The 127933-nt window shown below is 45.4% G+C and overlaps 2 protein-coding genes, 1 long non-coding RNA gene and 1 pseudogene across 9 annotated transcripts; 3 read left to right on the forward strand and 1 right to left on the reverse strand.

Annotated features, from left to right (window-relative positions):
* Positions 1-23773: 23773 nt before the first annotated feature.
* On the forward strand, positions 23774-24200 carry LOC118899795 (spindle and kinetochore-associated protein 2-like). Its single transcript, XM_036861751.1, has one exon. It carries the CDS (start codon positions 23774-23776, stop codon positions 24137-24139), a length of 366 nt encoding a protein of 121 aa, XP_036717646.1. The 3' UTR covers positions 24140-24200.
* A 186-nt stretch (positions 24201-24386) lies between these two features.
* Positions 24387-48976, forward strand: LOC118899797. Its single transcript, XR_005020992.1, has 4 exons — positions 24387-24500; positions 39604-39614; positions 40530-40532; positions 48965-48976. It is a non-coding gene; the product is annotated as an uncharacterized LOC118899797 (long non-coding RNA).
* A 7169-nt stretch (positions 48977-56145) lies between these two features.
* LOC118900018 (inner centromere protein) lies at positions 56146-85483 on the forward strand. Of its 7 annotated transcripts, none has more exons than XM_036862147.1 (20): positions 56183-56273; positions 57452-57655; positions 59388-59538; positions 59922-60035; positions 60866-61662; positions 65682-65733; positions 66575-66632; positions 66714-66831; positions 67922-67973; positions 68434-68551; positions 68621-68755; positions 69266-69277; positions 75162-75373; positions 75496-75616; positions 75998-76120; positions 77431-77561; positions 79203-79281; positions 79460-79567; positions 80834-80984; positions 82472-85483. In XM_036862147.1, exons 2-20 carry the CDS (start codon positions 57652-57654, stop codon positions 82684-82686), a joined length of 2751 nt encoding a protein of 916 aa, XP_036718042.1. In that variant the 5' UTR covers positions 56183-56273; positions 57452-57651; the 3' UTR covers positions 82687-85483. The 7 variants fall into 7 exon arrangements, with proteins under 7 accessions (XP_036718044.1, XP_036718042.1, XP_036718043.1 ...); XM_036862148.1 differs by having other exon boundaries at positions 60869-61662; XM_036862150.1 differs by having other exon boundaries at positions 75264-75373; positions 82472-85482.
* A 24435-nt stretch (positions 85484-109918) lies between these two features.
* Positions 109919-111228, reverse strand: LOC118899918 (annotated as a pseudogene).
* Between the last annotated feature and the right edge of the window lie 16705 nt (positions 111229-127933).

The following is a 127933-nucleotide window of genomic DNA, read 5'->3' on the forward strand; positions in this document are numbered from 1 at the left end:
GCACCCTGTCTTTTTTTTTTATATAATAATTGAAGAAATATCCTTGAATACGTGACAACAATTTCTACCGCCTTGCCATTTCCACTTTCTTTTTTAAAAATTATTTATTTATTTATGGCTGTGTTGGGTCTTTGTTTCTGTGCGAGGGCTTTCTCTAGTTGCGGCAAGTGGGGGCCACTCTTCATCGCGGTGCGCGGGCCTCTCACTATTGCGGCCTCTCTTGTTGCGGAGCACAGGCTCCAGACGCACAGGCTCAGTAATTGTGGCTCACGGGCCTAGTTGCTCTGCGGCATGTGGGATCTTCCCAGACCAGGGCTTGAACCTGTGTCCCCTGCATTGGCAGGCAGATTCTCAACCACTGCGCCACCAGGGAAGCCCTGCACCCTGTCTTAGCTGCAGCACACAGGATTCTTGCCGTGGCATGTGGGATCTTTCTTAGTTGCAGCATGTGGGCTTCTTAGTTGCAGCATGTGGACTCTTAGTTGCGGCATGCATGCACGATCTAGTTCCTCGACCAGGGATCGAACCCAGGCCCCCTGCACTGGGAGCGCGGAGTCTAACCCACTGGACCACCAGGGAAGTCCCCAATGTTAATGTTCTTAATGGCACTGAATTGTGCACACAAAAATGGTAAAATAATTAAAATGGTAAGTTTAAAAAAAACACTGTGCTGTACACTTTAAACTTATACAATGCCATATGTCAATTATGTCTCAATAAAACTGGAAAAAAAAAAAAAAGAATAGTCCAAAGACAGTAAATGCTATTTCCCAAGCACACATCTTGGTAAGCTTCATGAAAAGGCAGAGTCCAGATAAAATTGAAAACTTCTGCTCTGCAAAAGACAATATCAAAAGACAAACCACAGATGGGGAGAAAATATTTGCAAAAGATGCATCTGATAAAGGACTATTATCCAAAATATACAAAGAACACTTAAAACTCAACAATAAGAAAACAAAAAACCTGATTTAAAAAAATGAGCTAAAGACCTTAACAGATACCTCACCAAAGATATACAGATGACAAGGAAGCATACAAAAAGCTCCACATCATATGTCATCAGGGAAGTGCAAATTAAAACTACACTAAGATACTACTACATATCTATCAGAGTGGCCAAAATCCTGAACACTGACAACACCAAATGCTGGGGAGGATGTGGAGCAACAGGAACCCTCATTCATTGCTGATGGGAATGCAAAATGGTACAGCCATTTTGGAAGATGGTTTGGCAGTTCCTTACAAAATTAACGTACTTTTACCATATGATCCAGCAATGAGCTCCTTGGTATGTATCCAAGGGGTTGAAAACATGTTCACATAAAAACCTGCACATGATGTTTATAGCAGCTTTATTCATAATTGCCAGAACTAGGAAGCAACCAAGATATCCTTCAGTAGGTGAATGAATAAACTGTGGTCCATCCAGACAATGGAATATTATTCAGATTAAAAAAGAATGAGCTATCAAGCCATGATAAGACATGGAGGAATCTTAAATGCATACTACTAAGTGAAAGAAGCCAATTTGAAAAGGCTGCATACTGTATGATTCCAACTTTTTGATATTCTGGAAAAGGCAAAACTATGGAGATAATAAAAGACCAGAGGTTGGGAGGGTGAGGGAGGGAATGAACAGGCAGAGCACAGAGGAATTTTAGGGCAGTGAAAATACTCTGTATGATACTGTAGCGATGGGTACATGTCATTATATTTGTCCAAACCCATAGAATATACAACACCAATAGTGAACCCTAAGGTAAACTACAGACTTTGGGTGATTATGATGTGTCAGTGTAGGTTCATCCTTGGTAAAAAAAAAAAAAGTACTATTCTGGTGAGTAATGTTGACAATAGAGGAAGCTATGCATGTTGAAGGGAAGGGGATATATGGGAAATCTCTGTACCTTCCTCTCAATTTTGTTGTAAACCTTTATTTGTTCTAAACAAATAAAGTCTTCCAAAAAAAAAAAAAAAAGAGGCAGGGTCCATAATACCCGTCTTGCCTCTGCCTTTTTTTTAGGAGCCTAGAACAGTTTCTGGCAGTGCATATGTCTTGAATGATTGAACCAAAGCTAGTTGGTGTCAGGGTCGCCCAGCAGAACAATCAAGTCTCCTACAAACTGAGAGAAATCTACTGGTCCTCTCCTCAAAGGTCTGAATTAGGGTTAATCGCATTTTGTATTTACACATCTCCTTTTCTACAAACCCTCAAAGCCCAGAAATGTCACCTAGTTGTCCATACAACTCCCCCGCCAATAGTGGGAGAGTTGGAATTTGAACTCACGGCCTTGCAGAATGGTAGTTTTCACCCCTGCTATGAATTCTGGTGCCCGCAGGGTTTGTGATCCAGGAAGCAGTAGAACTCCACAGGCTAAGGGAAGTGAGTCAGAGTCTTGCCACTCATGGATTTCAAAACAGAAGAGACAGCAGACTTCACCCCTTGAAGAAATACATTGGACAGCTTTGTTATGACATCAAGAAAGCTGAAGTAAGCAGTCAGCAGACACCCACAGGATGTGACAGGGTGTATTTTGACCACAATTCTCAGCAGTTACAGTACAAGCCAAAGGGGAAAGCCCAGACACCATGACTGGCAGAAAAGTGACCATTTGGGGGACCTATTTTATATTTTACAAAGCTATGTTTGTTTGTTTGTTTTAATAAATTTATTTATTTATTTACTTATTTATTTTTGGCTGCGTTGGGTTTTCGTTGCTATGAGCGGGCTTTCTCTAGTTGTGGAGAGCGGGGACTACTCTCCGTTGCGGTGCGCAGGCTTCTCATTGCGGTGGCTTCTCTTGTTGCGGAGCACAGGCTCTAGGCGTGCAGGCTTCAGTAGTTGTGGCGCGTGGGCTTCAGTAGTTGTGGCTCGCGGGCTCTAGAGCACAGGCTCAGTAGTTGTGGTGCACAGGCTTAGTTGCTCCGCGGCACGTGGGATCTTCCCGGACCAGGGCTCGAACCTGTGTCCCCTGCATTGGCGGGCGGATTCTTAACTGCTGCACCACCAGGGAAGTCCAAAGCTGTGTTTTCAATGCAGAAGGCAGGGTCTTCACATCACTATGTGTGCACAGACCAAACCAGCTTCAGATTAATGGCTCCTGTTAATCAGAAATAGCGGATACTGCCCGTCCATGGTCCTCCCTCGTGAAACCATCACTCAGTGGTACCTGGGTTTCCCTGGATCTTTTTAATCTACATCTGCTGCAGCTCCTACCTCGCTCACTGAGGCCATAGTCTTCCTGTTTGAACTTTAGAGCAGCGGTTTTCAACCTTGGTTGCACCTCATAATCACCTGGAGAGCTTTTTAAAATCCCTACGCCTGGGTTGCACCTCTCCAATTAAACCAGAACTTCTGGAATCTGGGTGTGGGCATCAGTATTGGCTAAGCTCCCCAAAGTGGTCCCAACATGCAGCTGCTTTTTTTTTTTTTTAAGCATAATTGCTGTACAATATTATCTGAGTTACCGGTATACAATATAGTGATTCGCAATTCTTAAAGGTTATACTCTACTTATAGTTATTATAAAATATTGGCTATATTCCCTGTGTTGTAAAATATATCCTTGTAGCTTATTTTATACCTAATAGTTTGTACCTTTTACTCCCCTACCTCCCCTCCACTGGTAACCACTAGTTTGTTCTCTATATTTGTGACACTTCTTCTCTTGTGTTATATTCACTAGTTCGTTGGTTTTTGTTTTGTTTTGTTTTCTCACCGAGCCGTGAGGCACGTGGGATCTTATTTCCCCGACCAGGGATCAAACCCGTGCCCGCTGCACTGGGAGCATGGCATCTTAACCACTGGACCTCCAGGGAAGTCCCCAAAGTTTGTTGTATTTTTTAGAACGTGCAGCTGCTTTTAAGTCCTGCTTACGGGACATATTCAGAAAAGATTTATTAAATTAAGCATGAAAAAGGTTTCCTTTTGTGGAGACCAGTGACAGGGCCCTTGTCCTGGGCCATGTTATAAGTGAGAATCATCCGCCCAAGGCATAGGCCCGCTGGCCCTCACCTCCTGGGGTCCCAGGGGAAAACGGCTTTGCTGAGGGTACAAATGGGACCCAAGAGCCTCCAAACTTCACAGTCACCTGAGCCTTAGCCTCGCTTCTCCCAGATCCGCCATTCTTTTGGTGCTCATCGGAGGGGATGCCACCAGAAACCACTTCCGTAGCTCCCCAGCGGGCATCCGGCTTCTGGGGAGACTTTGTTCTCTGGCGCAGTAGCAAACAGGGTCAGGATAGTGTCTGCCAGGAGCTGCGGCCAGAGTTCCAGGAGAATCTGGGGGCCCCTCTGCTTACAGCTCTCACTCTTTTTCCTCCGGCTTTCCTGGATTCCACCACCTAGGCTGTTTGTTCCATAGTTCTCCTGGCCTACGACAAAGATAGGGTTGGATTTAAAGGGGAAAAGATAACTTACTGTAACTGAGAAGATCTGAGGGGAGCAAAATTTGAGCCCTGTCTGCCAGAGTTACAGGGCAGACAGGAATCGCCACATCCGTTTCTGAGACTAGAGATATCAATAGCTCTTACATATTTTTAAAAGTTGTGGTAAAATACACATAACATAAAATTTATATTTTTTACCATTTTTAAGTACACTGCTCTGTGACATTAAGTACCTTCACATTGTTGTGAAACCATCACCACCATACATCTCAGAGGGTTCTCCATCTTCCCAAACTGAAACTCTGTCCCCATTAAACAAGTCCCCATACCCCCTCCCCCGCAGTCCCTGACAACCACCATTCTACTTTCTGTCTCTATGAATCTGACTGTCCTATGTACCGTACGTAAGTGGAATCATACGGTATTTGTCCTTTTGCGACCAGCTCGTTTCAGTTACCATAATATCATTGAGGTTCATCCACACTGCTGCATGTGTCAGAATTTCCATCCTTTTTAAGGCTGAATAATATTCCACTGTATGTGTAGACCACATTTTGTTTATTTGCTCATCCATGGTAGACACACGGATTGCCTCCACCTTTGGGCTACGTAACAGCTAATACTTTTGAGCACGCTCTGTGTGCCACACACTCTTCTAAACACTTCACTTGGACTTCCCTGGTGGCGCAGTGGTTAAGAATCCACCTGCCAATGCAGGGGACACAGGTTTTAGCCCTGGTCCGGGAAGATCCCACATGCCGCGGAGCAACTAAGCCCATGCGCCGCAACTACTGAGCCTGCGCTCTAGAGCCTGCGAGCCACAACTACTGAGCCCGTGTACCACAACTACTGGAGCCCGTGTACCACAACTACTGGAGCCCGTGTGCCACAACTACTGGAGCCCGTGTGCCACAACTACTGAAGCCCGCATGCCTAGAGCCCGTGCTCCGCAACAAGAGAAACCACCGCGATGAGAAGCCCGTGCACCACAACGAAGAGTAGCCCCCGCTCACGCAACTAGAGAAAGCCTGCGCACAGCAACGAAGACCCAACACAGCCAAAAATAAATAGATACATTTATAAAAAACAAAAACGAAAACAAAACCACTTCACTTAACGTTAACTCTTTTAATCCTCCTAGCAACCTGTGAGTTAGGTTCTATTTTCACTGACACTTTTCAGATTTGGAAACTGAGGCACAGAGAGGGAAAGTCACTGGCTTGGGTACCCCAGCAAGTCAGGACTCCAACCTGCTAATGAGCGCCGCAGGCTTCACTGAAGCTAGTGCCTAGGACCAGAGCCCGGACTTATTATTAGAGCAAGAGGCTCTACTGCGGCTACCACGTGTCCACATTTTTTACAAGTAGGAATACCAATGACTTAAGGCACTAACTGACTTGTCCCATAACTGTGGTGACTGTGTTACCTGAACCCCCAAATCAAGGTGCATGGTTTGATATTTTTAATATTTCTCAGTAAAACAAAAACAAAAGCCAAGCTGGGAGGTGTCATTTGAATGGGCCCCCAAATATCAGTGATACTGGGTCATCTTGAGGGTTTATAACGGGGTCGCCTATACAGACATTCTAAACCAGCACTGTTTTGGAGAACAGGGGCCTATCCCTCTATCTGGTGAGTGTGCCAGCGCTCATTTAGAGATTTACCAAACTTTCTGACAGCCTTGAGGGTGACTTCTCTCGGCAAAAGTGAGTCATATCAGGAAGATGGCAGATTTCTGCTCCTTCAGAACATGGGCCACGGCTTCCATCCCACCTGGTCTCACTGGCTCTCGGCCCTGACCAGTCTTCTTATTGTCACAGGAGACATGGGAGGAGGGGGACTTCAAATTAGCACAACCCACTACCCTCCATGGGAGGGACAGCACAGCGTTGCCCCCGTGCCGAAGAGGACGGGAGACGCACATATGAAGGATTCCCGAGTCACACTTCCTGCCTACACATTTCACCCTGTTTCTGTCTCCATTTCAACAGCCCCCTGTAATCCCTCCTTTGCTTCCTGACAGCCGATTCATTCTTCACAGTGCTACCAGGTATCTCGTAAGATGTGAGTTTGACCACGCCACTCCCTGCCTCAAAATCCCACGGTGTGGGACTTCCCTGGTGGCGCAGTGGTTAAGAATCCGCCTACCAATGCGGGGGACACAGGTTTGAGCCCAGGTCCGGGAAGATCCCACATGCTGCGGAGCAACTAAGCCCGTGCACCACAACTACTGAGCCTGCGCGCCTAGAGCCCATGCTCTGCGACAAGAGAAGCCACTGCAATGAGGAGCCCGTACGCAACAACGAAGACCCAACGCAGCCAAAAATAAATATAAATAAATAAATAAATAAATAAATAAATAAATAAATAAATTTGTATTAAAAACAAAAAACAAAAAACACGGTGGCTCTCCATTGCCTGCAGAGTGTAAGCCCTAATACCCCTGGCATTTGATGTTCTCCGTGCAGAGCCCCAACCTTCGTTTCCAGCCCCATCTGCAGGCTTCTCCCTCCACACCTTGCCCTCCTAGACACTCCACATGCTGCCCTACCCCCACTCACCCTTCCCAATCCCCTACTCACCCTTCCCCCACTCACCCTTCCCTACCCTCTACTCACCCTTCCCCATCCGTTTTCCAGCTCAGCCCACTCCCTAAATGCTTCCTCCTTTGTAAACCTGCCCCCTCCTTGCTCCTTCCTCAATGCCAGCACTGCAAATAGCAGGTGAATGTAGTCATCCCTCCTGTTGCCCTGCCTTGAATTCCTGTAAGGTGTTCGCAGGTCACTTCCCCTAGAGGCAATAAGTTCCGCAAGGAGGCTGACCTTGGATTCACCTTTGGGCAGGGCAGAAACCCAAGCTCTTCTGTTTATCGGTAATATGATATCTTCTCTGGGTGCAGCATCCTTTCCTAGTCACCATTGTTTTTATAACAATGTTTCTTAAAACGGGGTTGGAGGAAGGTGAGGACCGTTGAAAGTCGCCCTGTGGTGAGCAGCTGCTACTGATGACAGTGGGAAGTACTAGTCTAGTGTAGGGTAGAGGGGGGAGAAGGTTGAAAACCTCTGCTTGGTAGCCACGCTGCTTGAAAGAACAGCCGTGTATCCTCTCCAATTGCCTCAACCCATTGCAGATGGGATTTGGTCCCTACAGAGCTGCCAAGTTCCTTTCTCTAATGCGATCTCCCAAGAGCAAAAGCCCAGCACATTGTTCCACACTCGACACCATCAGTGCCATTTGCCTTGTTCAGTTTCCTAGCCCCCTCTTCCTGCCGCTCTGCTGGTGCCTGTGTAAACCCACTTTACTGGATTATCTTGAGCCCAACTCACATTAGTGATGCTCTTGCTTCAACCCAGTACAATGTCCCGAGACAGCTCAGTCACTTGTGGGGCATTGGTTGCTACCTAAATGCAGACGAGCCAAGTCTTGGTCTGCATTCGAGAGATTTCTGAGCTCCTGATCAGCATCTGTGACTCCTAACTTGCTGTCCCAAAGTAGCTTCGATTTCTCTCCTAACTAATGCTTCTATTGGGAGAGATATACTTGCGTTATTGGCTCCAGTTCTTCACCCCTCTGCTTCACTGTGGGCTTCACCCCTGCCCCTTGATTTTGGGCTTGGTCATTTGACTTCCTTCGGCCAGTAGGGTAGAAGTGACACTATGCCTTATTTGAGTCTCAGGCATTGCGGTGAATGGAGCTTCCCCTGCCTCCTGAGTCTGGGCCTGCAACGAACACACATGGAGCAAAGCTGCCCCAGCCAAAGTGCTGACCTAAAGCCAGAAGCAGAGCACCCCCATGACTGCAGAATCATCACAGCCACTGGCCCCGCTGACCCCCAGAGCTGTGAGATTAAAGGGTCGTGGTCTTCAGCCACTGAATATTGGGGTGGTTTGTTACACACCATTATTGTAGCAACAGTTAACCAATACAATCTTACATAGAGATGGAGGTATAAATCATAGACACACAAATTAAGATTAGTTATGCAAGGAAAACCCACAAAACCACCACCAAGGGAAGGAAATAAAATATCACTCAACACCCCAGAAACCTGCATGTGCCCTTCCTGAGCACCACTCCCTCCCTCAGCCCTAGAGGTAACCACAGTTTCGACTTTAAAAGAAAATTCTTACTTTTCTTCATCGTTTACCATCCATATGTACATTCCTAAATTAGTTTGCTTTTGATTGTTTTTGATCTTGATGTGAATGGAATCTGTTTGTATTTTTTGTGTGTCCTATTTTATTTGCTCAGTATGGTTTGTGACAATCATCCAGATTGTTACATATAGCTATAGTTTGTTCATTTCCATCACTGAGTAATATTCATTATGTGAACAAACTATAATTTATTGATCTATTCTACTGCTGACAGATATTTTAGATGTTTCTTGTTTTCTGTTATTACAAACAATCCTGTGTGAGCAGTCCTATAATCAGGGATTGGCGAATTTTTTCTGTAAAGGAATAGTTTAGGTTTTGTGGCCACATATGGTCTCTGTTGCATAGTCTTCTTTATTTTGAAATAAATTTTAAAATATGGAAAAAAGAGGAAAATTCATCCTAAAAATGTAAAATAGTTCTTAGCTCACGAGCTGTACAAAACCAGACTTGGGGCAGGATCAGGCCGTGGGCTGTAGCTTTGACCTCTGCCCTCTGAGCTCCCCGTACACATGCATAAACGTTTCTGCAGGAGCGAAACGGCCGGTCATAGGGTTCGCACATCTTTAGCCTCTCTAGATAATGCCCAGCTTTAATGCTTAAATGTAATGCTTAAATTCAGCATGTGGAAAATGGAAATCCCATCTCCTCAAGCAAATGAGCCCATGGGCACCTGCTGCACAAAGAAATTGACATTCCTGTGGTCCCCTGGGGCCGGAAGGCTCTGCCACTCCAACCTCTTCCGCTCTGGTCCAGGTGGTGCCGAGCTGCACCACTGTCAAGCTGGTGCCCGTCACAGTGTGCCAGGGAGGGTGGTGCCAGACAGGCCAGAACAGGGAGTCACACCAGGCATTGAGGATAGGTGGGGAGTTTGGATTTTATTCGACCAATAATAGAAAACCAGTGGATGGGGTGAAGCAAGGCTGTGACAAGTCTGAGCTACTTTTAAAAGAATCGCTTTGGCTGCTGAGCGTGGATTTTTAGGGGACAAGAGAGGAAGGGAGGGCAGAAGGTAGGGACGTGACTGCAGGAGTCTCGTGAGAGTGTAGTGGGTGGTGGAGCCTAGCTGCCTGAGGCAGGTCCTTCTCCGGCAACACTGTCTGCTCCTGCTTCACACCCACAGCTCCAGCCACCCCACTCTCATCCTCTTGCACATCCCATACCCCATTTCTGCAATCCTCTCTCCTCTAACCCAGGGAACACAGTTCACATACCCTGCCCGCTGTGAATCTTCCCCGGCACCCCCTGCCCCCCCGCCCCCCCGCCAGACATCTGCGACATCTGAGTTAATGATAGATGTGATATAGGCCCTAAATCTGTTTCCTCACTGAACTTTAGAGGACTCTTGTCTTCGAGCCTTATTTTTTTTTAATTTATTTATTTTAATTTATTTAGTTTTGGCTGTGTTGGGTCTTTGTCGCTGTGCACGGGCTTTCTCTACTTGTGGTGAGTGGGGGCTACTCTTCGTTGCGGTGCGCGGGCTTCTCATTGCGGTGGCTTCTCTTGTTGTGGAGCAGGGGCTCTAGGCGCGCAGGCTTCAGCAGTTGTGGCGCGTGGTCTCAGTAGTTGTGGCTCGCGGGCTCTAGAGCGCAGGCTCACTAGTTGTGGCACAGGGGTTTAGTTGCTCCGTGGCATGTGGGATCTTCCCAGACCAGGGCTCGAACCCGTGTCCCCTGCATCAGCAGGCGGATTCTTAACCATTGTGCCATCAGGGAAGTCCTTCGAGCCTTATTTTTGTCGTTCTGTCTGCCACAGGCTGTCCAGTGGACATTGGAGCAAAGAGTGTGGAGCTGAATCCATTGTCCGGCAACCACCATCAGCAGGGCAGATGCAATCCTGACTGGGGTGGTTAGGAAACTGAGGGCCACACGGATGAGCCCGCAGCCTGCATCACAGGGAGAGAGACAGGTTGGTAAAGTGGCTGAGCCAGAACTGGAGCCCATGGGGTATGCGGACTCCTTGGAAGATTAAGGAAGGGGCTCTCTACGCTGAGCCATAGGGAGCAAAGGTGGAAGCGCCCAGGGCTGGAACCTCCCTCAAATGGAAGCTGGGAGCACACCAACTGGTTAGTTTCTCTCATCTCTCCTACAGCATTGGTGGTTGTTTCAGCCACCTCTGCCCCCAGACATGACCCAAGTCACTGCTTCTATTCAGTGTGAGTTCTTGGCTCCATTACTGCCTGTTCCCCCAGAGTAGTTGCCACACACAGAGATAAATTAACTCAGAAGAAAAGGTCAACCCACCCAACTGGTTGGCTATTGGGATTCCGGAGAAAGAAAAAGAAGAATAGAGGGAGGAGAAGAGGAAATAGGAAGCGGAGCTGGTCTGGGGGGGAGAGGGAGAGAAAACTGGGAAGAATAAATACTGTTTTTTAAATTATAAACTATTAGGATATTACTTACAACAGTGTAGTAAAGAATGCGTTTTATTAAAACACAGCAAATTCTTTCAAGATGGGTTAGACCAGGGCTACACACACTGTGTTCCAGGGACAGGAACTGATCCATGAAATGTGTGGCCAGTCCAAGAATAAATAAGTGCAGAAGTTAAGAGAAATTATTAAGACAGTTGCATAGCAATTTGGCAGAATAATTTTCTGACTGTTGAGTCTAATAATAAAAACAGGACTTGTATTTTGTGAGTTTATTTTCAAAATGTCATTTTCTTAGTGTAGCGAAGGCAATTTTTACCTCTTCCCCCTTAGGGTTTTTGGCTGGGCCTCAGAATTAAATTTACATAAGATAAACAGAAGAAAAGCATACACATTTATTTAATACAAGTTTTTTTGTGACACAAGAGCCCTCAGAAGGAAATGCAGATCCAAAGAAAGTGACAAACCTTAAATGTTTTTATACTAAGTTGAACAAAGAGAGGCGATTGTAGAAAAGTAACAAAAATATAAGGGAGGCTAAAGGAAGATGAGAATTATTTCAACAAGGTCTGTTTGCACAGAATTCTCTTGGGTTCAACTCCCTGGTCTTGATGATAAGAATGTTACCTTCCTCCACATGTAGGGAAGTCATCTTCCATCTGGGGTTTTATCTCCTGCTTTTAGGGAGAAAAAGGGGAGAGTCAGAGCACCCTTCTTGCACCTGCTGTTTTAAAAATGCATTTAGGGACCTTCCTGGTGGTGCAGTGGTTAAGAATCCGCCTGCCAATGCAGGGGACACAGGTTCGAGCCCTGGTCCAGGAAGATCCCACATGCCGTGGAGCAACAAAGCCCATGTGCCACAACTACTGAGCCTGCATTCTAGAGCCCACGAGCCACGACTGCTGAAGCCTGCATGCTTAGAGCCCGTGCTCCACAACAAGAGAAGACACTGGAATGAGAAGCCTGTGCACCCCAACAAAGAGTAGCCCCTGCTCGCCGCAACTAGAGAAGGCCCGTGGGCAGCAATGAAGACCCAACGCAGCCAAAAATAAATAAATAAATTCATTAAAAAAAATGCATTTAGCTCAAACTAATCCTTATGCCAAAGTGGCATACTTTCGGGTGGCATATTCTGCCACCCTTCCCTAGTCATTTTTTTTCTAATTTTTATTTTATATTGGAGTATAGTTGATTTACAATGTTGTATTAGTTTCAGGTGTACAGCAAAGTGATTCAGTTATACATATATATATATATATTCTTTTCAGATTCTTTTCCCATTTAGGTTATTACAGAATATTGAGTAGAATTTTCTGTGATATACGGTAGATCCTTGTTGATTATCTATTTTATATATAGAAGTGTGTATATTTTAATCCCAACCTCCTAATTTCTCCCTCCCCCCAACTTTTCCCCTTTGGTAACCATAAATTTGTTTTCTAAGTCTGTGAGTCTGTTTCTCTTTTGTAGATAAGTTCATTTGTATCATTTTTAAGATTCCACATAGAAGTAATATTATATAATATTTGTCTTTCTCTGTCTGACTTAACTTCACTTAGTATGATAATCTCTAAGTCCATCCATGTTGTTGCAAATGGCGTTATTTCAGTCTTTTTTATGGTTGAGTAATATTCCATTTTATATATGTACCACATTTTCTTTATCCATTCATCTATCAGTGGACTCTTAGGTTGCTTTCATATCTTGGCTATTGTAAATAGTGTTTTCCCTAGTAATTTTTATTTTTATTTTATTTCATTTTATTTTTTTAATAAATTTATTTACTTGTTTATTTTTGGCTGTGTTGGGTCTTCGTTGCTGAGCGTGGGCTTTCTCTAGTTGCGGCGAGCGGGGGCTACTCTTTGTTGTGGTGTGCAGGCTTCTCATTCCAGTGACTTCTCTTGTTGTGGAGCATGGGCTCTAGGCACGCAGGCTTCAGTAGTTGTGGCACATGGGCTCGTGGGCTCTAGAGCACAGGCTCAGTAGTTGTGGCACACGGGCTTAGTTGCTCCACGGCATTTGGGATCTTCCCGGACCAGGGCTCAAACCCGTGTCCCCTGCATTGGCAGGTGGATTCTTAACCACTGCACCACCAGGGAAGTCCCCCTAGTAATTTTTAATGTATTTTATGGAAGTACTGATCTGTGACACATTGGCAGAAAAGGAAAACAAACCCTATCCTTCAGCCCAGAGGCTTTGAGAAGCGCTGAGCCCAGCTAGGGGAGGCCTGGGGGGAAGAGGCTGGGCCTCAGCTGGTCCCATGGGGGCTGTGCAGGGAGGCCCCTTAGGGGCCTTTGAAGAACAGAGAATCGAGTCCCCCTGGAGAGGCAGCACCGGGCTGTTGACACTCAAAAAAAAGGAATGGCCAGTGCTGGACAGAAAAGCAGCCACAACAATAGATGGGGTCTGTTACAACAAAACAGAGAGAGGATGGCTTGCCAAGGGTAGTCAGAGAAACATTTGAATTTCCTCTCCCTGGTTCCATTCTCAACAGAATGGACAAGAAACAAGAACCTACTGTAGAGCACAGGGAACTGTATTCTATATCTTGTAATAACCTATAATGGAAAAGAATCTGAAAAAGAATAGATATATGTACAGATGTATAATTGAATCACTTTGCCGTAAACCTGAAACTAACACAACATTGTAAATCAACTAAACTCCAATTAAAAAAAGAAGAAGAAGGGCTTCCCTGGTGGCGCAGTGGTTGGGAGTCCACCTGCCAGTGCGGGGGACACGGGTTCGGGCCCTGGTCCCGGAGGATCCCGCGTGCCGCGGAGCGGCTGGGCCCGTGGGCCATGATTGCTGGGCCTGCGCATCTGGAGCCTGTGCTCCGCAGCGGGAGGGGCCGCGGTGGTGAGGGGCCCGCACGCTGCGGTGGGGAGTGGACCCCGCTTGCCGCAGCTGGAGGGGGCCCTCGCGCAGAGGCGAGGACCCAGCACAGCCATAAATAAATAAATAAATAAAATTTAAAAAAAAAGAAGAAGAAGAAGCACAAGAGCAGAAGGACGTGAGGAAGAAGATGACCCTCCTCGCTCACCTCCACCCGCTCCCTCCAGACCCAAGCCACTGCTTTTTGGATGGTGTTAAGAGGAGATTTGAGTCCAATGAGACTGAAGTGCTTAAATATAGAAAGTCTTAGTAACCAAAATGTGACTCTCAGAGCAGGTTGACCTGGGGCCACATCTACCCAAAGCAGCACATGCCCCCTGGGCTGCCCTCAAGATCCCCACGGGTGTCACAGCTGTGGAAGTCAATTCAAAAGTCCTAGATTGTGCTGGGGACCTTCGCTACCTTAGGCTTCTATCTCAACATTCAGGGCAGAATAATTTTCACCAAAACTAGATGAACCACCTCTGAATGAATCGAACTTGGGGAACACTACATGGCTGCCACTGGAGGGAAGGGAAGAAGCAAGTCCTCCAGGAGCTCTGAATCCAGCTGGGGAGATGACACAGCACCGAACCTGCCAGATGGCAACTTGATGACAGCTCCAGGTAGAGTGCCATGGGCTCTCGGACCAGCACATCCGGGAAGTTCAAATTAATGGGAGAAATTTCTGTGCAAAGAGACGCCTCTTTGAAGACTGCGCTGGGTCTAGAAGGCTGGTAGAAGTTTAATAGAGAGGGAGCGATTTGTTTGTTTGGCTTTTGCTTTTTGGCTGGAAGACAAAGGAAAAACCGCAACAGCCTCGGACTGGCCAGAATGCCAAAGGGCTTCCTGGGTAATGAGCGCACAGGAGGTGACTCAGGCCTGTGTCTCAGATTCATGGACACTTCAGGGGAGATAAAACCAGACCCGCAGGGCACCCTTGGTGTGGCCCATAATTGCTGGAACGGCGATAAGGAATTTTGAACAACAGCCAACCAGGGTGGTAACATCCCTGGTTGTAAACAGTGGAGGACAAGTTGGAACCTCTGCAAATCAGGACCAGGCAGTGTCATCCTGACCTAAAATGAGACAGGCTCGGTCTGGAACATGAGAAGGGGACGGCTCCCCATCCCAGACCCTCTGTAGATCAGGGTGACCCACCATGGGACACCTCTTGTCCCCTCCGCCGTGCACTCTACATCTATTCCAAGACACACACAGTGGAGGGTGAATGTGGGCACCTTTGAGGTAGAGCTGAATTCTCATGCCCGGAAAAGAGTCCCCTGGGGCAGAGCCTGGGCAGCTCCCTGAAGGGTGGAACCGTCAGCCTTGTTACATCACTGGTCTCTTTCCAGAACACCCTCTTGCATCCTTCTGTTCATCTGCAAAGTTTCTCTTTTTCTGGGAAAAAGGCTAGGTGGTTATTTTTCATTTTCAGAAATTCTCTGGGATGGGGGGGATGGCGGGAGGGAGGGAGGAGAGGGAGGGGATATAGGTATACATATAGCTGATTCACTTCATTGTAAAGCAGAAACTACCACAACATTGTAAAGCAATTATACTCCAAAAAAAGAAAGAAAGAAAGAAAAAGAAAAAAAAGAAATTCTCAAGGGGTAAAACCAAGGTTTAAGGATTAGAGAGGAAAGAAAGCAAGCGCTCCGCCAGCTCCCCCTGGCTCAGCCCTCAGGAGAGCCCCTGGTTGACCCTGCCGCCCGGTGTCCTTTGCTCATTCCTTTAGTAGGTAGCCGTGTAAGGAACTGGGGGGTGCAAACAGCACAGTCCCCACGCTGCAGAGAGCCTCTCTTCACCCAGCTCATCGTCTCCCTCCAGACTGGCTCGGCTTCTTCCCTTGTCTACCCGACCAAGCCAGAGGCCCAGGATCATTCTGGATTCTTCCTTCTCTTTTGCTCTCCATCACCATCCTCTCTCCCCCACCACCTAATCAATCCCCAAGTCCTCTCCGCCTCACCTTCTACAACTTCTCAAATGCACAATGTTGATAACCGGTGAATAGGGGGGTGCTGGCTATATGGAGGTTCATTATACTAGTCTCTCTATTTGTGTGTCAGTCTGTTTCCAAAACAGAAAGTTAAGTAACACAAGATAAATAACATTTCTCAAATTGGTCCCCTCTGCTCTGTTCCTTCTGGAATCCAGCCTCTCACCATCTCTTGCCAGGATGACTTCTTTGCAGTCTCTCTGTCTCCTGCCCTTGCCCACCTCAGCCCCAGCCTCCACCTACTCCCACCAGCCACCCTTAGATGGACAGACGTCCTTCCCTCAAGGCTGACTGTAGACGGTGGCAGGCTCTCCTCCTTCTAGGCAACAGTTAAACTGCTTTTTTTTTGTTTTTTTTAATTTTTTGGTGGAGCTGCACGGCATGCTGGATCCTAGTTCCCCAACCAGGGATCAAACCCGTGCCCCCTGCAGTGGAAGAGCAGAGTCTTAACCACTGGACCACCAGGGAGGTCCCAGTTAAACTGCTTTTAATTGAAGGAGTTGCAAGACATGAGACCCAACTAAGCACTTGGCCGGGCAGCCTTTACCCCAGGCTGGGGGTCAGAACCTGGATTCTGGTCCCAGTACAGCCACCAGCCAGGCCTGAGGACAAGCCGTTTCCTGTGCTCCTGGTCTGTAAGAAAGAAATACACAAAAACTCCACTAGCCCCTGGCCAGTGCTTTCACTTTCAAAGGGATTTGAAGCACCTTATCATCTTGCATGAACCTCAGAAGAGACCCTCGGGTCTGTTTTTGTGCCAGTAAACAACAAGGTCCTACTGTATAGCACAGAGAACTATATTCAGTATCCTATGATAAACCATAATGGAAAAGAATATATATATATATATATATATATATATATATAATATATGTATAAGTGAATCACTTTGCTGTACCGCAGAAATTGATACAATGTTGGAAATCAACTATACTTCAAAAAAAAATTTTTTTAAATAAAACAAAACAGACCCTTGGGGAAGGCAGGGCATGTTTTGAGGTTATTTCAGCCAGGGTGTCCTAGGCGAGGTATGAAATTAGCACCTTCCTGCTCCTTCCCCAGGGTAGGGCTGACACATGTCTGGCTCGAGCAAATTGAAGACCTCATCTCAACTGACTCATCTGTCTGTAACACATTCGAATGCCAAAGCAAATGGAGAAGAGGAGAAGCCTTGTAGGAAGAAGGAGAGCAGACACATATTTCAACTTATTAAGATGTATTTTTAAAGGCATATATTTTTAACTGTGCAACCAAAAGGGACTGATTCTTTGGATAGCCAACCTGAAGTTCGCAGAGGTGAACTGATCTTCCTAAAGTAATTCTTAGTGTAATAGGGAAGAACCTTTGTATTCTATTACAAGTTAATCTCTAAAGGGATGTTGCCCATAAGCTTAAATTACACATCATGGCCCATCTCTGGGAACCCTGCCTCCCATGCAGTGAGCATTAAGCTAAATTACCTTTGTTTAGATCACAGGAAACATCCTGACCAGGCCCACCTGTGAACAGCTGCAGGAAGGAAGAATTAACACATTTCCTCTGGAGTTTGACTGGAACCAGCACTTTACCCCTTCCCTTTTATTTATTTACTTATTTATTTATTTTTAAGATTTTTTTTTTTTGAATGTGGACCAATTTTTTAAAGTATTTATTGCATTTGTTGCTATATTGCTTTTATCTTGTATTTTGGTTTTTTGGCTGTGGGGCATGTGGGATCTTAGCTCCCCGACCAGGGATTGAACCTGCACCCCCTGAATTGGAAGGCAAAGTCTTAACCACTGGATCGCCAGGGAAGTCCCTCCCTCCCCTTTTAGTATAAAAGAAGCCTGTATTCTAACTTGGGAAAATGTTTCTTTGGGACACAAGTCCACCATCTTCTCGGTCTGCTGGCTTTCTGAATAAAGTCGCTATTCCTTCCCCCAACAAATTGTCTCTTGATTTATCGGCCTGCTGTGTGGCAAGCAGTGCAAGCTTGGACTCAGTCACATTAGTAATAATAGTAAGAGTAAAAATAATAAGAGCAGCATAACATATTCATTATCTATCAGGAGCAGCAAAAAGAGCTTTCCCATTGACTCCCTACAATGACCCTGTGGTATGAAGAATGCCCTCAAACAGATGAGGAAACAAACCAAGACAGTCCTAAGTCCTGGAACCAGGAACGGATCGCTGCTCCGCTGGATTCCGTGGCCCATGTCCCTGTAACTGCTCCACCATATGTCTCCTGGCTGCACCAGATTGTTTCCCAGTTAGTGTCAGAGCTGGGGTGACACTCAGGTCCCCGCCCAGGGCCTCTTTCCATTATACCCACCATCCTCTCAAATAGTAGTCAAGGGCTTCACCAGCACTGCAAGGGTGCGACCGGCAAAATCCAGACTGCGGGACGCTCTTCAGGTCTGCCACAGAGAAACTGTAGGGAAGGGGAGGATCCAGGGGGATATCCAGAATTTAAAGAGAGTGAAAAGACACATCCAATTAAAACATGAGCAAGACTAAATAAAACATGTGATTTATTTTTGTGATGCACACCCGGGTGATAAAACTATAAAGAGCTCAAGTTTGCGATTCCTATAAACGTCAGGAGAGAGGCTACTATTGGGGGAAGGAGGGGTGTGGGTTGGGAGGGGACACAGAAGGGTCGTCCGGGGGTCACTGGAAAAGTCTACCTTTAGACCTGGGTAGTGGTTACAAAGGTGTTCACCTTAGAATCATTCGTTAAAGTCATACCTTTGTTTTGTGTGGTTTTCTGTACCTGTACTTTATTTTATTTTAAAATTTATTTTATTATTGTGCATATACTTATGTTTTACTTAACAACAAGATAACTTTTAAAATTGTACCCCAGGGCTAGTCCTGGTACCACCACACAAAGGCCACCCTTCCAGTGTCTGATGTCCCATACTGCCTTTGCCACGATCATGGTCCCTGAGAACCTTTCTAAGACAAGTCAAGGCCCAGACAGACTCATTCTAAGCCAAAGTGTGTGTGTGTGTGTGTGTGTGTGTGTGTGTCCATGTAAAAGCACGTGTGTCCATGTGACCCAATCATACGCATCCCCTCCTCACTTCTCAGATTGTACCTGCTGGGGCAGGTGGAAGCCTCTTACCTTTCAAGTCCATTTTCTTCAGTGGCCTCAGTGGCCATTTTCAATCTTCAGAGCCCAAGGTTAAGAAAATCTACTCCTGAAGGCATCCAACCTGAGTCTTAACTCTCTAGAAGGTACTTAGCACCCCTGATCTGCTTACTGAACAGCTGTTCCTTACGTAAGTTGCTTGTACCGACTTTGCGCATCAGGTAAGCCTCACCTTGTTCCCGCGGGGGCACCACCTTTCCCCCTCCCTCTGCTCTTTACCCCTCTTTACCTTCACTTCTTTTTTAATTAATTAATTAATTAATTAATTATGGCTGTGTTGGGTCTTCGTTTCTGTGCGAGGGCTTTCTCTAGTTGTGGCAAGCGGGGGCCCCTCTTCATCGCGGTGCGCGGGCCTCTCACTGTTGCAGCCTCTCTTGTTGCGGAGCACAGGCTCCAGACGCGCAGGCTTAGCAATTGTGGCTCACGGGCCTAGTCGCTCCGTGGCATGTGGGATCTTTCCAGACCAGGGCTCGAACCTGTGTCCCCTGCATTGGCAGGCAGATTCTCAACCACTGCGCCACCAGGGAAGCCCCTTTACCTTCACTTCTTGCTTCACACTAAATTTTGCTCCTTTCTGAGTTTGGAAAGAAAATGGGGGGAAGGGTGAATCCATAAGAGGAAGTCCAGAGAAAGGGAAAATAGAGACACTTCCCATCATCTCTGTCCGGGATGCTGTCCACGTGGCCACACCTGCCCTCCGATGCCCCAGGGCAGGAAGATGAACTGTCCCTGCCCTCATGCTTCAGATAGGCACAGGAGGAGTGGGGGCACGGGGCGGGGGTGTTCCTGCTGCCTTCTGCGGGGAGGGGGTCCTGGGCACCCCCTGGAGCATTCATGGAAGTCGTTCTTGGCAGCAAAGTCACAAGAACCTTGTTGCGAAGGAGCACGAGGCTCCCCAGAGACACCGGGCAGAAATGACGAAGTGGAAAAACCCACAGTCAAAAAAGGAAAGAAAAACACGAGGTGCCCTCTTAGGAAAAGACCAGCATCCACTGCCCCCTAACGTGGCTGCCAGTGCCTTCGGTGCCCGCAGGTCAGCGCTGAGTCTCTTTTTGTCCAGAACCAGTTTTCAGTGACTAACCAACTCTGAAGTCCTTGCTTTTCCCTTGGGCCTGCTATTTCTCCCGCTTTCTTGTGGGCTATTTTTTCCCCTTTGATTCTCTCTCCCACTGTCCCTTCCTCCTTCACCTGGGAAGGCCCCCAGCGAAGACCACCAGACTTGGGTGTGTGCCCAGAGATGGAGCAAAAGAGGACTAAGAACAAAGCCATTAACTCCCGCACCATCTGGGTGGTCCCCTTCCCAGAACTCAGTCGTTTTGACAAGCTTACAAGTTCCAGCCAGAGAACAAGTTTTCCACAGTAGTCAAGCTCAGGGGGGACTGAGGTAACAGGAGCTAAATGCTGTTGTTGTTTTTTTAATTGAAGTATAGTTGATGTACGATATTATATAAGTTACAGGTGTACAATATAGGGATTGACAATTCTTAAAAGTTATACTCCATTTATAGTTATTATAAAATATCAGCTATCTTCCCCATGTTGTAAAGGCTGGGTTTGAAGGATGGCAGATTAGCGTAGACAAAGCCAAAATTATACCCAAACCTGTATCAAGTCAGGACTTCAACAGGCAGCAAAGTTCCCTGGATCCCTGATGATGCCAGAGTCTTTGCTTTGTAACCCCGAGCTGAGCAGTGGGTGTATCAATACTCCCCACCGTTCAATCAATACCGACTCGCTGAGTCTCTGCTCTTACCCTAGCGCTCTGCAAACTGCTGTGGACAATGCCAAGAAGCAGAACAATAACATCCTTCCCTTAGTTATCAGGCGGTGGAAATAGGACAAGCACGTGGGAGAGAATCACGTACTGGTTTTTTTTGTTTTTTTTTTTTAAAGGGAACGCTATTTATTTATTTTATTTTATTTTTGGCTGCGTTGGGTCTTTGCTTCTGTGCGAGGGCTTTCTCTAGTTGCGGCGAGCAGGGGCCACTCTTCATCGCGGTGCGCGGGCCTCTCATTATCGCGGCCTCTCTTGTTGCGGAGCACAGGCTCCAGACGCGCAGGCTCAGTAGTTGTGGCTCACGGGCCTAGTTGCTCCGTGGCATGTGGGATCTTCCCTAGACCAGGGCTCGAACCCGTGTCCCCTGCATTGGCAGGCAGATTCTCAACCACTGCGCCACCAGGGAAGCCCTCACATACTGTTTTATGTGGTTAATTTAACATCAAAGGGAACACACAGTTAATTTGTGCCAGAAGAGTTCAGAAGAAGGTAAATTTGGGGAGTGTACTAGCATCCTAGGGTGTGCTGTAACAAATCACCACAAATTGGGTGGCTTAAAGCAACAGAAATGTATTCTCTCACCATTCTGGAGGCCAGAAGACTGAAGTCAAGGTGTTGGCGGGGCCATGCTCCCTACGAAGGTTCTAAGTGTGAGGATCCTTCCTTGCTTCTTCCAGATTCTGGTGGCTTCAGGCAATCTTTGGGTTGTGTCAGCATCACTCCAATCACTGCCTCTGCCTGCACATGGCCGTCTCCGCTGTGTCTTCTAAGGACACTTGTCCTTGGATTTAGGGCCCAGTCGGGGAATCCAGGACGCTCTCATCACAAGATCCTCAACTTAATTACATCTGCAAAGACCGTTTTTCTGTTAATATTTATTGCAATAGAGTTGATTTACAATGTTGTGTTAGTTTCAGGTGTACAGCAAAGTAATTCAATTTTGCATACAATTACACATACATATAATTGAATTATACATTCAATTATATAAATATATGTACTCTTTTTTTAAAAAAATTCTCTTCCCTTAAAGGTTATTACAAGTATTGAATATAGCTCCCTGTCCTATACAGTAGGTCCTTGTTGGTTATCTATTTTATATTTAGTAGCGTGTATATTTTAATCCCAGACTCCTAATTTATCCCTCCCTCTCTCCCCCCTGCCCTGTTTTTCCAAATAAGGTCACATTCACGGGTTCTGGGGCATGGACATATCTTTTTGGGTGCCACCATTCAGCCCGCTACGAGTGATATTCCCGATGTCTGGGAAATACACTTTAATTCTTCACTCATTCACTCAGTCATACGTGTTGTGCACCTGCTACGTGCCAGGCGCCATTCTAGATGCTGGGGACCCAGCCATTCAGGGTCCTACTCTTCGTGGAGTTTCCATTCTAGGGGGAGGGCATGGACAGTGCATGATTACAAATAAACAAGAAAATATTAGGGAATAATACAGGCTGTAAGGAAAATGCACCAGGGACATGTGATGGAGAGATTTGGTGGCTACTTTAGACTTAGAAGGGAAAGGCCTTTCTGCCGAGGTGACATGAAGCTGAGGTCTGCCAGGAAAGAGCCAGCGTGTGGAGACTGGGCAGAGGAAACAGCAAGAGCAAAGCCCTGATATGGGAGCAAGCTTAGCATCCTCAAGGAGCAGAAAGAAAGGGGCTGGGACGTGGTGAACCAGAAAGGAAGTGGCAGGAGGTGGGGCTGGAGAGGCAGATTGTGACAGATGGTGTGAACCCTGGAGGCTGGATAGGGAGCTTGGCTTTTATGCCAAGAGCCAGGGGAATCCATTCAGTTTCAGCGAGGAGAGCACTGTCAGTTAAGTTATGATCTGGGTGCTGAGAGGAAAACGGGCTGCAGAAGGGCAAGAGTCGATTAGGGAGGTGAGTTACAGGTTAGGAGGTTACTGCTGCTGTAATCAAAGGTATGAATGGTAGCTTGAACCAGGATGTGGTACGGAGATGGAGAGGACAGATTCTGGAAATCTCCTGGAGGTAGAGGTGACAAGATTTCCTGATAGATTGGTCATGTGGGGTAAGTAAAGGAGAGAATCAAGAATGGATCTTAGGACTTCCCTGGTGGCACAGTGGTTAAGAATCCACCTGCCAACGCAAGGGACACGGGTTCAAGCCCTGGTCCGGGAAGATCCCACATGCCACGGAGCAACTAAGCCCGTGAACCACAACTACTGAGCCTGAGCTCTAGAGCCTGCAAGCCACAACTACTGAAGCCTGCACGCCTAGAGCCCGTGCTCTGCAACAAGAGAAGCCAGCGCAATAAGAAGCATGCGCACCGCAACGAAGACCCAGCGCAGCCAAAAATAAAATAAAATAAATTAATTAATTAAAAAAAAAAGAAATAATGGATCTTAGGGGACTTTCCTGGTGGTCCAGTGGTTAAGACGCCATGCTTCCACTGCTGGAGGCACTAAGATCCCACAAGCTGCATGGCCCACCCCACCCCCCAAAAAAAGGATCTTAGTAGCCAAGACATGGAAGCAACCTAAATGTCCATCGACAGATAAATGGATAAAGAAGATGTGGTACATATATACAATGGAATACTACTCAGCCATAAAGAAGAATGCAATAATGCCATTTGCGGCAACATGGATGGACCTAGAGATTATCATACAAAGTAAGCCAGACAGCAAAAGACAAATATCATATGTAATTGCTTATATGTGGTATCTTAAAAAAAAAAGATACAAATGAACTTATTTACAGAACAGAAATAGACCTACAGACATAGAAAACAAACTTATGGTTACCAACGGGAAAAGAGGGGAAGGGATTAATTAGGAGTTTGGGATTAACATACACATACTACTATATATAAAATAGATAACCAACAAGGACCTACTGTATAGCACAGGGAACTATGTTCAATATTTTGTAATAACCTATAAGGGAAAAGAATCTGAAAAAGAATAGATACATATATATGTATAATTGAATCACTGTACTGTACATCTAAAACTAATGCAACATTGTAAATCAGCTATACTTCATTAAAAAAAATTAAAATTAAAAAAAAAGAATGGAGGAGGAATGTCAACTATTCAACATGGAGGCGGAGGTCGATAAGCTGCAACTGATGTTCCAGAAAGCTGACTCTGATCTGGATTACATTCAGCACAGGTTGGAATATGAAATCAAGACTAATTATCCCGATTCAGCAGGCAAGAAAAGTCCAGTTACACTCTTAAAGGAATTGTCAGCAGTAAAGTCTCGATATCAAACTTTGCATGCACGCTTTAAACCAATTGCTGTCGAGCATAAAGAGACTAAGAGCCGCATTTGTGCTACTTTCAATAAGACTATGACCTTGATACAAGAACTACAAAAGCAAACAGACCTGAAGCTCTTACCACTGACTGAAGAAGAGAAAACTGTGGCAGAGCAATTAAGAGCTCACATGTCAGACTTATGATGAAGAAATGGACTTGCAAAAGGGAACTCTAATGGGGAAGAGATCAATTCCAGAGAGATTTAGGAAGATGTCTTGTTCGCATTTGATGACGGTTGGTGGGGGGGATGACAAAGGAGATTTGGCTTGGGTTACTGGACAGTGATGCCTGCCACAAGAGAGAGGAATACGGGAAGAAGGGCAGATATTGTGCTCATAATGTTCAGCCAAAGGGATGGAATGGAAATAGAGAGATTTTAAAAAAATATATGCATATACACTTAGTCTTGTAATTTCAGGCAAGTAAGTCTCAACACCATTTTGTATCTGTTTTTGTATAATCAGGATAACACAGATGTCCTGGCCTATTGTAAAAGAAAATTATGTACTATCAGTCAGTCAAATGTGAATGAACATGCTTACATGCTTTGGAAATTAAAGGATAGAAAAAAAAAAAAGAAAGGAAGAATGGATGTGGCGATCATTTTGCAATGTACACCTGAAACTAATGTTATATGTCAAATATAGTTCAAGATAAAAGAAAGTCGGGCTTCCCTGGTGGCGCAGTGGTTGAGAATCCGCCTGCCAATGCAGGGGACACGGGTTCGAGCCCTGGTCCGGGAAGATCCCACATGCCATGGAGCAACTAAGCCCATGTGCCACAACTACTGAGCCTGCGCTCTAGAGCCCGCGAGCCACAACTACTGAGCCCACGTGCCACAACTACTGAAGCCCGTGCGCCTGGAGCCCGTGCTCCACAACAAGAGAAGCCACCACAATGAGAAGCCCGCGCACCAAAACCAAGAGTAGCCCCCACTCGCCACAAATAGAGAAAGCCCGTGCACAGCAACGAAGACCCAATGCAGCCAAAAATAAATAAATAAATGAATGAATAAATAAATAAAGATTTAAAAGAGTCAACATTCTAAATGAAAAATAAAATGAATGGCTCAGGTTTTAGAAGCAAGCAACGGAACTTGTGGGTTTTGTTTTTAATTGTGATTAAACACACACAGTGTCAAATTTACCATTTGAACCACTTCATGCACAATTCAGTGGCGTTAAGTATATCCACAGTACTGTGCAACCATCACCGCTCTCCAATTCCAGAACTTGGGTTGTGTATGTTTTGCGCACTGAACAAACTGAGTATTCATCAGAGTCTGCGGAAAGCAGAGAGCGTGGAGTTTCTTGGCAGTCAGCGTCACTGCATCTAAAGGCCCGTGTCTGATGGGGGCTCCCGTTTCCTCCTTTCCAGTGGGCTCCCGCGCACGGGGCGTGTGACGGCATGCTTTATTTTCCTCTCGATTTTGCTTCGGCTGAGCCTAGGAACAGTCCTGGGCACGGTGCTGATTAGTAACTTCCGCTTGACCCTAATTAGGATCTAGGCTCTTATAGTCCATCAACCTGACGCAGGCGGCTTCTGGGTGGAGCAAGGGTTAAAATCCTTTTGACATGAACCTGAAGCTTCGCTCCCTCTCGTCCACAGGGGACATCAGTTACAGAAGGGTTGGCTGACGGACAAGAGGGCTGTTGCCTCCAACTGAAACCCTGGAGGAGGCGGACGCGCTGCAGAGGCCTGCGGAGAGGGAGGGGGAGGGCGGGGGGAGGGCGGAGGGAGGGCGGAGCTGAGTGGCCTGGTTTGCAAAGAGACCTTGGTCTTTAACAGCTGACTTAAGAGAACTCTCTACGATTAGAACAAACAAACAAAGGCCACCTATGGTGAACTCGACGTTTTCCCATCCTCAAGATCGGGCTCCCCTGAGTTAACCTGTGTGAATCAGTAACAGCTTCTTCTATAGTTTAAGGATTTATAGAGGATTAGGACAGTGCATCTCTATTTTCTAAATGGTTGCGTTTTTATAACCCTCTGGGGAGAAGCTTAAGGGAGTCCTCTAGATACTCCTGTAGAGGAGAAATCCTATAGGTAAATTAGCAAACTAGCTAAGAGACTGGCCCAGCAGGAAGTTAACTAATTACCATCTTACTAGTGTAAGGAGCTGAAATGGGTTTTTTTTTTAAACTGAACTATAGTTGATTTACAATGTTATGTTAATTTCTGCTGTACAGCAAAGTGATTCAGATATATATATATATACACACATATTCTTTTTTTATATTCTTTTCTATTATGGTTTATCAGAGGATATTGAATATAGTTCTCTGTGCTATACAGTAGGACCTTGTTGTTTATCCATCCTATACATAATAGCTTACATCTTAAATGGTTTTAATTTAAGATGTAAACTTAAGTTTTTTAAACAAGTTTTTAAATTTAAGATGTAAACTCCATTTGAATTCCTGTTTTAGTTTGCTATTGCTGCTATAACAATTTATCACACACTTGGTGCCCTGAACAATACAATTTGTTATCTTACAGTTCTGTAGGTCAGACATGTCATTGGGCTAAATCTGGGCATCACCAGGGTTGTGTTCCTTTCTGGAGGCTCTAGGGGAGAATCTATTTCCTTGCCTTTTCCAGCTTCTAGAGGTGCCCTCGCTCCTTGGCTCCTGGCCCCTCCCTCCATCTCCAATGCCAGCAATGGCTACGCATCTTATCACTCTAATCTCTTCTGCCTTCCACTTCCAAATTTAATTATCCCTGTGATTATATTGGCCCCACTGGATAAAACAAAACAATCTTCCTATTTTAACTTCAGCTAATTATCAACCTCAATTCCATCTGCTACCTTAATTCTCCTTTGCCACCTGAGGTAATGAAACCCAGCAGGACCCTTTAGGGCTCCCACGTGCAAAACGTTTCCATGTCCCCTGTTTCTTGTTTGTAGGCAATAGGCTTCATTCAGCCTCCATGACCTTCTCTGAGTTCCAAAGGGCAGATTCAAACAGTTGCTAATCAGGAAAGTCAGGGAATACAGAAACAAGGTAGGAGCAGTCCAGACATACTTGGGGCAAGGTCCTGGTTCCTCCTCAAGGAATAGACATAACAATATCTTTGAGTTCTTCTGCAGAACTAAGGCCCCCACTAAGGTGGAGGATGGTATTGATAACTTCAGGCTGAGCCCAAGATTCCTGGAGCACCGCCCTGTTACCTCATCACCAACCAATCAGAAGAAAGTCACACACCCTGCAGCCCTCACCCCAAATTTTGCCTATAAGAAAATTTCCCCCCAAACCATTGGGGAGCTCGGGGTTTTTGAGCGTGAGCCACCTGTTCTCCTTGCTTGGCCCTGCAGTAAACCTTTCTCTGCTCCAAACGCCATCATTTCAGTTTTATTTGGCCTAACTGTGTGTTGGGCACACGAACTTTGTTCAGTAACACCCGTAAAATAGATCATCAGAACAGCTGGCTCCCTCAAGTGAAGCCCATGCATCAGTGGCCAACAGTCCTTGCCCATGGACAGAAGTCATAATCTCTTTAGGAACCACTGAAAAAAAACATCACCTTTACTGAAGTATAATTTACATACAATAAAATGCACCCATTTTTAAAATGGACACTTTAATGAGTTCTGACAAACATTTATACTCATGAATCCATCAACATAATCAAGATATAGAACATTTCCACCGTCCCAGAAAGTTTCCTCATGCACCTTTGCAAGCCATCCCACCCCATTCCCACCACTGGGCCAGGAAATCACCGATCAGCTTTTTGTCACTATAAAATAGTTTCTTTTCTAGAATTTCATTTAATTGGAATCATAGGTATTTTTTGTGTCTGGCTTCTTTCACTCAGTTTAATATTTTGAGACTCATCCATGTTGTTACATGTATCAATACTTTGTTCATTTTTCCTGATGAATAGTGTTTCATTCTATGGCTATACCACATTTTTAAAAATCCATTCCTTTGTTGATGGGCATTTGGGTTCTTTCTAGTTTGGGGCCATTATGAATAAAGCTGCTAAGAACATCTGTGAACAAGTCTTTGTGTGGACACATATTTTTATCTCTTTGGGGTAAACACACCTAGGCATGAATTGCTGAGTCATGTAGTAAGTATATGTTGAAATTTATAAGAAACTGCCGAACAGTTTTCTAAAGTGTTTACATCATTTTGCATTCCCACCAGTTCTGTATGAATGTTCCAGTTGTTCTACATCCTTGTCAACACTTGGCGTTATCCGTTCTTTTACTTGCAGCCATCTTAGTGGGTGTAAAGTGGTATCTCATTGTGGTTTTAATATTGTATTTCTTTAAATATAAATTGAACCTCTCCCCCCCCCCCGCAAAAGTATCCCTTAGAAAAGAGAATTGCCTTATATTTGTGTCCTTATAAAGTGTCCCATGTTATGCAAGGGCTATCTCAATTATTTTATATAACAAATCTTTGGGGAAGACACATTGGTTAGCAATGGAAAACAGGAGTGGCTACAAGTCTATTTAAGATGAAACTAGATCCCCAGATCCCCTCCTCTATTCTGAGCAGATGGGCAACTGCACCTTTCTTCACCCCAGCTGAAGCCTGGAAATTTATTCTCTGCAGACAGTAAAAGCAGAGTCTTGAACTGGGCCACACCAGAAGTGGTTAAGGGTCAGGATCCTGTACTCTAAAACCAGTGGACTAAGTAAAGGATTTAGTCCTGACCACTGGGGCCTCCAGATTGCTGGAGCTGGGCATATGCCCTCTAGAAGGAGAGCAGAGGAGGCGCATATCACCCTACACCCTGCCCAGGCTGGACCAGCCCTATCTGTGAGCCCTGAGCATCCAATCAGCTCTTTGATGTTTTACTATTACATAGGAACTGAGAGGCAGAGATTGTCAGACATTTGAGGAGGATGATCTCTTAGATGAAAGACAGAAGCAAGACGAACAAGAATCAGAAAAAAATCAACTTGAAGGAAACAATAAGACAGGAAGTACAGAAGGGAGAGGTGTGAGAAGATACTGCATCTATGGAATAAAGGGATGCTATGAAAAAGGGACAGAGAGCAAAACAAAGCTCCCCAAAATATATTATACTAAATATATTACATTATGTAATGTTAACATGTTATAATAATATATAATGGTAGAATTAGAAACTCAAAGGAGGTGTTGGAAGATGAAATTGAGGGAATCTCCCAGAAAGTAGAGAAAAAGACAAAGAGCTAGAACATTTTTCAGAAATGACATGAAAACTAAGGCACAAGCCAGCAAGCCCAGAATCTGAGAACCAAGAGAATGGAGAGTAGAAATCACTGGAAAATAACTCAAGAAAAAATTTCCAAAACTGATGATGTGAGTTGGTGGAATAAAAGGGCCTTTTTGTCAATGGATAAAAGCAGACCCAGACCACAGACATCACCATGATACCTCAGAGCAATAGGGACAAAGAGAAGCTCCCTTCTAAAAGCTTCCAGGGAAAGGATAACAAATCAAACTGGCAGCAGACCTCTCAGCAGGACACTGGAGGCTAGAAAACAATGGAACAACACCTTAAAAAGATCTGTAGGAGAATGACTTGTGACCAAGAGTTCAATTCCTACACAGATCATCAATCAAGGATGGGGCTGAATGAGAGCCATTAACAGACATGCAAGGGTTTCAAACATTTTAGCTACCATGCACCCATTTCCAGAAAGCTTTTAGAGGATGTGTTCCACCAAAATGAAGGGGTAAACCAAGAAAGAAAAAAAGCCATTTGATCTGGGAATCTAGGTCTCAGCACAAGAGCGAGGAGAAGGGAATCCTCAGGGTGATGATGGTGCAGGGAGATCCCAGGATGACAGCTGGGCTGCAGTGCAGAGAGCACCCTGTCCCCTTAGGGGCCAGTCACCAGGCCCTCAGGAAAACACCCCAAAGAGGATGATGTTGGTAAAATGCATATTGTGTTTAAATCTATAATAAGGAGTTTTACATTTCCAAGGGAGATTTGGGGGAAAATGACACTAAAGTATGCAACTAGGTCGGGGCAACTAGGAAAAAGATTAGAAGGAAATATTTCTAAGTGGTAGGACTAGGTATAATTAAAGTTTTCTTCTTTATATTTGCCTAGATTTTCTCATTTTTATTTGACAGTTGGCATTTATTCATTTGTAATTAGAATTGAAAGCTTAAACAAAGATGCTGTGTCAGCAGCTGTCAAGCTTTGCGAGACCAATGTTCTTTCACATCATTCTGTTTCTCCACTTGGGATTTCTTCCAACTGAAAGCTTAACCATTGTATGAAGGCTCAGCTCCTGGGTCAAATGTCTCCCTCTTCATGGAATTTTCCCTGGAGATGACACCTCGCTGTCTCTGCTCTGTTGAACCTGGTGTTTTGCCTGTGTTATTGCACAAGCCGCCATGTGGGTTTGGAAGGATGTGCTCTCGAGTGCTTACACTGCTGTACCTCCTTGGGAGCAAGGATCACGCCTTATGTACCTCCATATCTCCTTAAGGAGCACCCAGATGCATCCCTCCCTGCAGGCACTCAACAAGTTTATGAACCATATTTTACAGGTGGGGAGCTTGGCTGTGAACACAGCAAGTTAACTCACTCACACCACTTTATTATCTGCTTTCAAGTGCTGTACTCTGCAGCAAGGCAGGTAACTCTTGGCTGGCGCGATCGGTTTTTGGGGTAGGAGGGTTTACATGCCCAGTAGGAAGACAAGCCCCCATGCAGCAGCGGCTCGACACCACCTAAAGGCATCCTTGTGTTGCACAGATAAAGGCTCACGTGCTCAGTAAACTCAGCTCTTTGTCCCCATTGGACAAGTAAAGCAACTTAAAGGCATCCCGTCAATTACTGAATGTAGCACAAAGGATGTGTTCAAGCCCTAAGACCAAAACTAAGGACAAAGCTGTTGGGGTGTCTTTTAGATGAATTGAATGCTTATTTTAAACTGAATTTATTTAGGTGGGGGAGATAAATTATGAGTTTAGGATTAACATATACACACTACTATATATAAACTAGGTAAACAACAAGGACCTACTGTATAGCACAGGGAACTCTACCCAATATCTTGTAATGAACTATAATGGAAAAGACTCTGAAAAAGAATATCTATATCTATATATATCTGAATCACTTTGCTGTACACTTGAAACTAACATAACATTGTAAATTAACTATACTTCAATTTTAAAAAACTTTATTTAAAGCAGAGAGATTCAACAGCAGGCTCTGAAGTCAGCCCACCTGGTTGGGAGCCTTGAAACCCTGACTCTCCCACTGCCTCTGCTTGAGTTTTGCAAAGTACACGTTAATCTTTATGTATTTCAGAGAATTCATCTGTAAAATGGAATGATATCTACCTCATGGGGTTGTGAGGATCACATGAGATAATGCGGGCAATGTGCTTAGAATAATAACTGTCCATTACTATCCATTCAACAGAGGATACTCCAAGTATTAAAAATGATATAAAGTTCTGGTATGGGGAGATGTTCCCTGTATATTACTTTTTTAAAACATTAAAAGCAATATGTTAAGTATGATCCCATTTTTGAAAAGAAAAACATGTGTATTTATAAGTACATTTGACATCAGTAGGGAAATATTTAGAAGTATCTACACCCAAATTTGAATTTAACATGCATCTCATTTTCTTTAGTGCATATGTTAGTGGTACAACACAAAAATAAATATTTAAAAATATCTAGACTTGCACTGTCCAATTCAGCAGCCACCAGCCACATGTGGTCACTTAAATTGAAAAGAACTAAAATTAAATAAAATGTAAAATTTTATTCTTCATCCTAGCCATAGTTCAGCATGCTGCAGCCACACATGGCTAGTGGCTACGTCATTGTACATCACAAATGTGAACATTTCCATCATCACGAACGTTCTAATGGACAGCACTGGTCTAGGGGACCCAATGAAGGGGACTTCTTGGTGATCTTTTCTCTTCCTTTGCTATAAAATGGGAAGAATTCCTCCAAACTTGGCTGGATGATTTTAACAGGACCTCTCAGAAGACCCTCCGATTAGGTAAGGAAAGCCGTTCACACTCCATTTTCACCAGGCATCAACCTATCTACATGTAATTTTCTTTGTAATATTGGGTAACAACCTTGATCATCCTTTTTTTCTTTTAAATTATTTTTAATATATGGCAATTCCTCAAGAGATGACAAAAGCACGTTTATCAAGCAGCCTCATTTCCTGCTCAAGAGGATCCTGGGGGGTGTCAGAAAGTACAGAGTTTCAGCCAAATTAATTTTTCATAACCCTATGCAATGGAAGAACCATTGCCACCTGACTCAGCTTGCAAAGTTCTAAGTACTCAGGTCAAAAGTAAGCTGCATTTCAGGGGCTCCGCAAACCCTTACTATATCAAGTCCAGGGCGTTAAAGACAGCACGTGCTACCGTCATCACAAGACACTTCAGGAGGTAAGAACCCACCAGATGTTTGATTACTAACCAGTGCGGAACAGGTGAAGCCGGCCGTTCTGTTCCCCTGGGAGAACCTGGGATCGGCTGGCTTGTGCTGTCCTCTGGCGCCCCCAAACGGCGCCTCATATAGGAAGCTAAAACCCCAATATTTACTCTATGAACTAAAGACTTTCTGCCTTCGTTTCTCTACAAGGTCACGAGCTTTCTCTTTAAAGTGACAGTTTACAAAACCAGGATAATCGGATCAAGATTTCACACCAAAAAGTCTGTTGTGGTTCTAGAGGATTAGCCCCCCAAAGACGCTATAACTAATTTTTAGATTTTTCAATAATTTTATAATATTGTAATTAATTAATTTATTTTTGGCTGCGTTGGGTCTTTGTTGCTGCACGTGGGCTTTCTCTAGTTGTGGCGAGTGGGGGGCTACTCTTTTTTGGGGCGCGTGGGCTTCTCATTGCGGTGGCTTCTCTTGTTGTGGAGCACGGGCTCTAGGCGCGTGGGCTTCAGTAGTTGCAGCACGCGGGCTCAGTAGTTGTGGCGCATGGGCTTAGTTGCTCCGCGGCATGTGGGATCTTCCTGGACCAGGGAACAAACCCGTGTCCCCTGCATTAGCAGGCGGATTCGTAACCACTGCGCCACCAGGGAAGTCCCTATAATATTTTTAAGCATACAAAAAAGTATAGATAATGATACAACAGACATTCATGTATTTATGATTCAGTTGAACACCTAAAATATTATAGATTTATTTGAAATCCCAATCCTATTTCCCTTTCTTCTTAGAGGTAAAAATAAAACTCAGGATAGTGTTTTTCAGACCCATGTGTGTATTTATACTTGTACAGTCTTTATTAATGAACACATACAGTGTTGACTTGTGTGTTTCAATTTTTTTCAGGAAATTGGCGTCATACGGTATCATTCTGAAGGTCTTGTTTTTATTGATCAACATTGTTGTAAGAGTTATTTATCTTAATACATATGTATGTATGAACATATGTAAATGTGTATATATGTTAATACATAGTTGATTCATTTTTTTTTACTGCTGAACAGTTCCCTATATAACTCTGCCCATTTTATTTATCTATTCTCCTTACAAAAAGTAATGGTAATTAAATAATTCATCTTTTTCTTTTTTTTTGAATTTTTGGATTTTATTTTATTTATTTTTTTATACAGCAGGTTCTTACTAGTTATCCATACACATCAGTGTATACATGTCAATCCCAATCTCCCAATTCATCACCCCACCACCACTTTCCCCCCTTGGTGTCCATACGTTTGTTCTCTACATCTGTGGCTCAATTTCTGCCCTGCAAACCGGTTCATCTGTACCATTTTTTTAGGTTCCACATATATGTGTTAATATATGATATTTGTTTTTCTCTTTCTGACTTACTTCACTCTGTATGACAGTCTCTAGATCCATCCACGTCTCTACAAATGACCCAATTTCGTTTCTTTTTATGGCTGACTAATATTCCATTGTATATATGTACCACATCTTCTTTATCCATTCATCTGTCGATAGGCATTTAGGTTGCTTCCATGACCTAGCTATTGTAAATAGTGCTGCAATGAACATTGGGGTGCATGTGTCTTTTTGAATTGTGGTTTTCTCAGGGTATATGCCCAGTAGTGGGATTGCTGGGTCATATGGTAATTCTATTTTTAGTTTTTTAAGGAACCTCCATACTGTTCTCCATAGTGGCTGTATCAATTTACATACCCACCAACAGTGCAAGAGGGTTCCCTTTTCTCCACACCCTCTCCAGCATTTGTTGTTTGTAGATTTTCTGATGATGCCCATTCTAACTGGTGTGAGGTGATACCTCATTGTAGTTTTGATTTGCATTTCTCTAATAATTAGTGATGTTGAGCAGCTTTTCATGTGCTTCTTGGCCATCTGTATGTCTTCTTTGGAGAAATGTCTATTTAGGTCTTCTGCCCATTTTTTGATTGGGTTGTTTGTTTTTTTAATATTGAGCTGCATGAGCTGTTTATATATTTTGGAGATTAATCCTTTGTCCGTTGATTCATTTGCAAGTATTTTCTCCCATTCTGAGGGTTGTCTTTTTGTCTTCTTTGTAGTGTCCTTTGCTGTGCAAAAGCTTTGAAGTTTCATTAGGTCACATTTGTTTATTTTTGTTTTTATTTCCATTACTCTAGGAGGTGGATCAAAAAAGATCTTGCTGTGATTTATGTCAAAGAGTGTTCTTCCTATGTTTTCCTCAAAGAGTTTTATAGTGTCCAGTCTTACATTTAGGTCTCTAATCCATTTTGAGTTTATTTTTGTGTATGGTGTTTGGGAGCATTCTGATTTCATTCTTTTACATGTAGCTGTCCAGTTTTCCCAGCACCACTTATTGAAGAGACTGTCTTTTCTCCATTGTATATCCTTGCCTCCTTTGTCATAGATTTGTTGACCATAGGTGCATGGGTTTATCTCTGGGCTTTCTATCCTGTTCCACTGATCTATATTTCTGTTTTTGTGCCAGTACCATATTGTCTTGATTACTGTAGCTTTGTAGTATAGTCTGAAGTCAGGGAGTCTGATTCCTCCAGCTCCATTTTTTTCCCTCAAGACTGCTCTGGCTATTCGGGGTCTTTTGTGCCTCCATACAAATTTTAAGATTTTTTTGTTCTAGTTCTGTAAAATATGCCATTGGTAATTTGATAGGGATTGCACTGAATCTGTAGATTGCTTTGGGTAGTATAGGCATTTTCACAATATTGATTCTTCCAATCCAAGAACATGGTATATCTCTCCATCTGTTTGTATCATCTTTAATTTCTTTCACAGTGTCTTATAGTTTTCTGCATACAGGTCTTTTGTCTCCCTAGGTAGGTTTATTCCTAGGTGTTTTATTCTTTTTGTTGCAATGGTAAATGGGAGTGTTTCCTTAATTTCTCTTTCAGATTTTTCATCATTAGTATAGGAATGCAAAAGGTTTCTGTGCATTAATTTTGTATCCTGAAACTTTACCAAATTCATTGATTAGCTCTAGTAGTTTTCTGGTGGCATCTTTAGGATTCTCTATGTGTAGTATCATGTCATCTGCAAACAGTGATAGTTTTACTTCTTATTTTCCAATTTGTATTCCTTTTATTTCTTTTTCTTCTCTGATTGCCATGGCTAGGACTTCCAAAACTATGTTGAATAATAGTGGTGAGAGTGGACATCCTTGTCTTGTTCCTGATCTTAGAGGAAATGCTTTCAGTTTTTCACCATTGAGAATGATGTTTGCTGTGGGTTTGTCATATATGGCCTTTATTATGTTGAGGCAGGTTCCCTCTATGCCCACTTTCTGGAGAGTTTTTTTCATAAATGGGTGTTGAATTTTGTCAAAAGCTTTTTCTGCATCTATTGAGATGATCATATGGTTTTTCTTCTTCAATTTGTTAATATGGTGTATCACATTGATTGATTTGCGTATACTGAAGAATCCTTGCATCCCTGGGATAAACCCCACTTGATCATGGTGTATGATCCTTTTAATGTGTTGTTGGATTCTGCTTGCTAGTATTTTGTTGAGGCTTTTTGCATCTATATTCATCAGTGATATTGGTCTGTAATTTTCTTTTCTTTTAGTATCTTTGTCTGGTTTTGGTATCAGGGTGATGGTGGCCTCATAGAATGAGTTTGGGAGTGTTCTTTCCTCTGCGATTTTTTGGAAGAGTTTGAGAAGGATGGGTGTTAGCTCTTCTCTAAATGTTTGATAGAATTCACCTGTGAAGCCATCTGGTCCTGGACTTTTGTTTGTTGGAAGATTTTTAATCACAGTTTCAATATCATTACTTGTGATTGGTCTGTTCATATTTTCTATTTCTTCCTGGTTCAGTCTTGGAAGGTTATACCTTTGTAAGAATTTGTCCATTTCTTCCAGGTTGTCCATTTTATTGGCATAGAGTTGCTTGTAGTAGTCTCTTAGGATGCTTTGTAATTCTGCAGTGTCTGTTGTAGCTTCTCCTTTTTCATTTCTAATTTTATTGATTTGAGTCCTCTCCCTCTTTTTCTTGATGAGTCTGGCTAATGGTTTATCAATTTTGTTCATCTTCTCAAAGAACCAGCTTTTAGTTTTATTGATCTTTGCTATTGTTTTCTTTGTTTCTATTTCATTTATTTCTGCTCTGATCTTTATGATTTCTTTCCTTCTATTAACTTTGGGTTTTGTTTGTTCTTCTTTCTCTAGTTCCTTTAGGTGTAAGGTTAGATTGTTTATTTGAGATTTTTCTTGTTTCTTGAGGTAGGATTGTATTGCTATAAACTTCCCTCTTAGAACCGCTTTTGCTGCATCCCTAGGTTTTGGATCATCGTGTTTTCATTGTCATTTGTCTCTAGGTATTTTTTGATTTCCTCTTTGATTTCTTCAGTGATCTCTTGGTTATTTAGTGGCGTATTGTGTAGCGTCCATGTGTTTGTGTTTTTTATGTTTTTTTCCCTGTAATCGATTTCTAATCTCATAGCGTTGTGGTCAGAAAAGATGCTTGATATGATTTTAATTTTCTTAAACTTACTGAGGCTTGATTTGCGACCCAAGATGTGATCTGTCCTGGAGAATGTTCTGTGTACGCTTGAGAAGAAAGTGTAATCTGCTGTTTTTGCATGGAATGTCCTATAAATATCACTTAAATCTATCTGGTCTCTTGTGTCATTTAAAGCTTGTGTTTCCTTATTAATTTTCTGTTTGGATGATCTGTCCATTGGTGTAAGTGAGGTGTTAAAGTCCCCCACTATTATTGTGTTACTGTCGATTTCCTCTTTTATAGCTGTTAGTAGTTGCCTTATGTATTGAGGTGCTCCTATGTTGGGTGCATATATATTTATAATTGTTATATCTTCTTCTTGGATTGATCCCTTGATCATTATGTAGTGTCCTTCCTTGTCTCTGGTAACATTCTTTATTTTAAAGTCTATTTTATCTGATATGAGTATTGCTACTCCAGCTTTCTTTTGATTTCCATTTGCATGGAATATCTTTTGCCATCCCCTCACTTTCAGTCTGAATGTGTCCCTAGGTCTGAAGTGGGTCTCTTGTAGACAGCACACATATGGGTCTTGTTTTTGTATCCATTCATTGAGCCTGTGTCTTTTGGTTGGAGCATTTATAGATAATTCACCTTTTTCTTACTAACACGTTTGAATTCTTTTATACTCTGAATACTAATCCTTTGTTTGGTTATCTGATTCTCAAATTACTTCTTTCAGAATGTGGCTTATCTGTTCTCTTTGTTTATGGCATCTTTTCAAACACAAGATTTTTACACATCAAAGGCAAATGTATCCATCTTATCTTTTATGGTGTATGCATTTCTAATCTCATGAGATCCTTCCATATCCCAAGGTCATGTGGTAGTTTTAACCTTTTTAAAAGAACTTTAAAGATTGACTTTTTACATTTAGATGCTTAATCTCCCTTGGTTTTAAGTGTATATTTGGTACCAATTGGATGTCTCTTTGTCTGTGTGAGTTTCTCTCTGGCAGAGTGCACTTTAGAATAGCCTTGGGAGCTTTGTAAAAAACCAGTTTCTGGGCCTCATCCCAGAATTGATGAAATCTTAATCCCTGAGGGTAGAGCTGAGACATTAGCGCTTAAAAAAAACCCCAACTCCCCCAGGTGGTTCTAACATGCAATCAGGGCTGAGAACTTCTGCTCCAAGGTCAGACCAAGAATAGAATTGCTGGGGTGTCTATCATGGGGTGGGTATTACATCGTTAGCTATACTGGATATTGCCAGTGCTCTGTAAAGTGATTATAACTATTTACGGTCCTTCCAGTAGGAGAGGTCCAGTTGCTTCACATCTCTGAAAACACGTGGGCATTATTATCCCAAGTAAATAATAAGGAAGCCACACCCAGAAAGTGTAGGTGATTTGGGGACTTGCCTAAAAATCACACAGCAGGTGCAGCTGTGTCTCCACCACCTTTGACATCCTGTCTCTCTGTTTACACATATTGCTTCTGTCCAATGTGCTTCATTCACTAGCATCCCTGGACAAGGACGCTGGCAATATTTTTGATTCTGTATATACCCCCATTTGGCTCCTATTTGGACTCCAAATTCAACCTCAGCGTGGAGAGGTTCACCCTACAACTGACTTCTCCTAAAATTCTGGAGTCAGCCACTCCCATAAGCCCAGGCTTTCAAAACACACAGAAACATCAAATTAAGAGGGCGGGGTTGGGGGGGAGAGGGGCTGGATATTAACCAATGTGTTACTCTTCAAATGCCAGTTAACAATTTGTCAAGTTTACAAAAATGTATGTATTCCTAACTCTGTGCCAAGGAGCAGGCGAGATGTCCTAAGAGTTTCAGAAGCACAAGGCAGGGTTTCTGCTCCTGGGAGATACGGAGGCTCTAATGCAAATGAGACAAGGCTTATGCAACTCAGTTTTAAATTATCAGTAGAGAGTTTTAGGTGATATGATTTTAAAGATGTGATTCCTGTGAGCTAGATGTTTGGACTAACCTTGGAATTTCCTTCCTACTCTGCATCTCTAGGGATTTATGAGATAAGGAAGGCTTTAAGGCTGAAGACTAAATAGAACCTTCTCCTTGGTCATGGTAGGCAGCCTCTAAGATAGACCCCAGAGATCCTTGCCCCCTGTTATTCATGCCCTTCTATAGTCCACTCCATGCTGAGCAGGGCTGACCTGTGTAGCCGGTTGGATGTGTGGACACGATACCATGTGACTTCTGAGCTAGGTCATAAAAGGCACTGTGGTTTCTGCCTTGCTCTCTCTTGAACTGCTTGCCCTGTGGGAAGCCAGCTGCCAGGAGGTAAACACACTCAGCAGCCCTATGGGGAGATCCTTGAGATGAGCCATGCCTTCCTGCCAATAGTTAGCACTAACTTGTCACCCATGTGAGCGAGTCACTTTGGGAGTAGATCCTCGGCCTTAATCAAACTTCAGATCAACTGCACCATGTCCGAAATCATGACCACAGCCTCATGAGAGACTTGGGGCCAGATCTACCCAGACAAGCTGCTCTTGAAATCCTGACCCACAGAAATGATGTGAGATAATAAACATTTGTTTTGTTTTAAGTCACTAAGCTTTGGGGTAGTTTGTTTTGCAGCGATAGACAACTTATACAATGGTTTTCTTATAGAAGCATCACCAATCTGATAACAAGAAAACAATTCTAATTGCTTAAAAGCCTTTAAATATTGTTATTACTCCCACAAACTCTGAAAGAGGCAGATAGTGAAAAGGGAAGTCTTAGAGAAGGTGAGTTATTTCTTTAATTCACAGGGACTAGATGGCAGAGATAAAAAGGTATCTCAGATTTCAATTATTTGTTGTCCAGTACTTGCACTATCAGGTTATAGCTATTTCAAAAACAGTCTGGCAATTCATTTATGGCCTTACAATGTTAGGTTTATAGGTGCATACATGGTATATGTGTGATTTAGAAAAAACTTTTTTTTAAAGTTTCAGTACTTTTAAAAAAATGCTGAAAGTACACTAGCTAGCATTCTACACACTCCTGTCACTACCAATCTGTTTTCTCACTTTAATAAATGGTCACCATTTATTTCTAGAGAAAGGGTCCACTTGTGGGCAAATTCATGGTTGAAAGTCTTTCTCAGTTCCACACACAGAAAAGGAGGGGGAGGTTTAAAATAATCAAAAAGAAAACAGAGCAGCAACATGAGAAAAACAAAGATAGTTTCCTATTACTGCTGTAACAAATTACTGAGAACTTTGTGACGTAAAACAACACAGATTTATCTTACAGTTCTGGAGGTCAGAAATGCAAATTAGGTCTCACTGAGCTCAAAATCAAGGTGTCGTCAGGCCTGCATTCATTCTGAAGACTCGAGGGGAAAATCTGTTTCCTTGCAGCTTCTAGAGGTTGCCTGCATCCCTTGGCTCATGGCCCCTTCCTTCATCTTCAAAGCCAGCAGTGTAGCATCTTCAAATCTCTTTCTCTGACCTCTGCTGTTTCCATCATCACATCTTCTCTGACTCTCCTGTCTCCCCCTTTTCGTTATAAGGAACCCCTGTGATCACATCAACCCACTGGCAGAATTCAAGACAATCTCCCCATGTCAAGATCCTGAACTCAATCCCATCTGCAAACCCCCCTTTGCCATGTAAGGTAACATACTCACAGGTTCCTGGAATTAGAATGTGGACACCTCTACAGGCCATTATTCTGCGTACAGGGGGCTCAGAACCATGGATGAGAAGCAGGATGAAAACGCACTGCGGTAAGTGGGCTGAAGAGCTCCAGGCCCTGACATTCAGTGGGAGCCCCAAGTTTCATTCCTGGGGGGGTCATGGGAACTAAAAGTCTCAAATTAGATGGGGGATGGAGCTGGATCCCTGCTTAAAGTTGTGGGCTGGGCCAGGCTAGGCTAGGGGCTGAACTAAATTGTTGCTGAAACCTGCCTGTGCTAAGATGTAGAACAAGCTGCAAGTCCAGAGACGTGGGTCGACCAGGATTCATCCTGCAGTCCAGGGAGTGAGCCAGGCTGCCTGCTGGCTCAGTGCCTGGATCTGTGTCATCCTTAATCGCTCAGTGGGGCAGCTCAACCGTCACAATAAGAGCCAGTTCTGGACTAGAGCCTTGAGGATGGGAGGGAGGCAAATGCAAAAGCATAAAACTGGGAGGGGTGAGCACAGAAGGAGAGAGACAAGGAGAAACATACAAACTCTGAGCATGGTCCATAAACCAATATTATAAAACACCGAAAAGATGTAATACTAAGACAGTCAACAAAATCAGTAATTAGAATATGAGTTTATTTCAGATGAAATTAGTCTAATAAAATAATCTGACAAAGACTTTAAACTGAGCATGTTTAGTTTAGTTTTGTTTTTGTTTTTCATTTTTTAAAATTTTGTTTATTATCATTGTTTACCAATGGGGAGATGCAGTTTATTTACACCAGCAGTCATAGGGGCAAGGGGAATACACAGTAGTTAGCAACCTGTATAGGATGGACTACTTATGCAAAAATAAGACTCTCCAAAACAAAGGACAGTGGTGAGCTTCACTGCATTTTAAACTGAGCATGTTTAGTTTGCCCAAAGAGATAAATGAAGTGGTTCTAGGGGATCCCAGGATGCTGAGGTCCTGTTTGAGTCTGGGAGGAAGTTACCAGCACTGCAATCTGGAGTTCGTTAGGGAAAAGGGGTACGTCCTTACCTTGGAGCCCATTTGTGAGGAAGATCTTACTGGGATTTTAAGGTCCAAGCTTGAAAAGGTGGTCCCTTTGCCAAGTGTATAAAGATGTCCTCAGAGGCCACATTACCCACAGACAGACCCAGATGTGTCAGGTCCAAACAGGGAAGCAATTCGGAGTCTGCAACATGAACATCATTTCACCTAGAAAACAGGACAAAATTTTGTCTTTGAACGTCGAGGGATGTTAAGTATCCTACCCTTTGCTATATTCCCACTACACAGTTTACCCACAACTTATTGGTTTTTCTGTAGTAAAGAGTTTCTCAGGTCAAAAATTCTGTTCTATTCTCATTCAGGTCATTCCAAAGACTCAGATGCTCTAGTCCACTGCAGCCCCAAGGAATGTTCCCATGAATTCTCAAGGATGAGTTTATAGTTTGTAGAGAGGCAGAGAAACTACCTCATTTGGAGACATAAAATCTTTTAAACAGGTAGATCCTCTTTTAACTCAGCAAGGATTTTTTTTTAATAAATTTATTTATTTATTCATTTATTTAATTTTTGGCTGTATTGGGTCTTCACTGCTGCACACGGGTTTTCTCTAGTTGCTGAGAGCGGGGACTACTCTTCGTTGCAGTGCGCGGGCTTCTCATTGTGGTGGCTTCTCTTGTTGCAGAGCACAAGCTCTAAGCACGTGGGCTTCGGTAGTTGTGGCTTGTGGGCTCTAGAGCGCAGGCTCAGTAGTTGTGGTGCACGGGCTTAGCTGCTCCACGGCATATGGGATCTTCCCGGACCAGGGCTCGAACCCGTGTCCCCTGCATTGGCAGGCGGATTCTTAACCACTGCACCACCAGGGAAGCCCCCATGGATTTTTTAAAATTTATTTTTACTTATTTATTTTTGGCTGTATTGGGTCTTTGTTGCTGCCCGTGGGCTTTCTCTAGTTGCGGTGAGCGGAGGCTACTCTGCGTTGCAGTGTGCCAGCTTCTCACTGCGGTGGCTTCTCTTGTTGCAGGGGCTCTAGGCACGTGGGCTTCAGTAGTTGTGGCATGCGGGCTCAGTAGTTGTGGCTCACGGGCTCTAGAGCGCAGGCTCAGTAGTTGTGGCTCACAGGCCTAGTTGCTCCGCGGCATGTGGGATCCTCCCAGACCAGGGCTCAAACCCATGTCCACTGCATTGGCAGGCAGATTCTTAACCACTGCGCCACCAGAGAAGCCCCTCAGCAAGGATTTTAATGAGCATCTACTATGTACAAGTGTTTGGCCATATGGCATGAGATTTCAGAGTACAGTACTTTTTCAGGACCTTTGGGGTTAAACTGCAGGTTTGAGGTGACATGTTTTAGTAACTCTAGAATCAGGACCTGAGTTCAAATTCCGGCCACTCCCCAGGCATCTCCTCTGGGTCCAGAGCAAGTTGGCTCATCTCTTTGAGACTCTGCCCACATTTGTAAACTGGGAATAATACTAGTAACTACCATATAGGGTGTTGTAAAGATTAAATGAGTAATGCCTGAACAGTACTCAGCCCATGCCTGACACAGGCAGTACCAGTAGATGTCAGTTAGTAATATAAAACAAATATCCATTATCTGAGAAAGAATTTATGGTGCTGATAAACTGAAAAGGTGCAAATAAAGGTGACAATGTGGCAGAAGAGTGATGTCAGAAATCTGAGGGTAAGGCCGGTCAGACAGCCTTCAAACCAGACGAAGGACATTCAACAGCAGCAGAAAAGGACCTAGGATTATACCTCTGGAATCTTTTTTTTTAATTAATTAATTTATTTATTTATTTATTTTTGGCTGTGTTGGGTCTTCGTTGCTGCACGCGGGCTTTCTCTAATTCCTGCGAGCGGGCGCTACTCTTCGTTGTGGCGCGCGGGCTTCTCACTGCAGTGGCTTCTCTAGTTGCGGAGCACGGGCTCTAGGTGCGCGGGCTCAGTAGTTGTGGTGCACATGTGGTGCATATGTGGGATCTTCCCGGACCAGGGATCGAACCCGTGTCCCCTGCATTGGCAGGTGGATTCTCAACCACTGTGCCACCAGCAAAGTTCCCTTTTGGAATCTTTGAATATGTGAATCTTTTATTCAGAGGGGCCCTCAGTTAATGGCATTGTATGTAACTGCTTTCTGGTCTTCACTGACCATGGGAGGAAGTAGACAAAAAACTAACTAGTTCAATTCACACGGAGATGCGTTGAATGTCAAGTATATGTGCTGAACCAAATTAAAACTACTCTGAGAAAAAAGGGGGAGGTGTTTCAGTCTTTCATTTTATTTTATTTTTTAATTTAATTTTTATTTTATTTTATTTATTTATTTTTAAAGTATTTATTTATTTATTTGGTTGCACTGGGTCTCAGTTGCGGCAGGTGGGCTCCTTTGTTGCGGCATGTAGGCTCCGTAGTTGTGGCATGCAAACTCTTAGTTGCGGCATGCATGTGGGATCTAGTTCCCTGACCAGGGGTCGAACCCAGGCCCTCTGCATTGGGAGCACGGAGTTTTAACCACTGCGCCACCAGGGAAGTCCCTAATTTTTATTTTATATTAGAGTATAGTTGATTTACAATGTTGTGTTAGTTTCAGGTGTACTGCAAAGTGATTCAGTTATACATATACATATATCCATTCTTTTTCAGATTCTTTTCCCATTTAGGTTATTATAGAATATAGAGTAGAGTTCCCTAGGCTATACAGTAGGCCCTTGCTGATTATCTATTTTATATATAGTAGTGTGTATATGTTAATACCAAACTCCTAATTTATCCCTACTCCCACCTTTCCCCTTTGGTAACCATAAGTTTGTTTTCTAAGTCTGTGAGTCTGTTTCTGTTCCGTAAGTTCATTTGTATCATTTTTTTATATTCCACATATAAGTGATATCCTATGATATTTGTCTTTCTCTGACTTACTAGTCTTTCATTTTAAAATAACATTTCATCTATTTATAATTGTATTTAAAGTAGAATATTTGATAATTACTATCATGTATTTTAGCCCTCTCACTCCCACTCTCTATGGAATGCTCCCCCTTTGAACGTTTACTGCTAATCTCTAAAAGATTATCAATGGGAAACATCCTTCTAATTGGTTCTGCCTGAAGGACTTCACCAGGATGTCACCAAAACACAAGGTGTGGGCTTCCCTGGTGGCGCAGTGGTTAAGAATCTGCCTGCCAATGCAGGGGACATGGGTTCGAGCCCTGGTCCGGGAAGATCCCACATGCCACGGAGCAACTAAGCCCATGAGCCACAACTACTGAGCCTGCGTGCCACAACTACTGAAGCCCACGTGCCTAGAGCCCGTGCTCCGCAACAAGAAAAGCCACCGCAATAAGAAGCCCGCACACCGCAACAAAGAGTAGCCCCCGCTCACCGCAACCAGAGAAAGCCTGCGCACAGCAATGAAGACCCAATGCAGCCAAAAATTAAAAAATAAATTAATTAAATTTTAAAAAAACACAAGGTGCAAACAAAAGAATATGGGAAAGTGTTCAACTTCACTGGTAATCAAAGAAATATGTATTAAACGTGAGCTGCTATTTTCATTCAATTAATAAAGATTTTGAACAAAACAATGGTTAACATAGGCAAGGGCCTGGCAGAATGAACACTTTCATAGATTTCTGGTGAGTAACAACAAAAACAAAAGCCATACTGCCCTCAAGCTCAACAAGGAGATATTTAACTAAAATGTGCCACCCACAAGAAGGAATTTCATAGCCAGTAAAAGTGAGACTCATGAAGTGGTGACATGGTAAAACACACACACACACACACACACACACACCAAGTAACAAAAGAATACGAGGTAGTTAGGATGCCATTACAGCTGTGCCTAAAAAATACCCAGAAGGAGTCATAGGAAGAAATACAGCCATGGTGTGATCAGACGGGGAGATTACAGTGATCACTTTCTATTTCTGTTTGCCTCAAAGTTCTTATGATGAGGATATATTATTTTTAAATATTTTCATTTACTTTATAGTTTATCTTAAAATTTATCTTAATTATTAAAAAATCTAGTGGTCAAACATAATCTAGTGGTGAAACCTCACAGCTCTCGGTCCCCAGTTCATATCCAGTTAAAAAAAAAACAAAAACAAGCAAACAAAGCATCACAGCTCTCAAGGTGACAAAAGACCAGGTTGCGGGGACAGTAGAACTATCCATACTATTCTCCTGAAGGATTCTAGAACATTCCTAAGAGCCTCAGCGCCTACCTGGTGAAAAAGTCTTTACTAGTAATCTGTCCTTATCTTTGGGGAAAAATGTACTGACCCATCAGAGCTTCACAGTGTAGCAGAGACTTTATAATCCTCAACAATCTGTCTTCTTATTTCACCTTCTCCCCCTTGCTCAGTTTTTCCGAGGAAATGAGATCTTCAGGTACAACTTCAAGTTCTGGAGAGATGTCATGGCAAGAACCCCTCTCCGTTCCAGTGGTTACGGTTTCCTATTTTCCTGTGGCGAGAAATCCCCTGGGCTCCTACTTTTTCCAGGAGCACACAGTGCCTAGGGAGCGTCCTGAATGCCCCTACTATCTGGGAAGAATCTTAGATTGATTTTTACCTAGCTCTTTGAAAAAGAGAGGCAGAGTGTATGAGAGAGAGCAAAATGGGGCATCATTGATAAAGCAGAACATAGGTACAGTCTTACGACCTAAAGGAATGTTGGGAATTATACCCTGACTTGTATATACCCAGGAAATCCCACAAAAAGATGAAGGTTGGTTTTGTTGTTGTTGTTTTGTTTTGTTTTTTGAAGTATATCTTTTCTCAGACAATATAATTTAAGAGACAGATAAAGTGAAGGGCACCAATTGCTGTGAAGAACATGGTTTGTTAACCATGGAACATTGTTCAAAAAGAAAGGCCAGGACTTTCCTGGTGGTCCAGTGGCTAAGACTCCACGCTCCCAATGCAGGGGGCCCGGGCTCGATCCCTGATCGGGGAACTAGATCCCGCATGCATGCCGCAACTAAAAGATCCCGTGTGCCGCAACTAAGACCCGGTGCAGACAAAATAAATAAATAGCTAAATATTAAAAAAAAAAAAAAAAAAGAAGAGTCAGCATTATCTGAGCGAATATTGCTAATAATTGTATGATGTCTTTTTTTTTTTGGCTGTGCTGTGCTGCAAGAGGGATCCCAGTTCCCTGATCAGGGATTGAACCCGCGCCCCCTGCAGTGGAAGTGCAGAGTCCCAACAACTGGACCACCAGGGAAGTCCCTGTCCTTTAAAACTGTGGACTGGGGTTAGACGTTTGCTAAAGAGCCACTGAGTAAACAAAAGCAGGAATTCTGGTTTCTCGATTTCTCTTCGGGATGATTACCTGTCCCTTAAGCACCTTCTCTGCATTTGCTGACTCTGAGTGTGAGGGGCCCACACAGCAGCTGCCTATACCATCGGAATAGGATTTAACCTACCTCTAACTGGTCCAGCAAGTTTACATTCACAGAAGGAAACATTTTCTCTTTTTCCCACCCCCCCACCCCCATTCAACTTCTAGTGCAGTTTAAGTCTCAAGAATGTTTTATCATATAGAAATCGAAGTTACAAATCTTCTCCCAAGAAGTTCCTTGCAAGTTCAGCTTTAGAAGACCTACTTTCCCACCCTCACTGTTTTCTCTTGCAGCTTGGAAATGTCTTCAGCCTCCAACATCTCTTGAAGGGAGCCATTCAGAGGCAGAAGAGCTCTTTTGTAGAGGAATTTGGGTCACATTGGCTAGTTCCTTAAAGCAGTGGTTTCCAAGGCTGATGTGTAGGCTGGGTTTGGTGGGTGACAAGGATTCTACTGATTTGTGCAAAATGAGAAAAGTAAGAACAATGCAAGAGTTTTTCAAAGAGGAACTTATTTATCTGGCTGTGATGTATTCTGAAATTGTGTACTCTTTTATTTTTTTTTATTTTTTAAAATTTTATTTATTTATTTATTTTTGGTTGTGTTGGGTCTTCGTTTCTGTGTGAGGGCTTTCTCTAGTTGCGGCGAGCGGGGGCCGCTCTTCCTCGCGGTGCGCGGGCCTCTCACTATCGCGGCCTCTCTTGTTGCGGAGCACAGGCTCCAGACGCACAGGCTCAGTAGTTGTGGCTCACGGGCCTAGTTGGTCCGTGGCATGTGGGATCTTCCCAGACCAGGGCTCGAACCCGTGTCCCCTGCATTGGCAGGCAGATTCTCAACCACTGCGCCACCAGGGAAGCCCTCTTTTATTTTTTGAGTTAAAATGTCTTTTATAGTAGTAGGATAATAATAAATTGTAGGTTTTAGATAAAAACATGCATATTTACTCAGTAAAATTAACAAAATGTAGATGCGCAAACATTTTTGTTAATTTTACACCTTTGTGAAATCCAAAAGTCCAGAGAACCATCACTTTAATAGATTTAATCAGAGATTTAATTTGAGATAATGGACTTAATGAGACTTAATTGAATTTCATTCTGATGAGGAAAGTTTTTAATAATCTATCTCTGGACACTCAAGAAGTCAACCAACTTGAAAGCAACCAAGGTGTCCTTCAGTAGGTGAATAGATAAATAAACTGTGGTCCATCAGACAATGGAATATTATTCAGCAGTAAAAAGAAATGAGCTATCAGGGCATGAAAAGACATGGGGGAAACTTAAATGCATATTACTAAGTGTAAGAAGCCAATCTGAAAAGGCTACGTATTCTGGGATTCCAACTATATGACATTCTGGTAAAGGCAAAACTTTGAAGATGGTAAAAAATACCAGTTGCGGGCAGGGAGGAATGAATAGGGAAAGACAGAGGATTCTTAGTACTCTGTTTGATTCTATAATGGCAGATACATATCATTATAATTTTATCTAAATCCATAGAATGTACAACAACAAGAATAAGCCCTAATGTAAGGTACAGACTTTGGGTGATAATGATGTGTCAATGTAGGTTCATCAGTTGTAACAAATGTGCCATCTGGCAGGGCATGTTGATAACTGGGAAGGCTATGCATGTGTGGGGCAGGAGGTATATGGGAAATCTCTGTATCTTCCACTCAATTCTGCTGTGAACCTAAAAATGCACTTAAAAATAAAGTCTTATTTTAAAAAAAAGTCAACCTACCAAGCAAAATTAATGATTAGTTAGAACCATCATGGGGGAGCAAAGATCACTGGCCAGATAATCAAGACCAAAACATCAGTCTCTTAAGCCTAAAGCTTTAGAACTTCAGAGATCACCTCTCATGTAGCTGAGAAAATTGATTTTGGTGGTTTCTAGTCCTGGCCCTACCACTAAATTGCGATATGACCTTTAGCCACTTATCACTCTGGTCAGTTTCCTCGACTGCAGAGAGCCCCTTCTGGGTCTGAAATTCTGTGACTTAACAAGTTTGTGATCTCCAAGTTCAACATGTTAAGAAAAACAGAGGGCTCCTCGTGGGTAAAGGGTCAAGTCTGGGGAAATTCAGACTGATTGCAGAAAGCAGCAAAACACTCAGTGAAACAAAAAACTGAGAAACACTCAGTTTTTCTTATTGCCTTAAATGGCCATGACTTATAAGTTGTTATTCTAGAGTGGTTTGATGTTGACGGGGAAACTAAGAAGAGATTCCTACCCCATCCCCTCTGTTTTTTTTTTTTTTCATTAACTGACTTCTAGTAAATGAGGCATCCTGCTCAAAGGGCAGTGGATCCAACGCAGACAGTCCCGGCCTCCTAGCGGACACACAGCATGGGGCTCGTCTCTAGATTCAGAGACTACCACTTGATTCCCCAGCAGCTGCAAGAATCATTAATACTGGAGGGACCTTAAAAAGCTGCCTGTTTCACTTCCTTTACTTTGCAGATGGGGATGTTGACACTTGCAGTCACACAGTGGGGCCCAGGGCTTTTTGTCCCAAGTCCAAGGCCCATCCCCCTACATCACACAGCAGCTTCATTAGGCCGCACGGACTTCACCTATTTCTGTCGACGTCCTCAGAGCAGGGGAACTACTATTCATTACCTGTGGCAGGAAAAGAAAGATACCAGCCCATGTCAGTCGGCCTCCCGCTGGGACATTGGCAGCAGGAGGATGCCTCAGACACAGCCACGTGACCTAATAAGGCTAGCACAGAGGGAGAAGGTCATGGAACGTGAAGGCAGAGATGGGGTGTGCCAGGATGCCCGGCAAACCACCTGGCACTAGGAGAGCAGCAGGGAACAGATTCTCCTTGAAAGCCCTCGGAAGGAACCAACCTTGTGGACACCATCTTGAACTTCTGGCCTCTAGAATGGTGAGACAATAAATTCCTGTCATTTAAGCCACTCAGTTTGTGGTACTTTGTTATGGCAGCACTAGCAAATTCATAACAGATTTTGCAAGCTTTCTCTGTCAAACACCTTCCAGTTGTCAAATAGACTTTGATTTTTGCAGAACCAAACAAAGTTGCCTTTTCTCCAAAGTAGCCAATGACCGTGAAATTTCAAAACGTGAAAAGGGTGCATGTATTTAGAATTTCAGAATCATTCATTGGAAGCAACACAGTTCAACCACTCATTCTGAATAGGAATTCCTTATACAGTATCTCCTTCAGCCAGGCGCAGAAAAGAGTGCTATACCCCTAGGGGAGAGGTCCGCAACCTTTTTGGCACCAGGGACCAGTTTCATGGAAGACAATTTTTCCACAGACAGGGGGCGGGGGGGGGGTAATTGTTTCAGGATAATTCAAGCACATTACATTTATTGTGTACTTTATTTCTATTATTATTACGTTGTAATATATAATGAAATAATTATACAACTCACCATCATGCTGACAGGAGGCGGCGCGCAGACGGTAATGCAAGCGATCGGGAGCGGCTGTAAATACAGATGAAGCTTTGCTCACTGGCCTGCTGCTCACCTCCTGCTGTTCAGCCTGGTTCCTAACAGGCCACGGACCAATACCAGTCCATGGCCCCGGGGGTTGGGGGCCCCTGCCCTAGGGCACAAACGAGGCCGGACAGCCCAGATCAGATATTCTGTAATAGAATAATCTGTAATAGAATAGAGGTGTCACTTTAGAACACAGCAAAGCATTAGTGTGCTCGACTACCTTCCATACTTGAAGCTACAGAGAGGAGGGCCTTACAAACCTTAAATGAGGAAAATGGGGCTGCCATCTGTGAGCTCAACTCTAAGACCACTTATAAGGGATCAGAGCGGAGACAAGCAAAGTCCCCCAAGCAAAGCAAAAGGAACATAAGTGGCAAATGCTTCCTATTCAAGGGCTGTATGCTTCCTCTCCAAGGAAGGATGAGTTTTAGTCACCAACTTTAAGCATTTCCTGTTCCAAAGGAAAGGTTCTCTCTGTTGACCTGAAACAAATAGACGGCCAGATATTTCTCCAGCTAGGATGGGTTTATTCGGGATAGCAGAGAACTGCAATTTAGGGTCGGCCACGATGGTGAGCTCTGTACAAGTCCCCACACAGCAAGGGAAAAGAGATCATTTTTATGGGGAAGAAAAGGAAGTTGGGAGGGCTGTGTAAACAAAGGGTCCGTGGCTTTTCATTGGCTGAGTCCTTGCCAGGAGAGAGGAGTCTTTCTTTCTGTTGGGCTCTGCTGTTGCTGCAGGGTGTGAGAGCTCCCCCTGCTGGTCTCCCAACTCTATTTAATTGAGGTATGTATTCAGGGAGTATGGCGGACCTTCTGGATTTCTGATCCCGCCAGCAAGGCTCTCTCTGTTATAAGCTGGATGCCTCAGGCTGCCATAGCTGGCTGCCATTAACCATTTGTCTAACTTCCCGTGCTGATTGTATTAGCAGGACAACCTTCAGGTTACAACGTGGCTTCTGCTGTACCTTAGAGAGAGAACGCACTCGATTACCTCCAGACTAAAACTGGCTACCCAAGACCGCGATTCCTCATACTAAATCCTCAATAAAAGAGCTTCTGATTGTGATTTCACTCAGTGCCCTGCTAGGAGGGAGACTGCACAGATAACACTTACACAAGGATTTTGTTTGGTGATATTTATTCTTCACTGCACGTTGACTGAGAGGCACTATTTCAATAAGCTTTGGTCTGCACATTTCTTATTCCATATAAATGAGTTTCTCAGCCATCAGGATCAGAGAGCAACAACAAAAAAGAGTGATTCTTTGAGACTTCAATATATAGCCCCCCCCCCCCGAAAAAACACAGCATGGAGGACTTCGGCGTCCAGCTATGACGGAGGAACTAGTACAGAATAAGCTCTCCTATGGTAAACAGCAGTAAAGCTGGAGTCAAAAATATGAGCAACTCTTTTTAGGTGTTAGACCACAGAAGAAGGCAGACTGTAGTCCTGGAGAGAAGGGGCACACCTGGGGTTGAGCCCCAGGACCACTCAGCCTCTGTCTCCTTGGGGTGCAGCCAGCTGGAGCCCCGCTGAGCTGAGGAGGCAGGTGTCAGACCTAGGGGCAGCTGGAGTGACTGGAATTTCAGAGCAGGGTCAGAAAACTGTGGGGTCTTCTACGAAGTAGGGAAGATGGGGAGCAAGTGGAACATGCATCAACTGCTTGTGGAAGTGTGAAATGGCGCAACAACTTTAGAAAACTGTATCTTATAAAGTTACACATACGCTAGCTATATGCCTCAGCAATTCGACTCCTACATATTTACACAAGAGAAACGTAAACATAAATCCACAAAGAGTTCTCTATGAGTGTTCATAGCAGCTTTCTTCATAATAGCCCCACACTGGAAACAACCAAAATGATGAATGAATAGACACGTTGTGGTATATTTACACAACTGAATACTATTCAGCAATAAAAAGGGAACCAAATACTGAGACCCACAATATGGGTGATTCCCAAAAATATAAAGCTGAATGGAAGGAGTGAGACACAAAGCACATTTTGCAGTACAAAGCGGCAGGGGGGACATTTCTGAGGGGCTGGAAGTGTGCTTATTTTGATCACAGGTGCATACATTTGCCCAAACTCACTGAACTGGACATTTAAAATATAGTCATATAAACAAGGTCCTACTGTATAGCACAGGGAACTATATTCAGTATCCTGTAATAAACAATAATGGAAAAGAGTACAAAAAAGAATGTATATGTATAACTGAATCACTTTGCTGTACACCAGAAACTAACACAACATTGTAAATCAACTATACCTCAATAAATAATAAAATTAAAAAATAAAATATAGTCATATATAATTATACCTCAATAAAGTTGGTTAAAACAAAAGAACAAGGAGGGCCAGCCCCTGGCATTGGTAGCTGATCAGAGGTCCTCCCTGAGAGGTGCTGCTAACTTCCACACTCCTCTAGTAACTTCTACACAGAAACATTCTGGAAACTTCTCAGGAGGCAGAGTCTGCAGTTAGAATCTGACTCCCCCACTCACTAGTGTCATAGTCTTGAGGAAATGACTTAACCTTCCTGAGATGGTTTTCCTCAACCCTAAAAAGGGATAATGCTATTTTTTTTTTCCAAGAGCTGTTCAGAGTGTTAAAAGATTTATAGCAGCACTATTCATAATAGCAGAAATTTGGGGGAAAAAAAAACCCGTATCCCAAATATCCATCATCAGTAGAATGAATTAAAATTGCAAAATACTCATAAATTGTACTTTTATACAGCAGCAATAAGAATTAAGGAACTAGAGCCACGAACAACAGCATGGATGAATCTCACATAATATTGAGCAAAAGATGCCAGACACAGAGCAAACTGTGTAACACTTTATTTTTTTTTTTAAACACAAACAAAACTATAATGTTGAGAGATGCATGTTTTGGGTGGTAAAACTATACGGTAGTCCCCCTTATCCATGGGGGATACCTTCCAAGATCCCCAGTGGATGCCTAAAACCTCAGATAGTACCAAACTCTATATATACCAAGTTTTTTCCTATACATACATACCAATGATAAAGTTTAATTTATAAATTAGGCACCGTAAGAGACTGACAATAATAAAATAGAACAATTATAACAATATACTGTAATAAAAGCTATGTGAATGTGGTCTCTCAAAATATCTTATTGTACAAATTTAATGCTTTTTCCAACCTAACTAAGCAGTTATTGGGCACTGTGGCTGTAACATTTGCACTTTGAGGTGTGACAGCAAAACTAGCACGAGTTTTTTTTTTCCTTCTTCACAACTTCACAGATAGAAGATTCATTCTTACCATAGATCTTAGTAATCTTAGTATACGATTTTTTTCTTTCCTTATTAAATTGAGAACTTTCACCTTTCATTTAAAGGAAACACTTTATGGCTTCTCTTTGTCATATCCGAATGGCTCGCATCACTACTCTGGTGCTTTGGGGCCATTATTAAGTAAAATAAGGGTCACTTGAACACAAGTACTGCGATACCTCAACAGTTGATCCGCTAACCAAGACAGTAAGTGACTAATGGGTGGGATACACTGGACAAGGGTTGATTCTTGTCACCAGCTGGATAGAGCAGGTGGCGTGAGATTTCAACACCCCACTCTGAACACAGCACAATTTAAAACTTATGAATTATTTACTTCTGGAATTTTCTATGTAATATTTTTAGACTGCATTTGACCCCAGTAATTGAAACACGGAAAGTGAAACCATGGATAAGGGGAGACTACTGTACAAGCAATACTATACAATGATTACCATACTTTTTTAAAGGTTTTACTTTGGGGGAGGGAGCAGGGGGGTTTCTGGGAAGCTGGCCAAGCTCTATTTCTTGACGTTGGAGGTGGTTTTTAAGGAATGATTTTGACAAACTAATAAGCTGTATATCTCTCTTTTGTGCCTTTTTCTAGATGTGTGCTATATTTCACAATTAAAATGTTGGAAAGAAGGAAGGGAGGGAGGGAGGGAGGTTGGGAGGGAGAGAAAAGAAAAAGAAACCCTCATTCAGAATAATCTGAGGTGTCTAAGAAGCCAGGACCTGCCCCCAGGTCCATCCACCACCCGCAGCATGAAGCCCCATCAAGGGTAGCCCGTCCTTCGCTGGTCGCCAGACCCTCCGGCACAAACAGCCTGGAAACTAACCTGCCTGGAAACTAAAGTGCCTGGAACGTGCTCTTGTCAGCTCAGCAGTCAGGCGCCAAATCAGTCGCTTCTCACCACCTGCGCCTGCGCTGACGTGCCTGCGGGAGACTCGGCTGCGCGTGCGCTGTCTGCCCCGCTGGGTTTTAACGCCAGTCCAGCAGCACCTGAAGCGAGGGAGTCTCTGGCAGCTGCCCGGTGGGCAAAGTATCATTACTGGGCTAGGAGCTGCGGTCGCGTGTACCCTGGACTGAGTTGCACGTTCCTAAGGGGGTACCCGTGTTTAGTTCCAGAAATGTTGTTCTTGCGTAGGGATAAGCAAACTTCTATAAAGTCTAGACCGTAAATACTTTCGGCTTTGTGGGCCAAGAGGCAAAATCTCGGATATTACGTAGGTACTTACCTAACAAGAGAGGAAACAAATATCTACAATTTAAAAAATTGATGTAATTCAAAATATAGTAATAATAATTGAATATAATTTTTAAAGGTATATGCCTACTAATAACAATAGAATTCTATTTTGGGGATAAGGGTGAGGCGTGGAGGATAATATTTTCTTAATTGTGGCTCAGTTAGTGTTCCCTGTCATTAAAACTCGATTGCGATGTTCATCTGTTAATGCAGATCTACAGTGAGATTTTTACCCACTTCCTTTTTGAAATGTCTTTTCACACAGATATGTACTGCCAGATGCTGATATCCGCCCCTGAGCAGATTATTTCAATCAATCATATTCATCACCAGGAAGGCATTTGTAGAATTCTGTTAGATTCTTCTCTTGATATTTGCCTTTTAGCAGGTCATCACATTGCAGATTAAGCACTCCCAACTGGAGATTAGGTGGAAACTCCTGGATCGCCCAGTTAAATGGATTTTGAAATAACAGAAATTTCCTTTGCATTTGCATCAAAGTCTGAAAAACTATGCTGGAACTGCAGTTTGAGCTTGGAAAATATACCTGCTGCAAATTTGTGTGGGAACAGAGATCTGGATTCTTGTTTTAACATTTGACAGCATGGGAAGCATATAAGCAACTTGGCTTTACTTGTGACTCAAACACTGTTAATTGTCATCGAAATGATTTCACTGTATCATAAATTTTGCATATAAGTGCTGTTTCAGTTTGTAATTTTAAGTTGAAATCATTAAGAAACATTATCAAGTCTATAGCAAGTATTATTTCTCAAAAGTGGCAGAGGTCAGAAGATTGTCATCTCGTATAGAGGACAAATTGGGTTAAGTAATGGCAATGGCAAAGCATAAGACTCCTAGAAAGAGCACGACCTCCAGGTCCACGGCTTAAGGCCCCACGCACTTCCCACGCCCCCTAGGGCACTCGCAGTGCACGCTGGGACTTGTAGTTCAGGCGTGCGAGGGCCTGCGCGCGCAACCCCCACCGCGGGCGACTTCCTCTCTAGGCCGCGCGCCGCCGTTCCCGGAAGCTGTGCGGGTTAAAGTTTCAAAGCTTCCTCTCCCCGCCTCTTAGTCCCGCAGACTGCCAATCCAGGTAGCCAATAGATGGCCGGACTGGTGCTTCCTTTTACTTGATTGGCTTAGGTTTTTGCAGCCGCACAGACAAACTTGCCGGGGATTGGTCGAGCCTTCAGTTTTGAAAATCGTAGGTTTGGCCCGCGCTGCACCGCCCCGTTGCTTCCTTGCAGCCGCGAGCTTTGGAGGCCGGGAGCGGTGGGACTTGGGCGGGCTGAGATTTGTGCTGGGAAGGTTGCCGGACCTGGATCGGAGCAGCACTTAGGAGACGCGGTGCAGTCGAGTGAGTGCGCGCGGGCGGCCGGCGGGGGTGGGGGGTAGTTAGCGATTTGTTACCCCTTCCTCCAGCCCCAGACCGGGGGCGTGACCCTCTACCCCCGTTGCGGCCTGGCAGTGGATGGGTCACCTCTTCCAAGTGACGAGGTGACCTGCCTTGGTCCTGGGGCCAGAGATGACCCCCACTCTCCATCCTAGAGAATAACCCCGTCTCTTCCCCCTCCCGCTGCCTAGCACCTTCTTTTGTGCCCAGGAGGCCCTTTGTTGATCTGGACGCGCAGGAAGCGCACACCGACGGGGTTGTGTGACAGAATTATGCCAGATGGCATTTCTGTACAGTTAACCCTCGCTCAACACCTCCCCCATCGGCTGAGCAACATTTTAAACTGACCATTTCTGGAGTCCACTGCTACCCCTGATCTTGTCATTCCCCAAGCACGTTCACTGACAGTGGCCTTCTCTGGCGCGCCCAAAGCCAGAACTTGGCGCCTGCCTTCCCGAGGTTGAAATGGAGTAGGCGGCCAAGCCTGTGGTTAAGAGCACAATTTACATCCAGGCCCTGCCCTTGACTTAACTTATCTTTGCCTTAATTTGCTCATCTGCACAAGGGTCTCCTTGAGGTTGTGGCGAGAATTAAATGAGATGATGCTGCATCCAAGCACGGAGTAGGACTCTTTAAAGAAAGCAACTGTTGTGACCCTCCTTCGCTGAGGCGAGGTCAGAGTTAGGTACCTGGCTTCCTGCACCCTCAAAAGAACAGGCATTGTGAAGGAGGGCCGTGGGGCTCTAGTCTGGTGTATGATGTGAGAGAAGTATTGGGAGAGGAAAATGAGCAAGCACTCTTCGCCCTTGGTGGGATGTAGGGTGCTCTGGGTTTGTGCCCAGGTTCTTGCAGGGGCTGAAGAGATTTTTGCTGCTTTTCCCAGGACCCTCATTCTTACACTGATCCCTCCTTTCTCAGGGTCACCTCTGATCTAACGACAGTGACCCTTTTTAAATACCCAGGCTGAGGCTGCTGAAAACAAACTTCCTCATGGAAGAAGCCCAAACACCTTTTTGCACTTTGTGAAAGAAGCTTTCGCCCATTTTGCCATTGTGAACAAATACTTTTAAAAAAAGAGCAAGTTGTTGCTTTCCATAACAGCAAAGTGTTTTGTCTTCCTTTAACATTTTTCTCTTTCCTAGCCTCAAACTGGGTTCTTGCCCTTAGCCAGGGCTGAGCTCTGGGACAGAAGGACTGGGGGGATCCAGAAGGATGGCAGCCAAGAGGCTGTGTCGGTGACTGGCTGGCTGCAGAGCTGTCTCTGCTCAAAGCCTCTGCGATCCTGCCCGATTGGCCCTGCCCCGATGAGTGCTGCCTTTGGCATCTAGGAGTAGGCCTTTGGATGAGTAAGGCATGCCCTAACCTGTGTAGAATGAACTCATTTGGAGTTCCTGTACATGTGTATGTGTTGGGGTGGGAGTACCTGTAGAATGTTTATTTCTAGGTATAGAGTTGATAGATGGATGAATTCATTTAACAAGTATCCCTTTCGTGCCAGGCACTGTGCCATACTCTGGGCTTTCAAAGCTGCGAGCAAGACAGACAAGGGCTTGTCCTCAGGGAGCAAATGCTTAGTGGTCAGAGACAGGCAGCAAGCAAACAGATACAGTCACCCAAGTGCCATGCGGAGAATTGAAATTGATGGATAGGATGGTAGCTGGTGGTCACGTCCTCCCTGAGTTGCTGAGAGCCAAGTGCTGAGGAATGAGCTGCACAAAATAGGAGACAGAAGGTTCCAGACAGAGGGCAGGGCTTGCTCAAGGAACAAAGGCTCGTGTGCCCTGAAAATCAGCCCCCAGGAAGTCCTATGAGGCTGCAACAGGACCTGGCATTAAGCTCTATAAGGGGTCAGTGACTTAGCCCCTCCTTCCAGGAGTTCCCGTCTTAGGTGGGAGGCTGAACTATGCGTGGTTCTTGGTTTTGAAGTTGTAGATCAGGGTGGTGGGTTACTGCCATGGCATGAGACATGCAGTCTGTTATTGTGGCTAACGACTGTCACCCATTCATTTGTTCTTTCATTCATTCCACCAGTCGGGATATTTATTGAGCCCCTGCTATGACCAGAATAGAACACTTCTTCCTTGCCTGGGGCTTTAGTGATGATTTTATAACTGAGTTTTGAGGAGAATATCTGAGTTGCCAGTTGTTTTTTTGTTTTTGTTTGTTTATTTGTTTGCTTTTCTGTGTTCCTAGTTTTTTAAGAAATTAAGTGAAGACATAGAACAAACATAGTTACCAATGGGGAAGAGGGGGAAGGGATAAATTAGGAGTTTGGGATTAAGATATACACACTACTAGATATAAAATAGATAACCTACTGTGTAGCACAGGGAATTGTACTCAATATCTTGTAATAACCTATAGTAAAAAAAGAATCTTAAAAACAATAAATATATATATATGTATAACTGAATCACTTGGCCATACCTGAAACTAACACAACATGGTAAATCAACTATACGTCAATAAAAAAGTTTTTAAAAGGAAATTAAGAGAAAACTAATTTTGTATTTTCCACTGCCTGATATTTCTAGACAAGTTTTCTTAAAAACAAGACATTGCTTATCCGCTCCCCTCATGCTCCCTCATGCGTTTCAAGGGCATTTCAGCTCAAGGGAGAGGGTTGTAGGGGCTCCTTAGAGAAGAGCCTGTCTGTAGACCCCCGCTTTCTTACCCACTACTTTGGGACGCAGAACCCCTTCCATCCACTGGCCTCCTGAAGAGGCAGTTGGATTTGATGTTCTTTGGCCTGATGCCTGGGGTCAGCTCGTGGGTAACTCACCCTCCGGCAGTAGGAGAGGAGCCCTTAGGAGGGTAAGAGCAGGACTTTGGGCAGGTCAAGGGGTCCTACCTAGTGGGACCCCAGTTTCTCCTGATCCAGGAAGGCAGTTGGCCGTGCCCTGTCACTTTAAGCCCCAGAGAAGGCCGTTGGTAAGGAGGTCCACTGACACCAGAATTGGCTGGTCATTGTGGGCTTCTGGGGTCAACGTGCTGTGTGGGGTGGGGAGGGAGAGGCATTTGAAGAGTGTGAAGATTCCAGCCCTGAGCCCCCATGCCTCTTGTCTCTGCTTTCTCCAGACAGAGCCATCATGGGGACAACAGCCCCAGGGCCCATTCACCTGCTGGAGCTCTGTGACCAGAAGCTCATAGAGTTTGTCTGCAACGTGGACAATAAGGACATGGTGTGGCTGGAGGAGATCGAGGAGGAGGCCGAGCGCATGTTCACCAGGTGCGGGCAGGGGCGTGCCGGAGGGACGCACCAGGGGCTGCCTAAGGCCCCAGCAGGGGCCTCTTCCCCACCTGACAGGCGGGACAGACAGGCTGCCGGCGGTCCCTCCTGAGTGCGCAGGATGCTCAGGGCTAGGGTGATGGGAAGCGGGGGAAGAGATGTTGGGCTGCCTGGCAACCTTGCTCCCCTGCCGTGTCTCAGGGGCGGGGGGGAGCCCTGCGTGCCTGCAGTGACTCACTTGCAGCCTTGGAGAGCTCACTTGGTGCCGGTCACCCCAGCTTGACCAGGCACTGCCGGGAAGGGGGCAGGGGTCGGGCTGGGTGGGGAAGGGGGACCCGTGGTTTCCAGGCAGCCTCGAACATCACCCTCTTTGTACCAAACAGAGAATTCAGCAAAGAGCCCGAGCTGATGCCCAAAACACCTTCTCAGAAGAACCGACGGAAAAAGAGACGGATTTCTTATGTTCAGGATGAAAACAGAGACCCCATCCGGAGAAGGTAGGAGGGGCCAGAGGCTTGGGGCCCACGTGGAGAGTTTGATTCGCAGGCGTTAACTGAGATCAGGAGCAGTGGGTACAACGCATGCCATGCTGAGGGGAAATGACGCATGACCCGAGGCCGTGGAGTCCAGAGCTTGTGTGCGTTGGAGGTGGGATGGTGTTTGATCTGGGCCTCTCCTTCCAGAGGTAGGAGAAGCAAGAGAATCTGACCTTCTGCTTGGGGGAGAGTGACCAGAGGTGTAGACCAGGGGCTGTTCCCTAACCCCCTGTTGCTGTGCTGGTTATAACTGCCCTGGTAATGACCATGGGCTGCAAAGTACCAGGGGAAAGAGGCTGGGTCTTGGGGGTCAGGTGGTCTTGGGTGCACACCCCAGCTCTGCCCCTTAGCAACTGTATGTCCTTGGGTTAATTTTCCACGTCTCTAAGCCTCAAGTTTCTGGAATCTAAAGTGAGGATAATGGTCCCTGTCTCTCAGGGCTGTCTGGTGGTTTAGGCGACAGCATGAGTAATGCCTCCAGCAAGGTGTTTGGCCCAGTGTGACCCCGGTCAGTGGGAGGTTTAGGGGAATTTAATCTTTCCAGTGGTTCTGAGAGGACGGGCGTTATCCCAGTTTACAGACAGGGAGACTGAGGCCCAGAGAGGGGCAGCGGGGTGTCACGGCTAGAGGCAGCAGAGCCTGGACCGGAAGCCCGGTCTTCTGCCTCCTAGCCCTCCGCTTCAGACTCCACTCGATCTGGTGGCTCCTGGGGGGCCGGTGCCTGCAGCTGGAATTTCAGGGAGCCTCCCCGCCCTGCCGGGTCCTCTCAGCTTCTGCTTCACCTCCTCCAGCAGGTTGTCCCGCAGAAAGACACGCAGCAGCCGTCAGAGCTCCCGACACCTCCGCAGCAAGGACAAGGTTGAGAGGCTGGCCACAGTGGTGGGCGAGAACGGCTCCGTCCTGCGGCGGGTGACCCGTGCTGCGGCCGCAGCTGCAGCGACCTCCGCGGCAGCCACGCCTTCGCCCACCCCTGAGCCTCCCACGGTGCTGACCAAGAAGCCCAAGGAGAGCCTGGCCCAGTGCCAGCTGGTACCCGTGGTGGAGATTGGCATCAGTGAGCGCCGGAGCGCTGAGCAGCACCTCAGCCAGCTCCAGTCTGCCCAGGCTCCACCCCCCAGCCCGGCTCCGGCCGCTGCTCTGGCCTCCCAGATCACCTTGACCTCGGAGGAGGACTCAACACCCCAGAAGCCAGAGACCGGGAGACTGGAGTCTGTCACCGTGAGCTCCCTGATAACTACACCCCAGGACCCCAAGGGTCGAGGGGTCGGAGCAGGACGGTCCGCCTCCAAGCTCAGAATTGCCGCGACCTCCCCAGGCCCGCAGGACTCGCCCAGCTCTCCGGCCTCCCCGTGGCGGGAGCGGGTGCTGGCTCCCATCCTGCCGGATAACTTCTCCACGCCCACGGGCTCCCGTGTGGACCGCAGATCGGTGCGGCGCAGCCTGATCGCCCCGTCCTCCCCGGGTCCCCAGGTCTCGCTGGCCCAGAATTACGCCCTGGTTTCCAAAGAGGAGAGCACCGTCCGAAGATCAAGCAGAAGGATTGCCAGGAAGGCCACCAAAGAGCCGGCCGCCTCCGCCCGCATCATCTGTGAGTCTGGGGCTCAGCACTGGGCAAGGCTGCGGAGGGTGGTCCTTCGTGCCTGGCTCAGCCAAAGGGGCTCTGGGGACCATTTAGCAAGGAGCTGTCCACAGAACTTTCTGCAATGGTGTAAATGTTCCAGATCTGTGACGCCCCATACTGTAGCCACTAGCTAGCCACGTATGGCTATTGAGCCCTCAAAATGTGGCTCATCTGATCGAGGAACTGAATTTTTAGTTTTATTAGATTTTACTTAGTTCAGGTTTAAGTTGCCACACGTACCTAGTGGCTACCACGTTGGACAGGGCAGATCTGGTCCAACGCTCTTGTTTTACAAATGAGGAAACTGAGGTCCGGGGCCGTTGGCCGCAGTGTCGCTGTGGTTAATGCCATGCTGAGCTTGAACCTGGGCCTTTTCCCCAGGGCCCGCCTGTTCCCCCTTCCTTCCTGCGGAGGCTCACTTAGATTCACCATGTTTGTGGGCCACCTCCTGTTAACGAAACTGTTTGGTCTGGGCCCAGGTGTACATTTAAACTGAGGCTTAAGGAGGCTACCAAGTCTGTAAATTGGGAAGAGCCCCACATGTTTCGTCCCTTCTGGGATGGTGGCCGCTTGTTGAGGAGGCCAGGTGGAAAGCCACAGGGCGGGCTTGTCAGGCAGGTCAGGGCACCTCCCTGGGCCCGGTTTCTACCCCGCCTGGGGAAGGGTTTGCTCCAGGGCCTGGGGCTCAGGGACACACAGTCGGGGGCCCGTGTAGACATGCGATCTGGCACACATTCCATTTTTGGATTCTCAGAAGGGCCCAAGTGATTCTAACCTGCCTTGGAGATTTCCTCAGGTGTGAATCTGATCCTGGGCAGGGGCCCAAGGGGGCGGGCAAGCCTGGAACTCTAGAGGGAGGTTGGGGGAGAGACCCTAGAGGCCCTCCCCATGCTTCTGGGTTAGATATCCGGAAGCTCTTAAGCCAGTCCGTTTGCTCGGCCCCCCGCCCTGCACACGGGTGGGCTTCTGATTTGATTTGCCCTTGACCCAGTCCTGTGGAAGGAAGACAGTCAAACACAGTGGTTAAGCCTTGGAGTCACACAGGGCCTGGCGGGCCTGGGGCACACCCTTCTCCGAACCTCAGTTTCCCCATGTGTTAAATGGTAAGAGCACCTGCCTTGAATGTGGGTAGAGGACCCATCTTAGTGCTTGGATATGGTACAGCTCAGTCCATCTAAATCAAAACAAAACTGGATGATAAAACTGCAGACGGCCTGGGTCCCCGAAGCTCAGTGGAGGTGTGGCCTGGGTGACCCTCCGGGGCGCTCAAGGGTGTGGAGCAGGGAGGGGAGAGGGGGCTTCCTGGAGGCCTTCCTGACGCCCAGGCCCTGGGGCTCGGCTGGGCGGGCAACTCAGAGGTTGGATTTTACTTCTGGGTTTACCCCAGAAGCAGCTCTTGATGTCAGGATTTGAGTGTAACTTGTTACTGTGGGAGGGGACGGAAGCACCTGCAGCAGGGGAGCGGGGAGGTGAGCCGGGGAGAGAGGACCGCCAGTAACGCCCAGGACAGGCCTGGGGCCTCGGGGGAGCCTCTGGAGCCAGTGGGGCGCCCCTCGACCCCCCTCCAGGCCTTCTCCCTGCCCCCAGACCTGTTCTGAAGCCTGAATGGCATGCAGGTGGCACTTAACATTCCAGAGCAGTCTTTGCGCTGGTGGAATAGTTGTGCGGTCACATGGGCGTCTTCTCACCCTTCTGCCCCCTCATCAGCGAGCCCTGAGCTGGGATGGGAGGCAGGGGATGTCAGCTGTCTCCTGGCTACGGACCCCTCAGGTGGGAGCTGGCCCTGTTCTGCTCCCTCCCACGCCTCCAGGCCTGCCTGCCTCACCCCAGGAAGGTCCCTGCTTCCGGCCTCGGCTCCCTCTCAGCCTTAACCTCTGGCCACGCACCTGTGGCCCAGATGCTCCAGCCGAGCCAGGCTTCTTCTGTGCCCAGCAAAGCCTGCTCTTTCCTGCCTCATGGCCTTTGCAGATGCTGTTCCTTCTGCCTAGACTGGCACCTCTCAACTTTTGGCCTCAGCCCGTGCTTCCAGACTTCAAAATTATTGAGGACCCCCAAAGAGCTTTTGATTATGAGGGCGCTATCTATTGACAGTTACTGTATTAGAAATTAACTTGGAGGATTCAAAAATTCTTAATATTCATTAATATTTTATTTTTTATATTAATATTACTTACTATTTTGATATTAAAAGTATTATTTAATACTTTAATATAAAAGTCACAAGCCAATTACCTGTTAAGGTTAGTTGGGTTTATTCTTGTTGGTTTTTTTTTTAAGAAAAAATAACAGTTTTCCAAACAAAAATGTGATGAGGAGACTGGCGTTATTCTGCATTTTGCAGATCCCATTCATGTGTGGCTTGAAAGAAGACAGCTGGGTTCTGCATTCAGTCTGTTGCATTGTGTTGTTTGGGTTCAAATATATGAAGAAAATCTGGCCTTACACAGATACGTAGTTGGAAAAGGGAAGAGTACTTTAAAAGCCTTTTCAGATAATGGTGCATATTCTTTTTTTTTTTTTTTCCAGATAATTTGTGCATACTCACAAATATGTGGAGTTATGCACATCTTCCAGATGTCGACACACTTCATTATGTATTTTTTTAAAGGAGCACATTTGCTTTCTGGTCTCATCAGAAACATCTTTAGGTATTGGGAAGCTATGAAGTTCATGGTGGTGGATACAAGTTCCAAAATTCTATTTTTGGCTTTTTTGGGGGCTCAGTTTTTTATTCTTGGCAACAAATACTGTTTGTTTTATTTGAAGGGACAGACTCCCTTTGTTCATTTTTAAGAAAATGTCTGCCAAATACCCAAGCTTGATTAGCCATAGTTTGTCAGTTGTTCTTTGACTTAAAAACAGCATTCCGTTAAAAAAGGGGCCAGTTCAGCTGAAACCTCAGACCCCCGTGCTTTTCAGAGACTTGGCTATGCAGCCCAAGAGCATTTTTGCGTACTTCCTACTTTATCACATAGTGTATTAGAAAGACATGTACTTAAGTTTAGATTTAATAAAATGAATAGTTTTCATTCCTTCACCAAGGACATTCTTAAGTGAAACCAGACCTTTCCATCCCGAGTGTGGGGTGCAGTTTGGTACCCAGGCTTCGCACTTTACCTCCATTGCTTTCACTCTGTCAGGGCAAATCTCAACACCGTGAAAAGGGAAGATAACATTTTGGTGTTACGGTGGAAATAGTTAGGACCTCGTGGGTCCCCCGAAAGGGTCCTCCTCTTGGGCACTCGACTTCCAGAACCCCGGAGTACACCTTGAGCACCGCTGGCCAGGACATCCTCCTTCCTCCCCCTCCTCCTTCGCGACCTTCTTACCTTCTTATCCTTTACGTCCCAGCCTCCAGACCAGCTCGGCTTCCCATCACAGGCTTTTCAAGTCCTCTGCTCGTTTCTGTCATGGCACATGTCACATGTCGGTTACAGGATTATCTGATGATTATCTAGACCAGGTCGTGGCCCAGTCTGGTTTGCTCTCTGTTGGGTCCCCAGGGCCTGTGCATGGTAGACCCTCGACATATGTTTGTTGAATGAATAAGCTGCTTTGTGTCGGCCTGTGCTGGGAGTTGGAGGCTCGGAGCTGGACATCGTCCCTCTTCCCAGGATACTCCCAACCCAGTGAAGGAGCCAAGACGTGCCCTCAGATGGGCATGTTACCCTCTAGCAGGTAGCAGGAGACATCAAGCCAGCAGCTCTGTTGAGGGTGTTAGGAGTCGAGGGAGTGCTGACGGCAGGGCTCTGCACCCAGGGAAGGGGGAGAGGTCTACGGGGTCGAGAGGGTCTGTGTCTAGTGAAGGGAGGGGTCTGCAGGTGGAGAGGGTCTCTGTCTAGTGAAAGGAGGGGTCTGCAGGTGGAGAGGGTCTGGCTGCAGAAGAGAAGTGGCGGAGCCCCCATCAGAGCCTGGTTCCCTGGTCCTCTTGGAGGGGCACCTGGCTGATTCTGAGGGCATCTTTTGTTCCTTTGTTTTCCCATCAGGCCACAGTTACCTGGAGAGGCTCCTGAATGTCGAGGTGCCCCAGAAAGTGAGGTGAGTTCAGTTCCAGGGCTTGGGGACTTTCCCAGGGCTGGGCAGGGCACACGGGGGGGCCTTTGTAGGTGAGCCCCACAGGTGGAGGCGTTTCCTGTGCTCGAGCCTTCCCTCATCACAGGGACTGCCCCTGGGCTGCCCACCGCTGCCCCCTGCCCCTGCCCCAGTCTTACCAGGCAGTGCCACCCGGGTGTCAGGTCTTCCCGAATTGCTCGTCAACATCGCTCGTCAGTCCTGGCCTGGCCTTGACCCCTCCAAGCCTTACCCTGGAGCCTGGGCTCCATTGATTTGTCAAATCCAAAGGCCTGTGGATGAGCCAGTGCAGCCATGAGGAGCCAATTCAGACTGGGGTGGGTGGCAGGGGGGGTTGGTGGGGTGCTTCCTGCTCCAGGCTTACACCCCAGCACTGCTTTGAGCCAGTGCTCCTTTTCCTGGAGGCCACGTGTGCCATCACTAAAACTATTCCACCACCACCACGACTCCCTGCTCTGGAGCAGAGGGGCAGTGCTTGGGACGGGGAGACCGGTGACTTTGCCAGCCCCACGGTGAATGGAGAACGGGCCTCAAAAGAGACGTGGCTCATTCAGGCCAAAAGGGTTGAGACGGAGCTGGGAAAGGGCCGACCTCCCGAATCAAGACCCTGATGGAATATAAGTGAAGCCAAATTCAGAAGCTGGCACCCCTCGTCTGCCCAGGCTGCAGACTTAAACCACGGAGCCACTGACTCTGGCTGCCCATCCTTCCGTCCCTCCTAGGTCGCTACCCCAGGGCGTAGGGGAGGGGCTCCTGTGGGGAGGCTTGGGCTGGGCGGGTCCCACAGTGCCCCCTGCTCTGCTTCCAGCCCCAAGGCGGAGGAGCCCAGCAAGGAAGCTGAGCCAGAGGAGGCGGCCGAGCCAGAGGTGAGGCGGGCGGGCAGGCCAGGGAGGGGCGGGCCTGCGAGTCCCATGTGCAGACCCCTAAAGCCATGGTTCTTCCCTTAGGTCCCCAAGAACAATGGCAGTGCCTTGCGGCTCCGCAGTGCTACCAAGATCGCCATTAGCACGCCCGGCTCGCAGCCTGCAGCCGGTGGCCAGGGGACGCCCTCTGAAGGGCGGCAGGGTGAGTCTCCTGACCTACAGACACTCAGGGCCATGCAGGCCGTGGTAGCCTCGGCCTGACTTTCTCTTGGAGGAGATGCAAGCCCGGTTTTCTGGGCTGAGAGGCCGAGGGAAAATGAGACCCAGGGTGCAGCGATCTCCTTCGAGTCTGCACGTTTCATCTCCCACCTTTTGGCTGGAGCCGCTGCCGAGTGCCACTGGGTGGCCATGGCTGGTTGGTGCAGGAAGCTGGGGGTGGGACCTGAATTGGGGCATTAACTGTGAACGTGCCAGGTCAAGGCCTTGAGCCTCACTCCAGGGGGGAGCAGGAGGAACTGTGTCCTGGGGTGTGAACAGCTGGCCTCGTGTTCTGTCTCTGCCGCTGGCTGGCTTCTCACCTCTGTGGCTCTCCTGGCTAAACGGCGTGAGAGCTGTGGGCTCTGGGGCCTGGCCTGCATCTCCCTGGTGGGAGGAACACTGTAGCCATGAGATCTGGAACACGGCTCCCCCCGCTGCTGGATGGGCTTAGGACAATGGCCATGCCAGCCCCATAGGCCCCAGGGGGCTGCCGGGACCCTTTGGAGTAAAGAGTGTCGGAGAGCCGGGGGAGAGATCGGCGCTTCCTCCTGGCGGCGAAATGAAACATACAGACCCGCACCCCACATGTTGACCCTGCTCGGGAGGCCCCCGCCCCCGTGCCAGCCCCAGCTGAAAGGGCCGGGAGGAGTGGGATTTCGAAGCCAGTCAAGGGGCCTGTTAGAGCTTGCAGCTTCTGTAGGTTTCTGCCCCTGAAAGGGCTCTGCCCCCGGCTCTCAGTGTTAGAGGTGGCTGGGATGTGGTGAGGGCCACCTCGATGGGACGGTCCTGCTGTTCTCGCCCTGGAGGCCAGGCCTGGGGGTGAGGGATCTGCGGGCTGGGGGCAGCATGCCAGCTCTGTGCGTCCGCAGATGGGTCAAGGCCAGGCGGTGCTAAGGCTGGTGCTCCTGCCCCTGGCTACCCTGGGGTCTGCGGGGAAGAGAGCCTCGCCCCTGCCACAGCTGCTGCCGGCGGGCGCTTTCCCCTGACCCCTCCATGCTCTCCCGATCGCCCCCCTGAAACTGCTCTCTCCGCAGAGGCCAAGACTGACCAAGCAGATGGCCCCAAGGAGCCGCCTCAGAGTGTCAGGTTTGCATGTGGGAAGGCGTGTGACCTTCAGGTCAGGCGGTCCATTTTGAGGGGACCAGAGGGGCACGAACCTTGAGTCCTCCCTCGGGAAGGGTGGGCGTGTGGTCAGGGGCCTCCGTGTCCTCTCAGCAGGGGTGGGGCCTGGCGCTCTCACTTAATAACGGAGGTGGCTTCGGGCTGTGGGAGGAGCCTGGCCTGGGGGTGGGCGACGGGATCCCGGACCCCCATCCTCCTGCGTCCTCCTGGCCGTGTGACCTTGGACTGGTCACTCCCCTTCCTCTGACTGGGCGGCAGAGGGTCGATCAGGGAGACCCCACCTCTGCAGTGCCTTTCAGTCTGGAGTCCCGGGGGCTGGGCCCAGTTCCGTTCACAAGGGTGACCTTTTCTGGGGCGTGGCGGGGGGCGCTGGGGGGGCCGCGAGGGCGGGCCCTGTGACGCTGCTGCCTCCCCGCGCCGGCAGGAGGAAGCGCAGCTACAAGCAGGCCGTGAGTGAGCTGGACGAGGAGCAGCAGCTGGAGGGTGAGGAGCTGCAGCCCCCCAGGAGCAAGACCCCTTCCCCGCCCTGTGCCGCCAGCAAGGTGAGTGTGCGTCTGCCCTCCCTCCGCCCCCTGCCCCGCCCACGAGGTCTGACCCTGGTCCCACCGCAGGTGGTGCGGCCCCTCCGGACCTTCCTGCACACCGTGCAGAGGAACCAGACGCTCATGACCCCGACCTCGACCCCTCACAGCAGCGGCATGAAATCCTTCATGAAGCGCAACACTCCCCTGCGTGTGGACCCCAAGGTGAGGGCGGCCTGGCTGAAGGCTGCAGTGTGTCCCCAGGCTGCTGGGAGCGGCGGGGGCCTGGGCCAAGGCGGGTGTGACCTGGCACTGGGCAAGGACCAGCTTGAGCCCCTGTGGCCCTGGGCTACCTCGACGTCTGGGGACTGTCCTGACTCCTTGGGCTCTGCACTGCAGCCTAGAGGCTCGGCCGGCTCAGGGTGACCTCCCGGGTCTTGGATCCGGGGCTGGGAAGTTGCAGAATTGGCCTGGCTGGCCACCGCCATGGCCATCCATCCCCAGGCACCGCCCCCGTTCCCTCCTGGCGGCCTGAGTAGTTAAGGTGAGGGACTCACGTGGACGCTGACTTGTTGGGGATGAGGGCTGGGTGACGTGAGAGGAGGTGGTGGCGCTGGGAGAGGGCGCAGGCCCCAAGCAGACCCACTGGCGTCTTCAGGACGGCGGCCTGCTTTCCAGGATGCCCTCCACCTGGCATTAACTCTTGGCTTTTTCCTTGTCTCCTCTCCTCCACAGTGCAGCTTTGTTGTAAGTAAAGCCTTTCCCTGTCCTTGTAACCTAGCTCCACCAGCACTTACCCGCTGTAGCCCTGTCCCTGCAAAACTGACAGCACTTGTAGAGGCACTAACATCAGTGGGAGCGTTAAGGGGGCCGGGAGGTGGGAGGTGAGCTAGAGTTGCTGGCTGGCTGGCCCGCCGGCCCAGCAGTTCTGGAGCCGGCGTCCTCCCTCTGCAGAGCCTGCCCAGGAGGATGAGAGGGGGTGTGACCTGCGACTGGTCCCCAGGCAGGAGGAAGCAGAGGGGGTGTGACCTGCGATAGGTCACCAGGGCCACATCTTGCAGTGTTCCCCCCCAGCCACGTCCCTCCCACCTCCCCGGTGCCGGGCTTGCCCTCAGCGTCTGGGGCTGGAAAGAGAATAGACAAGGCATCTCTGATCCCAGGCCACCGAGATTTACAGGATCGCAGACCTAAGCTGCTGCCTTGAGGGGCGGGGCAGTGGGGGAAAGGAGATCTGGGTCTGCTGGGTAACGGTGGAGCTGTCAGTGCCATCCTCCAGAAAGAAGGCCACAGAAGCTGTTCTCTTCTCAGATACCCCAGAGCTGAGCTGGACCACCGGCTGTGTGCAAGGAGCCATGGGGGCCTGGGACCTGCTCGGCCCACAGTCCCAGCTCCCAGGGTCTCCCGAACAGCTGCAAGGCTGAGTCCTTTAGTGTCCACTGGCGCTTTGAAGGGCCACCTACCTGGAGGGCTTCTGCCTCCAGCCAGGGGTCTCAGGGCCTCAGCAGCACTGCCGTGGAGCTTGGCAAATCAAGAGGCTGCCCAGCAGCTGGACAGGCAGGTCCTGAACTGGCCTCTCCTGCAAGAAGGCTGGTCCCGTCTGGGTGGACAGGGCCACGGCGTGTCATCCAACATGCCAGCAAGCAGGCTGTGTGGTCCTTATGTACCTGTTTTTGTGCCAGGTCCCTACTAGGCACCTGGGCCCACAGCCGTGAACCAGCCTTGGACTTTTTCCTCCTACAAGGAACTACCTGTGCCCCACCCAGACTGATCGGGGCCTTGCAGGAATGACCAAGAGGTTCAGGAAGCTGCCCTTTCCTGCTTTGGGGAGCCCAGGTCCCTGCATGCGGCATCTTGCGTGGGTGGGACAGTCCTCAGGAGGCCAGGGGACCTACCTAGGTAGGTCGCTGTGGCATTGGACTGGTTTCCTAAACTTTGGGCCTAAATTTCCTTGGCTACAAAGGGTGGAGACAGAGGTTCATTCAGGGAGATTGGATGAACCAGGGAGTAGTAGCAAGTGTCAAGCACCCAGCACGTGGCTCGGCATGAAGTGGTTGTTCGATGGATGGCAGAGAGACTGCTCATTTGAGACCCCTGGAGGCAGAAGGGGCTGCACAAGCCCCTCCCACCCTCTGCTTTGGGCTTGATGGTGGCCCCTGGGGAGCAGCCCACCTTCCAAGGTTGGGGCAGAGAGGAAGCACGGATTCTACGACCTAAGAAACTCTTGTTTTCTTCTATAAAATTCACAGTGCAACAGGATAAATTCTCTGACCTGGGCTGGGAAATCCTAATAGTCAAGCTTCAGGACAAAAGCCTGTTTTGCTGAGCCCTGCTGAGAGCAGGAGTCTGGGGGCAGGAAGAGAGGGTGGTGAGCGCTCTGGGTGCCACGTGGCCTTTGTTTCCCAGGTGCTTTCCTCATAGGCCAGCGGGCAGTGGGGCACTTGCTGAGTTTCCCTGGGTCCGTGTGGTTGGAGAGCAAAAGGCCACCTGCTCCCTCCCTGAGGGGGTCCTCCCAAAGGCCAGCATCCTCCTCCAGCCTGGCTTCCTACCCCAGCTTGGCTTCTATGACTCATGATCATCCCTCTTTCCATTTCTCTTTCCGTCTTTTTTTAAAAAAAAAAATTATATTAACATTTTACAGTAAAATTTATGTTAAAAATTATCATACAGTGAAATCTATACTTTGTGAAAGCATAGGTTTATGTAACCACTGCCACAGTTGGGGTGCAGAGCAGTTCCATCACCCCACAAAACTCCCTCCCCCACCCCTACCCCGTGTTCTTCATCACCATAGTTTTGTCTTTTTGAGAATGTCACATGAGTGGAATCATACACAGCTGACCTCTTGAGATTGGCTTCTCTCACTCAGCATAATGCTTTTGAACTCAGTCATTACATTTGAAGTCAGTTTCTTGTAGACAGCATATAGTTGAGTCAGGATGGTTGTTTTGTTTCTTTTTAAAATCTAACTGTCTTATTTGATATATTTAGTGGTATGTTTCAATTTATGTCTACTGTTTTATTATTGTTGGCTGTTACCTTTGTTTTTTTCTTCTGTTTCCCCTTTCTTGCCTTTTTTGGGGTCCCTTGACATTTTTTAGTATTCCATTTTAATTTGTCTCTTGCGATTTGGACTCTATCATTTTGAGGGTTTTTAATGGTTGTTCTGAGGCATTACATACTTCACTTTCACAATCACTTTAGCATCGGTATCTTATCAGTTGAATTGGAATGTAGAAACCTTGCCACCTATAGATGCCTTGACTTCCCACTGTGTGTGATCCTTGTCTTACATATTCCATCTCCATACATCGATGACTCCAGCAGAATAATTTTTGCTTTCAACTGTCAAACATTTTAAAGAAACTCAAGAGGAAAAGAAGTCTGTTGATATTTACCCAGATATTTGTCATTTCTGTTGTTCTTCATTCTTGATGCTTCACCTTTCCTTCTGGTATCATTTCTCTTGTCTGAAAAACTTCCTTTAGCAATTCTTTGAGAATAAGTCTGCTGGCAACAAATTCTCTAGTTTTCCTTTATTTGAGAAAGTATTTCCCTTCATTTCTGAAGGATATTTTCACTGAATATAGGTAGAGTTCCGGATTAGCAGTTCTTTCCTTTTAGCAATCTTAAAATGTGCTCCTTCTGTCTGGCCTCCATACTTTCTGATGAGAAATCCCCAGTCATTCAAATCATTGCTCCCTGATAGATAATGTGTCTTTTTTCTTCTGGTGCCTGCTTTTCAGAATTTTTTTCCTTTGTTTTAATATTAAGTTTTTAGCAGTTTGATTCTTTTGTGGCTGGACATGGGTTTCCTTGGGTTTATCCTGTTTGGGTTTTAGTGACCTTCTTGAATCTGTAGATTTATATCTTTCAGCAAATCTGGACATCTTCAGCCATTACTTCTTCAAGGTTTTGTTTTTTTATTCAGCATTTCATAGACTTTTTTTTTTTTACCACACCACACGGCTTGCAGGATCTTCCCCAACCAGGGATTAAACCCAGGCCACCGCAGTGAAAGCCCAGAATCCTAACCACTAGGCCACCAGGGAAGTCCTCATAGAACTTTTGTAGTCATCTCACAGTCCCCTCAGGCTCTGTTAATTTTTCTTCAGTATATTTTCTCTCTGTGTTTAGATTGGATAAATTTTATTGATTTATCTTCATGTTTTCTCCATTCTGCTCTTGGATCCGTCCACTGAATTTTTTTTTTTCAGTTATTGTATTTTTAGTTCCAAAATCGCCATTTGCTTCTTCTTTAGATCTTCTAGTTGCTGAGCTTTTCTGTTTTTCCAGTTGTCTTAAGAGTGCTGTGATTATTTGTTGGAGCATTTTTGTCAGAGAATTCCAACCGGACATCTTGGCATTGGTGTCTGTTGATTGCCTTTTCCCGTGGGAGTTGAGATTTTCCTGGTCCTTGTATGCTTAGTAATTATGGATTGCAGCCTGCACATTTTGAATATGATGTTAGGAGACTCTGGGTCTTGTTTAAATCTTATGGAGACTGTTGATAGTTTGCTTTAGCAGTAACCCACTGGTTCTGGCTGTGGTTCCAACCTGCTTTCTGTGGCCTGTGGTTCCAATGTCCATTCAGATTTCAAAGCCTTTACAGTGCTCTTTGGATCTGTCGTGGGTGTGCCAGTCAGCGGTCCGTCTGGGATCTGGCAGGTGGCCTGTGAGTTTAGTTCTCAAAGTTTCAGGTGTGATAGTTCGGGTCAAATCCAAACATCTCCAGTTTGGTGCTGCGCCCGGGAGTTCATAAAAACCTTATGGTATTACTTTCTCAATCTATCCAGTACTTTCCTCTTCTCTGGGGCTCCCCCTTTCTGCCCCCCCAGCCAGGAAGCTGGGGCCTTAGTTACTCTGCTCTGCTGTGTGCTCCCCTAACCACGTGGAGGGCCTCCGACTGGGAGACAGAAAGAAAGGCAACAGTGTTTCCCAGCGTTTTGGGATCACAGCTCCATAGTGTGGCATGGAAGGTTCTCCTCCTTGAGTTTTGACTCTGCAGGTTCCAGTAACTGCCGCTGTCCCCGTTGCCACAGGATTGCTTGTGGGCCAGAGCATGAGAGAAGGGAGAAAAGAGGGAAAAAACCACAGTGTTTTGAGTCAGAACCAGAGGGCTGTTCCCGGAGTTCTGTCAGCACCTCGGTGATCTCTTTGGGGTCTCGGGCTTCGCTGAGTTAGTGCTGGAGGGAAAAAAAAGCATTCAGCTCATTGCTGGTTCAGTGATGCTTCAAAGTTTGGTCTCCTTCCCCAGTCTGCCTGCGGCTGTTTACCTTGCAGAGGCCTCAAATAACTGCTCCATGCATTCTGTTAGGTTATACAGCCACATGTAGTGGGAGAGACAGATGGGAGTGTCTACTCCATCTCACCCATAACCGGAGCCCTTCTCTCCATCTTTAGGCTGGTATTACCTCGGGGCCAGATTTCTAGGTGGGAAATCTGCAGTCAAGGTCAGCGGCCAAGGAGAAATGGACAGCAACTAGTACAGAGAGAGGGAGACCGATGGGTGGCTTAGCCCAGACATGGTGTCTAGTGGGAGCCAGGCTGGGGTGAGGGGTGAGCCTCTAGTCCAGGTCCCAGCCTCTACCCTTATCCCCTGACCGTTATTGGTGAAGCACCAGTCTCGTCCTTGGCCAGGGAGGGCTTGGAGGCCCCGCCTGTCCTGCTGGTTGCCTACTGCTATGGCCATGCGCCTGGGGCTTTCTGGGCCTGCAGAGGAGGAAGGTACCAGCATCGATCTGCTGAAGCAACTAGGACTTTTAAAAAGTTGTTTTTGAAATTGGTATGTAGCCATATCACAAGAAGTTTGGAAAATGAAGGGGAAAAAAATGCCATCCCTAATCTATGTCACCAGCCTATATAGTAGTAACCTCTGTTAGCATTTGACAGTATTTTCTTTTTTTTTCAACTATTAGGAAAGAGTCGATACACAGTGTGTGTGTGTGTGTGTATACACATAAAAGTTATAAAGCATAATAAACACATGTGTACCCATCCACCCCCTTAAATAGAACATTAACCATAACTTTCAAAGCTGCCTTTCTGTCCCTTCCCAATCTGGTTCTTTTTTTTTTATTATTATTACTTTTGGCTGCGTTGGGTCTTTGTTGTTGCACGCGGGCTTTTTCTAGTTGTGGCCAGCGGGGGCTACTCTTCCTTGTAGTGTGTGGGCTTCTCATTGCAATGGCTCCTCTTGTTGCAGAGCACAGGCTTTAGGCACGCGGGGTCAGTAGTTGTGGCTCGCGGGCTCTAGAGCACAGACTCAGTAGTTGTGGCGCACTGGCTTAGTTGCTCCGCGGCGTGTGGGATCTTCCCGGACCAGGGCTTGAACCCGTGTCCCCTGCATTGGCAGGCGGATTCTCAGCCACTGCACCACCAGGGAAGTCCCCCGTTCTTAACTCTTTTTTCAAATATAACTTTTTATATAGTTATAACCTCTGCTAGCAGAGGTTACTATAGGCTGGTGAGGTAGATTAGGGATGGCATTTTTTTCCTTTATTTTCCAAACTTCTTATGATGCAGCTACATAATAATTTCAAAAACAACTTTTTCAAAGTACTAGTTGGCTCAGCAGATCAATCTGGATCATCCAGTCTTGAGCCTGACTTTTGTGTTGCCCACAACTTGGCAGGGCTCAGGTGAGGGCACTCGTGACTCAGGCCCTTGGGAGGCCTTTGGGGTCGTCCTGGCCCAGCGCGGGGCTGCCCTCACTCCCCCACCGCCACCCCCCCAGGAGAAGGAGCGACAGCGCCTGGAGAACCTGCGGCGGAAGGAGGAGGCCGAGCAGCTCCGCAGGCAGAAGGTGGAGGAGGACAAGCGGCGACGGCTGGAGGAGGTGAAGCTGTAAGTGCCCGCCCCCTCCGGCCCCTCTCCGGCCCCCCCTCCGGCCCCCCTCCGGCCCCCCTCCAGCTCCCCCCCGGCTCCCCCGGCCTTGCTGTGCCCCCATGACCACCGTGTGCCCGCAGGAAGCGTGAGGAGCGCCTCCGCAAGGTGCTGCAGGCCCGGGAACGGGTGGAGCAGATGAAGGAGGAGAAGAAGAAGCAGATCGAGCAGAAGTTTGCTCAGATCGACGAGAAGACGGAGAAGGTGCAGGCCTCGGGCTGTGGGCAGCAGTTTCCCTGGGCTGTGCCCTGGCGGGACCCAGGCCCGTCACACTGGGTGGCCTGAGGGTTAGGACTGGACCCGTCCGGAAGTTACGGGTTCGATGCCCTGTATCCCTCTCCTGGCCGTCCGTGGGCCGTGGGGTCTGTTCTGAGCCACGTGGAGGGTGGAAGGTCTGCCCTGGACCGAGCACAGCCCTGCGCTCCGGGCAGGACTGGCTTCCGGGTGCCCCCTCCCCCGGGCTGTGGGGAGCAAGCCGGGGCCACAGGGACGTGGAGTGTCTGCCCCGCAGGGTACTGGGCCCCACCCTGTACGGCTGAGTGGCGGGGGGCTGCTCCAATGGGCGTCTGTGGGTGGGCTCCGCAGGCCAAGGAGGAGCGGCTGGCCGAGGAGAAGGCCAAGAAGAAGGCAGCGGCCAAGAAGATGGAGGAGGTGGAGGCGCGCAGGAGGCAGGAGGAGGAGGCGCGGAGGCTCAGGTGGCTGCAGCAGGTACGAGCGCCGGGCTCGGGCGTCAGGAGGAGGCGGGGGAGGGCGGCGCTGCCTCCGTGCCCCTGCACCGCTGGGCACACCCCCCTCTGTCGGGTTGATCTTGGTGGGTCTTGCTGCCTTGAGCTCACAAGGAGGTTTAACAAAGGCCATGGAGATGGGGATGGTGACGGTGACCTGCCTTGTGTTTTCTGTAGAGGCAGCAGTTTGAGGGTTAAGTGCACGGAGTCTGGAGCCAGACTTCCAATCTCAGTTCTGCCATCTATTAGCTGTGTGACCCTGGGTGGGTTACTTGACCTCTCTGTGCTTTGGTTCTTTCAGGTAGCAGTGGTATCTACTCGATAGGGTTGTTGTGAGGATTAAACGTTCTGCCTCTAAGATTACGGGCCCACCTCTTCCTGGGAACTGTCGGTCTTATGACTCTAGGGAACACAAAGCTGTCATTAGGGGGTTATAAGACTAATGGCTAAAATTTATTGAGTATTTACATTGTGCCAGGCACTGTTCTAAGTGCGTCATGTGTATAAACTCAGCAGTCTTATGAGGTGTGGGCGTGACTGTTGTCCCCATTTTATCAATGAGGGTAGAACTGAGGCCAGGAGGCTTCTGTGACTTGCCTCGTGTCGCCCAGCTCATGAGTTTGGCTCCATCTAGTCTGTACCCTTAACTACTAAATCTGCTGCTGCAGCAAAAGAAGTTGTCGCAAGATGCTCCTCAAGCCGGTTGCAGTGGTCCTTGTGGATGGAGCCTTGTATGGGGTGTCCCTGGGCTCAGCCCCTGCTGTTCCTTTTTTTTTTTTAATTTATTTATTTTTATTTATTTTTTAAAATTTTTGGCTGCGTTGGGTCTTCTTGCTGCGTGGGCTTTCTCTAGTTGTGGCGAGCGGGGGCTACTCTTCGTTGTGGTGCACGGGCTTCTCATTGTGGTGGCTTCTCTTGTTGCGGAGCACGGGGTCTAGATGCGCAGGCTTCAGTAGTTGTGGCGCGTGTGCTCAGTAGTTGTGGCTCGCGGGCTCTAGAGCGCAGGCTCAGTAGTTGTGGCGCACGGGCTTAGTTGCTCCGCGGCGTGTGGGATCTTCCCGGACCAGGGCTCGAACCCGTGTCCCCTGCATTGGCAGACGGATTCTTAACCACTGCGCCACCAGGGAAGTCGGCCCCTGTTGTTCTTGACGCAAGAGGAGCTGCTGGGAAGGACAGGCCCTCCGGCCAGCCGCTCCTCCCCCCCACCCCACCCCCGTTCCTCCCTCCCAGACCCGCTCTTGCCTCTCCAGCCCAGGCTGGCCTGCGGGCCCTGACCTTGCTCTCTGGTCACAGGAGGAGGAGGAGAGGCGCCACCAGGAGCTGCTGCAGAAGAGGAAGGAGGAGGAGCAGGAGCGGCTGCGGAAGGCGGCCGAGGCCAAGCGGCTGGCGGAGCAGCGTGAACAGGAGCGGCTCCAGGCCGAGAGGTGAGGGGTCCCGGTGGCCCGGCCCCCAGGTGACCTTGCAGCACCTCGCCGTCACATCCGCTGTCGTCCTGTGCGTGCGTGTGGCTGAGAGGCAGATGGAGCCGTCACCTAGAGGCAGCTCCCGCCTTCACTCGGGAGTTTAGAGAAGAAGGACAGGCTTTCTTCCTGGCTCCAAACAAAGCGAACCACCCAGACGTGGTGCGTTGGCTGCTGGAGATTCAGGGAGTAATGGGCAGGGTCACTCGGGATTGTGTCCCTGTTCTGCTTCCAGCCGGATGAGCTGAGCCCTTCGGTTCGTTTTTCTCTCAGCTGACATAAGGGGGCGGGGGGGCCGCAGGACGAGCCAGCATTTCTCAGCAGCCGCTGAGGGCCTCTGGGTGGGAGAGTCAGTCCACCGCATGCTGTGATTCATCGCGGGGCCTTCGGCATCCCTGGCTCCCGCCCACCGCGCGTGCTCCTCTGGTGCTGGTGCTGACTCGGGTTGCCCCCCACCACCATTTCCCGACTGCCCTGCCTCTCCCCAACTGGGGACTGTGGCCGATGAGCCTTCTCAGAGGCAGAGGTCTCTGCGATAGGCAAGAGTTCCGCGTTTAGTTCCACAAGCGTTTATCCAAGGCCGGTCCCTGTGCCGGGTTGGGCTGGGCCCTGGGGATGCCGAGGAGGATAAGCCTCCGTCACCCCTGGCCGGGAGATCTGTGGGATCCTGCGCCTGTGTGCAGACGCAGACTCCGCCCGTGTAGACTCTCGGGTGGGCCCAGGCCCAGGCCTTGCCTCTCCCCTGCTTCCACCCCCTGGGGAGCACCAGGCAGCACTTTTTTCCATGTCCGTCTTTGTGGGTGGCTACAGGCCCAGGGGAGAAGGAGGTGGGTCACAAGCAGAGGGCTGACTGCGTCAGGGCCATCGTGTCGTTTGGCACAAAGGGGTCCCTGGTCCTGTGGGCAGAATCAGAGACAGGAGTCTGGGAGGGGGACAGAGGGTGGCAGTTGATGTGGCTTTAGAATTGGATGTGTGTCGGGCGGCGCCAGGGGCTTCAGGGCGTGATGGTCATAATGTTCGGCAGCTCGGGCGGGTACCAAGCCACACGCTTTCCACACGTTTCCTTGTTTAATCCTCACGTGAAGACACCTGCAGCGTGGGTACCAGCTGCTCCACTTCCCAGAGGGGGACACAGGTTCAGAGAGGTTCTGTGACTTGTTCAGGGTCATGAGCGAGTAAGTGGAGGTGGCTCTGACCCTGTGAACGGCCCCTCCCTGCTTCGTGTCAGGCTTGGGGCCAGCTGTTGGCCTGTGGGTCAGGACGAGTGGCGGTAGCTCAGATGACCTCATTTTGTTCTTGTGGCAACTCTGGAGGAAAGGTGTTATGCTCCCCATTGTACAGCAGGCAAGACTGAGGCACAGAGATCTAAGTTGTGTGGAGGAGCGGGGGCCCGGTTTGGGGGGCCTCGAGGCTGAGTGCTCCCGCACCCTCGGCTGTGCACTCCTAGCCCCTTGGGCGCAAGCACAGCTGCTGGCTCTTAGCTGGCGTGCCCGTCCTGCCATTCCCTCTTCCGCGGCGTGTGCCAGGGGCCTGGCTTCCCTGGCAAGGATGGAACAGGGCCGGCCCTCAGCTTCCTGCCCTGACAGGCTCTTGCTCGGTCCTCAGGGAGCTGCAGGAGAGGGAGAAGGCCCTGCGGCTACAGAAGGAGCGGCTGCAGAGGGAGCTGGAGGAGAAGAAGAAAAAGGTAAAGGGGAGCCAGGCCTGTGGCTCCCACGGGGTCTGCCCTGAGCTTTGGGCTGGGGAGGCCGGGTCCGGGGCCCTGGTGCAGGAGCCGCCCTGCCTGCCTTGCTGCGCGCCGTTGGTGTGGGGGAGGGGAGGACGCACACGTGGTCTGTGACATCCCGCCGCCTGCCGGGTCCCAGGAAGAACAGCAGCGCCTGGCTGAGCAGCGGCTGCAAGAGGAGCAGGAGAAGAAAGCCAAGGAGGCCGCGGCAGCCAGCAAAAGCCTGAACGTGACCGTGGATGTGCAGGTGAGGCCCGGGCATCAGGGTGGAGAGGGCCCCCTGGCTCTGATTATTCTCTTCCCAGTAGCTGGAGGCACAGGCTCTATATATTAGGACCATAAGAAAGTGGAACGATACGGTTGGACCAGTTGTTTTTTTACTATTTTTGAAATATATCTTCTTTCTTATTCTGAAAGTAGAATTTGTTGTAGAAAAAAAGAAAAAAGAAAAGAAAAGAAACTAAACTTTATAAAAGAATATAAAGCAAAAGCAAAAGAAAGGCACCCCAGAGGGAAAGTCTAAGTCTGGTGTATATCTTTCTATATTTTACGTATAAATACGTTTTATACACACGCTTTCTCTCACACACACATATACATAGTTTTAAATGGGCACAGACTATGCATACTGTCTTAGTCTGTTCGTGCTGCTACAACAAATTACCCTAGACTGGGTGGCTTAAACGACAGACGTGCTGGGAAGTCCAGGGTCAAGGCGCTGGCAGATCCAGGGTCTGATGAGAGCCCTCCTCTGGTTCACAGACGGCCGTCTTCTCGCTGTGTCCTCACATGGCCAAAGGGGAGAGGGAGCTCTCTTTTCTAAGGGAACTAATCCCATTCATGAGGGCTCTGCCCTCATGACCTGCGTACCTCCCAAAGGCCCCACCCCCAAATACCATCACATCGTGGGTTAGGATTTAACATGGGAATTTGGCGGGGGGGAATACAGACATTTAGTCCACAACACATACCATTTGGCAGTTTGAGTTTTTCTCATTTTTTTCCTTTCATTTAATGTATCCTAGACATCTGTCTGTTTCACCGCTTGTAAATCTCTTACTTTTGACCGCTGTTTACCAGTTAGTGGTACCAGAATGTCTTTAACCAGTCCCTAATGACAAGCATTTAGGCTATTAATGCTGTTACAAACAAAATGTGGTATAAGGTTTTCATTGCAACACGGTTTAAGATGTTGAAAACTTGGAAGTTAGCTGAACCGCATGGTTAAATTACAAATCGTGGGGTTCCCAGTGGAGTGCCCTGCTGCGGGTCACAGGACACACACTGACCTAGAAGGATGTTTACAACATACTTCCACATGAAAAAGGAAGACACGGAGTCATGTATGTGGTGTGATTTTTTTTTTTTTTTTTTTTTAATTAAAAAGCGACCCCCGAACCTTTTTCTTTTTTCCCGTGAAATGAGGGGAGATGGTCAGAGCCCCATGCTCCTCAGTGGCGGGAGGTGCCAGCCTGCAGGGCAGGCAGCTGAAGGCCTTGTTCATCTTTTCCAGTCCCCAGCTTGCACCTCGTATCAAATGACTCCACAAGGACACAGGGCGCCCCCCAAGATCAACCCGGATAACTACGGGATGGATCTGAACAGCGATGACTCCACCGACGACGAGGCGCATCCCCGGAAGCCCATCCCCCACTGGGCCAGAGGTGAGCAGGGCCCGGAGCTCCCCAGGAGAGCTGGGTCCCCACTTGTGACTTCGAGCCCTGGAGGGGGTGGCTCAGCGGCTGTGGGGGTCAGGAGCCCGTTGTACCCACGGGCTGGCAGCTTGAGTCGTTGGCCGACAGGTCTGCATCGGGCCTCGGGATGCGCCTGGGGAAGGGTGGGCGCCCTGTGGCCAGTGGGCTCATCTGAGGACCAGACCTACGACGTTGGGCGCTTCCATTCTCAACAGATGCATTAGATTTCAGCTGGCTGCTGGCAGACTCTTATCGGGCTGCCCCTTTGGAGTCCCGCCCAGCAGGCCACAGGGACCCAAATATGCTGCCTGGGGGTGGGACTAGAGCTAAGAGTAGCGGGGTTTCGGCAGCGCACCAAGAGCTGGAGCAAGGGGTTCCAGCCAACTCGGGGAGGAGTTGGAGATGGGGGTGGGAGTACTTGAGGCTCAGCAGGATTGGATGCTGAGTTTACAGGCCTCTAAACAGGAGTGTGGGTAAGTGTGAAGGTGCCACCTCAGGCCTGGGTGCAGGCCTGCGGGGAGTGAGCAGGGCCAGTGCATGCAGCGGCTGCCTTACAGAGTTGGCCGAGCTGGGGTCGGGGCAGGCTGCAGTCTGACTCCCCGGAGGAAGGGCCCAGAACCCTGGAGGGGATCAGCGCTGTACAGAAGAGAGCTTGCTTTGTGAGTTTCACCTCATCTGAGCCCCACAGTAACTGGAATCTGACTTCGTCTCCTTAACATCCAGTCATTCCGGAGGTGGCAGCGGGCAGGGGTCAGTGTGGCCGGAGAGCCCTTGACCTTTACCAGCCTACTTAAACTCTCACTCAGTTTTCCCATCTGTGGAATGGGGGTGCTAAGAGCACCCAGCTGAGAAGGGCTATCGAGGATGAAGCGAGTTAGCGTAGGAAGGCCTGGTGCGGGGCAAGTGCCGGGCACACACTCTGCTTCCCGACCCCCCCGGGGTCCTCCTCAGCCTCGCTGGCCGGGCTCTGAGCCGCCGGCAGCGTCAGCCTGCGCCAGGCGTCGTGGGGCTGTGGTGCTGATGAGATGAGTAGCCAACCAAGGCAGTCGAGGATGGCATCAGATGCTTTGGTTCTGGAGCCGGACTTGTCCTCAAATCCCGGCTCTGCGAGTCTCTAGCTGTGTGCCTTTGGGCGGATCTCACCCTTGTAAACCGGGGCGGGTAGAGGGCCTGCCTCCGAGGTGGCTGTGGGGATGAGGGGGTCATGCAGTGACCTCAGCCAAGCGCCTGGCTCACGTGACTCGCTAGAGAGCAGCTGTAGAAGCGCACAGTGAGAGGTTATCAGTGTTTGGTGGGTGGGGTGGGTGGAGGAGGGCCCTGAGAGGAGCTGATTTGACAGGAGGTGAAGGAATGCTGAGGTGGAGAGGGTGACGAGGGCTCTTTGTGGGGGGCAGGGGGATGGGGCGGTTCAGGGGGAACCCCAGGGCAGTGACCCAGCCCTTGGTGTCCTCCTGCAGGCACCCAGCTTAGCCAGGCCATCATCCACCAGTACTACCACCCCCCGAACCTTCTGGAGCTCTTCGGAACCATTCTCCCACTGGACTTGGAGGACATCTTCAAGAAGAGCAAGCCCCGCTACCATAAGCGCACCAGCTCTGCCGTGTGGAACTCGCCGCCCCTGCAGGGCACCAGGGTCCCTGGCAGCCTGGCCTACAGCCTGAAGAAGCACTGAGCCAGGCCCTCGGGCCTGCTCAGCCGTCTCAGCCTTCATCTGTGTCTGTATGTCTGTGTCTCTGTTGGTCTGGTGCCATCCTGCCTGGTATCCTGTCGCTGAGGGTTCAGTCAAGTGTATATAAACGTCCTCTGTGGGCTACAGGTGGAAAGCGGCTCGGGCCTGCTGGGAGGCTGAGCTTGATGGGTGTTCGGGGAAGACCCAGGCCCAGCCTTGCCTGGTCTGCTGACAGCACTCTGTAAATAGATTGTTAGAGTTCAGCTGAATTTTAGCCTCTAGTGTTTGAGAGCTAGGTTAATAAAGTCTGTTCCTTCATGCCTGCTGTGAGTGTCATGAAGACTGGGCTTCTCTGCAGAAAGCCCTGGACCCTGGCCCTGTCTCGGGCCGCTGGATGGGCTGGAGGAATAGGAACTGCTTATTCTCCTGGGGTGTGCGTCAAGGTCCCCTGGGTCCCACCCCCAGAGATGCCGACGGAGTGGGTGATTCTGATGCCAGCCCTGGACAACCCTGAGAAACACTTCAGTTCCTTTCATGTTGGGGCCGGTGACGATACTTCCTGTTTTTCTGGGGAGCGCCCTGCCTGTAAAGGGGGGCTCATTCAGTGGGTAAGACCTGGAGTTGAGGTCAGGGGAACTGGGCTCTTGACACAGCTCTGCCGCTTAAGAGAGGCCCTCAGCCCCTCCACGCCTCAGGCTCCACCGCACGGATGGTGAAAGGACTTAAGAACGTGGACGAGCTGCTGAAGCAGGAGATCTGGGTTAGGAAGGCGCCGCCTCCTGAAACTCCCTTGGGACCAGTGCGCGCAAGTAGTTGAGATGTTTCTCCAACAAATCCAGGCAGCTGCTAATTAAGTGCTTAGTGTCCATGGAAGCTGGCCCTGCGCCATCGCTGCCAACCGTGTTCTAAACGTGCCACAACTTCATCATCTCCTACTCCAGCCCCTGGAACGGGGGTTGGTGAATTGGGGCCTATGGGCCAAATCAAGTTGCAGTCCATTTTTGTAAAGTTTCGTTGGAAGCCGCCCAGTAGAAATGAACGCCTGTTGTCTCCGGCTACTCTGCTGAGGGCAGAGTTCAGTAGTTACAACAGAGGCCTTATGGTTCGCAAAGCTGAGAATATTTACTATGAACCTTTACAGAAAATGTTTGCTGACCCTGCTTTGGGACAAAATCAAGGCTGAATATAAGAGAGCTTTTTAAAATGAGTAAAGAGTGAATGCACACAACAGGCTGAAATCTAGAAGATTCCATCATGCAAAGAAAAACATTTTGCAGTTCATTCAAATACGGTGTGAATTTAAATTTGTTCCACATGTTCTCTGATGAGAAACTGTTGTGTTGAGTGAACTGGTGAGTGTGTCTTTGCCTGAAACCACAATGTCAAAATATTACCTCTTATAAAAGCATATTTATATAGTGTGTTTGAGAAAAAAATTGTCATTCAGCAAAAAGGTAGTGACAGGTTGCACTGCATCTTCACTAGTACTTGATATTGTCAGTGCTTCTTATTTTAGCCATTCTAATAGACGCGTAGTGAATTCTCATCGTGGTTTTAATTTGCATTTCCGTAACAGCTGGTGATGGTGAACATCTGCTCATGTGCTTACTGGCCATCTGTGTATCTTCTTTGGCAAAGTGTTTGTTCAACTCATTTGTTCTTTTTTTTTTTTGGTTCCTTTTTTACTGGGCCACGATTTCTTTCTTCATGTGCCTTGTGTTTGTTTTTGTTTTCTGCCATGCCACATGGCATGTGAGATTTTAGTTCCCCAACCAGGGGACCAGGTATCAAACCCGTGCCCCCTGCAGTGGAAGCACGGAGTCTTAACCACTGGGCCACCAGGGAAGTCCCTCATTTGTTCATTTTTAAATTGAGTTGTTAGTTTTCTTACTGTTGTATTTAGAATCTCTACGTATTATGGATACAAATCTGATGTCAGATATGTGCTTTGCAGTATTTTCTCCTAGTCTGCAACTTGTCTCTTCATTCACTTAACAGTATTTTTCATAGAGCGAAAATTTTAATTTTGTTGAAATCCAACTTATCAACTTTTTTCCTTTTATGGACTGTGCTTTTTTGGCTTCATGTCTAGGAAATCTTTGTCTAGCCCCAGTTCTCAAAGATTTTCTCCTATATTTTCTTCTAAATAGTTTATAGATTTATATATTACATTTAGGCTTATGATCTGTTTTGAGTTAATTTTTTTTTAATGTGAGGTTTATGTTTTTTGTTTTGGGGAGCATATAGATGGATGTCCAGTTGTTCTAGAACCATTTGTTTAAAAGACTATTCTTTTTCACTGAATTTCTTTTGTATCTTTGTGAAGAGTCAATCAGCCATGTTTGTATGGGTCTATTTCCAGACTTTGTATTCTCTTTCGTTGATCTATGGGTCTGTCCTTTTACCAATACCACATGGTCAGGATTACCGTAGCTTGTATAAGTCTTAAAAATCTGGTAGTGTGATTTCTCCGTCTTTATTCTCTTCAAAATTATTTTGGCTTTTCTATCAATTTTGCCTTTCTGTATAAATTTTAGAATCAGCTTATCTATGCAAAAACACTGTGGGATTTTGATTGAAATTATATTAAATCTATATATTATAAGTTTGGAGAGAATTCACATGTTTATGATAGTGAGTCTACTAATCCATGAACATGATATATCTCTTCATTTATTTACATCTTTGGTTTCTTTTATCAGCATTTTGTAGTTTCAGCATGCAGATCCTGTATAAGTTTTGTTAGATTTATAGCTAAGTATTTATTTTCTTGGAGCTGTTATAAATGGTATTGTCTTTCTAATTTTGGTTTCTACTTGTTCATTGCTGGCATATAGAAATGCAGTTTCTATACTTTGACGTATTGACCTTGTATCTTGTGATGCAACTAAAGCAGTACTTAGAGGGAAATTTATAACACTAAATGCCTATGTTAGAAAAAGTGTCAAATCAATGACCCGAGCTTCCACTTTAAGAAACTAGAAAAAGAAGAGCAAACAAAAATATAAGCAGAAGAAGGGAAATAACAAAGGTAGAGCAGAAGTCAATGACATTGGAAAGAGAAAAATGATAGAGAAAATTTTATTAAACCAAAAGCTGGTTCTTTAAGAAGCTCAAAAAAAAAAAGTAAACCTCTGTTGAGACTGATAAGGAGAAAAAGAATAAACAAATGACCTATGTCAGGCATGAGAGGAAACACCACTACAGATTCCACAGATACTAGAACTAAAAGAGAATATTGTGAACAACTTATGGTAATTTGACAATTTAGATGACATGGACACAAATTCCTTGGAAGGTAAAAATTATCTCAGTTCACTCAAGAAAAAATATAAAATCTAAACAGCCCTATCTATGACAGAAGTTTAATTTGTAGTTTAAAATCTCACAAAAAGGGTCTTCCTTGGTGGTACAGTGGTTAAGAATTCATCTGCCAACACAGGGGACATGGGTTTGATCCCTGGTCTGGGAAGATCCCACATGCCACGGAGCAACTAAGCCCATGCGCCACAACTACTGAGCCCATGCTCCACAACTACTGAGCCCGTGTGCCACAACTACTGAAGCCCACGTGCCACAACTACTGAAGCCTGTGCACCTAGAGCCCGTGCTCTGCAACAAGAGACGCCACCGCAATGAGGAGCCCTCGCACCTCAACGAAGAGTAGACCCTGCTTGCTGCAACCAGAGAAAGCCCGCACACAGCAATGAAGACCCAACGCAGACAAAAATAAATAAATAAATTTTTTAAAAAATAAATAAAATCTCACAAAAAACCCTCTAGGCTTAGATCACTTTAGCGGTAAATGTTCAAGGAAGAAATAACACCAATTCTACACAACCTCTCCCAAGAAATCAAAGAGGAAAAAATATTTTCCTGCTCCATCTCTGTCGCCAACATTGCTCTGATCCCCAAACCAGACAAAAGACATTGTAAGAAAGGAAAGCTAGAAGATTACCTGCCACGAACATCAAGGTTCTTTGAGTTTTAGCAAATGAAATCCAACAAATGACTCATATAAAGAGCATAATATATCTTAACCAAATAGGGTTTATCCCAGCATTGCAAAGTAGGTTTAACATTTGAAAGTCAATTAATGTAATTCAACATATTAATACAGGGGGAAAATCATGTGAGTAAATTGATAGATACAGAAAGTGAGTTGGACAGTTTAACACTGATTCATGATAAAAGCTTTAAGCAAATAAGAATTTAAAGGGAATTTCCCCAGCTTGAAAAAGCCCTTCTACCAAAAAATCTTCAGCAAACATGGTGAATGTCTGGATGCATTCCTCCTACTAACAGGTCCAATGCAAGGATGTCCACTGTCGTTACTTCTGAACATTTTACTGGAGGTTCTAGCCAGTGCAAGAGGGCAGTAAAGAAAAAAGGTACAAGAAAGAAAGAATTAAAATTATATTCAGAGATGACTTGTAGAAAACCTGACAGTGTCTACAAAAGGATTAATAAATGAGTTTAGCATGGATGCAGATACAAGATTAGTATATGAAAACCAGTTGTATTTCTATACACCTACCTTACACAATCAGAAGTTGAAATTAAAAAACAATGCAATTGATAATGTCCAAAATTATCAAAATCTTAGGAGTAAATTTGACAAAAGATGTGAAAGACCTGTATAGTAAAAAAAAAAAAATTTGCTGAGAGAAACTAATGAAGACCTAAAAGGGATATGTATAATACAATGTTCATGAATTGGAAACTCAATGTTCTTAAGATGTCAATAAGAACAAATTAGAGGGGGCTACACTGCATAACTTTGAGACTATTACAAAGCTGCAGTAATCAGGATAGTATTGTATTAGTGTAAAGATAGACAAATAGATCTATGGAATAGATCCATGGAACCGTATAGAGTCCAGAAATAGAACTACATATGTTTAGTCACTTGGTTCTTGACAAAGGTGGAAAGGCAGTTCTGTGTGGGAAGGATAATTTTTTTCAAAAAATTGTCTTGGAACAATTGGATATATTTAAAAATTTCCCACCCTTCTCATACCATCTATCAGGTTAATTCACGATGGATCATAGGCCTAAATGTAAAAACTAAAAATATAAAACTAGGGGGAAAATGGGACAAAATCTTACTATCTTTGTATTTGGCACAGATTTCTTACACATGACACAAAAAGTATGAACTGTAAAAAAAGTCAAAATTTCAAACTTTTTGCCCTTTGAAAGTCACTGCTGCTAACCGTTCCCCTGCCCCCACGAGTGAGGTGGCGCAAATAGCCTATCCTACCATATTCCCAGGAACAGAGCTGGGAGAGGTCTTCAACACCTAGTCAGAGTAAAGATGAACAGAACAGGTTTATCTAGGCTCTCTCTTGCTTCCGTAGGACCCATCCATGCGTGCCAATCCCACCCCTCATTGTAGCCCTCCATCTTACCTCCCTGACACTCTTCCTCTGGTCAGGCCCCATGTGGTTCCCTGCCCTGTGAGACTTTCCCCATCTCCCTCAGGTAGACTAAGGCACAGCTGCTTTCTGGCTCCATCCACGATGGCGATGCCACGGGTACCCCTGCAGCTCGGTCTGCCAAGCACCAGTGAACGCCGGGTAAGCTCTGCGTGGGAAAGAGCCACAGCAGCCTCTGCTCCCTCTGGGCTTCCCTGATGCAAACACTCCTCCAGAAGCTTCAGGAGAGAAGGAAGAGCAGGCATCAGAAGGGAAACTGGCCATAGCCTGTGTTCCAAAGGTTTGCAAACTTGATCTCAGGTTACTGTCCTCTGTGTCCATTTGGAGCTCAATTCTGAGGTTCTCGTGGATATGTGTAGAGCAGGCAGCAGCAGCCAGAACTAGAGAAGCTGAGTTACTCGAGGCCTGAGGCACCTGCTTTGTATCCTTACTGAGGAATGCAACCTTGGTTGTCCCCAACCAGCAAAGCAGAAAATAAGTTCCATGGCCCAACCCAACCAAAGCTCCACTCCTGCCAATAACTTTGAACTTTCTCGACCAAAGCGATCTGTCCTGCATGCTGCGAAGAGGAAGTGAACTCATTTTCTTATAATGGGGAGCTTTGAAAACAGTCATGCCTTCGTTTGGTACTTGCCTTGATTGCAATTTATTAAGCCTAGAAAAGGGGACATGAAGGCCCAACGCTTTCATTCAGATTTAGTTGCCTAAATCCACAAGTCTTTAATCTTATTTGCCCACAGATACACACACACACACACACAACTGCCTATGTTACTTTCCTCTTTAAACATTCCCCATTCCTCTGCTATTAAGATATAGGAAAGCTGATCATATCAGATTAATTTCAAGATAACCAGTCTAGGGTTACATGTCAAGGGAGAGGAGATAATAACCCATGAGAGCTGTTAACAGTTCTTTGGGTCTCTGTTGTCCCTGCCAGCCCTGCCTCTGGCCTGGAGGGATTGGTGGGGATGGGGATCCATCCCACAGAATCAGAGCAGGAGAATTTGAGGGGTGTATTTGTGTCTTTGAATTGTGATTTGAGAATAACAGAGGTAGGGGCCCCTGGGGTTCTGTAACAAAACAAGTACAGGATCACCTCCTGTAAGGGCTCCTATAAGTGACTGCTTGTACTCGGAAACCTCATGGGGGTGCTGGGAGCAGCAGGAAGGGCTTGGGAGGGTGCAGTCAGCCACTGCAGGAATGGCAGGGAAACACGCCAGCCTAGAAGATTCCTGCCCCAGGTGTCTTGGTCATGATGTTATTAGAATATTTGTGATCCCACTGGACTAAATTGATTGAGAGCAGGCACAATGGCAGAGAGACAGAGAGACAGAGAGAGAGAGAGAGGGAGAGATTTGAGACAATGCAGGGAAAATATAAGATCAGGGCAGAGACGGTAGTTCTGTGTGGCCAGCGTTTCATCAGAGATCCCTTCAGGGCTGAAAAGGACCTGACAGTAGTCACTTGAGAAGCCCTGGTTTGATCTAGGTGACCATCACGCTTCCTGGATGGACACATTTTGTGGCCCCCAAACCTGTCCCTCTTACCCCGGTGCCCCTTATCCCTGGCTGCCATGCCACCCTCTTCCACCCCTGGCACCCAGCCCTTGCTGGGTCTGCCTCTGCAGCATCCACCTCTGCAGGAGACCCCAGCAGGGAGGACCCTCACCATGAAGGCAGTTGCAGTGATTTTATTGAGAGGAGCCAAGAAGAGGTGGCAGCACGAGGAGGGGGGAGGGTCCAGACGCAGATGGTTAGGGTCCTGGAAGCAGGAACGTGTCCCCTCTCTGGCCCAGCCCGAGGGGCTGCAATGGGAAGAGCATTGTCTCTTGTGCTGCCGTCCTCAGGACCAGGTGCCGCTGGCCCTTTGGCAGTTGTGTCTTGTGTTTTGCTGGAACAGATCAAGAAGACTGACTCAGGCAGATAACACAACATGGCAGTAAACTCTTACTGTGTCAGGGTCAAGGATGTGGGGTTTGTATCCAGCCCCAGATAACTGCTCCCCGGGGAACTAGTTGGAACTAAGGATAATAACTGTCAATTACAAATCACCTACTGTGTGCGAGGCACCGTGCAAGGTCTCTGTCTTTGCTGTGCTTCTCAATCACACCGGCTCTCTGTGCCGGGGAAGGGGGTGGTGATGGTGTTATTTTCATCTTCGTTTTTTTTTTTTTTTTTTTTTTTAAATATTTATTTATTTATTTATTTGGCTGCACCAGGTCTTAGTTGTGGCATGTGGGATCCAGTTCCCCGACCAGGGATCGAACCCAGGCCCCCTGCATTGGGAGCGTGGAGTCCCAACCACTGGACCACCAGGGAAGTCCCCATCTTCGTTTTAAGCTTATGGAAAGTGAGACTCAAAGTCATTACCCAAGGTCACGTAGGGAGTGCGGTTAGGTCGGAATCTGACTCAGAAGGTGTTGCTCTAGGTCAGCTCTGCTGCACCGCTGTCCAGACATGAGGAAGGAAGGTAAGAGGAGGCCCCCCCCATTGCCTCTAATTGGCACCCAGACTTTTCTGATGCCACTGCCGACCGCCCAGTCCTCGCCCAGCAGTGTTGGGCCCTGGCCCCAGGCTGCTGTGGCTCACCCAGACTTCCTGACGCCCGCTGGCAGCAGGGCATGGTATCTGGTATCACCTACAGGGCTGGCAGATGACATAGCCTGGAAGTGCGGGGAATTGAAGACTTCCTGGGGTGGATTTTTTTTTTACCTTTTATTTTACATTGGAGTATAGCTGATTAACAATGTTGTGGTAGTTTCAGGTGCACAGCAAAGGGTCTCAGCCACACATATGCATGTATCCATTCTCCCCCCAAACTCCCCTCCCATCCAGGCTGCCGCATAACATTGAGTAGAGTTCCCTGTGCTATACCGTAAGTCCTTGTTGGTTATTCATTTTAAATATAGCAGTGTGTACATGTCCACCCCCTGGAGTATAGTTGTTTTACAATATTGTGTTAGTTTATACTGTACAGCAAAGTGAATCAGCTATATGTATACATATATCCCCTCTTTTTTGGATTTCCTTCTCATTTAGGTCACCACAGAACACTGAGTAGAGTTCCCTGTGCTATACAGTAGGTTCTTATTAGTTATCTATTTTATACATAGTATCAATAGTGTATATATGTCAATCCCAATCTCCCAGTTCATCCCACCCACCTCCCTTTCCCCCTTGGTATCTATACATTTGTTCTCTGTGTCTCTATTTCTGCTTTGTAAATAAGATCGTCTATACCAATTTTTTCAGATTCCACATATATGCGTTTATATATGATACTTGTTTTTCTCTTTCTGACTTACTTCACTCTGTATGACAGTCTTTAGGTCCATCCATGTCTCTACAAATGACCCAATTTCGTTCCTTTTTATGGCTGAGTGATATTCTATTGTATATAAGTACCACATCTTCTTTATCCATTCCTCTGTTGATGGACATTTAGGTTGCTTCCATGTCCTGGCTATTGTAAATAGTGCTGCGGGGCTTCCCTGGTGGCGCAGTGGTTAAGAATCCGCCTGCCAGTGCAGGGGACATGGGTTCGAGCCCTGGTCCAGGAAGATCCCATGTGCCTCGTGGGGTTGAGCCCACATGCGACAATTACTGAAGCCCGCATGCCTAGAGCCCAGGCTCCGCAACAAGAGAAGCCACGGCAATGAGAAGTCTGCACGCTGCAAGGAAGAGTAGCCCCCGCTCGCCGCAACTAGAGAAAGCCCGCGCTCAGCAACGAAGACCCAACACAGCCAAAAATAAACAAATTAATTTATTAAAAAAATAGTTTTTCAAAAAGTGGCAATGTAGCAAAAAGCCATTATAGCAAAAAACCTTTATAGTAAAAAATCATTCACGAGACAGTGCTTTGCGAGGCACGTCTATTTCCCTAGGACCATATCCCTGTACTGAGGCAGCTGAGGATTTTGTGTGGTTTCCAAGCCTTCTAGATGGAAGTCACAGATATTTTCCCAATGGCCATTGGCCCCTGGGCCTGTGACATCCGGAAGCTGGTGGTCACTCCTCCCTCCTGTGTGGGAGTCTGGCGGGGAGGGAAGGGGCTGTGCTGGGGGAGCGTGGTCGGCTGGGGAAGCCTGATGCATATCTGAGGTTCAGAGCAGAGCTCATCCACGCAGACATGTGTCCACTGCGTGTGGAGATTCCTGTGGTCAGAGGGCCCGTCCTGCCTCAGCCTGGCCGTCAACCTGCAAGATGACATCTCCCTCTTTGACCCCAGATTCTTCATCTGCTATGTTGCTGTGAACACACTGTCCTGCCAACCTTATGGGAGCACCGTGCCAGATGCTGTGTGCTAGAGGTTCCCAAACTCTGCTGCCCAGTGGCACCCCGGGCATTCTGATGTCTTCAGTATGGGGTACCGCTGGACCCTAGGAGCTTTAAAAGTTCCCGAGGGGATTCTAGTTAGGGAACCACCGACGTACATAGAGGCAAACACATTTTAATTATAAAGCATGACAAAAATCATCAAGAACGATGTCCTTAGGAACTCCATGTACTAAAAGCTTAGTATGTGCCTGGAATTACGATGAGCACTTCACTTGCATTCTCCACACTCACTCTCTCAAAGCCCTGCAGGGCAGTCATGCCCATTTTACAGAGCAGCAAACAGAGCAGGCTTAGGGACAAAAGTCACACAGGGAGTAGATGGTGTAGTCACATCCGAGTTCGTGTCTCTGTCCCCAAAGCCCAGGCACACGGTTACCATTTTGTCTCCCATCTCCTTCCAAATCCATATGGGGATTTCTTTTGTGTCATAAAGGAAGGTCCCTTGGTGATGCGCCCAGAATTTGTTCAAGAGGTCAAAGGGAGCCAAGAAGGTCAACGTGACCCATGTTCTGGTGGCAGGAGACATCTGGCCTGGAGGACACTCAGCAGGGTGAAGAGTCCCGGTGTGAGGATCAGAAAAGCCAAGGTCACGTCCATGGCTGGGCCCACAATGGACAGTGTTTAAAGGCCAGAACGGAGAGTCTGTGGTGTCCGCTGCTTATATCCCGGCACCTGCGCCCACCTGCCACACCAATCCCTGGGCTCCTGCTGGTGGCCTGGGCACGCGTCGGGGATAGGCAGGGCATGGAGGCCAGTCCAGGGTGCCAGGGGAAGGGGAGTTTGGAGGGCGCTCCCTCCTGCACAGGCTTCAGTGGGGTACAAAGGTGGGGCTGGACAGCCCTACCCTCTGGGTCCTACCTCCACCTCAACCTGCCTAAGTAGGTCAAAGCAGGCTTTGGGAGGCTACTCGAGTGCAGCTTGAAGGACACATAGGAGTTCGTCAGGGAGGTGAGGGTGGGGAGCTGCACGTGTATACACAGGGGCTCCAACCCCTGCAGTGAGTCGGAGGGACAACTGCTAAACTTCTTCAGGTGAAGGCTAAGGAATAATTCTTTGCCCCCCAAGCAACCTCTGCGGGATTTATCTGTAGAATGGGGATAAGAATAGAGCCCCCACCAGCAGAATTAATAGAAATCCCAAGTCACCCGCTTTGTACAGAGCTCAGCATGGAGTCTTTTGCTGGTTAAATGCTCATGGATCTGTAACTGTGATGACCTTGTTACCGACCGGTGTTCTTGGCCTCTTTAATCAATAGAAATTGATAAGAGGCCAGACAAGAAATTCAGGCAAGGCTTTACTGGGGCTCTTGCTGCAGCAGGAGGGAGCGGGAACAAGTAACAGGTTCTCTTGCTTGCCCACTTGCTTCCCAAGGGGGGCGAGCTGGTTCCTTATATGGGGTGAGGATAGGGGTGTGTCCAGGGGTCGGGCCGGAGGGGTGACTTAGGTGGCCTGCCAACCCCTTTGGTGGTGTTGTGTGCAGGGGGCATGAGCATTACCCTGCTTTTCTCCTGACCCCCTGCTTTTGCACCCGGTTCTTCAGAAGTGGCAGTTGGGTTCTTTGTCTTTTTGTATCTTGTTGTCCATAATTTGCCCCAACTGCATGCAGTTATTTTTAGTCCCTTATAGTTTCTTTGTATTTTGTTGCTTGAGGAGACGTTTATCCAGGTGCAAGCGCTGCAGCAAAGTGTCCCAGGTCCCAGGTCCCAGCCTGTCTCAATCTGAGGAGCCAGGGCTTGGGCTTGCTGGGACTGGAGCATCTCCAGGTTCTCAGAAAAGTTGTCCGTGTGTCATGGACCATTGTCCCTTTTTGGCTGCTCAGCATCTGGACCCTTCCTATTTGATGGGAATCTGAAGGCAGGTGAGAGACAGGACCCCACCTCACACTGTAGAGGCTGAGAGGGGACAGAGTCACATTTCCAGCTCTCCCGCACAGAGAGCTTGGACGTGCAGCAGGTGGCCCAGGTTGACCAAAGGCGTGTTCTTATCCAAGACTTTCAATTTTGAGGGAATGACAAGAATGTTCCAGAGCAATCATGATTAATCATGGCAGCCGGAGTGAACATGGGAATCCAGTGCCCACAGACTCCACTGGTGTGGCCACCAGCATCTGATGGTGCCAGCCCCAGGGGCACACCTTAAGGAGATGGTTCCTGTGGCTGGATCCCAGCTCTGCCCAGCCTCGCTTGTTCCGGCACGTTAAACTAGTCCTCCCTCCTCTTCATGAGTTCCCTTTTGCTTTCTTTTTAAACAGCTTATGTGGGGGAAGATACAAATCACACACTCCACAATTAACCCATTAAAATTGTGCAATTCAGCGGCTTTTAGTACATTTATTACAATGTTGTGCAACCATCGCCACTCTCTAGTTTAAAAACATTTTCATCACCCCCAAAAGAAACCTCATACCCATTAAGCAGTCACTCTCCATTTCCCTCTCCCCTCAAGCTCTGGCAACCACTAATTTGCTTTCTGTCTCTATGAATTTGCCTGTTCTGGACATCAGTGGAACCACACAATATGTGGCCTCTTGTGTCCAACCTCTTTCACCTATGTAATGTTTTCAAGATTCATCCATGTGATAGCCTGTATCAATATTCCATTGTATGGACATACCATATTTTTAATCTATTCATCAGTTGGTGGACAATTGGGTTGTTTCCACTTTGGGGCTCTTATGAGTAACGCCACTATGGACATTCCTGTACAGGTTTTAGTGTGGACATACATTTTTTAATTCTCTTGGATAAACACCTAGAAGTGGAATTGCTGAGTCATATGGTAACTCTATGTTTAACCTTTTGAAGAATTGACAGCATCATTTTACATTCCCACCAGCAATGTATGAAGGTTCCCATTTCTCCATATCCTCACAAACACCTGATATTTTCCATCTTTTTGATTATTCTTATCCTGGTGTTTGTGAAGTTGTATCTCGTTGTGGTTTTGATTTGCATTTCCCTGATGACTAATGATGCTGAGAATATTTTCACGTGCTTTTCGTTTGTTTGTTTGTTTGTCTTTTGCCATTTGTAGATCATCTTTGTTGACCTGTCTATTCAGATCCTTTGATCATTTTCTGGTTGGGTTATTTGTCTTTTTATTATTGAGTTGTAGCAATTATTTGTATCATCATAATGTCTTAAACACTTGTCTATCCTTCCAATTCATCTCTCTTTTTTTAAAATTAATTAATTAATTTTTTGGCCATGCCATACGGCTTGTGGGACCTTAGTTCCCCAACCAGGGACTGAACCCACGCCCTCGGCAGTGAAAGCACGGAGTCCTAACCGCTGGACCGCCAGGGAATTCCCCAGTTCATCTTTTTTGTCTACATTAGCTAGAGGTGATTTCTCTTGTGTATAATCAAGTATCCTGACTGGTAGATCAGGTATGAAGAAAGGCCCTTAAATATCACACAGTCCCCTTGAGGGATATTAAGGTTATTTCAGAGAGTAAACAAACACCAAGCTCTTGTACACCGAGCAGTAGGAAACCTTTCAGAATGGAGGCCTTATTTTCTGTTAAAGTCTGAAGCTGACGGTGGTGCAATCTCCTGCACTGTTGAGGATACTGGCTGTGCCAGCATCTCAGGCCCGTCGACCTGCTGAAGGTAACAACCCCCATCCACTTTCCAGAAAGTCTCATTCTTCTTCCTTCAACCTGGCGGAAACTGAATCCAAACAGTCCCTCACGTCACTCTCAACAGAGAGACAACTTGGAAGCCTGATGTAGGTGGGGGATGCCTCAGCCTGCCCACAGTGGGAGCACAGACTTGGGGACAGATGAGGCTTGGGGACAGATGAGGCTTGGGAAGGGAGAGATGACATCAGGCTGCAGCCCCTTCTTTGAAATGCTGCCAACCTGTGGAGGGCACAGAATTCGAGGAACACAGGTGAGCCCCTGACATGGGGCTGTGTGTTGTGAATCAACCAGGGGTCCTTAAGGCAAAAAGACCTCCTGAGGATGCTGGGAACACTGACCAACCTGTGCCCAACATGCACAGAGCTCTAGTCTTTGAGGGATGGGGACCAGGAGGCACCAGGTGATCAACATCCACGACAGCACCAGGTAAGTCTGAACTGATGATGAGGATGGGAGCTTCAGGTCAAATTCCTGCCTTGGGGGAGCTGAGCCCAGGATATGAGATGGATTGAGCTTGCAGTTGGGAAGGGGTTGCTCTCAGCTCTTTTGGATGTGGGGAACTGGGGTGGCAGAGGCAGGGAAAATGAAGATGGATGGGCAGGAGCCAATGTATCAGGAAGTGGATCTTTCCGGAGAGGGCCTTGGGTCTGGGCAAACAGCCCTGGTGAGTCACATGGCTCTGAAACATCTTGTGCAACCCTGATGTGAAGATCCCAGGACTGGTGTCAGGATTCTCAAGATTATGGGCAGCACGTGTGGCCTCATGTCACTCTGGGCTTCCCTTTGTCCATTGGCAAATCGAGGACCTTAGGGTGAGGTGTCAGATTCTAACTCAGTAGTTTTCACACTTTAGGTCTCAGGACACTCTTTACATTCTTAAGAATTATTGCGAGCCCCAAAGAGCTTTGTGTGGGTTATAGTTATCAATCTTGACATTAGAAATTAAAATATTTACTTATTAATTCATTAAAAAAGCAAAAGTCAACCCATTACATGTTAACATAAAAACATTTTCTGAAAAATAATATATCTTCCCAAACAACAAATAGTAAGAAGGGTGGCGCGGCTTTATATTTTTGCAAATATTTTAAATTTCTGACTTGGTTACAGACAGCTGGAGGCTGATCTCTGCTTCTACAGTCAATCTGTTACAGTGTGTTGTTTTGATCGCAGTATATGGAGAACATCTGTACTCACACAGATATTTAGCTAGAACAGGGAGGAGTATTAAAATAGTATTGCCAGGTAATTGTAGATATTCTTCTTTGATACTTCACCCATATGTGACAAGTAGTAGTTATTTTTTTTATTGAAGTATAGTTGATGTACAAGGTTATATAAGTTACAGGTGTACAATACAATGATTCACAATTTTTAAAGGCTATACTCCACTTATAGTTATTAGAAAATATTGTCTATATCCCCCGTGTTGTACAATATATTCTTGTAGCTCATTTTATACATAATAGCTTGTATGTCTTCATCCCCTAGTCCTATATTGCCCCCCCTCCCTTTCCTCTCCCCACTAGTAACCACTAGTTTGTTCTCTATATCTGTGAGCATCTTTTCATGTGCCTGTTGGCCATCTGCATTTCCTCTTTGGAAAAATGTCTATTCAGTTCTTCTGCACATCTTGAGAACAGCAAGCTTGATATTTTTCTCCCTTTCTTTGTTGCCTTGTGCAAACATAGTTTATGTGCTCAATCAATGGTAAATTAATAGAATCAAATCAGACTCATTAGTTCTGCAACTGCAAGGTTCCAACCTCCAGGTGGCACTATTTCACGTAGAATCTGGGATCTCCCTGAACGCTTGCAGTTATACCACGATCACTAGGAGGAGCCTTTAAGTTCCACTCCTGGATGCAATGGTCGAAGTGACTAAAAGGAAATGAAAGTTTCACTGGGATTTGTACTTGTTCAAAATAACTGACCAGCTCTTCTCTTCTTGAAGAAAGAGGGTGCTGCATGACCGTGCCAGGTGTATTTAATGACTATCTTTTCAGATTTCACACCCACGGAGCAGAAGATGAGAAACTGAGGGCTACATAGGCTCACAAAATTATGAGACACAATGGAGTAGAGTCTAAAAGTTGACCATTGAGGGTGGAGATAATAGAGGGGCAGATAAATGATCATGCTGGTGGTGAAGCTAGGAAGTGAAGATGAGTCAAAAGTGCCTCGTTTGGAGAGGAATGACACCGTCTGGATTTATGGCTCTTGTTAAAGACATATTCTGAATAAGACACAATGCTGAGTGATACATACTACTATTTAATTCCTAGGATTTCCTTGTAAATAAAGTGTATCTCCATTTATTAAATAAATAAAAGATTAAATGACTCTCGCAAGCTGACATAGTCCATATACCCCTGGGTTGGAAAGTTAGATTCCCCGCCTCAAATCCTTGATGTTACCGATCAGTTTCCCTGTCTCTTCCCTGTTGATCTTGGGAAGGCATCAGGACATGGAATCAGTGTTGTCCTACAGATAGGCGAATTCAGAACTGGAATATGAAAAGCTGGACTAGTTTTCTCCCTTTAACAATACTAGAATTCTTTCCCTGCTATTACTACAATTCCCTTCTCTGGAATTATCTTTACCTTTGTCACTGCCATCAGTTACAGGAAATTAGGGTGTCTCCATACAGAAACAAATGTCAAAAGGAGATTTAGAGGGAGTTATATTTGCTTTAGGGGAAAAAAAACTCTTCATTTGCTACCACAAGCCCATGAACATCTGTCAACATCGATCAAAGCACCTGAACACAATGGAAATCAAACACAACATCTGAGATTGGATCAAGAACACAGATTGAGAGTGAGTTTAATCTCTACTCAACCTCCTTGGAAATCCCCCAAAATAACGAAAATGATATTAAAACAATAACAAAAGAACAAAGCAGTAAACTCACCAGTGTGGTAGAAAAAAGAAAGTGACAACATATGATTAGAAGTGTTTAAAATTTCCTGGTAGATAGAGAGCAGATTGGATGAAATCTACTGAGAAGTAAATCTAGAGGAAACTGAAGCCCAATCACGTGCCAGAGACGATCCTTTAGAGGGAGGAGTTTTGGGTACAAAAGAGGAATCGAGGTTTAGTGTAGGACTTGAATGATAAAAGTTAAAGCTGAAAATAGGAAAGGATGAAAGTAGAAACACATAACCAGAACTGGACAGCTACCCCACCCCAGTTCTGTCTTTGCTCATCATGTGATGCTTCATAACTGAAAGTTTATACCTCTTAACCCCCCTCACCTATTTCTGTCCTCCCCCCTATCCTCCTCCCCTCTGACAACCACCTGTTTGTCCTCTAAGAGGTACAAACTTTCAGTTACAACATAAGCAAGTCACAGGTATGAAATGTACAGTGTGGGGAACAGAGTCAATAATTATGTAGTATCTTTGGATGGTGACAATTGACAACCAGACTTATCATGGTGATCATTTTGAAATGTATGGAAATATTGACTCACTCTGTGTGTACCAGGAACTAACAGAGTGTCGTAGGTCAATTATACTTCAAAAACAAACAGACAAACTCATAGAAAAGAGATCTGATTTGTGGTTACCAGAGGCAGGGGTTGGAGGGAGGAGGAATTAAAGGAAAGTAATCAAAAGGTACAAACTTCTAGTTATGAGACAAATAAGTACAAGGGATGTAATGTACAACATGATAAATATAATTAGCATTGCTGTACATTATATATGAAAGTTGTTAAAAGTGGAATCCTAAGAGTTCTTATCACAAGGAAAAAGTTTGTTCTATTTCTTTAATGTTGTGTCTGTATGAGATGAAGGATGCTCACTAAACTTATTATGGTCATCATTTCATGATGGATGTAAGTCAAATGATACACCTTAAACTTACGCAGCGCTGTATGTCAATTATATCTCAACAAAACTAGAAGAAAACAATTAAAATAAGTTAAAATAAAATAGCAACACTAAAACAAAGGTGTTTCACCATAGAAGACAGAAGTAAAAAGTTATACAACTTTCCTTTAGGTACGTTAAGTTACAAGGTTACCAGATGAGACTGAAATGATACAATATCACAAAATTAACAAATGAGCCGTAGATGAGCAAATTTTTAAAGCAAATGGTAGTGATCACATGATTTGGAGGTGCCAGAGTATTTGTTCAGAAAATGTAAAATATTGGGGCCTACGGTTTGTTGACACTTTAATTTTTTTCTCTGACAGTCAATGTGACCCATAGTCCTATCCATGATGGGGCTTCTCTCTTTCCTTTGTAATTCTGCAAGCTATGATTTTCAAGCATATAATCATCTGAGCTATAAATATCCTTTTCCAGTGTTATCAGTAACTGTCCAATAAAAGAAATAGAAAACATTCTATGTATATTGAACAGGGAGAATTTCATCCAGGAATTGATAATAAAGGTGTTTGAAGAGCTGGAGAAACAAAAAAGGGGGGAGGAAGAATACAAAGGATACCCAACAATGGATGATTGCTTAGAAGACACTACCAGCCCTAGAACTGGAAGAGAAAAAGAAAAATGGTGCTGCCCAGATCTCATGACGGTAGGTAAAGCTGAGGCTGCTGTTGTTGGAACCAAGATGTCTGAGCAAGAAACCAGGAGCCTGTACGTGACAGCCACAGCTGTGGACGATGCCATGGCTGGGCTGCTGAGCGTATCACACACACTGCTTCTACGACCACTGCAAGACTTCATGCCAAAGCTGAAAAAACATGACATCTTTCCTCTTCCCACCTTCAAACTCCCATCAGTTTTCCAGTTTCCCCTGGAAAAGCTTTCAGGAAGGCAGTTGGCAAGAGAGTCTGTATGTATAACTCGTCAGCCTTCAGTAGTAGCAATACAGAGATGAATAGGACAAACAACTCTGGAACTAAGAAAACAGAGTCACACCGTGACTGTAATCTACAGAGTCTTCATCCGGTTTTCAGCCAGCTGGAGGCCATTTGTCTCTCCTCAGAAGAGTTTGTAGCTGATGGTTTGTTGCCCACAGTGTGATAAATAAATTTAATAAACAGTCTAGAGGATCCTACAGTGAGTATTAGCTCAGCAGCTTCTTGTTCCTTCACAAGTCCTGAGGTTATTTGCCTTGCTTCTCCATGCATTTCTTCCGATTCATAAACAACTTTATTCAACCTGTTGTTGATGCCACAGGGTAACTGCATTCCTCCCTAGGCTAACACCTGCATTTGCAGAGGACTCAGGACCTTTGATGGGGTTGTGACTCACTGTCCTCAGGGGTCTCCTGCACCTGTGGGGCTGACCTACAAAGAGGAGCATGTAGCTCAAGGACAGGCCAGCTCACCTTACTGACTGTGGGAGGGGCAGGAAGAGTTGTTAGCACCTGGCTTCACTGCTGCAACACAGCTCTCCCCATGGAATTGCTTCAGGCAACAGGAAGAACAGATGTATTTGAACAGTGTCTCACCTTGGTCTGGTAGCTTTTTTTCTTTTTTTAAAAAATTAATTATTTATTTATTTTTTAATTTTTAAATTTTATTTATTTTTTTATACAGCAGGTTCTTATTAGTCATCAATTTTATATACATCAGTGTATACACGTCAATCCCAATCGCCCAATTCAGCACACCACCACCACCACCCCCCCGCCACTTTCCCCCCTTGGTGTCCATACGTTTGTTCTCTACATCTGTGTCTCAATTTCTGCCCTGCGAACCGGTTCATCTGTACCATTTTTCTAGGTTCCACATATATGCATTAATATACGATATTTGTTTTTCTCTTTCTGACTTACTTCACTCTGTATGACAGTCTCTAGTTCCATCCACGTCTCAACAAATGATCCAATTTCGTTCCTTTATATGGCTGAGTAATATTCCATTGTATATATGTACCACATCTTCTTTATCCATTCATCTGTCAGTGGGCATTTAGGTTTCTTCCATGACCTGGCTATTGTAAATAGTGTTGCAATAAATATTGGGACGCATGTGTCTTTTTGAATTGTGGTTCTCTCAGGGTATATGCCCAGTAGTGGGATTGCTGGATCATATGGTAATTCTATTTTTAGTTTTTTAAGGAACCTCCATACTGTTCTCTATAGCGGCTGTATCAATTTACATTCCCACCAACAGTGCAAGAGGGTTTCCTTTTCTCCACACCCTCTCCAGCATTTATTGTTTGTAGATTTTTTGATGATGGCCATTCTGACTGATGTGAGATGATATCTCATTGTACTTTTGATTTGCATTTCTCTAATAATTAGTGATGTTGAGCACTTTTCAGGTGCCTCTTGGCCATCTGTATGTCTTCTTTGGAGAAATGTCTATTTAGGTCTTCTGCCTATTTTTTGATCGGGTTGTTTGTTTTTTTAATATTTAGCTGCATGAGCTGTTTATATATTTTGGAGATTAATCGTTTGTCCACTGATTCGTTTGCAAATATTTTCTCCCATTCTGAGGGTTGTCTCTTCGTCTTGTTTATGTTTTCCTTTGCTGTGCAAAAGCTTTGAAGTTTCATTAGGTCACATTTGTTTATTTTTGTTTTTATTTCCATTACTCTAGGAGGTGGATCAAAAAAGATCTTGCTGTGATTTATGTCAAAGAGTGTTCTTCCTATGTTTTCCTCTAAGAGTTTTATAGTGTCCGGTCTTACATTTAGGTCTCGAATCCATTTTGAGTTTATTTTTGTGTATGGTGTTAGGGAGTGTTCTAATTTCATTCTTTTCCATGTAGCTGTCCAGTTTTCCCAGCACCACTTATTGAAGAGACTGTCTTTTCTCCATTGTATATCTTTGCCTCCTTTGTCATAGATTAGTTGACCATAGGTGCATGGGTTTATCTCTGGGCTTTCTATCTTGTTCCATTGATCTATGTTTCTGTTTTTGTGCCAGTACCATATTGTCTTGATTACTGTAGCTTTGTAGTATAGTCTGAAGTCAGGGAGTCTGATTCCTCCAGCTCCATTTTTTTCCCTCAAGACTGCTTTGGCTATTCGGGGTCTTTTGTGTCTCCATACAAATTTTAAGATTTTTTGTTCTAGTTCTGTAAAAAATGCCATTGGTAGTTTGATAAGGATTGCATTGAATCTATAGGTTGCTTTGGGTAGTATAGTCATTTTCACAATATTGATTCTTCCAATCCAAGAACATGGTATATCTCTCCATCTGTTGGTATCATCTTTAATTTCTTTCATCAGTGTCTTATAGTTTTCTGCCTACAGGTCTTTTGTCTCCCTAGGTAGGTTTATTCCTAGGTATTTTATTCTTTTTGTTGCAATGGTAAATGGGAGTGTTTCCTTAATTTCTCTTTCAGATTTTTCATCATTAATGTATAGGAATGCAAGAGATTTCTGTGCATTAATTTTGTATCCTGAAACTTTACCAAATTCATTGATTAGCTGTAGTAGTTTTCTGGTGGCATCTTTAGGATTCTCTATGTATAGTATCATGTCATCTGCAAACAGTGATAATTTTACTTCTTATTTTCCAATTTGTATTCCTTTTATTTCTTTTTCTTCTCTGATTGCCGTGGCTAGGACTTCCAAAACTATGTTGAATAATAGTGGTGAGAGTGGACATCCTTTCTTGTTCCTGATCTTAGAGGAAGTGCTTTCAGTTTTTCAGCATTGAGAATGATGTTTGCTGTGGATTTGTCATATATGACCTTTATTATGTTGAAGTAGGTTCCCTCTATGCCCACTTTCTGGAGAGTTTTTATCATAAATGGGTGTTGAATTTTGTCAGAAGCTTTTTCTGCATCTACTGAGATGACCATATGGTTTTTATTCTTCAATTTGTTAATATGGTGTATCACATTGATTCATTTGCGTATATTGAAGAATCCTCGCATCCCTGGGATAAATCCCACTTGATCATGGTGTATGATCCTTTTAATGTGTTGTTGGATTCTGTTTGCTAGTATTTTGTTGAGGATTTTTGCATCTGTATTCATCAGTGATATTGGTCTGTAATTTTCTTTTTTTGTAGTATCTTTGTCTGGTTTTGGTATCAGGGTGATGGTGGCCTCATAGAATGAGTTTGGGAGTGTTCCTTCCTCTGCAATTTTTTGTAAGAGTTTGAAAAGCATGGGTGTTAGCTCTTCTCTAAATGTTTGACAGAATTCACCTGTGAAGCTATCTCATCCTGGACTTTTGTTTGTTGGAAGATTTTTAATCACATTTTCAACTTCATTACTTGTGATTGGTCTGTTCATATTTTCTATTTCTTCCTGGTTCAGTCTTGGAAGGTTATACCTTTGTAAGAATTTGTCCATTTCTTCCAGGTTGTCCATTTTATTGGCATAGAGTTGCTTGTAGTAGTCTCTTAGGATGCTTTGTAATTCTGCAGTGTCTGTTGTAACTTCTACTTTTTCATTTCTAATTTTATTGATTTGAGTCCTCTCCCTCTTTTTCTTGATGACTCTGGCTAATGGTTTATCAATTTTGTTTATCTTCTCAAAGAACCAGCTTTTAGTTTTATTGATCTTTGCTATTGTTTTCTTTGTTTCTATTTCATTTATTTCTGCTCTGATCGTTATGATTTCTTTCCTTCTATTAACTTTGGGTTTTGTTTGTTCTTCTTTCTCTAGTTCCTTTAGGTGTAAGGTTAGATTGCTTATTTGAGATTTTTCTTGTTTCTTGAGGTAGGCTTATATAGCTATAAACTTCCCTCTTAGAACCGCTTTTGCTGCATCCCATAAGTTTTGGATCGTTGTGTTTTCATTGTAATTTGTCTCTAGGTATTTTTTGATTTCCTCTTTAATTTCTTCAGTGATCTCTTGGTTATTTAGTAACATATTGTTTAGCCTCCATTTGTTTGTGTTTTTTGTGTTTTTTCCCTGTAATTCATTTCTAATCTCATAGTGTTGTGGTCAGAAAAGATGCTTGATATGATTTCAATTTTCTTAACTTTACTGAGGCTTGATTTGTGACCCAAGATGTGATCTATCCTGGAGAATGTTCCGTGCGCACTTGAGAAGAAAGTGTAATCTGCTGTTTTTGGGTGGAATGTCCTATAAATATCACTTAAATCTATGTGGTCTCTTGTGTCATTTAAAGCTTGTGTTTCCTTATTAATTTTCTGTTTGGATGATCTGTCCATTGGTGTAAGTGAGGTGTTAATGTCTGCCACTATTATTGTGTTACTGTCAATTTCCTCTTTTATGGCTGTTAGCAGTTGCCTTATGTATTGAGGTGCTCCTATATTGGGTGCATATATATTTATAATTGTTATATCTTCTTCTTGGATTGATCCCCTTGATCATTATGTAGTGTCCTTCCTTGTCTCTGGTAACATTCTTTATTTTAAAGTCTATTTTATCTGATATGAGTATTGCTACTCCAGCTTTCTTTTGATTTCCATTTGCATGGAATATCTTTTTCCATCCCCTCACTTCCAGTCTGAATGTGTCCCTAGGTCTGAAGCGGGTCTCTTGTAGACAGCATATATATGAGTCTTGTTTTTGTATCCATTCAGCAAGCCTGTGTCTTTTGGTTGTGAGCATTTAATCCATTCACGTTTAAGGTAATTATCGATATGTATGTTCCTATGATGATTTTCTGAATGTTTTGGGTTTGTTTTTGTAGGTCCTTTCTTCTCTTGTGTTTCCCCACTTAGAGAGTTCCTTAGCATTTGTTGTAGAGGCTGGTTTGGTGGTGCTGAATTCGCTTAGGTTTTGCTTGTCTGTAAAGCTTTTGATTCTCTATCAAATCTGAATGAGATCCTTGCCGGGTAGAGTAATCTGGTTGTACGTTCTTCCCTTTCATCACTTTAAGTATATATCATGCCACTCCCTTCTGGTTTGTAGAGTTTCTGCTGAGAAATCAGCTGTTACCTTATGGGAGTTCCCCTGTATGTTATTTGTCATTTTTCCCTTGCGCTTTTAATAATTTTTCTTTGTCTTTAATTTTTGCCAGTTTGATTACTATGTGTCTCGGCATGTTTCTCCTTGGGTTTATCCTGTATGGGACTCTCTGCACTTCCTGGACTTGGTGGCTCTTCCTTTCCCATGTTAAGGAAGTTTCGACTATAATCTCTTCAATATTTTCTCGGGTGCTTTCTCTCTCTCTTCTCCTTCTGAGACCAATATAATGCGAATGTTGTTGTGTTTAATGTTGTCCCAGAGGTCTCTTAGACTGTCTTCATTTCTTTCATTCTTTTTTCTTTATTCTGTTCCACAGCAGTGAATTCCACCATTCTGTCTTCCAGGTCATTATCTGTTTTTCTGCCTCAGTTATCTGCTATTGATTCCTTCTAGTGTAGTTTTCATTTCAGTTATTGTATTGTTCATATCTGTTTGTTTGTTCTTTAATTCTTCTAGGTCTTTGTTAAAATTTTCTTACATCTTCTCGATCTTTGCCTCATTCTTTTTCCGAGGTCCTGGATCATCTTCACTATCATTATTCTGAATTCTTTTTCTGGAAGGTTGCCTATCTCCACTTCATTTAGTTGTTTTTGGGGTTTTTATTCTTGTCCTTCATCTGGTACATAAGCCCTCTGCCTTTTCATCTTGTCTCTCTTTCTGTGAATGTGGTTTTTGTTCCACAGACTGCAGGATTGTAGTTCTGGTAGCCTTTTTTAAAAATTTTATTTTATTGAAGTATAGTTGATTTACAATGTTGTTTTAGTTTCTGCTGTACAGCAAAGTGATTCAGTTATACATATATACACATTCTTTTTCATATTCTTTTCCATTATGGTTTATCACAGGGTATTGAATATAGTTCCCTGTGCTATACAGTAAGACCTTGCTGTTTATCATTCTATATACAATAGTTTGCAACTGCTAATCCCAAACTCCCAATCCAACCCTCCTTCCTCTCCTCCCCCTCGACAACCACAAGTCTATTCTCTATGTCTGTGAGTCTGTTTTTGTTTTATATTATAGATAAATTCACTTGTGTCATATTTTATTTTTTTTTTTATTTTTTATTTTTTTTAAATTCTCACCATTTTTTTTTTTTTTTAAAGCTGCATTTTATAGCTACTTTATTTTTATTTATTTATTTATTTTGGCTGTGTTGGTCTTCGGTTCGTGCGAGGGCTTCTCCCAGTTGCGGCAAGCGGGGGCCACTCTTCATCGCGGTGCGGGGACCGCTCTCATCGCGGTGCGCGGGCCTTTCACTATCGCGGCCCCTCCCGTTGCGGGGCACAGGCTCCAGACGCGCAGGCTCAGTAGTTGTGGCTCACGGGCCCAGCCACTCCGTGGCATGTGGGATCTTCCCAGACCAGGGCTCGAACCCGTGTCCCCTGCATTAGCAGGCAGATTCTCAACCACTGCGCCACCAGGGAAGCCCATGTGTCATATTTTAGATTCCACATATAAGTGATATCATATGGTATTTGTTTTTCTCTTTCTGACTTACTTCACTTAGTATCAAATGGCATTATTTCATTTTTTTATGGCTGAGTAGTATTCCATTGTAGATAGATAGATAGAGATAGATGGAGATAGACAGATGATAGATAGATAGATAGACAGATAGATAGGTAGGTAGATCACATCTTCATTATCCATTCATCTGTCAATGGACATCTAGGTTGTTCCCATGTCTTGGCTACTGTGAATAGTGCTACTATGAACAAAGGGGTGCATGTATCTTTTTGAATTATAGATTTTTTTCATTTCAAAGATAATTTCAATAGTTTTTCTCATGTATCAGTTCCAAATATATTAGGTATCATCCATCATTTTTTCAAACTTTGCAACCTGCAGTCAAATATATGGATTATGTATAGTACAAACAGCCCCCTATATCAGTCACCTTCAGTTGGAAAGTGTTCCTCCCTAAAAACAGAATAAAGGAGCTTCCCTGGTGGCGCAGTGGTTAAGAATCCGCCTGCCAATGCAGGGGACATGGCTTCGACCCCTGGTCTGGGAAGATCTCACATGCTGCAGAGCAACTAAGCCAGTGCACCACAACTACTGACCCTGCATTATAGAGCCCGCGAGCCACAACTGCTGAAGCCCATGTACCTAGAGCCTGTGCTCCGCAACAAGAGAAGCCACCACAATGAGAAGCCTGCGCACGGCAACGAAGAGTAGCCCCCACTTGCCACAACTAGAGAAGGCTGCATGCAGCAACAAAGACCCAACGTGGCAATAATAAATAAATAAATAAATAAAAACTCACCTTCCAGGTAAGGGATTACTGCATATGTTTTGTAGAGGGAAAAAAGGCAAAGTATTTATAAATATGAATCACCTCTAAACAAGACAAGGTATATATTCATCACTTGTATAACGTGAAGATCACCCTGTTTTTGTCTTCTCTAGTGAAAAGTAAAATTTCACTCCAAGCATGATAGATGAAGTGTTGGCATGCCTTACGGAAGTTGTGAGCAATAAACAGTTCAAGATACTTCAAAGGTAAGAAATCCAGTTTTCATCTAGATAAAGCGCTATGCTCTTAATTGTTGCAAAATGGCCAGTAACATTTTCAATTTTAGTTCACATTATGTCAAAAGTTTGCATGTTCATTCGCTGATTTATTAGGTAACAAAATAACAGGTTCATAGTATATTACAGCGTATGGAAGTCAACTGTCTTCCCAAGGAAGCCAGATCTACAACTTATAATACTTGTAGGAAACCAAAAAACCAGCTCAACAACAAAACACCACATCGACCCTTTTAATAAAAGGTACCAATACTCAAATGATTTAATAATACTATATAAAAAAAGTGAAAAAAGTAAAAGGAACTATGGTGAGATGAGGTTCTTCCAAAAAACTCCATCTTGTCAAGCATCCTGGGAGTCTGAGCCAAAGAAACGCCATTTTGTTCATCCCTCCACCTGCCCACTGACACTTCCTTTGACCTATCTGTATCCCCAGCTTAACTCCAGTATCTCCTCTAGGGAAGGTTTCATGTTAGCCCTGGGACTTGCCAGGGCCTCAGTACACAGACTGAAATGCTAAAACGTGAACAGTAGTACCATGTGACAGATGGGAGGAAAGGTGCAGCGCCTTCGTTCTTCCTGGGGAAGGCGGGTGTTGGTGCTGCCTGACTAAGGAGAACTGGGTGGAAGGCAGTCCCCGTGGTGTCTCAGCCCTGCCACCACTGACTGTGAAACACCAGCAGGATCAGAAAGATACTTTGGAAAGCTTAGCAGTGCCGGATGAAAGACAGATACAACTCATAGGACAGAAGAAAAGCATCACTAAAAACAAAGAGCCCAGAGCTATTTTCCTGAAACTTGGTTTTGGTAGAAAGATAAGAAAAGCAGCTTTCCACTGTACACAAAAGCTTCCTCCTCTTGGCTTTGCCTGCCCTGAGCTCCACACCTCCTCAGCCCCTGGAATTCTAACACCGGCAAGGTTACTCACTTTTAAGCATTTTCACTCGTACAGACTTAAAGCTATAGTTGCAGCTCTAAAATGTGAGCATCTACCCCATTCTTCTGTCCTTCTGTCGGAAAAGAGGCAGAGGAGCTAAAAACGGTGAGCAATGTTTCCAGCGACAAGTTAAAGGAATGCATTGAAAGGAGACCCCGGAAGCCATTGAGGAAGATTAGCAAAGACCCCAAATAGACTTGTGGACGTTTGTAAGAAATGTCATTCTAATTCAGCTAGACACAGCCAGTGGCATAGCATGTAACCGATCCTAAAATTAGCAAATGTTATTCATCTAAACCTTGCTACAATCTGACTGCAGTTAACTCTACCTCAGACTAACATGAAACCCCGAGTAGTGCTTCATGTAGAAAAACAAAGGTGGACAGAGTCACACAGCCAGACCCCTGAGACTCAGAATAACACCACTGGTGGGCCGCTGGGGAGGAGGGACATCTGCAAAGAAACCAGGTAAGAGTGCTTTGAACATTTCCCCACTTGAATCAGTCTCACAGTCCTTTAACTTATTCTCCTGATGGATAGAATAAAATATATCCAGCTTCTGAATTTTTTGATATACCCGATGGCAGGCCATAGCATTCTTCAATAGCTGGGGCATCTACTTCCTCTACAATGTCATCATCAAACAAAAGCCAGAAGCCATGACTTTTCACAATAGTAATATAATGCCCAAGATTAGGACCACTGCCGTAGTGAACCACCACCGTAGTGAACCACCACTGTGACCAGGTCGTACATGTGGTCCAGGTTCATCGCCTCGTGGGAGATGTTGAAGAGCCGGACTTCCGGCAAGAAGACCACCCGGTAAGATAGCTTGGTGTACCTGAAGAGCTGCTTCATGTGCTTGAATCGCTTGAGGTGCAGGGCCAAAATCATAGGCAGCTTTTTGACTTCTCATCCTTTTCTGGGCTTCCTGTTTATTGCAGCGCATTTCACAATCATACTTCTGTTCACTACACAGTGTTTCTGTGTTGCTGAAGTCTCTTAGACAGTGGGTAATAGATGTACTCTGCTCCACGTGCACAGAAAGGTCCAGAAAATCTTCATCTTTGTAAATAACAGTTTCACAGTTCAGGCATCGAGTTTCATTGGTGAGCGTTCCCTGAAAAACCTCAGGGACCCAGTTCTGGTTTATTATTCTCCACATGTTTGTTCATGTTGCCATTTTTAAATTTTCCATTTTTTTTTTACTTTACTTTTTATTTTTTTGGCCACGCCGGCAACATGTGGGATCTTAGTTCCCTGACCAGGGATTGAACCCACACCCCGTGCATTGGAAGCATGGAGTCTTGACCACTGGACCACCAGGGAAGTCCTTAATTTTCCATTTTGTTTCTCTTGTTTCTTCTCTTCCTGCTGGATGTCCAGTGTTTAGCAAATAATTTTAAAATTTGTGAGCATCCTGCTGCATGTAGTTATGAAAGAGATTGTTTCCTTTTCTCAGCCTCGAAATGAACTTCTTTGGTGGGATCACGCTGACCTTCTTCTTCTGTGTGGTGGTGCTGTAGAAAAGGTCTGCCAGGCATGTCAACAAGTTATCCTTCTTTTTTTCCTGGGCCTTGTATGCCAGCGCATTCTCCCAGAACAGCCAGCAGAAGTACAAAGCCTGAAGCATGGAGTTACAGTATCATGTGTTTCCAAAGTTGACCAATCCGAAGTAGTGTTCGTTGATTGGAAACTGCTCTGGACCACTGTCTTTTTCCAGAGCAGAGGCATTGGTGCCCATATTACAGATGGAGACGATGTTTCGGACAGTCATTAGTCTAAAGGTCACAGCAATCCCGCACCGCCATCTTTATAAGGTGAAAACAGGACCGGCCATGGTGGAGCTTTTGCAGGGAGGCCAGGAGCGGTGGTGGTGGCCTGAATTATAGTTTTGTCTGGATATATGCCCAGGAGTGGGATTGCTGGATCATATGGCAACTTTATTTTTAGTTTTTGAGGAACCTCCATACTGTTTTCCATAGTGGCTACACCAATTTACATTCCCACCAACGGTGTAGGAGGGTTCCCTTTTCTCCACACTCTCTCCAGCATTTGTTATTTGTAGGCATTGGTAGTCTTGACTCCTGCCGAAAAGAAGCTTAGGGTGGGAGGGGAGTCCTTGATATTTAGGTGTCCTCTAGTGGTGGAAGAAAACCACTGGAGTACCACCTGGAGATCTCATGGACTCATGACAGTTTCATATGGACAGAGCTCCACAGTCATTCGAATGCAGCCTGCATGTTCATTGTGACATAGAGAGGGATTTATATAATTTTCTTAGCCCTTGTTTTTTTTTTTTATTTTAAAGATTTATTTATTTATTTATTTATTTATTTATGGCTGTGTTGGGTCTTTGTTTCTGTGCGAGGGCTTTCTCTAGTTGTGGCAAGCGGGGGCCACTCTTCATTGCGGTGCGCGGGCCTCTCACTATCGTGGCCTCTCTTGTTGCGGAGCACAGGCTCCAGACGCGCAGGCTCAGTAATTGTGGCTCACGGGCCTAGCTGCTCCGCGTTAGCCCTTGTTTTGCCACTGGATTTGTATATGACTGTGCCAGGGCTCTCGAGTTGGGAAGGGATATATGATGTAATGAGCTGTTTAAGACTTTGCATACCTATTGGAAATTTTGCCCCATAAATTGAGACCTTTGGCCCAAGTCACTGTTGAGTAGAATTCTCCTAAAGTGACTGTATACTGAAGTAAATGGAGTAACACGTCAACAATAAGATGCTCTGGGTAAAGGTATACAGGTGTTCTTCTAGCATATACATCATTGCAACGTTTCTGTAAGCTTGAAATTATTTCCAAATGCAAAGTTAAAAATTTTATTCCCGAGGCATAATGTATTGTGATGAACACAAGTTATGCCTTCTTGAAAGAGGAGGCCTTAGACTGTCCAGAGAGAGTACCCGATATATCTGGGCCATGAGAGTACCCCATTGATGGGAGATGGTGTATGAAGTCAATTTACAAGCAGACAAAGTGTCCCCAAACTCTGGGTTGTATCCCACTGGTACCTGGACTGGAGTCCCAGCATTATGAAGCTCACAATTAGCACAGTGCACACAATGAGAAACGGTTTTGGAGAATTCAGGAGCAAACCAGGCATTTCTGATATTTTCCTACCTTCTTCCTATGTTAGGACACAGAAAAGAGATGCGTGATAGGATCACACTTCAAGGCAAGAGTTGGTGAACAAGGTGAAGGAAACCGTCTCCGGTGCCCAGTGGCCTTTTCGGTATCCTGGGCCTCCCTCTGCAGCTCACGGCTTGTAGCAAGAAGTCTGAGCTGCATTAAGTATAGGAGGGCGGCTGGCAGGTGGCCTGTGGGAGGAGTAGGCAGTGGTACATCAACCCACACATCTCCTTTTTTTTTTTTTTATTTTTTATTTTTTTAAATCCCACACATCTCCTTGATGAACCTCAGGGCATAAATCTTGTAGGGACAACCGTGCACAATGGCAATTAAAGACGTAATAAATGGCTTTGAGGAGTTTACAACATAAAATACATTGATGTTTTGTGTACCAGTACAGATGCTTACAACTTTGGATAAAGACCCAGCATATAAATTTTTGATACTTCTTAAATATATGATATAAAATGTTATTGTTAAGTGCATCTCTTAACGAGCAGAAAGAGGACCTTCTTTGATTTTTTATATCCATGGGTAACATCATTTATTGCTAAAAAGAGGCAATTTTATTCATGTTTTTCATCCTTATAGATGTAAATTCTGAAAACACTTGTCACATGAATGGGCAGATGTGAAAAGAATAAAATTGTGGTAGTGATGTCACTCTATAATAAATCACTCAAAGTTTCAATTTTTTTTTCAATTTTTTTTTTTTTTTGGCATGCGGCTTGAGGGATCTCAGTTCCCTGACCACAGATCGAACCCCGACCCCTGGCAGTGGAAGTGCAGAGTCCTAACCACTGGACCACCAGGGAAGTCCCTCAAATTTATTCTTAATGATTTATCATCCAGGCTAAATTAGGTCCTCCTTTGATTTTACTAAGAGCAAGGAATTAGCAACCGCTTTCTAAAGAAAAAATTTTCTGTACCACAAAATAAATTGTTATTTTTTTTGAAGTCTGGAGATTTGTACATCAGAGTCAATGGTCTGTACAAAGATTCTGATGGATGACAGTATGTCTTCTGTCTTTGTGAAAGAGGAGGCAGGAAACGAGAGTCAGTGTGACCACACTTGTGTATGTGGTAAAAGGATGTGTAGATGTTCGATCTAGAAGTGACCCCTTAAGAGTTTTCATCCTCCTGGTATGTGTTGACCAATTAGAAGACCAAATCCTTAGAGGAGCCCTGAGATTTCAACCTCAACCAGAAGGGACATATGTGACCAGAGTATACAGCTAAGGACAGGAATCCAGAGATCCTGTGTGTCTTGGGATAAATAATATCTATCTCCACCCACCACCCTCCTATACCCTTAGTTCCAAAAATTAGTACTGAGGATATTAAAACCACAATAACAGTCACTTAGACATGACCATAAAACAATAAATTAAGCGATCTCATCTTAACTGAGAAAAATCCCCAGTGCAACCAGAGCCAAATCCTGAAGCACTCTTTGTTTACATTTAAGATAATAAACATTCCTCCTTGGCAGAGTCAGGTAGACTCTGTTTGATATTTGACTTTGGGAAGGAGGTGATTTACTTTGTTTAACTTAGTACTTACAATTTTTTCCCTTTTGTTACGTAAGTGTAGTAGCTGACATTTACTGTCAGACACTGTGCTGGACATTTTTTCCAGTATCAATGCATGTACCTTAAGACAAATTGTATGAGGTAAGCAGTATTATGTCACCTTATTTTACAGATGGGGAAATGGAGGCTGGGAAGGTAAGCACCTTACTGGTGTCCCCACAAGTAGAAAGCGTCAGAGCTGGGCTTGAACTCAGGTAGCCTGGGACCAAAGTTGGGTCCCTCCTCTCAACTCAATAAGTGAGTACATTCTAATTTTGAGAGATCCAAACAATCCAAATAGTACTTTAGAATTCATAACAGAACATAAATCTGTCACATTGGGATTCTGATGTGGGCAGCATTGAATTTTTAGAATCACTGGAAAACAGTTGACATCTTTAAATTTTTCAGTATTTCCTTTAGGAACAAAGTATGTGCCTCTGTTGATTCAGATCCCATTTATAGCTGTGAGTAAAGTTTCACGACTTTTGTCCTTAAAAGTTTGCATATTTCTGGTAGGTATATTTCAATATTTACACAGCTGCTATTGTTTCTGTTGCTAATTATTGTATTTTCCATGATGTTCTGTAATGGTAACAGGTGGTTTATAGAAAAGGAATCAATTTTTGTATGTTGTCAATATATTCAGCTAACTTTGTGAATTCTTATCAGTTCTGATGGGTTTTTTCAGTGGATTCTCTTAGATTTCCCTGGTCATTGATCAACTATAAATAGTGACTAATTCATTGGTATTTTTTTAATATGGATTTTTTCCCCTTGTTTGAAGAGAACATTTGTAGCAGCACGTTTTCCTCTTTTTTTTCCCTTTGTTGTTGTTGTTTTTTTTTTTTTTTTTTAATTTGGCTGCGTCAGGTCTTAGCTGCGGCATGCTGGATCTTCATTGTGGCATGCGGGATCTTTCACTGCAGCTCACGGGCTCCTTTGTGCGGAACGCGGGCTTCTCTAGTTGCGGCTCACGGGCTCTAGAGCACAGGCTCAGTAGTTGCGGCACACGGGCTTAGTTGCCCCATGGCATGTGGGATCTTAGCTCCCCAACCAAGAATCAAACCTGCATCCCCTGCATTGGAAGGCAGATTCTTAACCACTAGACCACCAGGGAAGTCCCTCCCCTTCTTTGATAGACTTTACTTTTTACCATGGTTTCGGGTTCACAGCAAAGTTGAGCTGAAAGTACAAAGAATTCCCATATACCTCCTCCTCACAAACATGCACAACCTCCTCCACTATCAACATCCAACCAGAGTGGTCCAGTTGTTACAACTGAGGAACCTACAGGGACTCATCAACATCACCCAAAGTCCATAGTGTACATTAAGGGTTCACTCTTGGTGTTGTACATTTTATGCATTTTGTGCAATGTATAATGATATGTACCCACCATGATAGAACAGGAGTTTCACTGCCCTAAATATCCTCTGTGCCCTTCCTATTCATCCATCCTCTCCCCAGCCCCTGGCAACCACTGATCTTTCTAATGTCTCCATAGTTTTGACTTTTCCAGAATGTCTGCCACTGGATGCAGAGATCCAGGAGAGCCCTAAGGCCCTTAGAGATGCTGGAGCCACTCAACGGAAGAAGTCTGGGTCCCTGAATGACCGCACATGTTCAGGCTGTGTCATGAACAGGCCACTGGGAGCAATCTGCTCCAGGTGAGTGTAATAATTATCTAGAATGTCCATCAGAGAGGAGTAGGTAATCAGTGATATTCTTTAGAAAAACTAGCTCATGGTGCTAATATAAGGCAGCTGACTTTTGTTCCATTTTATGATCATTTAAAAATGCTCTGCAGACAGCACACCCCTTCATTGCTCACTCCCTGTGGGAACACTCCCACTGCCCCACCCTCAGAATTCCAGCTTGTCATGCAACATCTCCCCTGTCCTGGCCAATCACATTGGACTGAGATGTAATCATAAAAAAACATTATTTTTAAAATCACTGAGATAACCTAAAAAATAACTAGAAAGATGGGATACATATGTATTTTGGAGGTCATGGAAGGTGATCAGAGACTCAGAAAGAATTAATGCAACCAAATCAAAGAAATTGCCCACTTGGTCCTGACTCTGAGCAGTATATTTTCCAAAAACACACAGTCCAACAACTGAAGAGTATTTTAAATAACTATTTTTAAGTGCATTTTTAACACATAAGAATATGCAGTGTGCAGCTCTTCTTAAATCCTGTTCTACTCTCTCTTCAGTTTTTCTTTCTTCTTTGGTCTTTACCCAAATGACTCTTTCTCAATGAGAAGAGTAGCATTGTTTACATTTTCCCAAGTCTCTTTAATGTCTGGCTCAAAAGAAGGCAGCTGAATTCATAAATATGCTTCAGTCTTTACTCTGTTGCAATATCACATGTCATGTAGCCTCTGGAAAATTCCACTGTACACTTGTGAGAGATTGATGTGCTCAAATAACATTGTTGTATTATTTTTTAAATAATTTTATCCTCTCTGACCTCCTGAAAGAGTCTTAGTGTCCCCTCAGCAGTCCCTAGAACTGCTGTAGTATGTAAATATATGTGTATATATATATAGTAAATTTTTTCTTCATACCAATAAAATGAAAGCCAGAGAGGAGTCTTGGTTCAAAAGGTTAAAGATATATATACAGGAGTTCCAGAAATAACATCAAAATTTTTAATTAACAAATGAATAGGGCTTCCCTGCTGTCGCAGTTGTTAAGAATCTGCCTGCTTTGAGCCCTGGTCCGGGAAGATCCCACATACCTCGGAGCAACTAAGCCCGTGCGCCACAGCTACTGAGCCTGCACTCTAGAGCCCACGAGCCGCAACTACTGAACCTGCATGCCACAACTACTGAAGCCCATGCGCCTAGAGCCCGTGCTCCACAACAAGAGAAGCCACTGCAATGAGAAGCCTGCGCACCTCAACGAAGAGTAGGCCCCGCTCACTGCAACTAGAGAAAAACCCGTGTGCAGCAGCGAAGACCCTATGCAGCCAAAAATAAATAAATTAAATAAAATAAAAATTTTTTTAATTTAAAAAAAAGCAAATGAATACAGAAAACCTCATAATTACATGAATAGATTAAAGTTAATCTATTAGATAAATTCTGGTGAACTTTCTTAGTAAAACTGTAAGTAAGAAGGGAGGAAAACTATTTGAACCAATATAATCATTTTTCAAAGTCAACAGCAAACATCACTGTGAAATAATGAGTGCTAAATGTGCTTCCATTAAAATCGGGGAAAACAAAAATGCCCGATATGTTCATTATTAGTCAACATTGATTTGTAAGTTCTAAGTGTCACACTAAAATGAGAGGAGGAAATAATCATAAATAATTCCAAAGATGAGATTAAAAAAATGTTTGCTTGCAGACAATATTATTCTTTCACCAGGAGATATGAGACATACAGAGTACTACTAGAAATATTAAAGTAATAAGATAAGCTACTTTGTAAGTGGCTGGATACATGCTTGATATATAAAAATTACAACAGCTTTTATAAGATGTATGAGATAGCCATTGAGAATTAGACAGGAAAAAGGTAGCCCATTTGCAAAAGTGACAAATTCATAAAATCCCTAAAAACAAATCTGACAAGTACGGTACATATGTGCCTTTAGAAGACTAATTATAAAAATGTCCATCTTTCCAAAACTGATATATAAATGTAATGCACTTTAAACCTGAATTCCATTGTGGTTTTATCAGGAACCGGATAAAATTATTTTTAAATTCATATGGAAGAATATATGTCTGAAAATAACCAAGAAGTTTGGGAAAAACATTGAATGGTCACTTGCTGTGTCAGATATTAAAACTTACTAAAAAATTCACCTTGATCCAGGTTAGTGTTGGCACAGAAATGGCAACTGTGCCATGGAACGTGATAGCTTAAAAATGGATCCATAGGGACTTCCCTGGTGGTCCAGTGGCTAAGACTCCACACTCCCATTGCAGGGGGTCAGGTTCGATCCCTGGTCAGGGAACTGGATCCCACATGCCGCAACTAAGACCCAGCACAACCAAATAAATAAATAAATATTTTTTTAAAATGGATCTATACATCTAGGGAACTTAATATATAGCATAAACGATGTTACAATTCAGTAGTTAAAAGATCATTTATCTTTTGGTCAGTCAATGCTAATAACCATCCGGAAGAAAGAAAAGGAGACTTCTACCTTTTACTGTATAAAAATCTTTAACTGGAAACAGACTTACAGATATTAAAAACAAACTTATGGTTACCAAAGGGGAAACATGGCGGCTGGGGGGATAAATCAGGAGCTTGGGATTAACAAGCACATACTACTATATATAAGATAGATAACCAACAAGGACCTTGGTAGCACAGGGAACTCTACTCAATATTCTGTGATAATGTTATGAGAAAAGAATCTGAAAAAGAATGAATATATGTATATGTATAACTGAATCACTTAGCTGTACACCTGAAACCAACACAACGTTGTAAATCAACTATACTCCAATAAAATTTTTAAAAAATAGAATGGACGACCATTCTTACATCATAAATAAATAAATAAAGTGTAAGAAATTAGGAGTATTGCTGAAATAGTTGGGGAGGAAGCCAGATTGCATGAGGATGGGGGGGCGAATGGAAGGGGAAAAAGTGGATCGGTCGCTGGGAGGTTAAGAAGTGAACACCCTCTGGGGTCTCGTGATGGTTGTTCCACACGTTGGTCAACAGGACTGAACAGTGCGTTGTTTCCTGGAATATTGCACCCTAGAATAATTGAGGACAATACACATTTATATAAAACTAAGAGAATTGTCCAGCCAGACCCTGGAGAGTCCTTCCACCAGGAAAGCTCGTCTCCCAGATGCCTGGTGCTCTCTCTCACTCCTTCAAATCTGGGCTGAAACATTACCTCTTCAGTGAGGCCATTTGTGCCCACCTGTTCTGTGTTGTTTCTCAGCCTGTGGATAGTGATGCTGTCGGCTAGGAATGCCTGGGGTACTCCCCTGGGCCCATAGTACTTGAGTGGATCCCCCCCCAGACTTGTCCCCACCGGAGCTAATCTCGTGGTTGGAACAGCCCTTGTGGTTCTTATGATTGCAAGATGTACCTCAGCAACAACCAACAGGGAATTTGGAAGAACAAGGTTTATTACTCACATGTCCTGGAGGGGACACTGCATGCCCCGGGCCACGTATAGAAGTCATGGGTGGAGAGAGAGAGAATTCAGACCTGGGGTTCTGTGTTATTGGAGTTGAGGGTGGGGTGGCTAGGGTTTTGTGGGTCACTCTTTAATGAAGAATTTAAAACATAAGAGCAGGAATGAGGGCGTTGGAAGGAAGGGGCAGGATCACTCAAGCAGTCACTTACTTAGGTCCCCCAGAGCTTTCTAGATGGGGACATTCATGGGTGGGAAGGTCTGGCTCTTTATCTAGTTGTGTAGCCGGTAATATGTTTATTCGAGTTGGATGTCTTTGAAATGGAAGCCTTGGCAATCAAAACTTAATGTCAAGCACTTACATTAAATTAAATCACTAATTAAATCACTAATTAAATCACTCCTAATTAAATTAAATCACTCCTAATTAAATCACTCCTACACCCTACTTTTATTTTTCTCCATAGCACTTATTGCCTTCTAATATACCATATATTTTACTTCCTTATTTGGTTTATTATTTCTCTCCCCTCACTAAAACATGAGCTTCAGGAAGGCAGGGATTTTTGTCTGTTTTCTTCACTGATGTATCCACAGTGACAAGAACAGTGCCTGACATGAAACGCGTGTTTGACAGGAGGTTTATGCGTGAATGGCCGTGACTGCAGGGAGGACCCAGACAAAGAATGATTGATGAGGGAAACGGGCTCCTGGGCAAGTCCAGGTCAGAGATGATGAGGAAGTGGCAACGGAATTGAAGAGAAGATGGATTCCAGAGTCCAGGCTCAAGAAAATAACCATCAGCAAAGAAAAGGGAGCTCCAGTGTGATCTGACTTGCGTTACACTTTATGATCACTCTCCTGGACACTATCAATAGGTTTACTGCGAACTGTGAGAGGCAGAACAGAACCAATGGGAGCTGGAAGTATGCAAGTGATTCCCTTCAGTGGGGGAGCAAAGCCTTCCCTATGAGGGGGCCCAGCAATGCCACTGACCATGAGGCTCATAGAAATATCACTCCCAGAAGAACTTGTGTTCCACTGGGGATTGAGATTCTATGTGGCTATGATAAAGGAAGGAGACCATAATTATGGAATTTCACCTAACAGCCAATATGGGTGGAGAAGAGATGAATCTAGTGGAGGGGCATGTCAAGGAATAAAACAGATGTGTATGAGTCCTCTTCATTGGTGCACATAAATAAACGTATACATGGGAACACAAACAAACAAGTGTTTTCCTGAGATTCAGGGTTATGGGCATAGAGGAGTAGGGAGAATGTGGGTGTCAGTGTCCGTGGAATAGGTGGGATTCCAGGAGAGCACTGGACATCCTCCTTCCTGTGGTAACGACTGAGGCTCCACCTCCTTGTCCTATATATCTCCGCATCCACCTTGATTACCTGGAGGGCTGTTCATCCTTCAAGCCTCAATGAACTGACACCTTGCTGAGGAATCTGAGTTTGACCTTCCTGATTAGGGTTAGGAAAGTCACTCTCACTTGCCTCTAAGTCCCCCTCTTTGCTGTGTCCTGGTGTTTACCAGAGAATGCAACTTATATGAAAAAGGAGGCAGACATAATTTTGGTATCAAAATTCTCAAGAAATGAAGCAGCAGCAAGTTAAATGGCTTGAGAGTTCTGTCTGGTTTCACAATCTTCAATCTAAGGCTTTTAGGTCCATGGGAGATGCTCCAAGGCTGTGATTGGAGAATTTGAACAAACTAAAGGAACTACCCCAAATCATCACCACATTTGAGCCTCGGCAAAGCATTGACTGAACATTCTCTCCCATTCCCAGTATGTTTGCCTGGCTGAGAGGAAGACCATTTTATTAAAGACTCTGACGCTCCTCTTTTCCAAAAAATGGCTTGGTGTTGGTTTAAATCTCATTTATGTTACTAAAATGGGCCTAATTTTAACAGGTTTCTCTCTTTTCACTTCTCCAAATCATTCCCATCTTGCACATCTTGGGAAGAAGAAGCTTGGTATTTTCATCCCTTTCTTTGTAGTCCCAAGTAAGCACAGATTATGGGCTCAGTCAATAGGGAATTTATAGAATCAATTTGCTGAATCAGTTCTGCTGGGAGAACTTGGGGAGTTGCATTCTCTAACTGGAGATGGTTCCTCTCTCTTACTACTCATTTTCCCCAGAGATTCAATAAAAACTGGGCCTCAGATCCCAGCTTCTCTTTTCCCAGGAAGGGAGACAAAAGGGGCATGGGATACGTAATCCCCAAAGACATTTTGAGGTCAATTCCAGAGAGGATTCCTGCGTGTGGGTTCAATGAACCCAGGTATTGAGGTGGAAGGAACTGGTCCAGGGCACTTGCAAATAGCTTCAGTCAACCTGGGTTTTACCCGGTTGCAGTAATGCCCCCTTCCCCGGAAGTCCCTGTTGCTCAGTTCCCAGCATGCAGTGAGATCAGGTCTTTCTCTGTTTTGACCCTGTGCAAGTTGTTGAAGGCTGACCGTTACACCAGACTAGATGCTTTCTTGATTTATCTTTATGTCATACCATTCAAGAAGCCTCCTTGAATGTGCCCTGCTTGGGTGGTCATTTTTCATAATTCATTAAGCATTGCCATGGCTGGGCTGCTGTAGGTACTATAGACACTGCTTTTACGACCACTGCAAGAGGTGAAGTCAGATGCTGAGAAAACATGACTTCTGTCCTCTTCCCACCTTGCGATCTTCCATCAAAGCCTTTCATTGGAGAACCTAACAAGATGGCAGCTGGCACGGGAGTCTGGGATATGTAACTTGCGGGCCTTCATCAGAAAGACGAATAGGACAAAAAAAAATCTGGAACTAAGAAAATAGAGGACTTCCCTAGTGGCACAGTGGTTAAGAATCCACCTGCCAATGCAGGGGACACAAGTTCGAGCCCTGGTCCAGGAAGATCCCACATGCCGCGGAGCAACTAAACCTGTGTGCCACAACTACTGAGCCTGCGCTCTAGAACCCATGAGTCACAACTACTGAGCCCGCGAGCTGCAACTACTGAAGCCTGCACACCTAGAGCCCATGCTCCGCAACAAGAGAAGACACCGCAGTGAGAAGCCCACGCACCACAACTAAGAGTAGCCGCCGCTCGCCGCAATTAGAGAAAGCCCGCACACAACAATGAAGACCCAACACAGCCAAATAAATAAATAAATAAATTTATATTTAAAAAAAAAACAACCAAACAAACAAAAAAGAGAAAATAGAGACCCAATCTGGCACACAGGGATTTAATCTACAGAGTCTTGATTTCATTTTTCGGCCTGAGGGAGGCCATTTGTCTGACTTATAGAACAGTTAATACCTGGTAAGTTTGTTGCCCACAACATGATAAACACGACTTAACTGGCATAATAAGTATGTCAGTTAACCAATCCATAAGCTTTATTGGTCAATACCTGTGTGCTAAGTAATCTTGGGATCAGAAAAATTCCTGTAAGATCTTCTGTATTATGTCTTAAACCCAAAAAGCAGCAGATCTACAATGAGAGGGATTTGGGCGAAGATGCGAAGGCTATGAGTACATAATATTATCTGACAATGGGGCTTAATGAGGACCAATATCCACAAAGAACAAAAGGCTTACTGTCCACTTCACTACAAAAGACTGTTCAAAAAGAAAGGTCTTTGTGGTGAGCAAATTACAAAGTTAAACAAAGCAAATGGTCTTGTGGATCCTACAGTAAGTGTGGGCTCAGCAGTTTCCTGGTCCGGAGGTTATTTGGCTTCCTCTTCATGTGCTTCTTCCAGAATTCATTAAACACACAAACAAAAACAAACAAACTACATGCAACCTGTCGTGAATGCCATAGAATTACTCCTTTCTTCTCAAGGGGAAAGATGGTGAAAATCTGCTATTTCCATCATCATAAGTGGCACTTGTGCTTGCAGAGGACTCAAACTCCCCTATTTGGGAAGGGACCTGTGAAGGGGTTGTGACTTGCTGTCCTCAGGGGTCTCCTGCACCTGTGGGGCTGACCTACAATGAGAACGTGTATCTCAAGGACACGCCAGCTCACCTTACTGACTGTGGGAGGGGCAGGAAGAGTTGTTAACACCTGGTTTCACTGCTGCAAGGCAGCTCTCCCTCTGGAATTGCTTCAGGTAACATCCGTTCAGTGCCTCACCTTGGTCTGGCAGTCTTGACTCCTGCAGAAAAGGAGCTTAGGGTGGAAGGAGAGTCCTTGACATTCAAGTGTCTTCTAATGGTGGAATAAAATCGTTGGAGTAACCGCTAGAAATCTCGTGGACCTATGACAATTTCATAGGTGCAATGTCCCACAGCTCAACTGAATGCAACCTGCATGTTTCTTGTGTCACTGAGGGGGCTTTAGGCCACTTTAGGCTTGTTCCTTGTAATTTAGTTAGTCCTTGATTTGCCACTAGATTTGTGTATGATCTTGCCAGAGCTCTGGGATTGGGATGGGATATGCGGTGATAAACTGATGTTTAAGATTTTGCATATCTGTTGGAAATGTGTTTAGAACAGAATTCCCTCGAAGAGACTGCATACCAGAGCAAATGAAGTAACACATCAACAAGTGGTGGATCTGGGTAAAGGAGTATGGGTGTTCCAGTGGAAATATCATTGCACCTTTTCTGTAAATTTGAAGTTGATTTCAAATACAAAGTTAAAAATGGTATTATTGAGGCAAACTATTTTGTGATAAGCACACTTCTGCCTTCCGGGGAAAGAAGGGTCAGGCCACCCAGGGAGAGTACATGATATCACTGGGTCGGCAGAGTATCTGCTGGTGGAAGATGATGTATGAGGTCAATGTGTGGTTGGATGAAGGGTCCCCAAACTCCAGGTTGTGTCTGAGATGGCACCTGGACTGGATCCCCAGAGTTATGAAATGCACAAGTAAGGCAATGCACACAATAAGAAACTGTTACAGAAAATTCCAGAGCAAACCAAGTATTTCTATTTTTTCCTTCTTTTCCCCATGTTCAAACAGAAAAAAGATTTAGACATTTGGGACCATTGAATTATGGCAACAGTTGGCAAACAGGCGATGGAAACAGTCTCTGATGCCCAATGGCCTTTCCCATGTCATGTGCCTCCCTCTGCAGCTCACAGCTGTGGCCCAAAGTCTGAGCTGCCTTATGTGTAGGAGAGGGCCCGGAACATGGTCTGTGGGAGTAGTAAGGAGTGGTTACATCACTGACACGTTTCCCTGAGGAACCTCAGGGCATAAATCTCAGGCTCAACAACGCAGAAAGGCATGGGAAGAAGGAATAAAATGGCTTTGAGGAGTTTGTAAAATAAGGTGCATTGGTGATTTGGGTACGAGCAGAGATGCTTGCAGCTTTGGAGGAAGACCAGACATTTATTTCAATTGTTGATACTTTTTAAATACATGATGTAAAATGTTATTGATAAATGAATCTCAATAAGCTGAATGAGACTTTTTTATTTTATATATGCATGGATAATACCATTTATTGCTAAAATGAGGCAATTTTATTCATGCGTCTCATCTTTATAGATATAAATTCTGAAAATACTTGTCACGTGAGTGTGCAGATGTGAAAAGAATGAGTTTATGGTAGTGATGTCACTAGATTCTTTGAATTCCTCTGGGCAGATGAGCTAAAAATGACATAATGAACTATCGCTCAGGATTATTCTTAATGGTTTATCAGCCATGACTAAATTAGGCCCTCTTTTGATTTTATTCAAAGCAAGGAACCAGAAATCACTTCTACAGAAAAAAATTTGTCTACCACAAAATATTACTCTAAATTATTCTTTTGGAGTCTAGAGAGTGTACCTGCAGAGTCAGTGCTGTGTAAGATCTGATGGATGAAATGTAAGGCTTCTGTCTTTGTAAATTGGAACAAGAATGTGAGAGGGGAGATGGGAACTGACGACCAGTGTAACCACACGATACACATAGTGTGAAATTATCTGCGGGCATCATGATCCAGAAGCGATGTCTTAATGTTCCCATCTCCCCATGTAGGTATTAACTAGAGACTTAATCCCTAGAGAGTCCCCGGGATTTCAACCTCAGCCAAAAGGACATGAGCATCAGCCAAAAGTGACCAGAGCATCCTGTTGACGACATCAGTCTAAAGTCGCTGTGTGTCTTGGGATAAATAATTCTACCTCCACCCAGTACCCTCCTATACCCTTAGTTCCAAGAATTAGTATTGAGGATATTAAAGCCACAATAACAGTCACTTAGACATGACCAAAACAATAAACTAAGCAATCTCATCTTAACTGAGAAAAATCCCAATGGAACCAGAGTCAAATTCTGAAGCATAGTTTGTTAGCATTTAAGATAAATAAACATTCCTCATTGGTAGAGTCATGTAGACTCAGTTTGATATTGGACTTTGGGAATGAGGTGATTTATTTTGTTTGACTTAGTATTTATATTTTTTCCTTTTGGTTACATAAGTGTAATACCTGATATTTACTGCCAGACACTGTGCTGGACATTTTTTCCTGCATTAATTCATTTATCCTAAGACTAATCCTATGAGGTAGGTAGTATTATATCACCCTTATTTTACAGATGGGGAAACTGAGGCTGGGAGGGTGAGTACCTTGCTGGTGTCCCCACGAGTAAAAAGTGTCAGAGCTGGGCTTAAACCTGAGACCAAAGTCAGGGTTCTCCCACTATTCAATAAATGAATATATTCTTATTTTGAAAGATCCAAACAGCGCTTCAGAATTCAAAACAGTGTAAAACTGACCCATTCGGATTCTGACGTGGGCTGGATTAAATCTGTAGAATCATTTGAGAATAGTTGACTTCTTTAAACTTTCTAATATTTCCTTCAGGAATAAGGCATGCGCCTCTGGGTTTTTTGTTTGTTTGGTTGGTTTTTGGGTTTTTTTTTACATTCTTTTTTATATCTGTGAGTAAAGTTTCATGATTTTATCCTGAAAAAGATTTGCAAATTTCTATTTATGTATATTTCAATATATTTTCTGACAGGTCACCACCACCCCTACTGAAAGTACCACTTTGTTACTTTACCATCCACACACCATCAATGCCTGAACTAGACCTACTAGCTTCCAAACTGCAAGTTTGAGCAAGTTTCTTACCGTATGCAAGTTACTTGACTCAATGGGAAGTGTAATAGCTTATAGATTTGCAACAATGATCAAATATGATAAATTATGTTTGCACATTGTCTGGCCATAGTTAGTAACCAAAAAACTTTGCAACTCTTTTTATTACCGCTAATATTATTAGCTACAGAAGATTTTGCTTCCCAAAGAAACTGTATGGAAGACAACAATGGTATGTTTCCAGTTATACTCAGCTCACTGTGATTTTGATGATTCAATTTTTTATTGGACATTATAGTCTCCCTCCCCCAGCCCCTGCCAACAACCATTCTACTCTCAGTTTTTATAAATTTAACTGCTGTAGAAAACTTACGTAAGTGGAGTCATACAGTATTTGTCTTTTTGTGACTGACTTATTTCACTTAGTGCACTGTCTGTCCTCAAGTTTCATCCATTTGTAGCATGTGACACAATTTCCTTACTTTATAAGGCTGAATATGAATAATATTACATTATATGTATCTACCACATTTTGCTTATCCATTCATCTGTCTATAGACACTTGGGTTACTTCTACCTCTCGGCAATTGTGAATAATGCTGCTATGAACACAGGAAAGCAAATATGTGTCTGAGACCCTGCTTTCAATTCATTTGCATATATACTCAGAGGTGAACTTGATTGATCATATCATAATTCTTTTTAATTTTTTGAGGGACCGCCATACTATTTTCCTTAGCGGTTGCACCATTTTACATTCCCAACAAAAATGCACAAGTGTTCCTATTTCTCCACATCTTTGCCAACACTAGGTTTTTTCTTCCTTCCTTCCTTCCTCCCTTCCCTCTTCTCATTTTTTTTTATAGTAGCCATCACTATGGGTATGAAAAACCCATGAGACTTTGACTTAAGAGCTGAAACCCAGCATGAAAGCACTGGGGCAAAAAAATCTAGATGTGTCTCACCTCACCCATCCATTCTTCCACCGCTGCCCACAGAGTACAGTGGAAACTCTCCTGACTTGGCTTACCTTGTCTCTCCAGTCATAAACCTTCCCTATTCTACCATGTGCTACTGTAAGTTTCAGAGTAACCTGGGTAGCTGATATTCCTCCAACAAACCATGTGGTTTATGCTGTCTTGTCCTCTCTCATGCTGTGCCCTTGTGATCCCTCCTGCAAACATTCCTCCATGTCAGAATTCCACATATTCTTGAGTGCCACTCAAATATGCCCGCGTTTATAAGCAGCCTCGCTTCCCAATGCCTTTACTGGGAATTGTCTATGCCTCTCCCTGTGTTTCCATAAGCCCTCTGCTCATGGCTGCAGAGAGGACGAGACTCTGCAGGCTTCTCCACTGCTAGGACCCTGTGACTCAGAAGGTGTGATCCTCCTATTTGATTAGGAAAAGTAAAGAGGAGGCTCTTTTCATCAGATTAGAGCTTGATTTGATCTGAAATCTTTTGTGATACTTTTTCAAACATTAAGAGTAGAAAATTAGTACTTGGGGAGGTAGTCTTCTTCTTTGCACTCTTTTCTCTTGGGATACTGAAAATCACTGATTTCTTTCACAATTGTCACCAGGCTACTCACCTTTCTCCCTCGGCTGCCCAAGGGAAACCTGGCACAGCAGGCATCATTTAACACTAAAGATGTCCCCTA

Source organism: Balaenoptera musculus, chromosome 8 (genome assembly GCF_009873245.2).
Source record: "Balaenoptera musculus isolate JJ_BM4_2016_0621 chromosome 8, mBalMus1.pri.v3, whole genome shotgun sequence".
In the NCBI taxonomy this organism is placed as follows: Eukaryota; Metazoa; Chordata; class Mammalia; order Artiodactyla; family Balaenopteridae; genus Balaenoptera; species Balaenoptera musculus.

What these genes read in the sequence shown, in the direction of transcription:
- LOC118899795 (XM_036861751.1), top strand. Translation starts at nt 23,774, where the DNA reads ATGGAGGCGGAGGTCGATAAGCTGCAACTGATGTTCCAGAAAGCTGAC.
- LOC118900018 (XM_036862147.1), top strand. An exon ending in AGAGACCCCATCCGGAGAAG is followed by an intron (nt 60,036 to 60,865) that starts GTAGGAGGGGCC and finishes CACCTCCTCCAG; the next exon opens with CAGGTTGTCCCGCAGAAAGA. An exon ending in CATCCCCCACTGGGCCAGAG is followed by an intron (nt 80,985 to 82,471) that starts GTGAGCAGGGCC and finishes GTCCTCCTGCAG; the next exon opens with GCACCCAGCTTAGCCAGGCC.